We start from the raw sequence: 121,896 nt of genomic DNA on the forward strand, positions 1-121,896 counted from the left end.
TAGCTCAGAAGGATATATGCTGCATCCATCAGTGCTTCTGCCCTTAACCACCCTTTCTTTCTTTCCCTTTGCCCAGCATACCCCACACTCAGTTTAAAGGGAAGGTTATCACAACCCTTATTTAGCAATTCAGGTGTGAAAAAAATGCTTGCCTTTAGCCCTTCTCAGACTGCTTCACTTGGTGAAGTGGAGAACAGGCTCATTTGTCACTCCTGTCTGTTAGGAAGCAGACAAAAAGAAAGCAGAAAGGAGAAATGAGCAGGAGTTGTCCTGCCCTTATCTTCACACTGGGCAGGCTGAGGATAGAGAAGTGGGTGTCCAAGCTATTCCATAAGGAGATGAAACATTTAGAGCAAAAGAGGAGTGAAAGAATAATCCCAAACATGAGTCACAATTCATTTTCCTGAATCCGTGTAGCTGTGCTTCCCCGCTAATGCAGGGCAACCTGCAAAACTGCACCATGGTTCTGAATAGATGAGACAGATAATGAGTGCAATATTAACTGCTGAGTGGTCTTTACTGTAATAAAGAAATTGTTTTTCCTCAGTAGGTAAAGCCAAGTGATATAATTCACTGAGTAAAAGGAGGAGACACTTGGCAGCTTGGCACCAGTACTAATGAAGCCAATAGCCTTCTCTGCTTTCTCCTTTTGGCTGGCTCTCCTTTTGGCTGGCTTCCTTGGCATACACATCGCTGGCAGTTTTGTGAGAAGTCAGAAGAACCATACGCTAATTTTCACCAAGGAAAACACAATTCGCAACTGCAGCTGCTCAGCGGATATACATGATTGTGATTACTGCCTGGCAAACTTGATATGCAATTGCAAAACGGTGCTGCCTTCTACCCTAGAAAAAACTACCTACAACAGCCACCTGACCATTTGGTTCACAGACACCTCTGTGCTGGAGACGCTCCTCAACTTCACAAGGGTGTGGGATTTGAAGCTGTCCTTCTGTGGCACCACTCCTCTCCCAACAGAATATTTGGCCATTTGGGGACTTCGAAAGCTCCAGGTAAACAAGGTCAAGGGACAATTTCCAGAGCAGAGTGTAACCATCTACAGCAGCAGCAACAACGAAAAAGAAGACTCACTTGTGGTGCACAACAAAGACAGGCAAATGCTTGTATATATTTCCTTTCTGGATACCTCGCTTTTCAATGGATATTCTTTGCTGAAGTCCTACAGTATTGAAAACATCTCTAGTATCACAGAGCACTTTCCCAGCCTGCTGTACTCTGATGTTTTCTCAACCTCAGATAACAAGAGCTATGTTGTAACATTCATTTACTGAGTTATTTAACACATTCACTAGTCAGAGGCATGGCAAACTGCTATGAGAGAGATAAGACTTCTTTAAGTCTGTTTGGTTTGGCCAGGAGGAGCTGTTATGGGATAGACAGTTCTGACTGTGATAGCACTCTGCAAGGAGGTGCTTAAAGTAAGACAGACACATCAGACTAATTCAGTAAATGCTTTCTTAAAGAACAAAGAAAATGTGAAACAAATGGTTTAGAAAGCATCAGTACAAATTCTTTTTATATATTGTAAGCTAAGAACTGAAATCTGCAGAAAATTTTGTTTTAAGTTTGTGCCTCAGACAGAAGAAGACATAACCATGTGCCTCTGGTTGTAGAAGAACCTGAGCCTCCCAGAGAATCACTCAGGTTAGATGGGAGCTCAGGAGGTCTCCAGTCCAACCCCCTGCCCCAGGCAGGGTCACCTCTGGGATCAGACCAGGCAGCTCAGGGTTTTCTGCAGTCAAGTCTGAAAACCCCCAAGGACAGAGCCTGCAGAACCTCATTGGGCAACCTGCTCCACTGCCCACCTGTCCTCATGGCGAAACTTTTTTCTGCGTATCAACCCCAGCATTCCCTTCTCCAGGCTGAGCAAGCCCAGCTCCCTCACGTTTTTCTCACAGTCACATGCACCAGCCCCTGACCATCTTGGTGGCATTCCACTGGACCACTTCAGTTGATCCACATCCTTCTCGCACTGTGGGGGCCAAAACTACGTGCAGTACTCCATATGCAGTCTAGTAAGTGCCAGGACAAGGGGAACAATCCCTTCCCTCCATCTACTGGCTGTGCTGCTGTCAATACAGCCCACTGCTGTCAGGTTCAAGGGGTGCGAGGTGGTTACGGGTTACTCAAACTGGGAGTGCTGAGTTGTCCTTGCCCTCTGGTACTTGGTCAGAGCTGGGAACCCTCTGCTTGGGCTGAGTGACACAGCCTTTTACAAAAGCAGGGGTGGGCTACGCAGGCAGCCTCCAACCTCAACGCAAAACTGAAGGTGTGTTTGGGGGATGACCAGGAAGCCGTGTTCTCTGCCAAGCCACAGCACACATCATGAGAAAGCGCTGGGCAAGAGGCCACCTGACAGGTGAGACACCACGCTCACAAAGGTTCGTTTCCCAGGGCAAGGCCTCTCTCTTGCACGTTGGCTGTGCCAACGCCTGCGATTTCCCCAAATGCAGGGAACTTGACTTCGTTTTTTGTGAAAATGACAAGCTCTGCTCATGTTCTCCTCTATGAGAAATGAGAAAGATCCCATCCAACAACTCTCATCTGATAAGGGAGGCAAGACTTCTGGCAGACACGTAGCAAACAATTTTCAGACGTGCTGTGGGAGAAAGATTGCCATCTCCTGAAAAACATACGTTGGGACTATTTATATAGCCCAAAGTCTGCTCCTTGCTCATATCTGCAGGATTTGCTTTCTATGAGAAATGACTAAGGCCGAGATCCATCCATATAGTACAATAAAGGCTTTGGAACAGCAAGTCCTAACAGTCTTGAATTGCCAGCAAAGGCTTTCATGAAATTGGGGAAAATTATGTGTACTAAGGGGAATGGCTATCAAGACTCTGAGGAACCAATGAATTTGTTTCAACAACTTTAAAGAAAGACTTTTGCTATAACTGTAATCGATGATGGAGCAGTTTTGCAAGGAAGCAAAACTTAATTTTTCAGAATACTTAAGTCATGCACACCTTCCATTACTGTGAGCTTTCCTGCTGAAATCAACAATGCGGTAACTATTGAATTAATGGGGTCTGTCTGCAATTGCAAATTAACAGATTTAAGCACATGGGTGTTTGAAAGCTGGAGATTGAACTCAATTTAACTCAACCACAGAACTATTAAATCAGCTGTTGTAAAGATGTTGTTTCCTTTGTCAGCACCTTGGCAGCAAACCATAAGCCTTCTCCCCATATCACAAATATTTCTAGTGATACCTCTCACGATTGTGTCCCAGGTTACAAAACAATTAGGAGCTGGAGCTGGGCTGACAGAGATTGGCAGTGGGTGGGTGGGGGTTGCTGTTCTGAGCACATTACATGCCTGGAATGTATTACAGACACAGACAAATAATTCATATTGTCTGCCCAGGAACCCCATGTTTCAACTGTGCAGGGGGGCTAACCTTGCCTTCACAAACTGGCTAGTCACTGGTACTGCACAGGGTAGTGTTGTAAAAGAAAAAAAAAAAAACCAAACAAAACAGCTGACACACACAAATATACTGAGTTCTAAATGTTAACCAACCCACTCTTTAAAATCCGGGAAAATTAAACCTAAACGATCTTCAGCGAATTCACCGAGGCTCTGCTGCCCTCTAGTAAAGAGTGTGCTGAATAACACTGTACTTCACACACTGACACATTGCCGTGACAGCAGTGGTTGGTTGGCTGCTGTCACTGTTCACAATTCACACGTGCAACAGTAACTGAGAATGTATGTATTCTGGCCTTGTTGGGAAGAAACCATGAGATTCATAAACCCATGGACTTTCTAACACTGCAAATTACAGTTTCAGTTACTTTTGCCACTGTAGTGCTCTGAATAAGGCTGACATAAAAGACTTTTTACTCCTGTGTCCAAGCACTAAAGAGATTTTCCTGGAATCAGGAAAAAATCCTCCTCTTAATTACATTCGCAGCAGAAATCCACAGCACCGATATTGCAGAGATCTTTTCAACTCCCCTGTTCTTCTCCAGCAGATACCAAGAACCTGATTGTCCCAACTGCAGCTTTATATGGCTTTGCCATGTGAAAGTCCTGCATTAGCAGCTTGCAGAATTTCTTCAGAACAATGTGTACAAAACATACTACATACGATGTTTTATCAGTTCTGTTGGTGGTTTCATCTCCGTGTAAAATACACACAGCGTATATTAAGCATCACTCTTCACAAAAAATCACGTGATTTTGTGAATGTGTTTTAAATCCCAGTGTAAGATACTTACCCACACTCAACACACTATGGCATTTGATCATATGTATTTATAGTAATTAATATTTGTATAGACAATGTTTAATTCTCCATGTATCAGGTTCAACCTGTATTTGCCAGTCTTTAACCTTGATGCATCACTATTGGGTAGGCCATCAATGGAAACTGAGGTGATTTTTTTGTATCAGAAAAAAATGGAGACACTAGCTGTTGATTTAGTTTTCCTTCCTACTCCTAACTCTGGTGCGGCTTTGGGTCAGTACAGATTGAGAACAGCGCAAAAGTACTGCAATGCTTTCTACGGGAGCTGTTGCTGCACAGCTGCAGTGGGAGGCTGCAGGAGGCCAGCCAGGCCCCCCCCCCCCATCTCCTCTGGGGCTGCTCCCCAAGGTGGCAGGCAAAGACGCGCGGCAGGGGAGTCCGGCCTTCCCGATGTGGCTGAAAAGAGGTCCCTCCAGTTCCCAACACTTGCACGTGGAGACACCAGCTTTAAAAAGGCCAGCGATCTTTTGGCATCTGCCACCAAACTCGCAGTTTTAGTCAACACAGCAGCCACTGAGGCCGGCTCACCTGACAGACCACTGAGGGTGCCCCCAGCCTAGATGAAACAGAACCCCAAAAGGCCCGGCACATGAAAGGCGCTACCACCCTACCATCTGGCACTAGCAAAGAGGAACACCACTTTATTCCCGCCCCCACCACCCACCCCCCCTCAAGCCAGAAGCCAGGATTTCCTCAGACAGGGCAGGGCCGTGCAGCAACACCGGGCTGAGGTGAGCAGCAGACGGCTGGGATTGGGGGACCGCGAGGGTATCTGCACCCTCTCCGGACACCCGCCGCCGCCCCCAAGCTGCCTGTGGAAGGCAAGCCCACAGGGACGGGGATAGGGCGGCCGAGGCTCGGTGCACCCCCCCTTGCCCCGGGGGCACAGCAGCCGCGACAGCCCCCCCCCAAAATGGCGCACTTCCACAGGGGCCGTGCGCCGCGCCCCCCCCCAGGCTCGCGCGCTGCGCAGCCACGTGACGCGCAGGACTGGCTCTCGCCGCTTTCTCGACACAAGATGGCGGCAGCGGCGGCCGCTGGGAAAAGAAGGGGGGGGGGCGGCGAGGCGGGCCGTTCTAGCCCTGGCTCTCTACGTTCCCCGCCGTGTACGCTCTATCCTCCATCCTCACCGCCTCTCTATGGTCTGGCGGCCGTTCGCCGTTGGCGGGCGGGCGGCAGCGGGCGGCGGGCGGTAGGGGGCGCTGTGGCCGCCGGCGCGGCGGCTATCATGCTGGGGGAGCCCGGCCTGGGCCGCGGCGCGGCGCGGTGTGGCGGGAGCGGGCGGTGTCGGAGCGGCGCGGCGGGTCGGTGCCCGGCGGGATGTTCCGCAAGGCGCGGAGGGTGAACGTGCGGAAACGGAACGACTCGGAGGAGGAGGACGAGGAGCGCGACGAGGAGCCGCCTCAGGAGCCGGCGCCGGCGGCCGGAGCCGGGGGGGAAGGGCCCGGCGAGGCCTCCATGGCGCTGGCGGCGGGCCCCGGGCTCCTGCCGCTGCCCGCCGGCTGCGTGCCCCTCGCCTTGCCCGGTAGCCCCGCGGCCTTCGCCTGCGCCGCGAGCTACGGCGCGGCTCTCGGCTTGGGTCTGGGCTTGGTGGGAGGCGACAGGGCAGGCCTGGGGGCTCTGCCGGCGTCCGCCCTCCTGCCGCCCCCCCCGCCGCCGCCGCAGCAGCAACAGGGCAACGGGCTGCCGGGGGCCGGGCGCCCCAAGGAGAAGAAGCGGCCGCGGGAGAACAAAGAGGTGCCGCGGGCCAGCCTGCTCAGCTTCCAGGACGAGGAGGAGGGTGAGGCGGGGGGCTGACCGCCGGCGGGCACCGGGGTCGCATGGCCTTTGGCTCGCTGCCTGCCGGGGTGGAAGGGACCCGGAGCTGCTCAGCCTCCACCGGGCCTCTGCCAGCCGTCTGCGCACCCCCCGTTCCCTAAGAGGGCCGGAACCTTTGTTCTATTTATTTTTTAAGGCAGTCGCGTTGCCCCGTGTGATATGGGGGTGACGAGGGGTCGCGTAAGAGGGGGAGAGCCCTGGGGGCGCGATGCGGGGGGCGGGGGTGAGGGATGCACGGGCAGGGAGCGCCCCATCGGCAGCCGCCTTCGGCCCCGGGCCCGACCCGGTTCTTGGGGGCCAGCGTGTTCCCCACAGCGGGGTGATGTCCCGCGGGTTTAATTCCGGTTTAGTGGGGTAAATTGCCTCTGCTTCTGTATTGCCTGACTGTTGCACCCGTGTTGCGCTCGCTGCAGCTGGGTAGCTTGCTGGTCAGGGCGCAGGCTTTAGCCTGGCCCGGTTTTGTGCGGTGGCAAGTACTAGGCCCAGTGCCTGTGTAGCCCGCCCCCCCCCGCCCCGAACCAGCAGTGCTGGTTGAGGGGCATCTTTCCGGCGGCTTTGTAGCGAGTTTGTTTTCATCTGATGTCGATGGTGTTCGGAGGTCACGTTGGACTGCCTGTTGTCCTAGCAAACTCCATGTGAAGCCACTGGTGTTTTGTTGCAGAGTTAGTTCATCTAGCCATCCGCAAGGTTTATTAGATTAACCTTCACAAATAGTGGAAAGTGTTTGAGCGGTTTGTGGACCTCAGCTTTTGGAAAAATAGCATAGTTGTGTTTGTACAGTGCTTTAGCTAATAATTTTACTGGATTACTTGGTCCATTCACACTCCAATAATCTGATTATGGATAATAGTTATTACATATTAAAAAATATTTTAAAAAATCAAAGAACAGTCCTCAAACTCCAGAGTTCGTTGCATCCCAGAAGTTCAGGAGCTTGTTTTTGTGATACCTTTTGTCAGCAGGAGAGTTAGTATACATTTTGACTTTTCTTAGAAGGAATTCTCTTGTAATCACTGTAACTTGGATTCTAAGACTAGTGATTTGAAATCTTGACAGAAATACTGGAAACATGGAATTATAGTATAGACTTAAAAAACTCCCACCCAAACACTTGTGGATTTTCTATATCAAACTTTGATTATTTTTTTTTTTCCTGCACTATTTAGTTCTTTAACTTACTGCATACCTTTTGTTGTAGCGCTGCAGGCATTTGAACTGGTAATACAACCAAAACCAGACATTCCCTTACTCATTAGTTGTGTGTATGTGCGGCTGTGAAAAGACTGTTGACCCAAAATGTTGGGGCTTCATGCTGTTTTCTTCCAAATTTGTGGTCACAGTGAAGGATCAGCTGTTTTTTGTTTTTTTCAAAAAAGATTACTACAGTCAGATAAAAGCGGGCCATATGTGTACACTTCTGTGTAACTTCTGCCTTGCTTTTCTATGACTGTGTTGTGAGCAGGATGAATACACTTGAAAATGACCACAAAAAGACAGGCTAGACGTAAGTCCACATGAAAGGACTGGTTTTGTTGCAACAGTGCAAATGTAAAGTCACATTAAATAATGTTGTTAGTGGCATTCATTAAGTTCTAAGTACAAAATTAAGAGATTTAATAGGTGAGTATACTTCTTGGCAGGTCTAATGTAATGTTTTTCAACTTCTCTTTTAAAGAAACTGAAGAAGTTTTTAAAGTGAAGAAATCAAGTTACAGCAAAAAGATTGTAAAACAATTGAAGAAAGAATACAAAGAAGATCTTGAAAAATCAAAAGTTAGAACAGAGGTCAATTCTCCAACAGATGGTAACTGCAAAACTTAACAGTAGCTTTTGTAATGGAAAAGATTGAGTGTTGTAAATACAAATTACTTGTTTTCAAGGTGAATTGTTAGTCTGCTTAGAGGATTTAGCATGTAGAACTGAAGTAAAGCATGCATTAAATGTGTTCATGTGAACCTTACAAATGCTGTTCTGAAGCTGGTAGAGAGTTCTTTGATTCTCATGTGGAAATGAATGTAGAAGGCTGAGACTTCTCAGCTATGTATACAGTTGTCAGTAGACCTCAGTAGTTTTTGTAGCTCTGTTTGTCAAATGAGTTTCTTCCTACTGAATTAGGAAGGAACTGAGTTAGTTTAGAACTGTGCCTGGTGCTTATCTGACAGGATTGTGTCCTTGTAACTCCTCTTCTTGAAAAGGAAGATTTTTGGGGTGAGCAAAGTGGTGTTTTTTGTTATTAAGTAAATTATTCAACAGCTGCCTGTTTCAGGATTTGGACCTTAGAGTAGACTTGGTGATGAAGATGACAGAATGAAAGTGTTGAAGCAGAAGGATCTTTTAACAGTGTACAGTCCTCCATAGCTTGGAATAGAACCTGGGATTTCAGTTTCATTGTACTACTTCTCTTGGGTTTTGGGAACCTTGTTGGTAAAGCATAATGATTCTTTTTCCACTTAGTTTTTGTGTAGATGAGTAACTCATAACGCTATGAGCACAAGCTGAGAGGCTTATGATCTAAAGGTTGCAATAGTATAGCTGAAGCATATGAGAGTTGAACATACTCCTGTGCAGAATATTATCCCTTTTTAAATTAATTAAATTAGGTTTTTTTAAATCTTAAAAATTTTTAAAAGGTTTTGTCTGCATTTTAAAAACTTACAAATTCTTTCCTACTAGAATCTTTTAAGTTGCCTATGCAGTGGTATGGGGCAAGAGCAAAACCAGAAATGATCGTTTCTGTGACTAAAGTTCAGTTGATCTGTGGAAATGTGGATCTTAATCTTCTGTCACAAACGTCCTTAAAAAATTGCATTTTGCATGTGGCTAGTGCGTGCCGATTTTCTGTTTGTCTGATTTGCAGTCTCTGTAGTTGGTCTGGTTATAGTGCAAAGACCTTGTGGCTGCTGCGGAGTCAGTAGTCTGGATTCTCTAAACAAATGCGAAAGTCTAAAAACTCAGATATGTGTGGCTTGGATTGGATAGCTGGATTTAACGTGCATTTTTTAACATAATGTTTACTTCTGCCTGTATCTAGATATTACCCACCTAACATAAGGTAGAGGTCAGCCCAAGAGGAAAAAGAAAGGGTTCTTTTGAAATGAGTCTGATTTTGTTGAAAGATTTGATGTAACACAGGCAGTGTTTTCTAATTACATACATAAGAGGCTGTGTGAAGGTTGCACATATGATCTTAATTATTGAGTTCCCTCAATTTTTTAATACTTGGCAATATGCAAACTGCTTAGTGGTTGTTAGGGTGTCTGCTTTGTCAAATTTTATTTTGAGAGGTTGTCAGTGACTTAATCACAATTAAGACATGTTTTACTAGATCTCGAACACTAAGATTATCATTTGACATTTTAATTTGATTTTTACTTTCAGTTGTTAGACCTTAAAAAAGTATTTCCGAGTCATCTTTATAAAAGAGTAAAACATGGACTTTGTTGTCTTACCAGTCGAACCACCACTAGAAAAGTCAGGACAGATTAAGGATATAGGTCAAGAAGATGGGACTGCAAATAGTGAACATGGTGAAGAAGAAATGGAAGTTGAAAGTGAGAAGGAAGAAGAAAAACCAAAAGCTGGTGGGGCTTTTTCAAGTGCTCTGTCATCACTGAATGTTCTCCGCCCAGGTTGGTTATTGTAATACATCTGACATGTTAAAAAATGTTTTAGCCAGCGTTTACAGCAGACTAATGTATTTGAGAGGTTAGGATATATTTTCCAGCAACAGATCCAGCATCTGAGAATTCAGGAAACTGCTATTTTCCGAAGCTGTTCAATTTTACAAACCTTGTGAGAGAAAAAGTTTTACTACAGAGTGCTTCATCTTGATGTTAAAAGCAGGAATTTGTCTCTCAAAGTGATGACAAACTGTTAGAAAATGTAGATTTGGAATAGGTGACAACATGAATTTTAACTGCTTTCAATTAAAATTCTGTCTTTAGTTCAAATGTCTCAGTTACAGGTCTGCAAGCTATCTCAAATTTCTCCTATCTCGTTTTGTCTACTGAGGTTCTAGTCAGGCCCTGAGGCCGAACAAATCAGTCTGAGAAAGCATTTTTGAAACTAGTTTACTAATTGCTAGGGAACTTATGGTAGCCTGCTCCCCAAATAGAAGATGGATGTCCTGGCTCTGCAGACTTAGACATATTTCAAGGGAAAAAGAATTTCTTTGTTGACCCCCAAATAATTTTTCTTTTTAGCGGTAATTGCAGAGTGGTGCGAGATGTACGTTACTGCAGCTCTAAAGATATTGCTGGCTTGAATAGCGCATCTCATGTCAAGTATAAAGAGATTCTGAAATTTAACCTTTTGTGCGTGTTTAATCAAAGTAGTGGTAAAAATTACTCATGTTTCAAAAATTTTATTTTGGGGGACCACTGTTTACATGATGTATGTAAGTTGAATTAATTTTGTGCTAGGGATTTTAGATTTTTTAATTAGTCTGCTTTTCTTGTTTCCCCTCGACTGTAGAGTCTCTCATACTAGCTTTGTCTGGTTTGGTGTCCTCTTAATCTCTGAGCTGACATCATCTGTTGAAATGGCCGATGTTTTTTGTTCCCCCAAAAAAAGAGGAGTTGGGAGCAATATCAGGATGGGAAATGACACAGTCGAGAACCTGTGTTTTCTTCCTCCCTTTGTAATAGTCAGCTCCTGTAAAGGGCTTCCTCTTCTTTAGGAATATTTCCCATAGGAACATCAGGCTCCTGCTTTTGTAGCACGTGAGCTGCTGGAAGCAGAGCCAGACTTTTGGGGACTATCCCAGCTTTAAGGGTTTCTGGTCAGAAAGTTTGCATGTGCAGCTTGTAAGTTGCTTGCAGATGTTTCTGTGAGTATGGATTTTTTTTTTTTCCTCTCACGTTTTTTTCTGGTTGCAAAGATGATTTGGTAGGTGGCAGAGATGAATAATAAGAAGTCATAATACCTGTTTTGTTGCAGTGGTTGTTTAACAGTGCAAACATCTGTCTCTAGGAGAAATTCCAGATGCTGCTTTTATTCATGCCGCTAGGAAAAAGCGTCAAATGGCTCGTGAACTTGGAGACTTTACCCCCGTTGACAGTGAACCAGGTAAAGGCCGCCTTGTTCGAGAAGATGAAAACGATGCCAGTGATGATGAAGATGATGACGAGAAGAGGAGGATAGTTTTTACAGTGAAAGAAAAATCCCAAAGGCAAAAGATTGCTGAGGAAATAGGTAAAATCTTTTTAGAAGGACAGCTGATAAACATTCACACTGTTTTCAATGCAACTGCTCCCATTCAACATCTTCCAACAACGCATTTTTCAAATAGGCATGAATCTGGAGTTGTTTTCCATTTCTAGGGAAAAGTACTGCATAATAGAATCTGCATATAAAATTTTGAGCACAAACTACGTTCCTCTGCTTAGAACACCACAACTCTGCTGAATCTGGTAGAAACTTATGCAAAGGATCAATTACTGTTGTTCCTGTACTTTGTTTTAGGAAGTATATAGTTGTAAAAAGAAAAACGTTAGTTCTTTGGTATAGCATTCTTGCTGACAAGCAGGTAAAATAATGTTTTGGAAAAGGAGAATTAATAAGATATATAGGATTTTAACATTAGAGTATTTTACCAGCAGTTATTTGCAAATTTACCCATTGGATTTTTTAAATGGAACCTCTGTGATAATAATTCACAGGCTAATGTCCTTAATTGCTCTTGAGGAGGAAAGGAGGATGTGCTGAGATGTTCCCACCAAAGCATTGTCTCTCAGGTATTTGAACTCATGGCCCTTACTGTGAATACATTATCTTCTCTTTTTTGCTCGTATTAAGGTATTGAGGGAAGCGATGATGAAGCGCTGGTGGCAGGAGAGCAGGATGAAGAACTCAGTAGATGGGAGCAAGAACAGATACGGAAAGGAATCAACATACCTCAGGCACGTATTTAGTTGTGAACTTTTTGGTTTGTTTCTGCCTATATTGGCTATATCCATTACAAACTTGAGTAGTTTACAGAAGGCTGTTTCCTCTGAGAAGTTCAGTGTGTAACTTCTGATATTATTTGAAGAGAATGAGAGGTCGGATTTTAAGTATCCAGTGGTATCCATTTCATGAGTCTTTCTGTTCTGAGTAGATAATGATTGTTTGTGGTGCAGTTAACAAGCATTTATTTGCAGCTTAAAACAGAGCTAGAGTAATGCCACTTTGCAGAGACCTCTGTTCTTGTTTATCATTGAGTTTGCAGAGTGTATGTTTCTTCGGTATTTCTGTATCTTGTGTTACAGCATAAAGTTGGAATTTGTAGCCAGTTGTACCATGTATTGTTTGTGTACTCGTAGTGAAGTTGCCACTCGGTCGGAGAGGATAGGTGGTTTTTTTAAAAAAAAAAAAAAAAAAATTGCAGCAAAATCACAACCAAACATGCTGACTCTAGGAACCTATGTCATTCTGTTAGTCTTAGCAAAATTTAGTATAGTCCCAAACACTTGGTTACTGTAGGAGTTACAGGCTGGTTAAAATTGTCATTTAATAACTTGTTATAAGTGTAAATATTTAGAATGATAACAATACTAGGAGTTTGTCCATTTAAAGTGCTTCTGAGGGAATTTGTTTCTTCCACCTTAGGTGTCGGACGTTCTACACTTAAATCCACTCGATAATTATATCTTGTAAATGTACCTGCCTACATTTTTCACTTTATAACATTTGAGATGTGAAAGAAAATAAGTTTCTCATTTCTTTAAGTTCTAATATAGTACAATTTCCTCTTCCATTAGGTTCAGCCAAGTCAGCCTGCTGAAGTGAATAATCTGTACTACCAGAACACGTACCAGACACTGTCTTATGGTTCATCATATGGCATTCCATACACTTACGCTGCGTATGGATCATCGGAAACCAAGTCTCAAAAAACAGATAATACAGTTCCTTTCAAAACTCCCAGTAATGAGATGACTCCTGTTACTATTGATTTGGTAAAGAAACAGCTTAAAGACAGGTAGGACAGACCATCTTTTTAGACTTAAAGACCTGTCCCCTAGCTTTCTGTTCCTCAGGCATCTTTTAGTCTCGGTGAGCAAACACAGAGTTTCATCGCTGGAAAAGTACTGACTGGCACATCCACTGAAAAAAAAAAAGGGGGGCAAACAAAAAAAGCTCAGAGTGAAGATGACATTGACACTTTGTTCGAAAATCTCCTTGGATTGCTTCTATGGAAGTGAAGCTTTAAATATGAGGCCATTGATCTTGTTGAAGACAGGTCTGAGTTGCATCTTCTGGACACTGCACAGTCTTATAGTCAAGAATTGAAAGGCCAGTGAGGTGTTTAGCTTGTCAAGGTGCATTCTTTTGAACTGTGAATCAGATTTTTCCCCTTCAGTAGATAAAGAATTTAAATTTTAGTGTATGCAGGGTTTTTTTTAGTTTAAACACTGTAATCTGCTTGTCAGGTTCGCAAAAGGTCATACTGAATGAACAACCCAATGGCAGTGAGAAATCATTTGTAACGAACAACTTGCACTTTACATGTCTTCAAAATTGGTCTGTATTCCCCTTGTAGTGTTACAGCCTTTGACAGTAAATCAGGTTAGAGGAATAAGACTGATTTGTTATAAGCTATAGTTCTTCCCTGCTCCTCCCGCCCTCGTAAAACCTTTCCTCCCAGTTTTACTTTAGAGCCAGCCTTGCACTATTCTAAGTGCTATCAACTCCTGCAAAAATTTGTGTGAGTATGCACAGCATAGTCTAGCAAATGAATTTAAACCGTTAGCCTTGCTGTTCGTGTAGAGAGGGGAGAAAGGGAGAAATGAAAGTTAGAGAATATGTCTTTGCAGTATTTCCCATATATAGACTTGTACTTGCACTGTCTGTTTAATATCTCAACGGTCTGAAATATACAGACTTTTGGATGTAAATTTGCTATTTATCCGTTGCCCTTCAGGTTGGACTCTATGAAAGAATTGCACAAAGCTAATCGGCAGCAATATGAGAAACATCAGCAAAGCCGAGAGGACTCTACCAAGGCAATTGAAAGATTAGAAGGGTCTTCTGGGGGTATTGGTGAACAGTATAAGTTTTTGCAAGAAATGCGAGGGTATGTCCAAGACTTGCTTGAGTGTTTCAGTGAAAAGGTAAGGACGCAAAAACATTCATCTTTCTTTAAAAAAAAAAAAAAAAAAAGGGGGACTTAGTACATGCCAAACACCACACCTCCCTCTGTTTTTGAAAAAAGTCCCCAGAGAACATACTCTTCTAAAGGTTTGGTTATTTGAGGGTTGAAAAGATAATTTTTCATCATGATAAGTTGGTTATCAGAAACCTCTCTTTCACTGTGTAAGAGATCACTGACCTTACGTTGCCTAAAAACACGTCTAGGTTATGTGTCTTTAGAGTTTTGGTAGCTATTCTGGCATTTCAACTTTACTGAGATGCTGCTTTTTACTTGTGCTGGATATCAGGTTTACAGAAATAAGGGCTGAATTACAACATGGCTAGTTTCTGGAATGCTTTATGAACACAGTAACAAAGACTTGTATTTTGTGTGTTTTGTAAAGTTCCTCCTGCCAGGCAGTTTCACATACTTGGTATTGCTCTAGTGTCTGAAGGAGAGAAGTTTTAAAACTAGTGTAGCTGTCTGAAGACACCCAGACTTAAAAATACACTTCTTTCATGTAGTGTGATACTTTTGTATATGTCTAACTTGAACACAGTCTTTCTTTCTTATGTTATTCATTATGCTTCGATTACTTTATTGTAAATATAACAGGAGCTCCTGAATATATATATATATATATGTATATGTATGTATGTATATCACACAGGAGCTGTAAAATTCAGTTATCAGTACACAGGCTATCTCTTCATTGTCTTCTGACTTGAACACCATAGTATAGTATCCTCTTAATACATTAGCTGTCAGAAATGCTTGAGTGATTGAAGCTACTGCTTACCTAGCGTGTTACGTGTGGGAGAGGCATGTAAAAGCATTCTGGTTGCGAATCGGTTAGACGTTATTTGTCCGCCGTTAGTGGTATCGGGAGAGTCCCATCGTCAATCCTGTAAGCTGAAGAACGGTACGTTGTGAACAAACCCAGGAAGTGTGGAGCAGTTCGTTCACCCAGCTGACTGATTAGTTACAATAGATACTGTTCACTGAAGAAGCGGTATTCCTGGGGGTGTTATTGGCATTAGCTGTTGAGGGGTAGTGAAGGTGCTTTCCTTTGCAGCTCTGTCAGTGCTGGTTGCCCAGATGCCTAAATTCCTACTAAGGATAACTTCTTATATTCTTTCTCTGAGATAAATTTGTGTTTCAGAAGAAAAGTTAAGTACTTGCATCTGTATTCAGCATTTACTTTCAAAAGACCTCTTGTTAAATTTCTTTTGTTGATAGCTATAAGCCATGTCCAGACGTTCTGTTTGATAGCCCATGCTGTCTTGTTCAAATACTTTCTTTAAACAGATTTTTGTTCAGTGCACCATTCTGAGTATAAACCAAGCCTTTTAGTCTCCCAGATTTTGTATAAACCAGGAAAACTTACTGTTAAACAATAGTATAAGTAATTCCGTTCAATTCGTAGGAAGGTTATTGACTTATCTAGCTGTACTAGTAAATAAATCAATTTCAGCCATTATGCAGCAAATTAGTTGCTGATAATTTAACAGACAGACTTGTTAAAGTTGCATTCTTACAGTACACCTTTGCTTTCCTGGTAGTTGGCCTTTTAAGCATTCTATACCTGGACACCTTCTTCCCCCTTCCCACCCTCCCCATACCCCACCCACCATGCCAGTCCATTGAACTTTTCAGATGTGATTTTTATCATCCCGTGCTTCTTAGGAGCATTCACAGAGTTCTGCAATTTTCAGTTGGATGCTGCTGCGGTATCTGTATGTATAGTGAGTTGCAAGATGAGGAGTTGACGCAGTCAGTTTAACAGGAGGATTTAATTTATTGTGATGTCCTATATATTCCTTAGTTCTTTGGTCAGATAATCTGTTTTGGAATTCAGTGCTTTTAGCATGACAAAAGTACTATCAAATTCAAATACGGTAGCCTACAGGACACTGCAAAGTTTTCTAAAAAGGAGGTGGGGGACGGGACAAAATAAAGTAATAGAATCAGTATCAGTTTTTATTTAAATGAAATAATGAAATGCAGCAGGGCAGTAAACTCTTCTCTTTAGAGATAAATTACCTTCAGCTTTTCTGTAGAACCTGTGGCCCTGGCTACTTCATATTTAAAGTGTGCGTGTTTATAGTATATAATGTATGTAGTTGTTAAGATTATAACATACATAAGCGTATAAACTGTGTATCCGTATGTGTAAGAACAATATTGTGTGTGTTTATGTATACACATACATATATGAACACATATCCTAAGTATGTATAAAGCTAGGTCCCTCCCTGTCTTTTCGAATATGCTGCTTTGATGCTTTCTCTTCATTTTATTAGGACTAGTCATGGTTATTAGTCGAACTGACATTGGTACTGATCTGAGTGAGAAAGTGGTTTGCTGAAGAAGCACTAATGGGTTCACAGTATACTTGTCCCCTCCAAAAGAGTCCGTTTCCCTAGAGTTTGCTTGTATGTCTGTTGACTTAGTTCTGGAGAACAAAAAACATCATCATAAATTAGATTTTCTTTCCCCTACCATCTTATTTCTGCACCTGTTTGTCACGCTCAATCCTTCCAAGCAAAACCATTTTGTTTGTATGCTGTTTTGAAGAGATTCTGAATGTTAGAACACTTTGCTCACTGGTAAGGTGCAGTGAAGGGTGTAATGAAGCAGCTATTATGCAAATTTTAGAAACAAGCAATAGAAATGTCAAATCCTCTGTGATGATTTTTTTTTTTTCCCCCGTAAATGATAAAACCAATGGAGCATAAGATGCTTGCTTGACTTCCTTCACAAGTAATTACTGTCAAAATTGTGCTTTCTGAGAAGGCTAGAAAGTGGTAACGGTGTCTTTACGTTTTCAGTATAGGAATATGCAAGGGATACAGGAAGATTAAATTGTTCTGAGCTTATCTTTGGCATCACACTTAGATGAACTGCTATTTTACCTGCAAACGCAAATTATCAAAACGCATTGTGTGTGTCAGAGAGGGGGACCGTAGGTTAAAATTATCGTTGTCATCTAAATGTTCAGAGATCTTTCCACTTTTCCTCTTACACTGTTTACAGTGTAAGTGAAAGCGAAGGGGAAAAACCCTCAAAACGCTGAATTTAAGGTATTGACTAGACAAAAGACAATGTAGGAGGGCTGTAACTTTATAGTAGTCAGTGGAATTGTCAGTCATTCATCCACCACAGTATTGATTACAGAAGAATAACAGCTCCTCTTGTGTTTTAAATGGGAATTATTTTTAGTGGATTCTGAATATATAGCTGTTTGGGTGGTTGGTTTTTTTAATCCTGAGGCAATTATAGAAAAAACTTTTAGGGATGCTTTGAAAAATTTTCCTTTAACGTTTCGATTTTAGAATTCCATTTCTCAAGAGAAGAAGCTGTATTTTCTATGGTAAACTGCAGTAAAACTAGTGGTTTGGGGGTTTTTAATTAATATTCCTGGTTTCAAAATTGTCTTAAATTTTGAATATACACTTTGAGCACTGGGATATTTCCTCCTTCTATTTCTTTCTAATCTGTTTTCTCCAGAAGAAAGTTGTGCGTATTTTGAGTTGGTGCAGAATTGCTTTCATTTTAATCCCTGTAGCCCAGTTTATACCACAAAGAGCTAATATTTTTTTTCCTGTTAATATCTCCTCTGATACGTGTGTCATTCTCAGATAGCTGAAATGGCCCTGTAGCTATAGTCTCATAATCTTCTATTTTACTGGAGGAGGTTCTTGAATAGCTGCTGAGTCACATTCTAAATCAGGAAACAATTTCTGTTTTTATCTTTTGTTTTGAAAAAAACTTAATCATGGATGGTAGGCAACAATGAAATATTTGAGCTAAAAGGCTGGAAGACTCTGGACTAAGCATGTATCTTGGAGGTAAGGAGGATATGGCTTAAGTGTTCGTACCAAAAGGACTTGCCTTTCCAAATTAAGAGATTGTGAAAATTCTGGTTTGCATTAGAATGTCTATAATAATCTAACTTTAACTTGTCCCGGAAAATGAATTTTTGCGAAAGTGAGCAGTGAATCTGCTATTTAATATCAGAAAATTCCTGGTTTTGTAACATCGTCTATTTTTGTTATAGTTGCTACTGAAATTTAGTCCACTTAAAAAAAAAAAAAAAAGAAAAAAAAAAAGGGGGGTGGCAGGTCTGATCCAACTTAAATCTGTATCGTTCAAAGGTTATGCTTAATGCATAACTCACACAAACTGTATAATTTTAATGATAGGCTAGAGTATTTTACTGGTTTGAATTACCTGTTGGCCTAACATGCTTAAGCAGTGGTTTATTGCATTTCAGTAATAATATTTCAGCATATGCTAGTCAGAGTTAGAGCAAAACTTAAGTTTAGCGAAATCTAACCTCCTGTTGGCTGCAGGAGGTTAGATTTATGCTTTGTTTGTTCACTGTATACAGTCAGGTTATTTTCTCATTAACGTGTAGAATACTACTGCATTCTTGTTTGAAGATAGAGAGGAAACGATGAGGTCTGAGAATTGTAAGCACTGTAACACAGTATGTAATGCACTTGGAAGAGACCACAAGAGTGCCTGAAATAACATTTCACTCTCCAAAATGGTTGTCTTACTGTGTAGGTGCATTCCATCCACAGAAGTTACTTTCAGAATGCTATTGCTACGGTTGAAAGCTGTCAGCGTGGTTAAATGCATGCGTTTTCTTCACGTTGAAATATTTACTGGTCCGAATGATACGAACGGGTGAAAGGAGACAGTTTGTCCTGCTAGAAGTACAGTGACAGCATTATGCTTCGGAATAGTATGGTACCCCAGGAACTAAACACCTGAAGAACTTGGTATTACGTAGTGTGTTGTATTTTTACAGGTGCCTCAGATTAACGAGCTTGAGTCCGCAATGCACCAGCTGTACAAACAGCGAGCTTCCCGCCTTGTCCAAAGACGACAAGATGATATTAAAGATGAATCTTCGGAGTTTTCAAGCCATTCAAGTCAGTCCATCTTGAAGGTTTTTATTATTCATTAAACAACCTTGTTTACTTAGTATGGCTTAATTTAAATGTAAAAGTTTGAAGTATGACTGTCTTAAAGTTTATGCTTATTCTTGAGATAGATAGAGCAAGTTTAGCTAAAAGTTCTCTAATCTGTTTTGTTTTAAGCTCAAAGCCACTCTAACTCTGACTTCATCTCTCCTTTCTGTTGCTCTTAACTATGTTTTCTCTTTCCTAGCACTGAAAATGTATGCGTGGTGGCAGTGGTAGTAGTGGTAGCATGTGACTCCCAGTTTTCCTGTCATGTCAGGACTTCTTTTTTTTTTTTTTTTTTTTTTAAGCTCCTTGAATCTATAAATTTCCTGTAACATCTGCAGTTAACTGTACAAAGCCATGAAGCACCGGGCTAGAGCTGACTTCAGTCTGATGCTGTATTTTGTAGGCAGCATAAGTATTTCATTTCAGACACTTAACTGGTAAAGCTAAAGAGCTGGAAGAATCTGGTGCTATTGTTAAAAATCAGTGTGATACAGAATGACCCTATATGAAATACAGCTTAAAATTAGCCAGATAAAATACCTGATTACTGTGAGTGTGTGGATGGGGGATTCTCACTGAGGAGTTTTCTTGTGGTGATTACTCTTCAGTATGTAAAACTAGTAAAGTATAAATGTGAACTTGGATGGAAATATATGTTCCTTGGATGAGGTTTTATTCAGCATGTTAAATGACAGGTAAAATATCGTACTAATAGTAGTCGTCTTTCTGTTTTGGTAAGCTTCCCATTTTTAAAATTGACTTTCTCGTCTATCCTATTGCTGACCTAAAATCCTCTAATAAAAGCCTTTTCCTATTCTGTCACGCTGTGTCCGGAGATCAAATTTTGTTAATAACATTAGATAGAGCTTGATAAAGCATTAGGGCATCAGAGTTGGTCATCCCGTTATGGAGTGGTTAGCATACGTATTCCCTTTGGGACTTTATTTGGAGCCCCGGGCATCTCATGTCAGCCTTGTGGTTTTACCATGAAAACGCTGTTGTGAGAACTAGAAACCTAATGTACTAGAAACATATTTCCTAAAAGAAGCTTAGAATGGATTATTCTAGATGGGAACTTAATGGTGGGGTGGGAATATTTGTCATTGTCAAGGCTGGGTTTTAGAGAGAGGTCTTACTTAGTATCGGGGAGTCTTCAGAATGAATTTAGCTGTGTCTAGAAATAGTTCAGTTCTGCCCCTTGTATTATCACAAACTAGGAATTGATGCCAGCCTTCGGTTTGATATGTGTGTCAGACATAGATCATCTGCTTTTCTTCATACAGTGTCAGAACACTAAAGGGCTAGAAGTGAATTTAACTTTGTCTGGCAACTTTTGCTTTACTTCTGCGTGAAGATAAGTAGCTTAGCCTTGAATAATGTTTTAAAAATTGAACAAATGATGGCTTCATCTGTACGTTAAGGCTCTTGGTAGTTCTGCTATAGAATTGGAATACTGACATAGGTCATCGTTAATATTTTTAATGATGGATTTGTAAATAGATGTAGTTAGGACATGTAAATATACTCCTGAAATCTGGGTAGGCTTTTGTTTAAATTTTGATGTTGATATTTTAGGAGGTGCACTAGAGCACTGGCTAACAGTCAATCCACTTAAAAAAATTTACCTGAAAACATCTTCACTAGTTAGCTGTGTTGTTTTCTATATTCAGGAACATATATAATGAATCACAGCTTAAAAAGAGGAGGGAAGATAATTTATTTTCCTGTAGATTTTGATGTGTTTTAAACTTTAAGCAATCTAAAGCATATGAATGTAGAAAACACTATGTCTAGAACTCTGAAATAGCATATATCCCTGCTCCGGTCACTCTTCTCTGCCTTTCTTTTTGTTCATTTTCTTTTCAAAAGATACATGGTGAATGGGTTTATGCAAGGAGCACTTTTTGTCTTGGAACATTCAATTTAAGCATTTTCTGTTAAAATTTGACTTTTATATAGTTGGGTAGTGTTATGCGAGGGGTAAGAGTGAAGTATGGTGAAAACGATCTGACATTTAAGTGGAGATTTTTCCAAACTCCGCTATTGCCTCTTTTACACTTGCGAATTCAGGCTTCTGGGTGCATCTTTTTGCAAACTTTGACTTTCTACTTCAAATCACACTTGGTTTGAAGTAGATAAAAGGCTCTTATGAAACTGCCTGCAACACATTTGTATACTCATAGTTAAGCATTTTAATTTTCATCAATGTAATTTTACAGATAAAGCACTGATGGCACCAAATCTTGAATCTTTCGGACGAGACAGAGTGATCTATCAAGAACAAGTAAAGCGTCGGACTGCAGAAAGAGAGGCTAGAAGGTAAAGTACTGAGATTTCTTGGCCATTGGGAGTCCTTGCCTGCTTGCAGAATACAGTTGTCCTGCGTGACATACTCACACAAGTAGCATTTGCTTCATTCCTGCAAAGGGAAGAAAACAAGCTGGTATGCTGGGCAGGGCTATTCTTATATATCCTAACTCGTCATGCAATTGTACAAGACAAGGCACCGTTACATGATACTGATTTAAAATCACTAAAAGAAAGCATAGTAAACCCATTCCGTATCTATATGGTTTCTGCTGGTTTCTCTTTCTTTTATTGTTTGAGGCAGCAACATAGTGGAATGTTTGAGATGGTGACATAGTGAAAGTTTTTATCAACGTGGATTTCCTTGCATTAAAAGTTGACAAGTATAGGTCGGTCTGTTCATTGTATAGGGAGGGGAAAAAGAAAGTAATAGCTGGTTTGTAATCCTGATCCTTTTCAGAGCTCGTCGTAGACAAGCAAGAGAGCAAACTGGGAAGATGGCAGATCACCTTGAAGGCCTTTCCAGTGATGATGAGGAAACTTCGACAGATATTACAAACTTCAACATGGAGCGAGGTTAGAAAAGCTACTGAAGTTTAATTTAACTAAATACAGAAAATTTGGCAGAAGAAAAAAGAAATTGATCCAAATGCAGTATTTGGGTCAAAAATTGATCCTGTCTATATATTTCATCGAATTTTGGAGAAAGTTTAGTAACTGTTCCTTGCTGGATCATCAATGTGACCAAAACAGTCTTTTTTGCCAATCTGTTGTGCAGCTTACAGCTAACTAAATACCTGATCCTTAGTGAGATTCTTTTTAATTCAAACATTCTACTGCTGGCAAGCAGTAAGCTTTTGTACCTTCAATGGGTACTATGTCTTCCTTATAATTTGTAACATGGTTTATCATTCTTCAAATATCTGTTTGTTTTACGTGTGAAATTCTGAAAACCTCAGTGCTTTAGAAGCCTTTTTTTTGCTTGAAAGGAAGTATTTTCTGAAGTTTTGCATAACCATCTAGAAATGCAATGACAAAAGTTTTGTAGACTCTTGTTACAGCCTGGCAAACTTCGCAGATGGCAGAAAACAAAGTCGAATGCAGACATTGCAGAAAGACCCTGTGGTACTCACTTGATTTGAAATTCATCTCCAGTTTTATGATGATTTGCTCAAAGTAACCATTATTATGCAATTATGCATAACCTTGATTGTGCAATAAATGGGTTTGTAAGTTAAGCTGATGCCTCTAAGGCACTGGGAGAACTGCAAGAAACCTGAAATTTGGGGAAGTGTGGATAGTTTGATGGAGCAGTCGTCTTTTACAGCAGCAGTTAAAAGGCAAACAGTTCCAGTGGTTACTGTGTAACCGGTAGCAAAGAAAGTAGAACATCACTGTAGTGATCCTGGTACCTTCTCATTTTGAACCTCAATACGATTGTCGTTCTCTCTGATTAAAGAGAATTTAATCAGATTGGAAAAAATGTGGAGAAGGGGAGCAGCAAGGATGACATGTATAGAATTGCTGGTGTTGTAAGGAAGGATTAAACAGTTTTGGACTCTTCAGCCAGGAGAATGATGTTGACTTTTCACAGTATGAGAGCTAGGGGACATGAAATGAAGTGATAGGATAGATTTAAAGTAAACAAGTCACCTCCCACAGAGTATGTAATAAAAATGCCAGAATCATTGCTGTAGATGGTTGTGGAGACCTAAAGTATGAAGAGATGAAAAAAGCAGTTAGATGAACTGCCTAGCAGTTGGATCCTTCAGAATTGCAAACAGTTTCCACACCTTTAATTGCTGGCTGATTTACCAAAATTGTGAATGCAGGGAGAGCTCTTTGATAACAACCCTGAACAATTGCTTTGCTTAGGTGCTGTAATTAACTTTGCTAAGTTAAATGATCTGGATTAAAAATTCAGTGTGGCCGAATTGCTCTTTGTAATTTGGGCACTTTTACGCGTACAAGTCTTTTATAGCTGTTTCATCAGCTTCTGAGTAAGCATAGTATTTCTAAAACTCTTTTTCTATCATTCATAGCTCTCCTGTTAGTCCAGAACCGTTTGACAGTGAGCTATATGGAATAGAGGGATGCACTTTGGGCCTGCTGACTTTATTTGTAGCGTCTCTTTTTCATCCTAATGTGAAAAGCGTGCTTATATGAGATAATCTCATGTTCTCTGAGCCCTGTCTCTACCTGTGTACTAGTAATGTTAGTTGTGTACAGGTTCCTGATGTAACTGAACATTTCAAACTGTGGCTGCAGAAAAAATGACTGATTAATGTGAAACTAACCCTGGGAAGTAGAAAAGATGAAGGGAAAATAATATCTAGAGAAAAAATTTTGGACTGCATGGAATACTGGTACTGTAACAAATTAAAAAAAAAATGTAAGGCAGGCGCTAAGGGTTTGTAACATTGCCCAGTGCCAACAGCTATGTTGTGTTCAGCAGTTTAGCGTGGTCTTTGCCAGGACTAGCTCTGTCTGAAGTGCCAGTTCAGTTGGCTTGTCTGAGAAGCCCTCCTGTACTTGCACTTGGATGAGCAAAGTTGTAGAATAAGTTGGGTTAGAAAGAACCTGGGATCAACTGTTCCAAACTCCTGTGCAGAGCAAGGTCAGCTTTTAAGTTAGATCCGCACTGAATGCAGCCCAATATATCACCGGTCCAGTGTCCAGTAACTGAAAATCATGGGGTTTTGGGGTTTGTTTGTAGCTAGGAGTTAGCTTATCAAAGTCCATCTTCAAAGAGGTGTTACCGGGACTAAGTGATTAACTTATTACTCTTTTTCTCCCCCACCAGATCGTATATTGAAAGAATCCAGCAAGGTTTTTGAAGATGTTTTGGAAAGCTTTTATTCAATTGATTGTATTAAGTCACAGTTTGAAGCTTGGCGCTCGAAGTACTTTGCTTCTTATAAGGATGCTTATATTGGTCTCTGTTTGCCGAAGCTGTTTAACCCTTTAATCAGACTTCAGCTGCTTATCTGGACTCCTTTGGAGGTAAGGTCCTCTGCAAGCAACTTCTGTGTAAGCTTCTATATAGTGGTTCTTTCACACTTCTGCAGGGCAAAGTAAATTGCACCTTTGATGTGTACCTCTCATAAATGAATGTTCTAGACATGAAGTTTAAAATGGGCACCTCTCTTGAGGTGAAGCTTTTCTGGGGAGTTTCTGGACCGTTGTCCTCTGTGTTCCCAGCAGGCCAAGAATTCAGTTCAGCACATGCCAGTACCTTTTCAGTGAGTGGTGTAGACCAAAGAGCCAAACAGCTTCTTAAATAATACATGTAGGTTTTTAAAATACTTAAGAGAAAATTGTGATTCTAGAGATTTTGTTTCTTCAGAAGTGGAACTAAGAAGCCTCTTTTTATGTTGACTTACAATCTGTCTCTATATCATGCATCTTTCTCTCACCTACACCTTTATACCTGTAGAACTCTGGCTGGCAATTTCCAAGTCTTCCTTGTAGTACTCATTGCCCAGTTATTAGGTAGGGAACATGGGAAAAGCAGGACAGTATTGTTGCAGCCCAGTGTCCCTAGCACTTGTTAGTTGTCCAGCCTGCATATGTGTGCTGACAGGAGTAGCCATCGGGACAAACAGTTTGGGTAGCTTTTTGACTCCCTCTCTGTTCTTCCTACTAATGAAAGCTCTTGTAAGGTATTTCTGTTGCAGTCAGGTGCTTATTTTCACAGTACTGGTAGGAATTTATTTTTCTCTGCAATGTTGGCTTTTACTGGGGAATGGGAGTGGGTCAAGGCACAGAGTGAGTGCAATTGCATAAGCTTGTTTGGGTTTGGTTTGGGTTTTTTTTTGGAAACCAGGCTAATAAGGCATATTGTTATCTTGCAAATTTTAGCTCATCTACACCACTCTCTGCAGATGTGTCAGCCTATCTCAAATGACTGAATCTCTCCTTTTTCAGCAGTGTTTTTTACTGAACTACTAAAAGAATATTTGTAGAAGGGGATCTTCTGTTGCCTCTGCTCTTATTGCAGAGGAAGGGAAGCACATGTGTTCAGAGAGCATTCAGAGTATTTAATTTGAATAAACAAAGGAAAATCTGTGAAAGGTGTGCTCATTAAATTTAAGACTGATTTTGTACGTTTTTCCCTTCCCCCATACTATTTCTATGTGAGTTTCCAGGCTGGCAAAACAAAGCTCAAGTTAGATGGAGACATGGTGCAGAATTCTCAAATCTAATCATTTTCACTACTCCCATGTTACTGGTCCTGTTAGGCACTTTTTGTTAAGTTAGAAAAATTACAAGACATTCATAAAAAAAGTGCTTTAATCCAGAAGCACAATTTTATAATATAGCACAAATGAACTATACTTCTCACTTTTCTCCTAATCTGTGGGGTTTTATTTGACTCAGGTGTAATTAGAAGTTAAAATCTGTAGGGCAACAGCTGCCCAAAAAAAGGAGCCTTTCTTCCACCATTTTCCACTTTCATTAGATCTAGTGATTGAGTGGTTGTAGAGTGACTTGGTTCCTTTGGCTGATTATAGAAAATTGACCTTGCTCCCCATCCTCTCTTGGGTTTTGATTTGGATGGGTTGTCCACATATACTAATCTGACCTGTGATGGCATGATTAGTAGTGTCCACGCAAAGAGGCAGAACATTTTCTTCGCTTCTCAGGCATCAGGCTTGACTGTGTTTCTGGAGGAAGTAGTATCACTGTTTCAGAAGTAGGGGAGCCAAAGCAGGTAAAGTAATTTGCCCATCATTGTGCCAGATTAAGAGCCTATTTGACCTTGAAACACTGTATCTTTTTTATTATTATTATTCTTTCCAGTGCAGATGAGTACCTGACACAGACAAATTTCAAGTTGTTATTGTGCTCAGTTGCTGCTTACCCTGCCTGCTTAACACACTTGGTAGACTGTTTTAAGGTAGTTTTCTGTTTTGTGGGTGTATCATACTTGGATATGTAGTACTTCTTTTTTTTCTTTAATGTGTTGACTTCAAATCTCTTAGGAGTCTAACCTCAATTCTTTTTTTTTATTAGGGCAAGTGTCGAGATTTTGAGACTATGTTGTGGTTTGAATCATTGCTGTTTTATGGCTGTGAAGAACAGGAGCAAGTGAAAGATGATGCTGATATTTCACTATTGCCTACCATTGTAGAGAGGGTTGTTCTTCCTAAATTAACAGGTATAGTCTTAGAAATAAAATGGGGGGAAAGGGGTGTTTGCAGCAGCTGATGCTTGTTTGTGCTTTCAGATTTTACTGCTTTGTAAATTATTGTGTGACAGTCTTAGTGCCTCTATTTGAGTATTTGCAAAGTGGAGTAATTCTTTAATCTCTTACAGTGATTTCTGAAAATATATGGGATCCTTTTTCCACAACACAGACTTCTAGAATGGTAGCCATTGTACAGAAACTAGTAGATGGATATCCTACAGTGGTGAATGCAGAAAACAAAAATACACAAGTAAGTTGTTTTATCTTAAATATCTTGCATAAGTTCAGGAATTTGGTTATATTTTTAATACTCTGTGTTGGAGAACACAGCATGCTTAGTGAGGAGCGGGATAGAGAACTTTGCAGTTATTTCATGCTCTGCAGCCCAGTTACGGAGAGTCAAGTACAGTGATAAATTAGGAGGAGGAACTCAGTGAAATCTCCCCAAAATAGATGCTAGAGATAAAAAGAGAGATCAAATGTACTAAGACTTGTTGGTCTGCAGTTTTGCTTTAAGAGTTAGCTACAAATAGCCAGGCTTTTTTTTTGGTAGTTCTTTGTAACCTTCGTATTGCCTTGAAATTTGATTGCTTTACTTCTGTGAATACAAGAACCAGTGTTATAAGTTCCAGTGCCGTAGCTAAGGCAATGTATGCACTGCCTCTAGAATAATGGGAGATAGGCCAAAGTGCGTGTCTGTGGGGAAGTTAGCAGAAAATTAAAAATGACAAAAGCCCTGACTTCACAGAAGCTAATCGTGTGGCCAAGATTAACCATAAAGTAATTCCATTGCCTTCAGTTTTTATTGAAATCATCAAATGTCATCTCTGTTAAATGTTATAGGCTTCTCTAAGACTTTATTTATATGTGTGCTTAAGTGCATATGCCTTTTACTGTTAGGGTCACAAATGTTCTCTGTTGCTTTGAAAATCAATTTCTGAGTGGTTTAACTACGAAGCAGTGCTTTGGACACGTCAAAAAAAACCCAAACTACTTATCTTTTTCAGATGCTTTTAAAGGCATTGTTGCTAAGGATGAGGAGAACACTAGATGATGATGTATTCATGCCTTTATATCCAAAAAAGTAAGTTTGCTTTCAACTATCGTGTTAGACCTTTATTAGCCAGTCGCTGTCTTCTGTCTGTAGTTAACAGGGGTTTTTTTCCCAGTATGGTTAACTGGCAGGATACAGGAGATCTTTCATTATCATGCTGTGAGGATTTAGCAAAGACAAGCAGAGTGGAAGGGAGTATTTATAGAAATTAACTGTGTGTGGGAAGGAGAAAGCCAGCAAACTCCAGACAGAGGTGGTCTTCGTTGCTCATTAAAGAAATCTCTTACTTTCCAGCATCTTAGAAAACAAGAACTCTGGTCCATATTTGTTTTTCCAACGTCAGTTTTGGTCCTCTGTTAAGGTAAGTCAGTAAATACATCCAGTAAATCTTTGGTCTAGACAGTGTAGCAATAAAATCCTCTTCAAATTTGTGGAAAATGGTAGATGGAAATCGCTTTAACTTTGTTTGAAAGAACTCTAAATTAGGATTCTTAGTCTTATAATGCACTGGGCCCTCTTCAAAAGATTGCCAAGTGAAAGCACCATCATTTTAACTTGTACGTTGTAGGTTTACTTGGCGTACTCAGCCCAGGGTTTTTTAGTGTCATTGTGCTTGTCAGAATAAAATACACTGCATTTATTTCACTTATATGGGAATGAGAGAGCTTGGTTTGTACTTTTTTTTAACATACAGTGTGAGAATCTTCATGAAAATAACTTGTTCCCTTTTGGAAAGCTCGCTTCTATTTGTGAAGTGTAAGAGCATTTGTTGGTTTAATTGATTTAACCTTGGTTTAGTTAAAATGATAAAGACTGTGAAAGGAAAAGTCTCTGTGTGTGGAATGTGCAATATAGAGTTTGAAAAGATCTGTAAGAAGCTATGACTGTATCACCAGTAAAAGGCTGTGGGGAAAATTAACTCCCAACTAAACGGCAAAATAAAGTATGACACCCATCTTGATTGAACTGCTGATCTCCATGATCGTGCAAACAGAACTCTTATCTGGAATTTTCTATTTAAATTGCAGTAGTGAGGGAGACTATTCTCAATAGGTTTGCAATCAGTTCATTTACTTAAAATATTTGGCACTGAGTTCTTTCACTTTGAAATAAAAGTCAACTTCTTAAATGCTGTCTAAAGCAAAAAATGCACAAAGCTCATTTATTAAAATAACTGCTGCTGTTAAAAGTGAAACAGAGCACTTATTTAGGGCTTGTGTCTCTCTCAAGAGTGAAATTACCTGCCGCTGGCAATATCTATCGGAGCCCGGCCAGTTTAGAAGTATGTGTGCTGTTACCACTGTTTTATTTTAGGGAAGCATTAAAAATACAGCTGTCTTGCGCTCACAAGTCAGTTATAGCACCACAGACGAGCAGGAATAGAAGCTGGGAGGCAAGCACGCCTTTACTGTTTCCTGCTGATCGGCTGAGCAGTAAAGTGCCGGCTGTGTTCATTTGTACGGCGCTGGCAGCAATCTCCACAGGCCGTACACCAGCAGGGAGTAACAGCTGTACAGCTGGCTTAGCCAGCACTCCCCTGTGACACTTTCTGTGTCTCTTGTGTCACCGTGCCTTGGAAATAAGGGTATGCTGACAGCTGAGGATTTCATTGACTGGGGGGCTGTGGATTTGCCCCCATATGGCATATGCTAGGCCTCACTTGGCTTGATATTGACGTCAAATTTTGAGAACAAGATGGCATAAAACTTGAATTCTTTTCTGATTTGTTGTGCAAAACATGAACAACGCTGAGGTGGTGGTGGCAGTTATTGTGTAATAGCACTCTAGGCTGGTACTTTATGGATGCTGAATAGTTTTAAAGCTAACAGAAAGCATATTTCCACTGCTTACCTTGGCTGTGCTGTTGCGTTTGGAGAGGCTCTAAAGCATTTGATCAACTTCCCGGTTTCAGTACATTTTTTTAATGCTTATTTTTCCTGTGTTGTATTTTCAGTTATTAGGAAACTTTCTCCAGTGGTATGGAATCCTTTCAAACAAAACTCTCCAGGAACTGTCAATAGATGGTTTGCTAAATAGATACATTCTTATGGCTTTTCAAAACTCTGAGTATGGAGAGGACAGCATTAAGAAAGCTCAAAGTGTAAGTAAAATGAAAACATTTTTAAATCACAAATTTCACCTGAAGGAAAAATGTAGTTAAAACTTGAGGTTGCCTATGAAATCTTGGCTTTGGTATCTCAAAGTTGTAATGTAAGTGAAAAATAGAGTGGCTCATACCTTTAGATGGTTTAGGTATAGCGTACGTTTCAGTGTTTTACTGCTTGAATTTCAAATTATTTTTATTTTGGTAGGTTTTGGTTTCACTTGGTTGAGCCTTTCCTGCTGCAATCTTACCTGTCGATCTACCTAACAAATCATGTTAGATAGCTTTTAAAATTTTGTTACGTTGTGTTTAACTTCCTTTTTCCTGTTATGTCTAGGTAATTGCTTGCTTTCCTAAACAGTGGTTCGCTAATCTAAAAGGAGACAAGACTATTTCTCAGCTAGAAAACTTCTGTAGATACCTTGTTCATCTGGCTGATACAATTTATAGAAACAGCATTGGTTGCTCTGATGTAGAGAAAAGAAACGCAAGGTAACTTATCTTGAGTTCATGCAGTTGCAGGTTTTGTGCTTTGTGTTATTTTGCTGTTGCATGCAAGCATGGGTAAATACCTCCATGTTGCTGCGTGTCTTTTGAAACTCCTTTGAATTCATGCTTAAACATTACGGTCTGGTAGATGGGGAGATTTTTAAGGTGTCTGAAAACAGCAGCTGCTGGAAATCTTTAAACATTCATGATCCATTTTCCACTACTGCGTAGTGACACTAATTCTGGCAAATTTTGTAGCTACTGGTTTTGGACTGTTCCACCTTGTGAGCCTGCTGCCGATTCCTGCATAATGGCTTCTGAATTGCACACCGTGCTTTTATATGCAGTACAAAAGTTCTGACTTCATTTACATAACGAACTAGATGAACCTGTTTTCCCCTAGATCAAAGAGTCGTTTTACTTGTATCTGATAACCAGCATAATTAAAAGTTCGGATTAGATCTATAAATATTGCTGCTGGCCAGATAACTTGGTGTATTGTTTTAAGCAACGATAAACTTAAAAACCAAATTGTTGGGCTGATATGCAGGAACGTAACAAGGCTGGAAGATTGTTTATTCCTGTGCTGTTGCATGAGAAGGGGTGGTTTCAAGGTTAATAGTTCTGTTGTTCCAGCAAACCTGAAACTTGGAAAGACGAACCCCCTTGCTTACCTGCGTTAGCTGTTCTTGATAGTTGAACTTGCTTGAGCCATTGATGAGTTACTCTTCAATTATTGAGGCTCTCTGGGCAATTAGATCCTTCTCCCTTTTTGATCTTATGCACAGCACTGAACCATAGAGACAGAAACTCCCCTTGAACCATGGCAGAAAAATCTTAAGATTAAGAGTTTTGGGGTTTCTTTTCCGTTTGTTTTTTTTTTTTTTCCTGGTGCCATGTTGGTTAAGATGCTTTTCTGTCTTTAGAGTCACTTTTGGCTGTGGCATATGAATCATCTTGTTTTCAGAGAACACCAAGCTTTGTGCCACACTGGGTTTTGCTCAAACAACTTTTTATCCGCTCTCAGGTTGTGCCTCAGAACTTTATGTCCAAACTACACTAGTGGTGTCACATACCAATTTAAATTTCCCTGTGATTCAAACTCAAAATAGACGTATTACTCCTTCCTTTCTAAAACAAAAATGCCTAGCCTAGTGTGATACTGGAAATGAAATGAAGGAGTTGAGAGAGAATCCAATAGAGATTGAACTTTGTCTCTTTTTGTAGCCTGTTTCTAAATTTGAAAGAACTTTCTTTACCAGCTGAAATAACTTGGTAAAACTTTGTATTAGAAGAGAAACATCCAGTTAATCCTTTTTATCATAGTGAGTTCTAATTTAATTTCTATCTTGTGTCTTCCTGCTTTTTTCCCAGCTGCCATTGCCCCCATTAAGCAGATAAAAGAAGTCTGCAGCAAAATACTGCTTTTTATAACTGAAGAATGTCATGTCTTTTCGTGTAAAACCTAGTACAGTTGTTTGAAACAAAACGCATTCATTTCTGCTGAGAGGGAAGGGTGTCTCTACCAATGTCTGTTGGTGCTAGTTTTCCAAATGTTGGATGCGTTTTCACAGATCAGCTAGAGTAATTTTTAAGATTAATTTTGAACTTCTAGTATTTTCATGTCCATCTTCCTAGCAAGGTACCAAAATTGTCCTTGACAGCCAAAGTAGTACAGTCCCCCTAGCAGTTTGTTCACTCTTAAGTTTCCTAGATGGACCTGAATTGTAGCGCAGTTCCTCGGTGGCAAGCTTCGTACCTGTTTACGGCATGCATTGAAGCATACTTGCTGCCTGGATATTTTTTTTTTTGGCTTAAACGTTAGTTACCAAAAGAGCTGTGACTCATTGCACAGTACCAGAAGTAATCCAAGACTTTTTCTTGAGATTATATTGCATCTAATATTAAACCGTATTGTATGATTAATTCCTACTCCCAAAATAAATTTTTCCATTTCGCTACAAAGCTGATAACCAACTCATTTTATCAGACTAAGCAAGTGGATGAGATGATGATGTGAAGCTATCTGATTTGCTGTATGGATTGATAATGTAGTCTTCTGTTGAAATATTAATACCTGTACACGGTTGTTCCATTCCTGTATCGACTTCTCCTTACTCTTTTTTTAGGGAGCACATAAAGCAGATCATAAAGCTTCTAGCAAGTATCCGAGCACTGGATCATGCTGTGACAGTTGCAAACGATCACAATGTAAAAGAGTTAAAGATTTTAATAGAAGGAAAATAGACTTTTCTGACAACTCATTTTGAGCTTTAAAACCATTCCTGATGTGTAATTTATGTACATATGTAAAGTTTCTTAAACTGTAAAGTATTGATCTTTGTTTTAATACAAAGTGCATTCTTATATACAGCATCCTTAAAAAAAAAAAAAAAAAAATTTACTTCTTTGAAAACAAGAATGGAATCCCAAGATTGTCATCTTTCCAGAAATCAGATTTACCTTAAAGTTTCTCAAAATCTTGTTTACAAAAATACTTTGTACCCATGATTAGTAGTCATCTACTCCTGTTAATTGTTCCATGGTTAACTGGAATGTGTGTAATATATTATGTGTAAAACGATGTATGCATATATTTATACCACCATGTTGCTTTCACACTGGATATAGAGATCTTGTACTGTTGGAATAAGCTTTTCATTTGCTAAAAAATACTTATTTTGACAATAAAATGATCATATTATTGGTCAAAAGGGCTGGCAAAACCTTCAACTATGTGAAGATCATTTGAGCTAAAGAGTAGAGACACTTTCAGCTAGAACTTGACCTTTAAAAAGCAGCTGTGCTGCACTCGAATTGGAACAGCTAAAAAATCACTTGCCTTCAGAATATGGAACTCTTCAGACTGTTCTTAGAATCAAAACAGAAAGGAAAACGCAGATCAATGCTTAATTATTTTTTTAATACGGGCGTACAATGAGAACTTGTGATTATTGCACAAGTTTACATGGCAGCACTCCCTAAGCCCCAAACACCTTTCATTTTGTAGGAGTAATATTTTATCCTCATTCCTTTTATAACTTCATACATGGAAGCTGTTTCTTCTGATTGGTATGGCTCAAGTTGTCAAGCAAAATGAAGGTGAAGAAAATTTTATATCCTATAATTTGAAGTATTTATATTGTAGTAAATATTCAGATGTTACACTTCCCACTAAATACCGTCTAAGAATAGTCTTGCAAAAAAAAAAAAATCATTGAATTTAAATGAGAATTAAAAAGAAAACACTTGAAAAATCTGGTGATTTACATCGGAACACTGGTGGCTTGATCTTGGGGCCCAAGGCAGGGGAACAGCTCTAATAGCCTTGGATTAAGAGCTATGTCCAGGTTGCTTTTTTGGGGATCTGTAGCAATAAATTGGCATACGGAATAACATAAGAAATCACTGTATTTTATGCTCCTGTCATGTGGTATAAATGAGTATTAAAAATGTACAATTTGTGACATGCACACTTTATTTGGACACTGAACAGTTGTTTTTTTGAACTGTTGGGATTGATGAAGTACATTCAGAAATATCTGCTTTTAAAAATTGTTTCAATAAACTTGTCTATCAAGGAGCTGTTGCAGTGCAACTTGGTAAGCTTTATTCCTTCAGAAAGCTGCTAAAGAAAATGATACGCATGCTGGCTGACGCTACTTCAGTGTTTCAGAAAGAAAATATTGTCCTTAGAAGTGGGCTTTTGGCGTGAACAAAAGTGTCTTTACTTTGAAAAAGCAATAGGATAAACACTGGAATTCATGTACCTATGTAAGGAGTAGTTAAGATATTTCAAAAGTTTATCATGCTGATAGTTACATGATTTAATGGTAACAGATTTGGTCTTTTCTGTGCTTAAAATTTTACTGATTTCAGTATTTTGTTAGACGGAAAAGGACACAAATAACCCATGCTACCAACGTTTCTAAAAGTATTCATTTATACTCAAGTTACTTAATCATCAGAGAGATTCAGAGTTGTAGGATGTTTGGTTGAGGGAGGGAGAAGGGATTGGGTAATAAAAAATACGCAAAATGAGATTTTTTTTTTTTATATATATATATGAGGAGGACCAATACTGTATAGAGACTTTTCAGAATCTTAATGCATGCCTGCCTTCTACTCACAGGATCTCCAGGGCTGAGACACCTTTTAGACAGTCTAGTTGGGTTACTCTCTAGTCTAGCCACTGCAGTATAAAGCTCAGTGAAGGTTAACTTCCTGGCTTTAGGATAATTAACGTGGGCTTTTGTGGTACAAAACTACTGCCACTGTTCAGAATAGCTGCTACCCTTAATGCCTGCGATTACATATCGGGGCCGGTATCTTCTGTGGATAGAACCAAAAGATGCTCAAGCAGTTCCAAGACCCATGTTGCTAAGTCAGGTTGATTGTCCAACTGGATAGTCAGTGTTACTGTTTGCAAATGACTGTAAACAGCTAATACTACTGCAGGGCTGAAAATGCACTTCATTTTTATTTGGGTGGTTTAGGCAGTGGAGTTCCTTCAACTGAAATTACCGAAACAGTTGCAAAAATGTAGAAGCCTGTCCTCTCTGAATGTATTAACATAAGTGCACGTTGTGCACTGTCAGATTCTTTCAGAATCACTAACAGCCTCAAATGCCAAAGCTTCTCACTTTTTTCTACACCCAGAATTTTGACTGCGATCTAGGACTAAAGCCACAAGGTGGCAGATTCAGAGATTTCAACACTGGAAAATAAGGGAGGTACTTGACCAGGAAGTGTCAGAGTTTGGATTTTCAATTACAAAATTTTTCAAACGCAGGGGGTACTAAAGCTGCAGAGAATGCAGGAAAAGGGTCAAAGGCAGCCAGCTACTATCTTTTGGTGCCAGGTGCCTCTGTCAAAAAAGGTGGCCCGTTCGCAAAGGGTGGTTAACGGTAATCCATCTGCTCTGAAAGACTTCTGCAGTCATGCTCTGCTGTCCACCCATCTCCCTGTGGTGGTGGTGTGCTGGGCTGGGCTAATAAAACAACAGGAGTTGGATTTGTTTTGGACATCATGTTTGTTCACACCCTCTACTGCCTCTCTAGGAAGAGTACTTGTAGTGAGTCATTCCCTCATGCTCTCCCTGGCCGTAGTTCAGGGAGGAGAAAAGCTATAGGTTCAGGCCATCGGCTATCATCTCAAACTTTGCTTTTCTTCCAACAGTGTGTATATATATATACAACCACGAAATTTAAATGCAGTTTTGTAACTGCATTTCAGTAGGTGCGCACACTGATGAAGCTCCAGACCAGTGGAGCAGCAAAGCTCAAGACATTTATTATTAAAAATATGGACATTTTTCCCCGATCCAGATTGTGACTAGGGCTGTAAGGAAGTGAATGAGGAGAGTATCTTCCTTGTAACCTCATTATAAATGATAGCTACAGAGAATCTTTTTTCAAGGTAGCCTGTAGCCATTTTCCTAATTAACTGCTGTGGAAGACCAGCTATTCATATTACACTTAGTCCGTCCTCCCTCTACTGCAATGACACCATGTGGCTAAAGGTGTCCAAGCCCTTGCACACCTGAGGAGTTTCTCCTTCCTGTCCCCACGCAATGTCACATTTGGAGAACAATAACATAAAGAAACTTGAAGCAAAGTATGCTTATGGGTGGTAAGTAATCTAACTTCTCATTTTGGCCAATGCAGTACCATTCCCAAGTACAAAAGGTTAGAATTGTATAGGCATTTAAAGGCTTCATGTAAATAATGTTACCCGATTTTATTTATAAACAAAACAACCACTTTCACTTCTACCACTTCACCTATATCTCATTTATTGATGCAAATTAAATGCTAGTAGCAAGGTGGTCATAATTTATGTAATGATCTTTAAAGAATGTTACACAACTGCTGCTTGGTTGAGGTATAATCTGCGGACAACTGCTTTACCATTATTCTCCCACAGTTTACCGCGTGTATCTCACCGTTCACTATCAAAATGAACAAGTAATTGTAACACATTAAGAGATTGATTTCCTAGGTGATCATGAAATCCCATGTGAGAAGGTACTAACACATTAAGTGACATGGCAATCTTATTTCTGCTCAGAACTCTACAGGGACTCTTGAGAAAGTCTAATAACCTCTTTAGTAGTTAGCGTGGTTTAGGAAAAGGAAAGATGTAGAATATAGAAGAAAAAATTGCATGTAAAATTGTTAGTCATCGATATTTTTATGAGCTGGATAATATATTACAGATTTATTACAGTTATTTCATTATTATAATTATTTTATGATACAGTTATGTATGACTACAGTTATTACAGAATTACCTCTACCCTAAGGGTCACCAATAGCAATGAGAAAAACTTGTCCTTCACCGTAAAGGAAAACAAAATGAAATCTGAAATGTGAAATGGAGAAGTTTGAGAAAAAATTGTGCAGATACAGTGAGCCACAGGATTCCTCTTTCTTCTCCTTTCAGATGCATCTCATTTTCTGCAGAAGTTTGCTAATCAGTGGTTCTGCTTTCAGTTCTAAGTTACTCTACGAAAGAGGCATTTTTTTAGAAAGAATTCTCTCTCTCTCTATATATATATATATACACATGGAGAGGGGATATGCACCTGAAGTTTTGATGTAGTGTACAGCTTTTGTAGAATGACTTGGTGAGGTTTGTTTTAACAGGCTGAACTGTACTCTTATGCATGATGGTGCTTAAAAGCAGTATCCTTGTCATCTTAGGCTTATTAGTTGCCCAGTGAAAATTGTATGTACTGTGATCAGCGCTCTAAAAAGAAGTAACAATACCTGTGATCTGACCATTAGGCTTTAGCTCTGAAGTCACAAGCAAACCATTCCTGCAAGAGTTAGTAGTGACGTCTGCAGAAAAGAGAACTCTGAGGAGCTTCAAAAATTGTTGCTGCAAGGAGGGAGGATGGTTGTGGTTTTTTGAGAAACTCGCACACGACCAACAGGATGGATCAGAGTTGAGCGGTTTTGCCCTGCATGTGGTACTCCAAACATAAAACTTTGGTAGCCTTACGATCGTTAGTTGGACTAGTCTGTCTGCACTATGAAACAATGTGGGATTTTTTGTCCAAGAGAACTTAATTTCTGTATATAACTAAAACTCTTGCCCTAAATACGCAGAAATAAATGAATGAGGATAAAATAATTGCATGGAGACAAACTTAATAATACAAAGGCCTGCAAACACCATCACTCCAAACATCCCCTACTTCCTTCTTCTTCCCCCAGCTTTATATGCTGAGCATGATGTCATATGGTATGGAATATCCCTTTGGTCAGTTGGGATCAGCTGTCCCAGCTGTGTCCCCTCTCAGCTTCTTGTGCCCCCCAGCCCACTCGCTGGTGGGGTGGTGCGAGAAGCAGAAAAGGCCTTGGCACTGTGTAAGCACTGCTCAGCAATGACAAAAACATCCCTGAATTATCAACACTGTTTCCAGCACAAATCCAAAACAGAGCCCCGTACTAGCTACGGTGAAGAAAATTAACTCCATCCCAGCCAAAACCAGCATTTACTGTCTTAAGACTTTTGTGATACCTAGCTAACAGAAAACATTAAGTGGGATGTAGGTTGCGTGACTGTGGGCCTCCCACACCCAGGGGACCTGTGGCTTAAAATCACTGTATTGCACTTAACCTACATATTGCCATTTGACCCAAAAGCTCGAATCAGTGTAAGACATTCATTGAACTGTGAACTAAAGATACTAAAATTACAATGTACAGACATGGTAACTACCACAAGGCACTAACAGTTCAAAGAACCTGCATCTGCAGACAAGTGGTGGGATAGAGCAAACTGAGCTTTAAAGATTTAATGAGCAGCAGGAGTTTGCAGGAGTAAGGCCTACGATAAGTGCTAGGAAGGATATACAAACTAAATGTAATTTCAAAACTTTAATTTCTTTGCTGTTGATGTGCCAATTTAGTGATGTACAGCACCCCAGATGTCCCTGAGAAAACGATGGTTTGAGCACTCAGCGGGTGAAATAGTTGGTGGCCTCGCTGCCAGTGGTGCATGCGCCGGAGCCTGGCAGCCCTGGGCTGCTGCTGCCGCCAAGGGGAGAGGTGGCATGTGTGAAGCTGCTGATACTGCTGAGGCTGAGGCTCATGCTCTCCCCCGTTTTTTGCCATTGCTGTTTTTTGCAGTCCTTCTCCAAGCTTTCCAGCAGGATCTACAGGCCCTGAGGCCTTCCTCTTCCCCTTTCAGGCATCCTAATTCTGCCTTTACATCCATCTTCCCTGTCACAGACACAGCATGGCCTTGGGGTTCCTCCCCTTTTTGATACCAAAGTAAAATGTTGCCTAGATTGTTGAGAAGCCTTGAGACAACTCTGCTTTCAGACAGCAAAGGAGTTTTAAATAGGCTCTGCTCTTAAGTCCAGTGAAGTCATGGTGGGTTGACCTCAGACTGCAGCCAGACGCCCACCCAGATGCTCTCTCACTCCCTCCTCAACAGGGCATGGTGAGAAAACAGGAGGAAAAAGCTCATGGGTCAAAATAAAGACGGGGAGATCACTTAACAATTATCATTATGGGAAACAGACTTGACTTGGGGAATTAATTTAATTTATTGCAAAGTAAAATAATTTGGATACCGAGAAACGAAGACGATTAACACTTTTGCCCCCACCCCTTTATCCCAGGCTCAACTTCACTTTTTCATTCCTGACTTCTCTACCTCCTCCCTGCTCCCTGAGCTCCAGTTCCAGAGGTATGTCTCAACATTTCTATGTATTTAAGATTGGTGAGATTTGGAAATTCAGCTGGCACAGGGGGAAAAATTACCAAAACCTTTTTGTTGTGGTTTAACCCCAACCAGCAACTAAGCACCATGCAGCTGTTCACTCACTCTGCTCTGCCCTGCAGTGGGATGGGGAGGAAAATCAGGGGAAAAAAAGTAAAACTAGTGGGCTGAGATATGAGTTTAGTAACTGAAATAAAATATAATAATTATAATGATAATAATAATGATGATGAAGTAATAATTGTACTGAAAAGGAAGATAACAAAAAGAGAGAAATAAAACCCAAAGAAGAGAAGTGATGCACAATGCAATTGCTCACCACCCTCTGACCAATGCCTGAGCAGCGATATGCCCCCCCCCCGGCCAACTCCCCCAGTTTATGTACTGAGCATGACGTCCTATGGTACAGAACATCCCTTTGGCCAGTTCAGGTCAGCTGTCCTGGCCGTGCTTCCTCCCAGCTTTGTGTACACCTGCTCGCTGGCAGAGCACGGGAAACCGAAACACCCTTGACTTAGGGTAAGTGCTACTTAGCAACAACTAGAACATCAGTGTGTTATTAGCATCATTCTCACACTAAATCCAAAATACAGCACTGTACCAGCTATTATGAAGAAAATTAACTCTGCTGAAACCAGCACAATAACCACCCTTTATTCTGTACCATTCATGCCACACCCAAGTCCCACACCTCTGAGACATCTCAAATAATCACCACTGCCTTTTCCTGTCTCTTGATATACACACACAAATACCATTCCCTTAGTCTATGGGCCATCCCTATAAAATGTCTGTTGAGTTCATTTAGTCCATGACTTTGGACTCCATCTGTCATAACAGTCTTTCAGGGCAGGAGAGATGGTGTGTAGTGTTGGATTGCTGCATGCTGAAGCCAGTTCTGGCTCTGTCACCACTGAGCTTGTCCAGTTCTATCATCGCTATGCTCTGCTTGGTCGCATCAGAGTTCATTCCTCATTAATCTGGGTGATTTCATTGTAATTCCCTTGATATGGCATACAACCACCATAGAAGTGGTGCTATACGGTGTTATAGAGCAACTAACATCGTACAACATAATTCATTGGCTATTCTCACCCAAAATCAAATTCCCTTGGGCACACAATAGACTTCCCCATCGTCCTGCACTACCCACCACGTGCACCCAGGTCCTTGAGCAAAAGCAATCCTACCAATGGTTTCGCCTTTGCCTGAGGCAGGAATAACCCAGACAGTTTTCCCTAGTGTAGTCTTGATGAGCACTACAGGCACTTTACCCCCTTCTATAGTACATAAAAGTTTTGATGGGGCAGGGCCAGCTTGATTGGCAGATCCCCTAGTCTGACTAACCAGGTGGCCTTTGGTAAGTGTGTGTGTTCACCCCATGATTGAAGGTCCCAGCACCCGTTGCTCTCAGTGCAGCTTTTAACAGTCCAGTGTATTGTTTGATTTTCCCAGAGGCTGGTGCATGATGGGGGATGTGACACGCCCGCTCAATGCCGTGCTCTTTGGTCCAGGCGTCCGTGAGGTTGTTTCGGAAATCAGTCCCCTTGTCTGACTCAGTCCTTTCTGGGGTGCCACGTCGCCATGAGCCTTGCTTTTCAAGGCCCAGGATAGCGTTCCGGGCAGTGGCATGGGGCACGGGATATGTTTCCAGTCACCTGGTGGTTGCTTCCACCACCGTAAGCACACGGTGCTTGCCTTGGAGGGTTTGTGGAAGTGTGGTATAATCAACCTGCCAAGCTGTTAGCAACTATGCGTTCTAGTAATTTCAAACCCTGTTAAACTTATCTTTAAATAGTCTTTTAAAATATTGTACTTTTATTTATCACCAGGGTCATCATAATGCACGTAGGAAGTTGGCCAGCTAAAAATACATGAAGATTACTTACATCATATTTTACATCACAAATATCTGCTCTGTGTTCTCTCCTACCAGTGTACTCCACCCAACTGGTATTTAGCCTATGGTAGGTATGTGCGATAAGACCATATTTAAATATCAAAAGATTATGCATACAATCTACTAATTCCTCAGAACAGACCAGAGCTATTCAGGGAATATATATCAAACACAGCTTTTTATGTTTCAATATAAAGTTTATAAGCAACAAGAAAGGTCTGGTTTTAATTTTTACCCTTTGCAATGGGAATTGATCTTGGATAAGAATGTAGCAGGAAAAACTGCTACAATCTAAAATCAAAGATGGCCCAGCTCTCGCCTCAGGAGGTAGCTATACTTCTCACACTTGCCCCTACGCATATTCTTTCGTTCAAATCATAGTCTCAGTGAAGAGTTTCTCCACAGTTTTTCAGATTTTGTTTTTACCACTTAAGCTCTCCACTCAAACTGCTGTCCTGGCCCCAGCATTATCTGAAGCACTGCAAAGCCCACTTCTCTCTTGATTTTGGCATGTAGCTCTCAAACCTGCCTTCTGTAGTCTCCTCAGCAGCTTGCAATGTCTCGCCAACACAACACAGGAAAGCTCCTGCGAAGCGGTACTCCTCCTCCACTTACAGCCTGCACGGGCTGAATGGAAATTTCCAAAGAGATGCTTACGGTCTGTGCCTAGAACTTTTGAAGCCCGTCAGGAAGAGGCAGGCTTCAGCCGTGACTCAGGGCTCCCGCCCGACCCGAGGCGCTCGGTGAGCATCTGCGCCGGCAGCTCCTACGCCCACCGCGCGTCTTGGCGCAGCGGTTTTTCCAGCTCGCACCGCTACTCGTGAGCCTGTCCCTAAGGTTTTTCTCCTTGCTGCACCTGTAATAAGTACACAACCGGGACTGGGGCTGGCTGTGCTTTACCATAGCCTCACCGAGCATCCACAGCACGTTTTGCGACTTTGAAGCCTGTGACCCGGCATTGTCACACGACACCGCGAAAGGACAACTCCTCCTGAGGGCTCTCTCCCTCCTTGCTTTCCCCAAAGGGCCAGCTCGCCTCAGGCTGAGCCCCACCCTGACACCAGGGCCTGCCCAACGCCCAGTGTCCTGGTTCAACGAGCCCCTGGCAGGCCCTACCCGAGGGATGCCGCCCGCCCCAACCCGGCTCTGGCAAACCCCGCCACCCAGCCCGCTGTCGCTGCTCCCGCCGGCCTCCATCCCCCTGCCCGCATACCCGCCCCTCCCGCCCATCCAACCTCCGCCCTCCCTCTCTCTCCCCCGCTTAACGGCCGCGAACAGCTTAACGGCGGCGCCCGACCCCAGCTCTCCCCCCTCCTATACATTTCCCCCCCCCTCCCGCTTCGCCGCCGCTCCCCTCCCCCGCCCTCTGCCGACTTCCGGTGGCGGGAGGCGCAATGCGGAAGGGACGGCGGGGCCGGAGCGGAAGTGAGGTCCCGCCGGCTCCCGCGGCACGGAGCGGAGCGGGCGGCTGTCGGTGGCAGGTGGCGCGGCCGGTGAGGGAGGCGCCGGTACCGCTGCGGCTGGGGGCGGGGGGGGGGAGGCGGCGGCAGGACCGAAGGGCGGCAGCAGGACCGGGGGGCGCTCGGCGCCTGTCAGTGCTCGGCGGAGCCGGCCCGGCTGTCGCCGTTGCGGAGCGCGGGGGCGCCGGTGGCGCCAGACAAGATGGAGGCTCTGTCAGCGTCGTGGGGACCGGCGGCACCGGGCTGTGGCGGGCGGCGGTGCGCGCCTGCCCAGGGTGGCAGGTGGTAGCGGGGCGGGGATCTGCCGGCCCGGTGCTGGCTCCGGGGCTGCCCCTCGGCCGGGCGGTGGGAAACTCGTGGCTGTTCGGTGGTCCCGTTGCCTCTCCTCGGTGAAGGAGAGGGGCTCCGGGTGAAGGGCCGGGCCGGCGCCGCTGCTCCCCGGGCGGGGCTGCACCCGCAGGGGCTGCACTGGAGGGTGGGGGACGGCGTGTTCCGTACCGGCGGCATCGTGCCTGTGACCGCCCTGGAGGTTACGGGCACCGAGCTGAAGGGACGGGAGAGGGCAGAAACCCTGCCCTGGGCTTCCAAGAAGAATCTTCCCTCGCTGTATGTTTCCTGAGCTTAAGCCCTTACAATTTGGCTACTCTCGCGTTTGTTTATAGTTTCTTATTGTTCGGGGTTGTTTATTGTTTCAGAGGAAGGTCTTACCTCTGTGGCTGACGGGCAGTTTCACTAGTACAATTCTGCAACGGTTCGGGCGTCAGGGGAGGGCTTAAATCCAAACAAAAACCTGCTTTCATTTCAAAAAGAAAAACAAAATAGGTTAACGTTTTTGTATTATTTTTTAAAACGTCTTAACAGCTTTAGTGTTTAGAATACACTGTCCTTTTGTACAAGGTCAGAATCTGTAAAATAGATCTAAAAATTGAAGCCTGCCCAGGCTTTTGGTCCTCTGCATTTGGCATTAGTTTATGATTAAGATAGTTGTCACTCTTACATATTTGTGGTGGCTAGAGAACCTTATTTTCATTCTTTTAAATTTTTTTTCCTGAGGAGAAAACCTATTTATTAAGTATTGTGAAAGAAATTCTCGTTGACTCGAAGCTTTTGAATAAATCCTTTCTTTTGAAAGATGTTTGGGTAATTGTGTTTTTTAAACATTATTATGTTGTTTTTAGATAGTCCCTATATTTGTTTTGGAACATAAGATAAAAGAAGTCTCATGAGGTAGAAAGAGCAAGCAGGGTTTTGTTTGGTTGGTCTTTTGTTAAACATGTAAAATACCTATGCAGGTCAGACCTGCTTTGCAGAAGGTATCTGGAAGCACAAGGTTTCACTAACATCATCTTGTGTTGGACAGGACTGCCTCTGATAAAGGCAAAATGGCTTTCAGTAAAGGATACCGTGTCTATCACAAGCTGGATCCACTTCCATTCAGTGTGATAGTGGAAACCAGAAACAGAGAAGAATGTCTCATGTTTGAATCCGGAGCCGTGGCTGTCCTCTGTAAGTCAATATGTTTTGATAACTACAATGTAAAAAGTTAGCAGACTTGACATTGTGTGAGATGTTTATTTATGGAATACGAAGACGCAACTGTTCTGTTTTCTTATTTGCTATTGGAGAGGCTTCTGATTTAAATGAGGAAAAAAAAAAGACATTTTCATATCTTCATCTGTTGAGAGAATTTTACACATTTAATTATGTTTTATGATGCATGCATGTATATTTTCATGTATACTAAATTTTCTTCTAATAGCTTCCAACATAATCTGCTTATTTCTTTGGTTCTGAACAACCTTCTCCTTTTGAATACATGGTAACTCATTGAAAAGCTAATTCTATGTGTTGTATTTTGTAATAAAATTCTACGTTCTTAAATGGTATATCATCTTAATTCTTTTTTTTACCTCATTTTGTATCATAATTTTTGATGGCTTTTTGATTTTTAGTTTTATTTTGTTCCTGTATTTTTAACCTAACTTGATACTCTGTATTGATTTGTCTTGTAATAAAATGACTAATATTTCGAGCAAGGTGTCTTGCATTGCAAAGTTATTTTTACATGTTTTCAGTGATAAATGCATTAAATGTTTCCCATAAACTCTTTTGTCCCCCCCCCCCTTTTTTTTAAAGTCATAGTTGGAGGAAGACACTGAAATAAGTACATAAGAGATCTGTGAAGCCCGTAGATAGGGTTCTAAAAGGTCGTTTGGGTTGTATTCTTTAAAAAGTCTGAGCACCTGGTTGCACAGCGTTTCTAAGCTTGTTTTTGACTCTTACCGATCAGAAAATGGGAGATTTGATTCACTGCCTGAAGTCTGAGTAGACTCAAAACCCTGCCTTTCAGGAGGATGCTCTGGCTTTGAGACGAGTAGGCTGAATGGGGAGTGTGTTTTCTAACAAGACTCAAGAGTTAGAAATGCGGCTTCCAAAGAAGAGAGGGACTTTAGATCAAGTTTTCTTTCTTCGGCATTTGCAACTGGCTGTCCTGTACGTGAGTGTGGTCCTTGGCAGTGGCATCGTCTCTTTCTGAGGCATGTGGCTGTCCTTGTGTCAGGTACTTAGAAGTCAGGTCATAGTCATCTGTACTGGACAGGCTGTATGAACAAGTGCTCTCCAGCATAGAGGTTAATCTGCATCTTTAATGTGCAAATAGAACAAGCTGCTGTTAACCGTTAGAGGCCTAGCAATGGGCCGTGCCAGCAGGATTGACTGCAGTTGTGTGATGGTCCAGGTGAAAAACAATGAGTGCTTTTCTCCTATGTTGATAATTATTTCTTTTCTGATACTGTTTCTTCTTACTATGTATTTAAGTAATCTCATTGACTTTGCCAGCAGTATTTGAAAGGCGTTGTGTAGTGTGGATTGGGTTGGGAAGAAGTATCCGGTCATAAAGCTAGTGAACAGGTTTAGTGAAATCCATAAAACACGGAAGAATGCTTTGAAGATTTGTGGAAAGCATTATTTTAGCGTGTGTTTAGTAATTACTGAACGTGCTTAAGCTCTTTAGGGAGCAATGTATTAAAAATTATTTATTCCTGAAAGTTACGCTCAAAAAAGACAGTAAGTTAGTTGTTTCTTGTGCTGCGATATACTTCAGGCACGTGGATAAACTTTCTCTAAAAATTAAAAACCGTATCAAAGATTCTGCCCTCTTCTGTGCCTCATTTTGTTACCAAACAGAGGAAATAGAACCCAAAGGAAGTTTGCAAGTCTCTCTCTTCTTGGGTTCTGTACTTAGTGATGGCACGTTATTAATCTGTGAAGGTTTGTCCTTGGTATTCTATCTGGTAGGTTAAACATAGTAAATGTTCATATTTAGCTGAAAGTAGTTACCCTGAATATTGTTTACTTAACCAGTAAACTCCTTACTCTTTTTCTGTCTGGTGAATGGACATGCTTTCCTGATGCATATTTAGCTGTGGCATTTTGCTTTGATTCCCTATTTGCACCTAAACTTTTTAGGTACTAAAACATGATTCTTTTGTAAATGGCTGAAAGATCACAGTCTTACCCTTGAACAGACAGTAGAAAAAGCGGTAGAGTTCCCTGGCTCAGGATTGAATATTTTTTTTCTTTTTTTTTTCTTTTTCTGCTTGCTCTTTGCTTCTGGTATCTATTCTTTTAAATACGTATTTATTTAAAGGAGTACAATTATTGGCACGTGGGGAAGATTTGTGAAGTACTATGTCTCCATCTCTCTAGTCATGGCACAGAAACCAGTCAGAAGATTCCAGTCCGTAGCCTTACAAACTTCTGGTTATTGACATAAATCTAAAAGCCAAAGTTAATGAAAGACTGGCCTTTTGGGGAAGATTCCCCAGTTGTTTGTAAAATATGTGTGAATAGATAGAAAAATGGTCAGATCAAGTATATATCAATTTAAATCCAGAACAGCATCACTTTAAACTGTTAAAAGTTCGTCTTTTTTGCTGACTTTTTAGACTCTACAAAAATTGACAATGCTGATCTCGAACTGTTAGATGTTTTTCAAAAGATTTTAGTAAATATTGAAGATAAAATAAGATGTTCAGCCTTATACCAAATCACAGTTCCTACTGTATGTAGAATGTGCACATAATATAGGCACAACCTAGTGAAATATGCTTTACCATTAAAAGCGATGTGTGGTTCAGTTCTGAGAGCCTTAGTGAACTGCATCTTATGGGCTAAGAGAAAGGAATGAAAACTACTGATCCTTTAAATGTCATCTTAAAGGAAGTACATCTGCCATTTTGCTGAGGGAAGGATAACAGTATTAATCCTCATCTGCTTTACATTCAGTGAAGCATTGAATGATGATTCCAAGGGTTTAGTTTGGCCTCTGTATGAAATGCTCTACAACTCGTACGTTGTGTGATTTTTCAGCAGGTGTTGTGCGTGTACTGGATCTGTTGCTTAAGTCAACAAAATAAGATGGGAGAAAGGAAGAGGGTCAAAGGGATGGTGCACAGAGGTGGTTGTTGCATAATCATTCACTCTCAATGTGGAAGTGGCTGGAACACTGCTGAAACTTTTCTGTGTACTGCTTGTAACATGGGTTAGCTAACGTTACTGTGACCAAAACATCTGAGAAATCCTTCACTTGCCTTTGTATATTTTTAATACCTCTTTTATCATCTCACTCCTAGTGTTGGGTTAGCTCAAGATACTAAAGTCTGAGGGGATCCTACCAGCTTGTTTCTCAAGGCGTTGTAAGAGCACTTAGTTTTAAATGTCAGCAGCTTCACTGCTGATTTGTTTAGAAGTTAGTGGGAGGATGTCATAGATCTATTTTTTCTTATTTGACATATAAAATAGACAGAATAGTTATTCTTGAAATAGGACTCTTTAATGAGATATCTTACCTGTAAAGATTTCATTGACTAAGCAGGAGGGTGTTCTCTCTCCCTATTCCTCTCTGGTGAGTCATAACGAAGCGAGTGGGAAGCTGTCTTTACTCCTGTTGCCTGCAATGAGTAAAGGAGAATGTTCTGTCGTCTGGGAAAACAGTGAGCCCTGAGTGGAGAGAGCAGGAGCTTCATGTGCATCCTTTGACTTCAGTCTTATGGTAAAGCTGAGAAGAGAACAGATGTGAACAGGAAGAGGTGCTATGCCCACCCTGAGCTTTCTGTAGAGCTAGATAAAGTAAGACCTGTAATAACCCATGTGCAGCAGGCATCCTGGTATTCACAGACATGTTTAGCAATGCTACTCTATCACCCATTCACATTCCGCTTCCTTTTAAAAAGAAGATTATTCCACGCTGCGTTCTTGGGGAGTGGTGGTGAAAAAAAGCTGATATGTTATTATCTATCCACAGTAGCAGATGGGGTATAATAATTTTGCAAGAGATTTTTAAGTTGATATGGTACTTGAGGAAGCTTAGACACCCAGAAAGGAAATATACTGGCACATATGATGAGCAGCTGCTATATGTACATAGTTGTTAAGGAGGGTAACATTCTGTATGCTCACAACCAGAGTTGGTTTTTTTCGGTATTTGCTGCCATCAGTAATAAACTGCCACTGTGTGATTCTCCCCACCCCCTCGATAATGTTTATACAGAGTTTTGTGTGGAACCACATCCCCTTTACTAGGGAAGGAGAATATTTCAAAATAAAGTACCACATTCTGTTTTTCATAATGAGATCCTATAAAATAAGCTTAATATAAATATTTTCCTGGTTTATGTACATATATAAAGGTACACTAATAGGCATTAAAATTCTCCAAGCAGTAATTTATCCTCTGGCAAGAATGTCTTTATGTTAGAGAGGAAAGGTCAAATACAGGCTGTGGTAGAAACAATTTTTGAATGTATTTTGATGTGATATTTTATTCATCTGAAGCCAATTTGAAGGGACCAGGGTGAAGGGAGGAGGATGCAAAGGCAAACAGCAATTTTGTCTTCCTGTCTTTATTACTGTTTTGACTAAGTGTCATCTTCCGGACTACACCTTCCCATTAAAAAGTACTTTAAAACATTTGAGAAGCTGCAGGGAAGCCACAGCTACAGTGGATGCCAAGGGCAGTCATACTGGTGGAGGAGGCTGTAACCTGTTCTCCTGTCATCAGGTGCCTTTCCTAGGATTCTGCCAGAATTCACTGTCCTTTCAAGTCTTCTGGGATGATGTACCACTCGTTGCTTTCCAGGCATTTCCAATAAAATCACATGGTTTAACAAAGACCGTGTATGCTAGCCTAGCACACTTTGAAAAGTACTAAGTGCAGTAAGAATCTTCCTAGGAGGTCAGTGGAGGCAGCAACTCCTGCCTGAGTGGACTATGACCTCTTTAGCATAATGGATCTGCAAGAATTTGGTCCACAGTTCTGGAAATATTAAAAAGAAGTTATTTACAACAGAATCAGAAGCTTTTTGCTTCTTAAGGTAGACTAGCTTTACAGCAATAGTAAAGACTATTCTGTGTGTGTACCACAGCCCTTTGCATGATTTTAACAAGGGATTTCGCTGGCAACAAATAACTCTCTTTAAGAATGTTCCCTTCTTAATTCAGTAAATTTTCATTTCTATGGTAGCGCACATGACAGTAGAAGTCTTGGGTTTGTCGTACTGGACATCCAGTGAATGATTTATCTTCCTAATTAAATGTCTGTTAAGAAGCCTAGTTTGCATACTTCTGGAGTTACTCAGACATATTTTAGAAAAACTAATTAGCATTTCTGCATTTCAGATAATTTGGTAGGTGGTTTTGTGTGATAATGCATATTTAAACTGAAAATTTTGTAATTTTGTGAATTGACTGGTACAGGCCAAAATTGTAACAGTTGGTTTTAATGTAAAATAACAATATTTTAATCAAAGCACTCAGTATTAGAAGAAAATCTTTGTAGATTATTGGTGCTATAAAGTTTTGTTTTCAATAGAGAGCATGTAACTGGGTCAGAAAGCCCAAATCTGATGGAAAGGAAGTGTTTGTAGGCTGTTAGATAGGTCAGCTTTGTTTTCACACCTTTATTTCTCAGTTTGGTTTTTTTCCCCCCTCATTAGTGGTGTTAATTGAAATGATACATTTTTGTGAAGTGAATTTGCATAGTATTGGAAAATAGTGCTAAAGCAACCAAGCCTTTTATTTGCTCATCTGTTACAAATTATTTTTTGTTGTTGTTACAAATCGTGTATTTTTTTTTTCTGGTGTGTAGTGTTTAAATATAATTGCTAACATCTAGAGGTATCTGGGTTTTTTTCATTGCTGGGTAGAGGTGATATGTTATTTGAGGGTTCCTCCCCGTAGTCTTAAGATACGTGTGTATTATGGTAACATATAAACATTTTTGTTAAGTGAATAATGGTACTCCATAATTTGAACTAGCAAATAGAGTGGGGGGGAAAAAAAAAAATCCTATTAATTCAAAGCAAATATCATATGAATTACAGCAGATTTAAATATCAGGTGTTACCCAATTTTCTGTGCATCTATTCATGTCATCAAAGTATCAAAAGTAATAAAATGATTCTTTGGTTTGTTGATTTATACAGGAAAGTGGTGACTCCATTCTGCTTTTAGTGTGACCTACATGGTAATGTTAAATTGTTAGCGTTAATTTAAATGCTGAAAGTTTAACTGTCCTAATTTGACAAAAAGCTTGAAAACCTCTATCTTAAAAGCTCAAAACCAAACTGTGTAAGAATAGTTCATAATTTTTTCAGATTTTAAACTTTTTGAAGTGACAGTAGCATGAGCTTTTTCTCATCTGACTTAAATGAGAAGTCTTGTTTCTGAAGGAACTGCACATAATTTCAGGAGTATGTCTGTGTTCCCAGTTCAGCATCCCATGTTCTAGCTGGGAACTGTAGCCACTAATTTATAATCTGTCCTCATGGTACCTTGTGAACCCACCAAGAAGAGAATGTAACTGTAGAAAGCCTAAATAATGACTTTTAACGTGATCTTAGCTTTATGATTGTTAAAATTGTGAAACTAATTTCTAATCTAGAATTAAGCAGAATACATGTTGAACCCAGTTGTTCTGAAGATGAGATTTTTAATGGGGTTCCATTTGCTTGACAGTAAGAGGGCTGACAAGCCCTTTAAGATAATTTAATCAGTCACCTTTCTTAAATGAGTCAGTGATTGATAAAGTGTGGTTATTACAGAAGCACACTTGTGATTTAACTTGGAACAAATGAATGTTAACATTTAAAAATACTATGACCTATTCATTTTTAATAAGGATTGACTTTAAATTATTTTATTAATTTTCTCTTGACACAACAAATGAGGCTTGCTGGCTTTCCACAAGAATGCATTACAACTCGACCTGAAAACCACATTAAAAGTGTTGCGGTTTGGGTTTTTTTACTGCTAAATAACAACTCATTATTTCTGTTTTAGAAATTAATTGACTTGAATCTAATTAATGCAGTGGGTTAAGCAGAACCTGCTTTTAATTTCCCTTCTGCTTAACATCTGAACTGACACAAAGTAACAGAAGAAATACTGCCCTGTAATGTTTTGTGTCCATCTTTATACACAGACATATGTATGCTTGCATTGTCTACTGCTTAGTGCTCCTCTACAGTGTAATTTAAAATCTGTTAAGTCCACTGTTATGGATGAGAGTTGTCATTCTAGCTGATAATTTCTGTCTTTAGAAGTTGCATGTCTTAATTCATTCTTAGCAAGTGACAGCATTTTATATTTTTTTTCAGACAGCCTTAATTGTGTTTGCTTACTTCCAGCTGTTTAAAAAGTCAAAAATAGGAAAGTCAATTTCTCAAGGAGAAGCAGGTTCATTAATTTGTACGACTTCATGTTTTTCTGAGTGCATATTTATATTAGCTGCATTTTTTTCGAGATGTGGAGCTCATAAATCAAAGTCAAAAGGGTTCTTATGGCTGCAGGCCAACCTACCGTTCTGGAAAGAGATGTTCTCATTCATTAAGAATGTTACAGAGGAAATGAGGAAATGCTCTTGGAAATGCTCTCTCCTTCTGTCAGGATTACCTTAGCCTTCTTGTGGTTGAACTTCTAAGCTGCATTTCACCCAGTTGGTAAATTCAGCTATTCGTAGAGGAAACTGAAAGTTGGCTTTGCAAGCACCAAGTAATAGAGATGGGGTCTTAGCCATGTATTTTTATAAATTTGGTGGCTCTTGCATATCCAGCTGTATCCCATGACTTTGCATGCTGAATGAAGTGAGAGAGCATAGATCTCCATGAAGCTTACTGCTTTGGTGAAGAAGGAAGAGTTAAATATGGTATTTATGGGGAGAATCTGGGTGATTCCAGAGTACTTATGTTGTTTTTCGTGCTGTTTGGTATAGAGTAATATGAAAACCTGCAAATTTAATTTTGATATCTTCAGAAGTGGGAAATGCCATGTGCAGGTTACACTCTAGCCTAGGTATTTGGGATTTTTTCTTTTAGCATCCATAAATGAAAGGCACCCTTGTGGCTGGCACTGGTGGAGGTGCTGGTTTGGGAAATTCTTGTAAATGTTTGGAGGCTAAATGGACTTTTGGTCTAAACCAGCTGTACCACCAGCCCTGACTGTCCCTGCCCAGCCCCCCTTGAGCCTCCCCCACCCTGCCCACAGCCCAGGACTCCATTTCAGTCCCCTCGGGGCAGTCAGTCCCTGCCTCAGCGATGCTGCAGCGAAGTCCTGGTCTCCAGCTCTCCACAGCTCTGCCCAGCCTGGACACAGCCTCTGCTGAGCCGGGCTGATGTCCCAGCCCAGCCTTGGCCTGTGTCTGTCCCCATGGCCTGCCTGGCCATCCTGGGACTACGTCTGGCCCCAGTTACCCTCACCAGGGTCAGGTCCCTTGCCCACAGACTGACATCCTGGTCTGGCCTCAGCCCATTCCCATGGAGGTGCCTGATGTCCTGGGCTGGGGCTGCCCGCAGCCTGCCCTACCTCCCTGGGGGATCTGCTATGGCTACCAGTGCCCTGGTCCCCATGGTGTCCCAACAGTTCAAATGGAAGAAAACGGAAAGGAGTGTGATGTAGCTATGTCTTATTCCTGATTTCATCTTGGGTTTTCAGAAAACTCAAGTGCCTTTCCTTAATATTGTGGCACTCCTGATTGCGGGAAGTCCCTTATTGTGCATTACCCAGAAAGCAGCCTGAGCGCTGCTGCAGTCAACCATCCAAAACATCCCTGCGTGGTGTGGGTTGGTGCTGCTGTGGTAGGGAAGAGGCAGCAATGCGGTGCCGTGGAGTTGCTCCCTTTTCTGCTATCAGTGCTACTTTTGTGACTACTTTCTTTTTAGCATAGTTTCTTAAGGAGAAGAAGGTTTATAAAAGTAACAATTGTTTTATCCCTCTGTATTGGCTACTATCAGTCATCACCAAATCCCATAATTCTTTCAGGTTTTGTGAACGCTGATGGCTAGAGGTTCAAATGGGTTCCCTCAATGAAGGGGAATCTGCCTTACAAATTTATCTTGGAAAGCTGTAACTCGTAGTAGGCACGATGTGCCTTATGGGAGGGTGGTAGGAGCGCGTTGCAGGAAAGCTCTTCTGCATCCCAGCTGCCTGCTGCGGGGCCTGTTAGATGTGCCTTGTGCCTAGACTCGGGTTCTGCAGAGGCAGTGGCTGAAACCAGGGAGTAGGTGAGAATGGGCCAGAGCAGGATGGATGAAGTGAACCTTCTGAGGTGTGTGATGTTTGCTGTTTTCCCATGTGAATGTTGGCATTGAAACAGAAAAAAAAAAAAAAAAAAAACGGGAAAAGTGCAGGCAGTGTGAGATAGAAATACTTACATACTCACTGTGGAAAAGCTTTGCTCAGAGTTCACACTGTATTAGATCTCATGTAAATGAAAAACATGGCATAAAATGCTTTTGGTTGGTGCTTGGGTGCTCTGTTAGGAAAATAGTAGTTGACTGCCTGCAGTAAGTTTTTCTACTTACTTTTTTTTTTTTTTTTTTGCAACTGTTTGCTGCTTTATTAGCAGTGGCCTTTTTTTTTTTTGTTGATCTGAATTTGCAAAGCCTGTGTTACTTAATTTACTTTGGGCATTTACTTATGAGGGCTTAGCAAGGATAACAGGCGTTCTATGCAATGGAAAAAGATAATAAATCCATAGAAGACAGAAAAGCCATTGTTCTGAAATGTCATTAAGTGCTGGCAGGCACCTTTAAGAAAAATCCTGCAGAAAGTTTGAAACTAAACCTCATCGTTCATTAATAATTTGAAATGTGAAAGAAGAACGTGGCAGTTCTCTGATTACTGAAAGCTGAGTTATAGAAGGGTATGTTGACATCATTAAATGCTTGCTGGAAAAGTGGATTGAAAGAACCAGGTTTTGAAGTTTAGAAGTTATTGTTTCCAGCCTGCTGGTGATCTGGTTAAGAAAAACATGGTTTGGTGATGCTGACAAAATCACTGCCTGCAAGTGATGTGTTTAGGTTGGCTGTGAGTCTTAACACTTACTGTGGGTGAGGACTTCGGGAATAATCATGCTGCTGTAACTCTGTAGCACCTGGATTGCAGGAATACAGTGTATCAGTGCCAATAGTTGAAGCTTTTTTTGAAATGCAGTGAATAAAACATCGAATGAGCTTAGATTTCAGGCTGAGGTTAAATAATTGTTTTATCTCTATTGGAGTTTCTGATCCACTTTAATAATAGAGCTGGCAGACATTTGAACAGAAGGGATAGGCTTGTGCACAAGCAGGGCTATGCTAAGCTTAGGGAACACTCATTAGAACGGTTCACAGCAGCAATTCTGAAGAAAATAGAGCTAATGCGAGAGAGCGCACAGCAGAATGCCAGGGCAATAGGCATTTCAATTTACACTTTTCTTTATGTCAAATTCTGCTTTTTTTAGTGTCAAAGTGAAAATTAATTAGCAGATCATTTCTGAGGAGGGAGAAGGTGCTAATCCTTGTTGACCCAGAAGTCTTAATCCCTGTGGTTCCAGTGGCACAGCTGGAATTTGCACTTCAGGTGCAGTCTCAGTCATGAGCAGAAGCTCAGGACAGGTGGGATCTGGTTTCTGCTCTGCATCGTCTCTGTCACCTGGATCTGCAGTCAAGCTTGTGGGCCTGGTTTTTTGAGTGCTGATTGAAGTTCTCAAGTGTACACTAGCATAAACTCCCAGGTGAATAATGGTAGATACACTTTAATTTCTTCTAAAATATTACGAATTTTATCTTTTTTAATAAAAATGCCTCTGAAGATTGTGTTTTCCTAATCTAACACATGGCTTTTAAATACCATTATCTTGTAGACCTGCAAGAGTTTTGTTTGGAATATATCTAAAACTAGTTAAAATGCACTTGTGATAATCTTGTTTGCTTACCTCGAAATAATACTGCCACATCACGGTTTTATTCTTGGAGAAAAAGGATAATTTTTTTCATGAAAAAAAGCAGCATTTAGCGCTATGCTAATTTTAACTAATTACAGGAGAGCATTGTCATGGAATTTATTTGCTTGTGTTTCAGATGCTTTTTATATTGGGAGATGATGATGTTAAAAATGCCAACGTTCTCCTTTAATAGCATGTGGAATTTTTGCAAGTCCTTTTTTTGTTGCATAAAAACATAGCGTGATCATACTTTGTCATAAAATCAAATACTTATTTTCCATTATAAAATGCCATATGCTCATACATTTTGATTTCTTTCCAGGAGTTTCACGTAAGTGCTACTTTTGTAATCTCTTGGATTTTCAGTTTAGAGTGGACTCATTCTCCTTGCCATAGTGCATGATCTTTTACATCTTAAAATGTTATGTTTTCTCTCCATAGCTTCTGCAGAAAAAGACACAATCAAGAATACCTACTCCAAAGTAATGGATGCATATGGGCTCTTGGGTGTATTAAGATTAAACCTTGGTGAGTAAAATATGTAAAACCTTAGTTTTTCATTTGGGAAGGCAAATTGCAAAGATCCTGTGCTGTGCAGTTTTACAATAGGAACTGTGTGCTTTTTTTCTTTTCGTTTTTTGACTTTGTAGTGTAACTTGCAAGTTTGGAGCACTCCCAGAAATGAGGGAGTGGACAAAAATAACTTCCGTTTTCACAACCTCTGTTATTTGCAGCATAGTTTCTCCTGTTTGTTTCCTTTTCTGCTGTTGAACTTTAGAATGAGTTCTTGATGTTTGTTCTTTTTGAACTTTTTTTCAGGCAAACTGGTGTCAGATTGTGTGCATTTAAGCATATAAATACATCAACTTCACACTCCACTGAGATTCGTTCTCTTAAATGTCTTTTCTTGTTTTACAGGAGACACGTTGTTACATTATCTGGTTCTAGTAACAGGATGCATGTCTGTGGGAAAGATTCAAGACTCTGAAGTTTTTCGAGTTACTTCCACTGAATTCGTGTCGCTACGAATTGATTCAACAGATGAGGATCGTATTTCAGAAGTGCGCAAAGTTTTGAACTCGGGAAACTTTTATTTCGCGTGGTCTGCAACTGGTGTCAGTTTAGATCTCAGTCTCAATGCTCACCGCAGCATGCAGGAGCACACCACTGACAACAGGTTTTTCTGGTGAGTTCGTGATGTGTTTTATCAGACATTATATAGAATAGCGCATGCCTGTACAAACTAATCTGTGGCAAGTTTTTATCCTTGTCCTTATCAGCTCTTAAGTGTACACCATTGTCCCACAAACGTTGAGAGAGGATAGCATTATTTTAACTCTTAAGGACTTAAGTGTGTTATTAATGATACAACGTTTCCATGGCCACCTGGAGTTTCTTAATTGGAAAACAAATTTTCACTGTCTAAGATATTGTACTTTGATCTGAACAGTTGTTGTGATGTTGTGTTTCAGCTTTGGTGTCTCTTGATTCTTCATCAAGTGTGTCAGTTTTTACAATGAGTATAACGGGAGCTGTAAAGAAAATTTTCATCTTTGGACATTCTGGATTCTAAAATATTGTGGTGGTTATATGTAGTTTCCAAGTAGGAACATATGAAAGTGCTTTAAAAGTTTTATTAGACAGATAATTGTCATGTTGCTGATTTTGTTGAAACAGGGCAGGTAGGCCATGCTACAGTGCACGTTGCTTGGCTGCTGAACTCACTGTCTTTTCACAGAATATTTTTGAATAAAGTATAGATTTTCACACAGCGAATTCTTGGTAAAAGGAATACTGCTGTTTCTGCCAATAAGCAGCTTAAGTAATACCAGTGATACTTACTGTCGTGTAAGAAGTTCTGCTCCCACATTTTCAGCCTTTGTTAAAAATGGCGTATGTGTCCATGAACCTTGGAAGGGTCATGAAGACTTGGCGGTATGCTGTTACAACAGGTGAAAAGCTACATCTTCCCCACTCTTCCTTCCAATACAAAAGACACAAAACCAGCTCTGGCATATGGGCCAGTGCTGCTCTACTCTTTGCCACTATTTTGATTAGATAGGGGAATATGCACAGATGGCTGTATAAGACCAAATGTGTGTATTAAGGCAGAAAATAAGCTCTGGTCTTCAGAAACTTGTCTACCTTGATGTAGGTTTACAGGACTTACTGGAATCTAGCTGTTTGTGTGTCTCTGCATATGGAAAAAGACTGGGCTCTCTGTTGATAAGTCAGTATTTCAAGGCTTGAGAAGCTATGATGTCTGTTGACCCTGTCCAAATAAGCTTGGCTGATTTTGACCCCTGTGGTAAAACTTCTGGAGTTACCTGTTGTTTGTTTTTTTTTTTTCAGTAAGAATCAGTCCTCACAGGAGGTAGATGGAAAGTTCCAGATTCCAAGATCTAGAAGTGTAAACACTAAAAGTCAATAACAGAAAGTATTCTGTTTATGCACTTCAGTAAGCTTTCTTGGGCTTTTTCTGTTCAAAAGTTCCAGTCTCAGGTTGCCCAGGAAAAGAATATTGTTTGCTTTCTCAGTCTCCTATTGAAATGCATCTGTATTCTGTGTATCACTTCACAGAAAAGTATACTTGACTCATGGAATTTGAATCTTTATTAATGATGGAACTGAGGTATTTGATAAGTTGCAAATTTTTTTTTTTTAAATTGGAAGTTTAGGGTGGAAGGACTAAAATTAAAGTGAATACCTTCAACCTTTGTACCAAATATATTATTTGCAAGTATGGTAGAATTTTCTGGGCAATGACAAAACCAGCCATCTTACTAGAGTTTACTTTTCTTTGCTATGCAGAAAACTTTACTTTCTTTTTATGCAAGTGAATTTTTCCAAAGAAGATCAAAAGCCAAGTCCCACTAGAGTGAGGTAAAACAAAAAAACTCAGAAATCCCAAACTTTAGTCTTATTTACTTACTACAGTGTTGATTGGTGCTACTTAATGCACAGGTATGTCCAAACTGTGGATCTTTCTTTCATTTGAGCAGTGATTGATTTTAGAGAACAGTATATGCAGTATATAATGTACCAACACTTAACCCTGAAACTGATATTTACATAAATTTGAAAATCAGTTGGCTATGAGTGTATTCCTGGAAGCTTGTCTGGGAAAGTGATGTGTTATGGTGATGTATAATAGAGATAATCAATGTATGCTGACAGGGATTTTTTTCTAGCTTTGTTTTGTGGCGGTGTGAAGTTGAATGGTGCTTTACCCATCGCAAAAAGTAACCCCGTAATTGGAATTCTGGTTGCTTTTTCCGGAGTCTGTAATCTTTGGATTCTCAAAGCAAGTCGGAGTGGAGAAATATAAACAAGCTTGGAGTGTGGTGTGGGTTTTTTTTTTTTTTCCTGGGTGAAGAGCAGAGGCTATAAGGGTTATTTTTTTAAAAGTCATTAAAATTCATGGCTTCACCTCTTGTTCTTATTGTGGAAACACTTAAGCTGTTCTCTTGTAAACTTTGCTATTTCAAGTATGTTTAAATAAGAGTTCTATCATAAAATTATAACATGCGTATTTTCCTTATTTGTAGTAGTGGGTGTAAAATATAGGAAGTCAGTAGCTGGCTTAACAATTCAAGCTGTGTTTCATTTCCTTCCAGTTATTTTTTTTTGTTTTTTTTTTTTCCCTCTGATAGGAACCAGTCACTGCATTTACATCTGAAGCACTATGGTGTGAACTGTGATGACTGGTTGTTACGTCTCATGTGTGGAGGAGTGGAGATAAGGACAATTTATGCAGCTCACAAGCAAGCAAAGGCTTGTCTCATTTCACGACTAAGCTGTGAACGGGCTGGCACCAGATTTAATGTCCGGGGAACAAATGATGATGGTCATGTTGCTAATTTTGTTGAAACAGAGCAGGTATATTATGCTACAGTGCACACTGTTTGGCTGATGAACTCATAAGTGTGTGTGTGGATAGTTTTTTTTTCCCTAAATCAAGAGATCACAAGTCAAGTCTGTAACCAACAGATATTGGAATAGTTCCTTTGCTGCTAAATAAGGAATCTAAGTAGGTTACATAATTTGATGATCTGGGTTTTTAGTGTAGCTTAGGGTAAGGGCATACATGGGTCTGAGTTTCAATAGCTTAAGAAGCTGTTATCCATCAGCTGAACTGATGTAGGTGGCTGTACTTCCTTTTAGCCTTTGAGCTGTACATGAGCGTGTACTACTTTTGGCCTGAGCTAATAGTAAAGTAAAAGACCTTAGAAACCAGCGAAAGAGATTTTTGGCAAATACATGGTACCTTGTGTTCAGGAAAGATAAAAGCATTCCTATGGTTGCTTAACACAGCTCCTCTGAAATGTACTTTTATAAAGCCACTGTAATTCTGCTGCATTTGATTGCCTATCTTTGCCCTTATTATACAGATATGCAAGACGCTGTAAAGTCATTCTTTGCTGGCCTTTCTTTGCTCACTTCCTAGAATAACCTAGTTACCAAGATGTTGTTCCTGAAACTGTATTTGTGTGAGTAGGTATCTCTGGTTGACTCACTGGCTTTTTGCAAAGCCTGCATGACTTCAGTAGGATTTTATCTAGGAAGGGCTCTGCTTGTACATATCCAATTTCAGGAGTTTGATCAGAACATTGTTGTTACAGTTTTTCTGTTCTAGCTTCATGGCAGGCTAACGTCACTAGATGACTGTGACATATCGTTCCACTTAGTTTCCTTTGCTGTATGCTTAATAGACCTTTGCATTTTGGATTCTGATGCACGATATCTGTGTATGTGTTCTGAGTAGGTTGTGTTGTTATTTTCTGTGCATTGATGTACGTTTTAACTGTTCCTACAGGAAGGTCTTATCAAGTTTTTAAAAACAAGTTACTCTTAGCACGGAAGTCATTCAGACCTAAAAAAATAAAAGCTTGCTGTATTTTCTTAGACATTGGGAATCATGATTCTGCAAGTAAGCGTGAGAGTGCCAGAACTTCTTTTATGAATTGTTCATCGGGATAGAGAGGAAAGTCTAAGGAACACAATTAATATTTTAGCTTGTAGTGTGGAATATGTAATATGTAAATTTATTTTTTTCTCTTTATTTACTAATTATTTAGTCTATGTTTAGCTAAGGCTAAGAAACCTAAGACCTTGTGCTCTGTAATACCTATTAATAATATGCTTATTGTTTTTCTTAACAGGTGATATTTTTAGATGACTCTGTGTCATCTTTCATACAGATTCGAGGATCTGTTCCATTATTTTGGGAACAGCCAGGCCTGCAGGTAAGCAGGAGATAGAGTTATACAGATAATTCTTATTCATGCCTTTTTAAACGTCTTACAGTAGCATTTAGGCTCTTCTGCACAGTTACCTGTCAGGATGAGGTTTTCCTTTGGGAGCAAGTTGGTGCTGTTGTTTAATTCACCAAGCCTTCAACTCTTGAGTCTCTGAATGCTGTTTTGCACAAAATTTGAATGTGCGTTGGTTTTTAGATGTTTTCTCTTTGAAGTTTTGAGTTTTTCTGTTTTAATTTAAATTGTTATTTTAAAATAGGTTATCTAAGGGCACCCAAAGAGACTGTTTTCTTCTGAAATGTTTTTGAGGAGAAGTCTTTTCAAGAAGTGAATGTGGATCAAGAGTTACTGTAACATAATCTCATCCCAGTTTTCTTGAAAGAGGGGTTGTATTGGCAACGACTACCATGATACAATTTTTACAGGGAAGACTAAAAAAAGTTCATGCCTCACAGTGACTCTAGGTTCTTTAAACTAGACATACAAGCATTTTGCAATAGAACTGCTGAAACATTTACATGCCTTTTACTCAAAACAAGAAATAATTAGATGATATGACTAAGTATATGAGTAAAAAAGTGGTTTTTAGAAAAAAGAGGAGGAATTTTAAGAAAAGCCTATAAAAAGAATGCACACCATAGCAAGCAGAATAGATGTCAGAGATTTCATTTAGAAGGTGAAATGAATTTTTAGGCTGTATTTGGGATCAAAAGAGGTTCTTTTCTTTGAAGAATGATGAATCAAATGTGTAAAGCCAGACAATTTAATGTAATCTTCATGTCATAGGTGGGATCCCATCGTGTCAGAATGTCAAGGGGTTTTGAGGCGAATGCACCGGCGTTTGACAGGTGAAAGAATGTCTTATATTTTTATTGATGCACTGCAAACCTCTGATAAATGATGCATCAGAGGGATGGGATGTGTTATTCCAAATGGGAGGTTTTGTCTATACAAATGTGTGATTCAGCAAAGCAGCGAACTGACTGGGCAGTTTCTTTAAACTTCTGAAGGATTGCTGGTGCCTTTGAGTACTTTGTTGAAAAGTTTGAAGAAAATTTAAAATAGCGAAATGCTTTGTTAAATTGAAAACAAAAATTATACTGTGTTTACATTGAATAACCTATATTTGTCGACTACTGTGTAAAGGTAAAATTTATATTTCGATTTTATTCCTGCCATGACACTTCAGCTTCACAGCCTTATAGTTTTAACTAAATGTGTGTTGTTAAGTTAGTGCTGTTATCCTAATTAAATAGCAGTCAATGGTTGTATGGTATTCTTGAGTTATATTGATTTGTTTGGACATGACATAATAAAAGGCTTGTGGCAGTTACTGAAGTACCCAGTACATTTCTGCAGCATCTCAGTCAGTGTTGTAGGTGTTCGTGTTAATTTCCTGCATGCCAGAAGGTGAGTGTGGAATTTTTCTTCTGTTAACAGGCATTTCCAAACTCTTAAAAATTTATATGGCAAGCAAATTATTGTAAATCTACTTGGGGCAAAAGAAGGGGAGCACATGCTCAGCAAAGCTTTTCAGGTGAGTATGACAGTTCTCTCACTGTGCATATCCTTGGAGTTTGCCTGTTTGCAATGAGACTTTTACATGGCCTTTGAAAAGTGAAACGGGCGTGCTGTGCTCTGGAGCGGCTACCACTTGTGGTTAAAATTCTATTTATCTGCTTAAGGTACCTAATGTGAAATGAATTTTTAAAAGCTCTGTGTATGATTAGTGTTTGATTATGTTCAGATTGGTTACTTTACTGAAAAATTATAACAGCAACATAGACAACGTTGAGCAATTTTCAGTTATTTTCATATTTCACACTTATTAGTGGCTTATTTAAAAAATAAATCTTTTGCTCTTAGAATTGGTGGATAAATAAATGATACTTCATGGTATTTAATACTGTGATGTTTCTTTTAAAAATCTTTCCCTTGCAATTCCTAGATATATTCCTTAGTATTTTAAAAAACTCACAAATTAGTTGATTAATTTAAACATAAAAGCTGCTTCATGATTAGATAGAAATGTTTGTTCAGAAGGTATTAACTACAAGTGGCCATTTTCATGAATTCCCACTAGTTAGGTTAAAAATAACTGTCATATTGTAGTCTATAAATACTGACAAATTGAGAAGTTCTGTCTGAAGCCAGAGAACATGTCAATAGCCATCTGTTATTTCCCTTTTTCTTTTTCTCTTTGTATTATGATTGTTGAATATCTTAGGCCATTCACTAGTATCTTTTCTGTATCCAGCTACCCTGGTAGGAGACATTAGTGATCCCAGATGCGTATCAATGCCCAGTGCAGATCATAGCTTTGCCAGCAAAGATTGTGTGAGGACTTCAAGGTTTTTCAGGGGTATTAGGGAAAGTTTTTCTCAAGCCACCCTCCACAGCCACCTAAATAATTTGTCTGTGTTTTTCAGTAATAGTTTATGGAGTGTTTACTCAGTCCCTGTTGCTGGCAGGTATGTCTTAACCAGTGACTATTAGTGAAAGGGGTTTCAACTGAAACAGCTCTTTGCAAATTGAAGCATTTTAGCAGTAGAAGAGGCTGTAGACTATGTTGGTGACCCCTAGTATAGTAAGGAAAAAACTTTGTGACAAGAGAAATAAAACCGCAGGTGAAATATTAATCAGTTCTGAGTGACTTGTAGTGATTAAAATGGTTTCGTTTTACCTAAGAGAAAGCATGTAATAAACATGATAGCTAATAAAACAGCTTTAAAAATATCTGTAGCCTCTTATTTAGTTCATACTACGGTATGTTCAGATATTGGTATATTTATACTTTTTTCTTCTCTTTTTACAATGTCAGAGCCATTTGAAAGCATCTGAACATTCAGCTGATATCAAAATGGTGAACTTTGACTATCATCAAATGGTTAAAGGTGGAAAGGCAGAAAAACTACACAGTGTGCTTAAACCTCAAGTCCAGAAATTCTTAGAGTGTGGATTTTTTTATTTTGATGGAAAGGAAGTTAAAAGGTTTGTGTGTAAGACTTACGTAAATTTCTTCAACTTAAATTATGGTTCCAGGATGTTTTTGACCGCTTAACAAGAAGATAAAAGAAAAAGATGTTACTTCTGCTATTGTGGTTTTTATTGTATTCAAGATGATGCTCAACAACTGGAGTCACTTAGTTTACTCTATTAAAATTTTGCCTCGTTCTGAATGTGCTCTAAAAATCTTAATGGAAAATATCTCTGAGATACTGGTGGGGCATGACTTAATTTTAGGCCTTTGACCTCATGATTTTGCTGAAAATGGGAAGTTGTCTGTCTTTCTTGGATGCACCCACGTGGGATTAAAGAATGAATATTATTCTGTCTTCCTATATAATGTTATTGCTATTTTCCTCAGTGATGGAACATACCATTTTCTGTTTGTTGTAAATGCTGATATTCAGTGTAAACTTTTTCTAAATCTGTTTGCACCTGGATCCCCCATTTGAGAGGTTCAGTTCTCCACATAGTATGAATGGGATGCCTGTTTTCTGCCCTGCTCTGTACTTCCCAGTCCTGCTGTACTTGTACTTCTGTCTCTATTTCCCCACCTCTCTTTCTAGAGTGAAGGCAGTGCTTATCTCAGCAGGAAGAGGGAAGCAGGGCTAGAAATAGGCAACATTCCTGCTCTTCTCCCTTCCACACCCATCTACCTTTTAATTAGTACCAAAGCAAACTGCTGAGTGAGGTTCTCCCTGAGAAAGAGAATTGTTGAGTGAAGGGATTGTGCCACGTGCAGTGGGGTTTCATCTTCCAGCGCAGTGGGAGAGGAGAAGAGGGTTCCAGTGCCACTCCGTGCTGTAACCTGGCTGTGGGATTAAATCCCCGAGGGGCAGGTTTAGTAGGCCTGACTGAGATTAGATTTAGTGGGAGGGTGTTTAGGTCCCATCTCCACCTCAAAATGTCACTGACCATTCTCCAAAAAGCTTTAAAAGTGGTGTGACACTTTGTGTTGGGAGAACACCGTTTGGTCTTGGTAGAGATTCAAATGATATTATCACCCATCAAAAAGACTGACAAGAGAATGAAAGCAAAATAGGCTGTGACTTGTGATGTCTTGAAGAATTATGTTGTTAAAAGATACAGTGACAGTTTTTATAAGTGCATGGACCTTCTCCTTTGGAGAATGTCAGGTTTTTTTCTAACAGAGATAGCAAATTGCTTTGTGTTTCAAATCAAGTACAGATTGTCATGAAAAAAATAATCTTGGAGAAAATTCTTCCAAACTTTCTACAGTTTATGGTTAGATCTCCAAGTAAATGGGATGAAGCCTTACTTAGTTGGACAAAGTGTGTAGCGGGAATGACAAAAGTAAGGAGTAAGTGTGTACCACTGGGAGAGCCATCAGAATTTTGTACTCATAGCCAGGCAAGAAGAGCATGGATGTTGCCTAATAGGATCCTTCTGAGAGCTTTATATCATGAATTCACTGGCTTCTTTCAAAGAAAGGGGAGCAGTTCATGTGCCCGAGAGCCCCAAGCATCTGTTGAGCTAAGGGGGAGAGGCTTATTTTTCATTTTTATTTGGAGAGGTAAGAGAAAGTCATGAGGGGTTGAAATTTGCTTTAGTTTTATCACAAATTCTTGTTACTTTTAGTTTACTTAAACATATCCAAAAGCTGTCCTAATTTTTTTATTGTTGTTTTTCCTTTAACTTAAGAGTTATTTCTCTCTGAGATTCTTGGGAAGTGTGTTAGTTGGATTGTTTGAAAAGAAAACTTAATCCTGCCTAACACTTTAACCAAGCAAGCAAGGAGAATTGAGAAAAGCTGAAGAAAGACTCATGTTATTTGAAGTAAATAAATTAGTTTTGTATAGTGAACGCTGCTGCAAAATTCACTGCTGTTACTGGAGCTAACCCTCTATTACTAATGCATTTATAAACATACTTGAGATGACAGTAGCATTGCACTGACAATACCCTGATTTACTATTCTGGTTCAGATCTTGATGTCCCTGTCTTGTTGATGATATGTGTGTTAAATGAGTTATTTCAGTTGTTTTCTCTCTCTGTGTCTCGTTGTCCTTGGCACAGATCTCAAAGCGGCACTGTCAGAACAAACTGCTTGGACTGTCTGGATAGAACAAACAGCGTGCAGGCTTTCTTTGGCTTAGAGGTAGGAAAAACAGTGTCCGGATACACAACAGCTCCTGATGCTTCTGTAGCAATTAGGCTGTAAAAGTAGCATTACATTCCCTATGAAAGATGAATTAATGTGTTTCATACATGGCAGTTTGATTAATAGCGTGATACTTTTCTTGTTCTGGGGCAACCAGATATTAGAGAAGCAGTAGTTGTGTAGTAGTTGTAATTAACCCATAGTCATGCAGCAGAAGAATGTTCATTCTTTTTTATGTGTCAGTTCATATCTGTTAAGGTTCAGGCTTGCAATTCTAGAAGAGGTAGCGGTGTCATAGTGCTTCACAAAACCACTTGCATTCATAGTTACTCTATTAGATGAAGTTCTTCATCATACAGGATTCCTGTTCTTAGCATCTGACAGTGCTGTGTGTTCATATTTTCACAGCACTGTGCTGTGAATTCTTCTTGGGACAATATCATCATGGTTGAGGCTTTGGCTATGCTCAAACTGAGTAGTTGGAAATTAAACATGGGTTTCAGTCCTCCTGCAGAGTTGCGCTTCAGCATATTGGCTTGCTATTGAAACAAAGATTCTGGCCTGCAGGCTTGTACAGCAGAGTTTGAACACGTGAACCTGATAGGAATTGATGGAGTAACTTAGCACTGATTGGGCTAAAAGAGTTGCTCTGAAAAACTTTTGACAGCTCCACTTATCTTAATAAACTAAATTTGACTGCTAAAGATAAAATCCTTATCATGTTTAAAAATGGAAAATTATGGGTGCTGTAAGATCAAACTTAAGTAAAAGGATTATTCTTTTGTTTTCTGAATTTTATTTGATTAAAATGCTCTTGGTTTAGCATCTGTAGGAGGAATTTCTGTGAGAACTTCAAAATTCATTGGCTGTAGAACAAACATTTCTCATTCTGGACTATGTAGTGCTTTGCTGCTGCATGTACCAAGTGAACACGGTTGCAAATTCATTGGTGTTTTAGTCAAACAGAATACTGAACTGTTTATCCTCATGCAAATACTCTGAAAATTTTTATCTTAACTTTCCACATGAGTACATACTGTAGCAGATAGAACACAGTTTGGGAGATCTAATGCCTTTTTTGTTCTATTGTTTCAGCTCTGCCTGTACCATAGGGGGTCACACCTTTTAGTTACTAAAATTAGGAAAAATAATTCTTTTCTTTAGTTTACTGTGTGTTGAAAAGAGTAGAAGCATGCTTGTAAAATCTCACAGTATTGTATTGCATCATGTAGTTTGTATATCTGTCCATCTTGTATTGACTTCACCATGGGAGAGACAAATTCTGACCTTAAAGTCTTTCCTGGTCCTAGATCTGTTTGCTGGAGTTTAACAGTTCACTGTAGATAGAAATGCAAGCTTGAAGTGAGCTGTTAGGTTATCTCAAATGAGCTGTGAGAAACATTGCCTTGTGTATTTTACTGATAATACAGTAGTTTTCTATGGCATTAGAATAAATCTTTATACACTCTCGATGCGTGTAGTACTTATATTGCAAACTTAGCTTTGCACCTCTATTTTTTCCTTTCTTATCCTTTTAAGAACTGGATTAAATATGGTATTTTTCTTTAGACCAGGTGTGCCAAATGAATGAGAGCTAAAACCATAAAACTTATTAATAGGAGGAAAATGGTAAATCTTCGTGAGCTGCTTACTTAATTTTAAAATTCTATTTAAATGAGCGCTTTAAATTCTCACTTTTTTTTAACATGATAGATACTTCATATAATAAATACTGAGCTCTGGATAACCACCTAAAATTGCAAGAGGAAGCACCCGATTTCTGAAATGTCTTTTCTTGTTTATTTCTGCTTAATTTTGTCCGCGAGTTTCCTTTTGTAACTTTCGTTAATTCCTGCCCAATCTTCAGAATTTTGCCTTTATGTCCCTTTATGTTCATCATTTTAGACTCCTCCTCCTTGCCGTTAGACATATCAAAGTTTTAAAATTTTTTAAAAGCTCTTGAAAATAGCTTTTTTTGTTGTTTTGATTTTTAGTATTTATTTTCAGTATTATGTTAGTAGCCACAAACACTAGAAACCTACTTGACTTTTTTTAATTAATCATGATCCCATAAAGCAGGATTCCAGACAACATAAAGTGCCCCCTTCTACCTCCATGACCATAATGCTACATTTAAGTAATGTGTTTAAATATAAAATAATACATTTATATGTATTTTATGTATTCAATTCAAATGCATTTGATGTAGACTCTGCATTGTGGAAGATTAATTCAGGTATATCGATTGTAAGGGTAAAAATTGCAGTGTGTTATGCATGAAACCAGAGTGAATGACGGAAGCCATCGCAGAGCTCTGTTGCTGCTGCATTTGATAAGAGGTCAGGTATTACACTTTTTTGGGAAGAACATGAGTTGCTCTAATTCTGAATTATGCAGGGTAAAAAGACTTGAGAATCAAAAATAGCGTACCTTGTAACTAGTGAATTTTTAGATGAAAGTATTCACAAATCAACTACATAATTCTTTTCCTATATTACTACCTATCTTTAAAAGAAAATGAAATGCTGGTTCTGAAGTTACATGTATGTTGCAGCCTTTCAAACATTACAAGGTGTCAGTTTGTTCAGAATGATCCATATAAACTAAAGATTGGGTTTTTTTTGCGTATATGCTGAAAAAATATTATATACCTTTTAATAAATACATGTAAAGATTTTTCTTTTGCAAATGTTGTCTTCAACTGTTGCAGATGCTAACAAAACAACTGGAGGTATTAGGATTAGCTGAGAAGCCTCAGTTGGTTACTCGCTTTCAGGAAGTTTTCCGATCCATGTGGTCTGTGAATGGTGATTCTGTCAGTAAAATTTATGCTGGAACTGGAGCCCTTGAAGGAAAAGCTAAGGTAAAGTACATTTTATTAAAAACTTTAGCAGTATTCGGTATGTGTTTTAAAAAATTCTGTCATTATTATAACAACTATGAAATTTTCTTTTTTAAAATGTGCTTATGTTGTAATTCTGAAAAAAACAACCAACCAAAAAAATAAAAGTAGAAAGGTTGGTTATGTTGATAACCAAAACTTGTTTCAGTACATCCTTTCTCAGCCATGCCCATGCCTCCCAGATAACAACTCTGGATGAGGAAAGGATGAGGCTCAAATCTTTTGTTTCTTCAGATCATGGTTCAGAAAAATGTATATTCAAGTCAGCTTTAGTTTCTTTGAATATTTTCATTTTTCTCTCTGTACCTCTGCCTCCTGTTGTTTCGGTTTCATTCACTAAATCTCATTTCTTTTAAAATGTGTTTCCCTGGACGTTGTAGTTCATGCTTTTAGTGTTTATTAACAGTGTTAAAATTAAACAGGTTGCAGCTGGATTTTTTTGTTTGCATGATCCTCCAGCTATTTCTTTTTAGTTCTGCAATTACTGAAAAAAAAACCCAAATTCTATTTCTACCTTGCTTTCTAATGTTGTGTTAACAATTCCATACTACATGACAGCATAATGCTCTGTTTCTCTTCAGCTTGTTTTTGTCTTTGTTGATGCCTGAGTTGTTCGTATTTTCTAATGCTGTCTTTTATTTTTCTTCTAACAGTGTTGCTTTTTTTGTTTCTGTAATTCTCTCTCTTACCAGGTCATACCTGTCAAGACAAACAAATGTTGAACTATAGCAATTTTTGCCCTTAGTTCCTTCAAGAATTTCTTTTCATACCGTTCTTTTTATTCAAGAATGTGCTGCTGCTCATTCCATATTATATACCACATATTCATAGTCGACTGTTTTGTCTTTTCCATCACTTGTTCATTCAAACCATATCAGGGTCCTTCTCTGCACATGTACAAGGCATTGCAGTAAGCTACATAAAAAGAAAATAAGTAAAGTAGACTTGTTGCTTGTTCTACCCTGAATTGGTGCACACAAGAATTTTTCATTTGGCAATTGCTTGTATTTTAGTGTAGAGTTGAATTTGATTGAAGATGTTTAGTTTTATTTTCTTACAAAAATGTCACCCAGACCGTCAGGAAAAATACAGTAAGTATTTTATGGGGTGTCTTCCCTTCCGATTTTCTCATTCAACCTTATTTGTTTCTTTTCGTAAATGGGTAGTTTTCTACCATTCATTTGCCTACTTCAATTTTTTACTTTGTAAAATGTGTTTATTGTATTTACACTTCTATTTTTAATGTTTAAAACACAGAGTACACTTACTCTGCTGTCTTTGTAATAACACAGGATCCCTGCCCTGGTACAACTGTTAACGAGTACCACATCCCCCAAATCAAACACAGCATCCCTGACAGAAATCCATCTATTCAAAAAGGATCTTTAATACTTGCAAAACCATACAGTACTTGCCATTGTTTCAGTGAAACCTGACCAGGTCACTACTCTGATCTTCTTGAGTACTCTGATAATATATTTTAAAATGTATTTTTTAAGTTGTTAATTGTGTTCTCATTTCTCAAATGAAATGTTTGATGTTTAAAATTCTTCCATTTCTTGCTTGTCAGTTTGATTCTTCGAAGTCCAAGAGTACTTACAAGTAAAATATGGAAATCTAGGATAGGAGAATAATTATTTTAAGCTTAAATGTGATACATTTCTATACTGAAAACCAGTCCTTTTTAAAGTATTACAATACTCGTTACATCTAACTCCTTACCTACTCTTTCTTTTGCTTTCTCTGGGTTCCTTTCAATTACTTTCCTGATATGTGAATGGTGAGTGTGTTTTTTGGATCATGTCCTAAGTTATACATTGACAGAAAGGGAGCAGCATCCTATTAAAATTCTGTTGCAATAGTATGCTCCCCAACACCTCATCTGCATTGTCTTCCAAAAGTCATGGTGCCAATTTACTAGTACTTACCCTTGACAATACAGTAGTTTCTTTCTTGTTGTCTAGTACAATTCATAGGACTGAAGGATGAGTTGGTTTTGAGTTTTCTTAAGCTTTAGTCTTTTTTTCTTATGCATTTAAGAGACCTTCATGAACAATGAAAGCTATAATCTTGGGGTATTTTTTACAATAGTATAATACTATGTGGCATCCCTGATGGATTGGGGTCTATGTTTCATATACATGCAATAGCATGTGTTTACATACACCTTGGGGGCAAAATACACTTAGTTGCATAAGACACGATAAAGTGTGTATCAAGAAAATGTCTTTGTGCCTGTCATTGTCAGTGCTGTGTACACAGACTAACACTGCTGGGTTTTGAATCAAGTATGAGACTGCATGACATGTTGATTATATTATCCTCAAGGTGTCTGACCCACAGGGAATATCTGCTGTAGCAGTACATCCCTTGGAGATTCTTTAGTTCAGGTGGTTAGACCCTGTTCTTTTGGAGCACTGTTCAGTCATGCCGCTTGTGTGCAGTGTATGCAACAACAGTGTCTTCGTATGCACATAGCAATAGACTAGTGTATATGTTCCTTCTGGAATACTGCATGAGACTTGCATGTTGTTTTAAAAAGTTAAGGGGTCTTAGCAAGTTGACGCTATCTCTTTATTTTAACATGGATATTTGAGAATGTGAATTCTGAACTAATATGCTCATATGTGCATATACATACATATTCATGTATCATGACATTTGGACTCAAGTGCTTGCTCATCTCTCACTATTTGGGGAAAAGCCCAAAATCCCGTATCATGATCTAAACATGGCACTATATCGGTCTAAGTTTTGAAGACCACGGATTTAGGGAAAAAAAAATGTTCCCTTCCCTGCAGTATTTTGTTTAATTTAAATAATTTAAACTGGAATAATCTGGTTGTTAGTTATGCCTTGAAGGTATTACTGTGTTGTTTAGCATTTGGGGTGGGGAAAAAAAAAAAACAGGCATAGTACAGTACGCTTAGAAGACTTTATTTAACACTTATGGAAGAAAATTGCCTTAGACTTTAAAATCATTAATGCAGTTTACAAATATGTTACTGAATATTGCCAATGTTATTGTGAGCAGTGTCCAACATAAAATATTTTATACGTGTTCCTCCCTAACAGGCTGGAAAGCTGAAGGATGGTGCTCGTTCTGTGACCAGAACGATTCAAAATAACTTTTTTGATAGCTCCAAGCAGGAGGCCATTGATGTTTTATTATTGGGAAATACCCTAAATAGTGATTTAGCAGATAAAGCACGGGCTCTCTTAACCACCAGCAGTTTACGCGGTATGTGTCTTTCAGGATTTTAATCTGTCTGATAACTATTTGGTGTAAGAAAGCTGTTTGGAGTTTGTTTTCAAAGCAATATTGGAAAGTATAAATGCTATTTTATGTTCTGTTGGCTTATAAAAAGGTGAAAGTTACTTCTGCTTTACTAATATTACCAAACTAACATGCTGCAGTAATTTCTTTACTGTTTATATTTTGCTGATGTCTGGTGGTGTAATAGGTGGAGGATATTTGTCAGAACTTTACTGTAGATGCATGTTAGATATGTTCTGTTCAGTTCTTCAGATTCATTTATAGCAAGTGTTAATCATGAGAATTACGTATTGAATTTGAGGAAAAAAAGCCTGATTTATTAAAATATTAGAGTTTTTTATTGTTTGCTAAATGTCTTCCTCAATTTGATCTGTCATGTCAGTGAAGAAATTCTCACCATGGTGTTAAATTAGATAGACAGTATTTATTCTTTTCTCAAGCTTAGGAACGCTGGTATTTGTGTTCATTTTGGTTTCTAAGGTACTGAGGAACACAATCGGTTTGGTAATGGAAGAAATTTTAAGATAACAGGGGTTATCAGAAAATTCCTGGTGAATGATTTTTCCATCACAAAACTTTTTATGTGAGAAGTAGTCTTTCTCAGGAATGTGTGCACTACAAAAGCTTGTCAGGCTGTGGGTGAAATTCTACATCAAAATTGGAGAGATTTCATTAAGAAACGCTGCTTAGGCTGAGCAGCCATGTGGGACTTGGGTGATCTGGTTACAGGAAGGTGGTTCACCTAATCAGAGCAAAGAGCTGAGCCACAGCATCCTGCATCCCCTAACAGAGCTGTAGCCTACATGGTCCCGAGGACTACAGTCGTGTCCCACCCTTCTGCAGGTCTGATGGGCAGGGGAATAGTAAGTGGGCCAGGTGTAGGGCTGTGTGTAGAGCAGTCTCCTGGGATCTAAAAAATAGAGGGGCTAATTCTTGGGCAAAGGAGGAGCTTGAATTTGAGTCTTCTTGCCAAGATCCCAGGTAAGAGTGTCGTAATTGGTGGATTATTGCCGGTTTTAGGGATTAATAACATTCTTAATTTTTCCTTTTCGTTTTCTTTTTCCCCTTTCTCCTGGACACTTCTCAACCTAGAATGAGAAAAATGTATCAAAGCTTCAGTGCAAATCTGTGGCACAAGAAAAAAAGTTCTTGCCCAATTGTAGTCTTCGTCTTGTGGGTATTTATATGTTTCCTATGTGGAACCTGAAAGACTGTTTTCCTGTCATTTCTTTACCACAAGTTTTCATGTTATTGAAACTTTTCCTGTGTCTGAAGCCTGCTAAATCAGCCTTACCTCAAAATTAGTTGAAAGTCGGTTTTGTTTCTTCTCACTTTCTCTGTCAGGGCAAGCTATCCTGTCAATATTTGCAGCTTCTGTCAGCTGAGGAACATTAATCCCTTTTCACTGAGCATGTCTTTGCATTGTCTGCTAGGTGGTGAATTAACTAGAGAGATACTTCATTATATGTAAATCCATTATTAATAAAGCTAGAAAAGAGAATTTGTTAATACTGTTGTGGAACTTTTTAAATTTTACAGCATAAAAGATGTGCTTTAACTGATGCAAATGGTTATGTGTAATAAATTGTATATTACAGCATGTTCTCTCACATATTGCTGGAAAGTGTTAAAAACCAATTACTTATTTGACTAATTTTTTTCTTGTTTCCTTCTTACTGCATCCGTAGTTTCAGAGCAATCATTACAATCAGGTATAGTATAGAAAATTAAGCTGTAAATATCTGAGTAGCTATTGTTCTTCTCTGGCTTTTTTCTTGTGCCTATTTGCATAATATTTGGTTGTGGGCTTACATTTTCCTAGTAGTGTTTGGATCTGGCATTCCTGTGCCCCTGAATCCCTTAATCCAAGAAAAGCTCTTTAATACAAGACAAGTGAAAATATAAGGGGTGAAATATGTTGCGGTTGTGCTTGGGTGTGAATTATAATAAGAGGCAACCAGTTCTTTGGGGGTTATTTTTGCAAATGCTTTATTCTACCTGTGGAGGAATTTGCCTTTTTATCTGGTTTGGGAGCTTCTCTATTTTTGTCTAAATGTTTTGTTTAGGATAAGAGGTAAAATTCTTCAGTACAATTTGTAACTTCATCTTATTTGCCATTAGAAGCAAATGCTACCTGCTTGTGGTCTTGCCTAAGACTGACTGATTTTGTAATACCTCCCAGCAAAGGATAACATTGTACTGAAATGATCTCAAATAACATGTTGACATTTGTGTTTTGTGGAGCAAAAGTACAGTCAAAACCACTGAGATACGGTTGCCTCTGCAAGTAACACAAAAAGAAGGTGTTACAACGTTGTTTAGGTAAAATTTTCGGTGAAGAGCGAGCCTGAAGAGGGAACTTTATAGTTAACTCCTAGTCTTCTGCTTTGAGACATTGCAGTAATATCTGGACCAATGTCTGTGATGTTTGGCTTAAAATATGAGAGATTGGCTTTGGAGGATTCAGTAATACTGTGAACATGAAGAAGTGACATGTAATAATAAGAATGTGTAGGGTTGAGCCAGGTAGAGGAAAATGACATGAAAGATCTCTTCAACTAAAGAACCTTCTGAAAACTCTTAGTTATTGTAAGTTAGTAACATAAGCAACATAATTCCTTTAAACTTTGTTTCCAGAATTTTCTGATTCTTAGTGGAAATTATCCTTTTTTGTTGCAATTTAAGCTGTTTACAAGAAGCTGTTCCATTGAGGAGATGTGATATATACATACCCTGTATTTTTAAGGGAGAGCTGCAAGTACTTGTCAGCTGTGCAACACTTCATCATCTCCTTGTTCCCAGAAACTATTATTCAAAATAAAATATTCCTAATGCAGTATGTTCAGATTTTGCTATGTTCTGAGAAAATTTAAATGGCCTTTTCTGAACTATTGCCTTAATAGGGTTCATTGTGCTACCTCTTGGAAGTAGGTTCAGTGAAACCAGATCAGATGCTTAGTTTCTGGGTGAGAGGAAAAAAATTACATTCTTAATCCCAGGAAGATGAAGGGAGAGGAGGAGAGAAAGAAACAAGGAAACTTAATAATGGTTCAGACAAGTCTCCCATTTTAAGAGAACAGCAAAATTGTGCACAGTGTCCCCTGAACCTGTGTGCTCGGGTAGTAGCCACTAGCCCCAGGTACTGAAGACTGACGGAGAGGGGAGGATCCTTGGAAAAAGGCATGAGGATTTGTTGTTGTCTAGGCTGTTATTCAAATACAACTGAAGTATGTAAAGCTGCCCTCCACCCCTCCTCCTTGGAAAACCAATTTGACCGTAATCTGTATTTTTGAGCTTTAAATGTTTTTTTCACTTTACATTCGTCTCAGTTTTGCTTTTTCTGTTAGTGTTTTAATATATCTACTTAATTCTTAATGAGTGCTTAAATAATGAAATCTGAGTCACAGGTAATATACGCCTGAAATTAACTGATTCACTGGCATTCTGTCAATGTTAAAAACTGTTTATTGGAATAAACAGTCACACTGTCATTTATGGCGTTACCATCTAGACTGTATCAGCCTAGCTTGTAACTCATGAAGAGTCATACATGTCAACTGTTTTTTAACTTCCTGATGTAACTTTTCACTGTGGGTTTCGTCTGGGTACAAAGTGCGTATATTGAAACACATCTATAGTAATTTGGATGTTGTAGTAAAATAGTTCAATCGAGTTCAGTTGCACAGAATATCCCACCAAGAATTTTAAGTTAATATTGCCATTGTAGAACTGATTTCCAAATGTCTGCCTGCCTAGTATGAACAGCAGTTAAAGTATTTTTGCTGCAAAATAGCATAAAATGCAGTTGATTGCATTTTTAATGTTGTAGAGTGAGACACAATCTTGTTGAAAAGACAAATAGCTAAAAATGTGTAGGAAAATAATGTATGCGGGAGGCTCAGGAGCTCTGAAAAACGATTGGCTCACTCAGTATTTTGGAAAACAATGAAAATTAATTTTTTTTTCTTTTTTATTTATTTTAATTTAGAAAAAGAGTCATTCCACAATTTAGAAAGCTTGCTGGTTTAAAGTTACTGAATTTCATGTTTGTAATAAACATGTTGACAGTTCACTTCTGAAGTTAGATTCCATCCTGGTAAGATTTTTCACATTAGGGGTTCACAATGTCAGAAGTTAAACAGGCAGTAATTCAGTTTTGCAGCTTTTCTTAAAAGCTGCTTGGTAGCAGATATGAATTATTTGGACTAACTATTTAAAATTAAGCTGAAAGTGGCTAAATTAGCAAAAGAAAAAAGAAGGAACTGAAGTGGAGAGAATAAAAGTCCAAACTCTGCTTTTAAACTTGCTCAGAGTACTACAAAGGCTAATTTGTGCAGATCTTCAATGCTGTCTGTGACGCTGTTTTGGGTTCCTCGGGTTCAGCTAATCCTTCGGATGATTTGGGTACTTGTATGCATTGTGGCTACAACATGGCTTGGGTTGGTTTCTCTTCAGTGGTCAGGTGCTTGGGTAGCTTCTGTCCTTGACCCTCAGAGGCTTTTCTGGCGTTTGGTGGACTTCTTGACTTGACTGTTACCTAGTGTGTAGTAGATACATTTGGAAGTAGATTCAATGTTTGGCCCTCACCTGAAGATGTAAAGCAATCTGTTTGCTCCTTGCTGTTTTCTTGACTTCGTTTACCTAGATTATGATAAGGAAAGCATGATCCCAAGCATGATCTGCTTGTAATACCCCACGGAGACTCTGGTCAGTTCATTGTCTTTTCGATGTGGTTAGCCCATATATGGATATATGATTTGTTCAGCAGTGAAAGAGTCCACAAACAACAATGTATTGCTTTCTTCTATTGTTTCCAGTTTGTTTCAAAGCCATGAGGGCTAGAAGATCACCGATTTGTGTTTTAATTGGGTAGCCAAGATTCTATAGCAAATTTAAAGGGTGCTAAACTTAAAAAGAATAACTAAAAAGACAACAACAACTCACTAATCATCCTGTTTTGGGGATCTGAATGAAAATATTGTACCAGCAGCTGACCATTTTGCAAGGCAGCACACAGTGAAGGGAAGAATTCCATCTAATATTGTTTATACGATTCTCACAGAGTCTTACAACCATGATGGTATTCAAAATAGGTAAATTAATATCGCTTAGGTAAAGTACAATGCAAACAATACTGTTTACACCTGATGCAATTTTTATTCCACTGAGATTAAAAAAAAGGAGCATAATTTTAAAAAATATTCAGATCTGTTCGTTTGCATTAGGACAGATATCTGCATGAGTATATTATGCAGCTGATTTGTGAAGGGACTTTTAAAATCTCTGTAACTCTAGTGTCTGACCATTGAATAATCTTTTTTATTTGTTTCTCACAATGCCCTTTACAGATGGGTCATTACTCTGTCTCCCATTTGGCAGATACAAACAAGGCACAGAGAAAGGCTGGTGTGACGGAGAAATGAGTTTACTTGTTTTGAATCCTAGCCTATTTTCCTTACTAAAGCAGAATTTTAGGCATTCAGTTGACCTAAAAATTAATTCAGATTTGTGGCTTAAATAGACATATTCTAATATGATGAAATAATGTACCTTATCTGTTTTAGTAAATTTAGTCTTTCAGTCATTTTTATGCTTCTAGAAATTAACATATCTGTAAGTTGTTTTTATAATGGAGATTGAATTTCACAAATCATGAAAATGAGGTGCATATCTGTGTTGGCATGTATGAAAAATAGTGGTTTCCATAGAGAATCACAGATAGGGTGAAAGAATGACAGATATTTATAAAACACAGTAATAATGCTTCTTTTGTATATTATTTTTCTATGTATATATATTACTTTGAACAAATTACTACTTTCATTCAGTCAGTATCCTACCACAAGTAATATGTCTGCAGATGTACTTTCCCTTTCACAGTTTAACTTTCTGTATGTCTGTGCATGGATTTGTTGCCATTTTTTAAAGGGAAAGAGCTCATTGCCAGGTTTTCTGAAGAAACATTCGATATAAAAACAATGTCTTTTCAAATGTTTTTGCAGCATCAGTAAAAGTGCTAAAGAGTATGTGTGAAAACTTTTATAAGTATGCAAAACCGAAAAAAATTAGAGTTTGCGTCGGGACGTGGAATGTCAACGGGGGGAAGCAGTTTCGAAGTATTGCCTTCAGAAATCAGACCCTCACTGACTGGCTTCTAGATGCACCAAAGTTAGCTGGTATTCATGAATTCCAAGGTAGGATTTGTATACTGTCAATTTTTTCTTGAAAGCTCTGATTTTTGTAATTAGATCATAAACGTTAAAATAGATATATAAGATCTTGGTTCTTAAGTTAATTGTAAATGACAAATAGCTTTTTTAATATTTAAATGCAGATCGCAAAAGCAAGCCTGTAGACATATTTGCCATTGGATTTGAAGAAATGGTGGAGTTAAATGCAGGAAACATTGTGAATGCCAGGTAGGTGATACAATCTCTACAGTACTAGTTTAGTAGGTAACCAAATTTTTTGAGTAAAATGTTATTTAAATGTTTTTTTCTCCTGTTTTGTAATGGTTGGGATTAGTCTGGATTAATTTTTGACTGTGTGCCAGTTCTCTCTTGCCAGTTTCCGTGCCAGGATTGCAGACTTCATCTCAGCTTTCCCTAGCAAAGCTGTGATCACTTAGATCACATGTAATGTGGTCTCAAGGATCCAAACAGTCAGTATTTGACCATATTTTGGATTGCACCTTCAGGAGCCTCTCAATTTTTTCCTTCATTTAACACTTTGAAGGAATTTACCACCACTGCTTGTAATGTTCTGCAGGCTCTGTGCCTTCTTACTGCTGGGAACAGCGAGTCCTGTGAAATTCCTTGCTAAAGCATGTATTGTTGGTATGCCTTCATATAGTGTCTTGCATCAGATTTTGATCTGGATAAAGCAAGGCTTCCTTCCATACTGTCAGGTTTTGCTGTCGTTCCATATGTTACATGTATATTTTATCGTGGAGTTTGGAATTTTCACCACTAGGGGAGTGGGTTATGAAAATATATTTTTACCAGTCGTGGGTGATCACAGAATGGTGGGGGTTGGGAGGGACCTCTGGAGATATAGTCCAGCCCCCCTGATAAAGCAGGTTCACCCAGAGCAGGTCACACAGGACTGGATCAAGGCGGGTTTTGAATCTCTCCAGAGCAGGAAACTCCACAGGCTCAGTGAGCAGCCTGTTCCAGTGCTCTGTCACTCTCAGAGTAAAGAAGTCTTTCTCACGTTAAGGCGGAACTTCCTGTGCTCCAGTTTGTGCCCGTTGCCCCTTGTCCTGTCGCTGGGCACCACTGAGAAGAGCCCGGCCCCATCCTCCTGACACCTGCCCTTTAGATATTTATAAGCGTTGATAAGGTCCCCTCTCAGCCTTCCCTTCTCCAGGCTAAAGAGCCCCAGGTCTCTCAGCCTTTCCTCACAAGAGAGATGCTCCTGTCCCTTAATCTCCTTTGCAGCCCTCCACAGGACTCTCTCCAGTAGTTCCCTGTCCCTCTTGAACTGGGAGGCCCAGAACTGGACACAGAACTCCAGATGTGGGCTCATCAGGGCAGAGTAGAGGGGGAGAGTAACTTCCCTTGACCTGCTGGCCACACTCTTCTTAATGCACCCCAACTATCAGCGATATCAGTGGTGAAGTCTTTGAGTAGTCCTAGGATTGTATTCACTTTGTCCATTGTTTTGTCTGCAGGCTTTGCGTGTTTTCTGGTGTTTAGTGAGCTTTAACTCACTAGAAAAGGCATCTAAAGCCTATAACACTGTCAAGCTTTGCACAGGCTTTTGTCGTGAGGACAAAGTGGCAGTTTGTCGTCTCCTGATTTCACACTATGTCTAGTTAATGCTGTTTCAGGGTCTGATATTTTTCATTTATATCCAACGCTAGCTCTGAAAAACATAGTGTATAAGGTCTCTAAGGAAGTTTCTTCTTGATCTGAGGTGATGGATGTCTCTGTTTTCCAGTATTGACTGAGCTCCAGGATAGGAAGTAACTCCCTAGAAAAATTCTTAGGTTTTGCTCCTCTGGTCTAGCCTCGGAAGTACAGGAAAGATATCCCTGGCTCCTAACATTGTCTATGGTGTTGAGAAAAGTGAGGCAGCATTTGATGAGGCTGAATTTGAAATGATAATGTCATGACAGTCTATAGCTGGTGTCTTTGCTAGGAGGCATTTGAGCACCTCTCACAACTTGGCTTTGGCTTACTGGCCCAAGGTTCAGTTAAGGTTATTGTATGAAGTTTGTTCAACTAGATCAACAGTTTAGGTGCCTGCTTAATTTGATTTATTTTAAAACTGGCATTTTTAATCTCACTGCTAGCACAACCAATCAGAAGCTCTGGGCTGCTGAGCTGCAGAAGACTATATCGAGAGATTACAAGTATGTGCTGCTGGCTTCTGAGCAGTTGGTGGGCGTCTGCCTTTTTGTGTTCATCAGGCCCCAGCATGCTCCTTTTATCAGGTCAGTGAACACATGGCTGTGACCAAGTTGGGTCACCCTCGGTCTGCTTTGTATTGCAAGCTAACATACAAGTGTACTAAGAAGCGTATGGGGCTCTAAAAGAGGTATTTGATCTTCTGGGGAACTAGTTGCTTAAATTCTTTTATCCTAGTTTTTAAATGCCTCATCAGTTGCCAGGAAAGCTTGAAAAGCTGAAGTGTTATGTTGTTACCTGCTCACTAGCTGTTGGCATTTTTTAAAAATAGCCCAGTGGCCTTATGATGAAAGAACAATGTGAAAATGTTCTCTTACCAACATAATGTCACACTCAGACATATTTAAAGCTGTTAACTTTTGTACCATTGTATTTGAAGGTTTAATAGTTGTTTAACTCTTTTAGGGATGTTGCTGTTGATACTGTAAAGACTGGCATGGGAGGAGCCACTGGTAATAAAGGTGCAGTAGCAATTCGGATGTTGTTTCATACATCCAGTCTTTGCTTTGTCTGCAGTCATTTTGCTGCAGGGCAATCACAAGTTAAAGAGAGAAACGAAGACTTCATAGAAATAGCTCGCAAGCTCGGTTTTCCAATGGTAAGCAACAGTGTTCAAATTCCATAACAAACGAGAAGTTAAACCCTTTGAGCTCCAGCACTGTCATCCAAAAGCTCTATTTATTTATTTTTTTTCCCCTCCCCAGCTTCCCATGGGAATCAAATTTCCTTGGGTTAGAGGTCTCAGAGATAATGAAGTTCCCACAATTTTTATTAAAATAGATGACTGCAAAAAGAATAGACCTTTCCAGCACAATGACTGACAGAGATGATGAAGCATGAATTCACTTGCATTAGGCATCAAGGATTTAGCATAGGAAAGAGACCTTATAGATTCTTGACATGCAGTAGAACTTTTGTAGGCACTGGAGTTAATCAACTATGAGAAAAAAGCCATGGGAAACAGTGCTATTTTTGATACATAAGAATGATTTTTGCTAACTCATTCTTGTTTGTTCATTGTAAACAATGAGTTTGACTGTACAGTACTGTGCCATATTCTCATAAAGGATTATGGTACAGACATACAAACAGCAAGTAAATACTTAATATTTTTATCAGTGCCACAAAATGCTTCCTTGAGACTTAAAGCTGTCTTAAATTTTGTAGTCGAACTGTCCTTTGTTAATTTCTATGGCGCTGTGCAGGAGTCTGACATCTTGTTTTACAGGGTTTTTGAATTTCTAAATTGGTCCCCATAGTCATGTTTCTTGAAAGTACTGTATTCTGTACAGCTTTTCTTGAAAGTACTATATTGTTATGGTCCCCAGGAAGAATTTCCTAAATGCTGCTATTTTAATCTGCCAGCGTATCTGCTTTGATTTACTTAAGGACAATGGAAAAATCAAAACAAAGAGGGAAGCAGAAGTTCTCACTTTAAACCCTAGGCTTTGTTTAAACTAACAGAGCCCTTCTGTCTCTCCCTAGCCATGAAAATTGTATGTGACTGAAGTCTTCAATTAAATTTGAATAATAAAACCCTAGATTTGCAGTTTGTCAGGATATTGTACCACAAGATCCCAAGGTGGTGTTTTGTTCTCCTTTGTAACCTCTTTGTGACACAGGTAATAGTCGTCATCTTAGAGCAGGCTTCTAAAACAAGAGCAGAAAGATGAAGAATTTTAGAATCCAGTTCAGATGATTCATGTTTCTTTAGAAATGCAAACTACATAGGAAATGTTCCTCCTTCTTTCATATTCTGTATGTGTGAATGCCATACAGTTGGCTATGTTTTTCTAACCATATGAACACTAAATGCTGAGTATTTTCGGTTGTCCTCATCAGCTAGAAATTATGCATATTTTACAGTAAAAAACTGAACTTCGGCACCTGGAAGTAGTAAATTTGTCGCTTGGTTGTTTTTAACTTCATTGTGTGCTTCTGTTTTACAGGGAAGGATGCTCTTTTCCCATGACTATATCTTTTGGTGTGGTGACTTTAATTATCGAATAGATATTCCAAATGAGGAGGTTAAGGACCTAATACGACAACAGAACTGGGATGCTCTTATAGCGGGAGACCAACTTATGAATCAGAAAAATTCTGGACAGGTATCTTAAAAATGTTACCACACTTAAGAATACTTTCTTTTTCTTTTTGGCTATAGCAATTTTCTGTGGTGCTTCTGTAAATCTATATCCTCAGCATGTTTTACTTATCATTTTTGTCCAGGTAGTGTATGGAAGGGTGGGACATAGCAACATTTACTGACTGACTTGTAGTAACTGACCTGAAGAGGCAGGGAGTGAGTTTTTTCTTACTCTCCCCCGCCCCAAAAAAAGGAAATTCTATCATCTTTTTAGAAATTTGTGTTGGAGTTTACTAATTATAATTTTTCTTTTTATCATGTGCAACTATTTTAAAAAATACTTCTAGAAGTTCTTTTGGTAATGTTACTGTTTACTTTAAATTGCTATAGTCATAGGCCTAATGTTGTTACTGTCATTCTGTTGGAAAAAGAAATAGTCCAAACGGTAGCCTTTTTACTTACAAAGAAAAAGATCGTGGAATAACAGTCTGAAGAAAACTTCAGATTTTAGATTTTTAAGGTTTCTTGGGAGGCAGCATGAAGCAATTAAAGGAATATTTGTAATGAATCAAATTTTATGTGAAATTGGGTATTCTTTCTTTCCAGCTTTACATGGGAATGTTGTAGACGGTAAAATTGGAGACAATCCTCAGTTGTTAGTTTTGTCTGCTTGCCAGAACTTTGATCATAAGCAGGGTTTTTTCTGAATTAGAGTTCTTTTCCGTTTGTGCTGGCGTCTTGTGCATCAGAACAGGAGGAAAACCACTTTTTTTTAAAGCCAGTTCCTAGCGAAAGAGAGACATACGTTCCAATGGGCAGACAGCATGATTGTTAACTTGACCAAAACAAGGGAGGTGTAGAGGTCTTGGGGACACTTACAGCAGTTATAAACCTGGAAAGATCTATGGAAACTACCAGAACTTGAAAAAGACTCAAAATAGTCTCCTGGCTGGGGAGAAGAAGAGGTAGTATTGGACTGTTGGGGTAATATTCCATTATTTGGAAGTGGCTGGCTGGGCAGCAGGGTATACCAGCTGGCCCCCGAGGGTAGCTCCACAGTTGTTGCATGTGGCTGTTAACTAGTATATTTGCTGTTCAGAAGAGGTGTTTACATAGCAACTTTCTTTGTAAAAGTAGGTTAAGAAATAATTACGGAAGGCAAATAAATTAATAAATTGTCTCAGAAGTTGTGGATCTTCTGATGGTGGTTTTTAAATTGACAATTTGTTTCCAACAAGAAATGCAGGCTAACCTGTCGATGCAGACGACTATAAGATTTAAATTAGATTTATATTCTACAGATCTCTGATGTGGAGTAGAAGTGCCCATACAAGATTAAACTCAAGGCTGCAGCTGGTTAAGTTAACTAAACGGTTTTAGCTTATGTCTAGTTTAAACACTTGAGGGAGCAAATCTCCAGGCCTTCTAGGGTCTTGTGTCAGCTGGCTGTATCTGTTTGTGTTGCAGAGTACCTGATGGATTTTTTGATTCCTTTCAATTGACTCTGTGTCTCTAAATACCATACATACACTTGGCGGCTAATTTCACAAAATACCTCTTTTTATTTTGTTCTCCTATTCAATTGAGAAGAAATAGTGATATTATCTCTCTAATCTTTATATTGAATGTATTAAAGGACTCTTTATTTTTCTTCCCCCCACCCATAACTCCTATTTATTGTTGGGCGTCTTGCATCAGTTTGGGGGAATGCTTCGCATGTTCAGATTGGTACATAAAACATAAACCAACTTTTGCTGATGCATGAGCAGCTAATCTACTAATTAAAGTGCTGTGGACAGCATCTTGTTCTGGATGACCTCGAGTTCTGAATGACATTGGAGGAACAGTAGGTTGCTCGTGAGCCTGGGTTTGAAGATACAAGTGTTGACATGCTTCTGTTTAAAGATGATCTGTCTGGGTCACTGTTTAGTCTTGGTGGTAAATGTAGCATGTTTTCAGCAGATAAAATTTGGAGAAGGTTTCATATTATCAAATGACCCCTTTTTTTTTTTCCTCTGAAATGCGTGTACAGGTTTTCACTGTTAGAAAAGAGAATTCTGATTAGTTTCAAGCTGTTTCCCATCTGTTTCTGTCTTCTGGCATGGCACATAACTGCTTTGTTTCTTACAGATTTTTAGGGGATTTTTGGAAGGGAAAATAAATTTTGCTCCTACATACAAATATGATCTGTTTTCTGATGACTATGACACCAGTGAGAAATGTCGCACACCGGCATGGACAGATCGTATTCTTTGGAGAAGAAGAAAATGGCCTTTTGACCGATCAGGTTTGAGTGCTTCCTTAAATTGTTTACAATATTCTTTTAACTGGCTTGTAGAATCCATTTAGTGATGTTCACAGTGGTTCTGAGCTTCTATCCCTAAACCTGTATGAGACAGAAAGCTTTTAATAGCATCTGCAATAAATACACTGACCAGGAGGATCAGGAATCAGATACCAGTTACTGGTATTTCAGTAGTTCCAAAGGAACTTCTGTTTTTTTCTGTAAAACACTTGGTTCTGGTTTACTTTCTTTTCTTTTTTTACAAATAGCTCATTTTTTAAAGCCTATGCTTGCAATCATTGTGTTTTCCCCCTTTTTTTTTTTTCATTAATGCTGAGTGTAGCTGATGACCTGGATCTTCTGAATGCAAGTTTTCACGATGACAGTAATGTCCCTTATACATGGAATCCTGGTACTCTGTTGCACTATGGAAGAGCAGAGCTGAAAACGTCTGATCATAGGTTTCAGTTTTATTTTATACATGACTTCCTAATCATTGATTATTTAATATTCGTGTTATATATTTTATTGCTCAGATACTCTACTTACAGGTTTTTCTCGTGTATTTTTTTCCAAGACCTGTGGTTGCATTGGTTGACATTGACATATTTGAAATTGAAGCGGAAGAGAGACAAAAAGTTTATAAGGAGGTGATCGCAATGCAAGGACCACCTGATGGTACTGTAATGGTCTCCATCAGAAGTTCTTCAGCAGAAGAAAACTATTTTGATGATAACTTGATTGATGATCTTCTTCAAAAATTTGCAAGCTATGGTGAAGTTATACTTATAAGGTTAAAAAGAGTTTTTACTTTTAATCTCTATTCTTCTTCATTGTTCCCACTTATTTCCTGAATAAAGTTACTTTCTTAACGGGCATTTCAGTTATGATCTGCTTCATTGTTAACATTTAGATTTCAACTTCAATGTCTTTACAGTTGAAAATTAATTTTACGCACCTGTATGTGTCTCAGTTTTCAGACTTAATGTTTCCAGATACTCTTTATTTTTGAGATAGAGTATCGTACTGAGTTTGTCAGAAATTAGAGTTAAAATTTGTTATTTATATAATTTTATACAAATTTTGTATTTACAATTAGGTTAGTAGCTTTAAATGAACTGAAGATGAGATGATCCATGTGAATGTTGAGGCTTCACTAAGCTGTTAATTGAACTGTATGTGTTGTGGTATTTCGTTTGGGTTTTTTGGGGTGTTGTTTTGTTTTGTTTTTCAGAAGACTAGGAGCAAAGTTCCATGTCCGTAGTGTTATGTAATGTGGAACACCTAATACAAATACCTAACCTGTAGCCACACAATTACTATTAAACGTGTAACTGTAGTCACATAATTTTTAAGAGGATACTGCTTTTGCTGTGTGATATTTACCTGGTTCTCTTTTGCCTTTTTTTTTTGTTGCAAGGATACATTCAGTTAAAGGTTATTAGCCAATTATATTTTTTAATGAGCTTAAATAATTCTTCTCCATCAAGTGAAACATTGAAAAACCCTTCAAGATAAGAGGCTTCAAAAGTTAGTAAGTAGGATAAAGTATTTTAATTACTGTTTCCAATGGACTTTGCAGGTTTGTGGAAGACAAGATGTGGGTAACATTTTTGGAAGGAAGCTCTGCTTTGAATGTTATGAATTTGAATGGTACTGAGGTAATGTAAAACTTACTGAACTTTTGTATAGCAAAAAGAAAATCCAACTTTTTAAAGAATACTGGGGTGGGTTGGGTTTTTTGTTTGTTTGTTTTTAATTCTTAAAAGTTTTTCATGTTCCATACTAGACTGTTGCATCTAATATTTTTGGGTTTGATAGCCAAATAGCATTATGTTGAGTTTCAAAAGCCAGCTGAGAGAAGTACCAAACTTAATTTATTTTTAGGAGGAGGACTGTTAGAGAGATGAAGACCCAATATTGAAGGGCATCTTCATCAAATGAGGGATTTTTAATTGTTTGGGTTTTTTAATGATTTAAAAAGAAGAGTTTTTACCTTGACTTTGTAGTATGAACTGGTTTATCACATTTATAGCCTGCAATTGTTTAAAACTCCTGTACTGCAGTCACTTAATATCAAAACTTCAACTGTCATTGACTTCTGTAGGGCCAATATTTAATCTTTGTAAAAATTTTAATTTTCGTGTTCAAATTTTTACTGATCTACATTCCTGTTAAGACTTAGATTCTGTAACATGATGTTTGCAGATGGATCCTTTCGTCTGCCAAGAGTTTCACTGACGATCAGTCCATGTAGGATAGGGGCTCAGTGTCATGTGTCAGTTTGCAGAATGAAGGCCTGATGTTTTATCAGTCTCTAAAAATTACCTCATTAATGTAGTTTATGAGCAGGTTTGTTTTTCTTTACACAGACTGGTGTTTCTGTCAGAATAAAGAAACCAGAAGCTTTCCTATTAACTGAAAAGGAAAATCTTATGAGACAAGTTATTAGTTTTTCTTTAGAAAAACAGTTGTAATTAACAGTTTAAACTACATAAAAGTACTTAATTACCAAACTGAAGTGAAAAGCATAATTATTTTCATGTCATGTCACTGTTATTTTTTAGTCCCAGAAATTCTGATGATCTTATTTGTGATATTTTAAGTAGTTGGGGTTTTTTTTTCTTTTTAAATCTGGAATGCTGAATTTCAGTGTTCCTGCTCTTAACAATTTCTGTTTTGTGCATACTTTTTTGGCAATTCAGCTACTAGGAAGGATTATAAACATAAGCTTGAAAAATCCAGATTGGATCAGAACTTTGGAAGATGAAATGAACCTAGAGAAGATTAATATTGGGCTGCCTTCATCGACAAGTTCCACTTTGCTTTGTGAAGATGCTGAGGTTACTGCAGACTATGATATGGAAGGTTTGTGAAATAAAGTACTCCTCGTTTTGAAATGCTTACAGTTCTAAATAATGTGGTTGATTTAATGCATGTATCAGTACTTTAATTTAGCAAGTTTATGCCCATCTAAAACAGGTAAATTAGAAATCCCATTATTTTCAAGTGTCACGACAACTTGTCGAGCAGTGTCAGTTTGCACTGTATCTCTAGGTTTTACTGATTTGCTGACATTCTCTTTATTCATTCAGGCAACTTTACTGTTACCTGTATATAAGCAGGATATACACAATTTCAGAGTGCAAACCAATTATTATTTTGCCAATGCCCATAATAGATTAATAGGACTAATGAGCACCCATGCTAAGCATTGATGTGCTTACCAGCCCCATAAAGACACCTGGTGAGCTGTTGACAGGCAGGCAAATATGAGTTGGGCAAGGAGACCTTCAGCCTCTGCTGCTTTTTGGAACAGGCTGATGTTCAGCATTGATGAGTTGCTGTTTTCCGGTTCACTGTTTCTTATCGGTTTTGTTTTTTCCCTGAAGGTTGTTTTATCTTTTCATGTCATACTTTTCTAGTGGAATCCTCAAGTTGCTGGGTATCACTGTTGGAGTGATTGTGCTTCTACATTTTCTTTACTTGCATGTTACTAATCTATGTACTTTATCACAGCTTATTAATTTTTATGAAAGGTCTGCTTCACTCATTTCTCTACATAAAAATGTATTCTTCTTATATCCTTAGCAAGTAAAAGAGCTGGTTTTTTGAACAGCACCAAAAAACCCCAAACCCACACCTTACCTGCTGACACTTCTTGTATATATTGCATTTCCATATGTATTTTACAGAGTCATTTCTTTGTCATTTCTTGAACAGATGTACTTTCTAGATGTAGTCACTGTGTCTATATTGATCTGTTTGAGTAGCTCATTTGCTTTGAATTTTTATCAAGGCTCCTTAGTAGCAAATATTATGTTGCAAAGGTTTCAAGAAAAGAGATGACATCTATATATACTGGAAAGAGTGGACTGAGGCTTTTTGTATAGGTATTTCATAAAGGAAGATATGTTTTGGTAAGGGTACAGATATGAGAAACCTGTATGAAAACTTGGAATTTGCATTAGTCTCGGTGTCATAAGATGCTGTTTTCCAATGCAGGTAGGAAACAGGACTTTAAATGTCTTTAAAATGTGACATCTCGAAGCCCACAAGACTCTTAAGTCAAGAGCTAGTATCTGATTAGCAGCCTGGTTACTCTGTTAGTGCTGAACAGTGCAGAGTTGAAGCTGGAACTTCTGTAGAACACTGTGTGTCCTTGGTGTATCTGAAGAGAGGGAAGCCTAGAAGTTACAGAAGAAAGGATTACTATGGTCTTTTATTGGAGTGTGATGGGATAATTGTCTATGTTAGGCATTTTGAATACCAACACAAAAATATTCTAAATTGTCAGTTTACTTTTCAAAGGCATGTCCATGTTGAACCTTTTTTTGAAATATCATTACACCTTTTCAAACAAGGTATTACAAATAGCAGGTATCTTGAAATCCCCTGCCCAGCCTTCTGAAGAATAAATTAATCTTGCCATCTATTGCAAACCAGGGAAATAATTTTTGCAAAGGTCTTCCTTGTACAGCTAATTGTTTCTTTGATTAAGCAACGTTACAGTTGCCATGATATTTTAATTGCCTATAATATATATCTATAATATATATGGTGCATTTGGAGCATTTTCAACTTGAAATACATACGCATGCTTCATATGTAATTTTGCAAGAATCATATGTTGGTTGTTGAGCAAATTCCTTGGAACTTGAGGGCTTTTTGCAGAAAATCCTATACCTGGAATCAGTTTATAATTTCCCCACTCTTTAAAATAAATAACTATTGTTCCTTTTATTTTACATACTTTTTCTTTTTTTGGGGTGGGGTTTGTTATTTAGGAGACATAGATGACTATAGTGCTGAAGTAGAAGAAATCCTTCCTCAGCACCTACAGCCAACTTCAAGCTCTGGTCTTGGAACCTCCCCCAGCTCTTCACCGCGTTCCAGTCCCTGTCAATCCCCTACGCTGTCAGATGGACCTACGCTCCCGGTGAGACCGAGCCGAGCACCAACAAAAACTCCTGGACCACCTGTTTCCACACACAGTGTGTATTACATCGCTTGACTGCCTCTATTGCTGTTATACAATCTGGAAGCTGTATGGCCCTGTGGTAGAATACTAGCTTATAGTTTATCTTAATAGAGCTTTCAGATTAATATAAAAGGCTATTCTTGTCATTATTTAGCATTTTATGCGTAAAATGCCTTGGGCAAATCACCTCGTTCTTTGTGCCTCAATTTTCCTAATGGGCAATGGAAGAGCTTTGTTTCCAAAGTCTGTCTTAGTACACTGTCCACTGATCTACCCTACTGCAAACTAACTTGCTTTAGTTCTTCAGCATTTCATCTTGAAAGAGACATCTCAAAAAGTTATGTGATTAACAAGCTTTCTAAGTTCATTAGCTTGAAACCTCTGTTCAAAAATTCTGTTGAATGTGTCAGTATAATCCTAGTTCACTTTACTCATGCTCTTCAAATACAGCCCATTTCAATTTATGCTCCTGTCAGCTGTAATATGTACATTGTAATCAGCTGATTTGTAAATTGGGCGTATAATATAAAGCTTATGTTTAAACACAACTTTATTTTGGTGACAAAGTGGACATACAGAATTAGTGTTTGGAATGGCTTCTAGAACAGTTTATTTCAATGTAATTTGGAGTAACTTTGCAAAGATTGCTGAAATGCCTTCAGAATTCCTCTTGTAACATTTTTTTCCAGCCTTAGTTCACAAATAAGGGTGAAAATAAAAATCTGGAACTCTGCAATTTGTAAGAATGTTCAAGATTCCATGAAAAGCATATACTAATTAAAGCATATGAGACAAAAATCTTGGTTTAGGAAATCTGCTTCTTTTCACTATTGGTTTATTCCTCTTGTTTTCCCTCTCTCAAAAACTTCTCTGTCATTGTTTTCAGGGCTGGGAATTGGCTGTCTTCTTCGTGACAATAACTTGCTATTAGAAAAGCTTTACTGTGATTAGAATGTATACAAGTGATGAATTTTTGTGTTGTTTTCTGTCATGTTCTTCAGCTGAATTTCAGCTTGGTACTCAGCAGAAAGAGTCTCCTCAGAGCTTGGAGCCTAAGCGTCCTCCACCACCTCGCCCTGTTGCTCCTCCTGCACGCCCCGCTCCGCCACAGAGGCCGCCTCCGCCATCAGGTAATGCGGTGACGTATATCAGGTGGTCAGGAGTATTTTGTTTCAAGTCTGTGAGATGTAACTTTGAAGTCTACACCCAAACTATGTATTGTATTGTATTGTTGGTTTGAGGCTCAATGGGACATATAATTTTTTCACTAAAGTGTTTAGTTCAGTACCGTTTGAATATTATTGTCTCTGCTTAGTGAATAAGTTTTAAAAATTTTATAAGCTTATTTTCACAGTTTAAAAATGTAGGCTTCCTACAGCAGTGTTTACTCAACATTTTCATTTTTATAGCATCTTCATTTTTAAAAGAAAAGATAAATAATCTTGTGCATTCATTGTTTTATGTTCCTTTCATTTTGCCATCAGTATGTATGCATTTTGTCCTGTCCAAGTTTTTAATGTAGAGTTCATCTGGACCATCTGAAAGTGTAAACAATTGAGCACTAAGAGAAACTGGATGTTCAGAAGCATATGGGCAATATAGTTAATAACAAACTGACCCTTGTCATTTTTAACTTTCTCATTCTTTTTCTTCCCTCTTACTGTACTGATACTTTTCATTATTGCTGCATTCATTTCTTAAATACTGTAAGGCGGTAGGAGTCCTGCACCTGCTAGAAAAGAATTTGGAGGTAATGATTTTAATTGTTTTCAAATATGACTACGTAGCAAAACTACTGTGGTGGTCTGTTGTGACAATACTTAATACGATGATGTCCAAAGGTAGTTCTTAAATGTCAGCGTAATTTCTTTCTCAGGGTTTGTATCCCCCTCTGAATTACATTTGACTTTTTAGTGAAAAAATACTTCTCCAGAAGTTGGTAAATTATAGTCAAAGGGATTAAAGTCGTTCCAGGTTTTTATTACTTTGTCCTGGTCAAAATATACCCAGCTAGCGTTTCTGTGAAAGCAGAAACCTGTCTTCAGTTGTGAAAAGGCTAGCTTTTTTCCTCACAGTCCATGAGAAGGAGCATTGTAAAATGGACTGTGCTTGTAGCTACTTGCAGTGATTATCCAATAATTAATTGTTCAAGTTGAAACTACTGCTGGTCTGGCCCAGTTTCCCCTGGATGATCACCAGTTAACACAGAGCTCCAAGTCACTGAGCTATATTTGTCTCTAAGCTGAACGCGGACATACAGGTAGTTTATTTTCTGTTTCCAAGTCTGAAATGTGCTCCTAAGCCCCTCCTAGAGACGTGAAACATCCTCAATGGTTCTTGGAACTAGTGTGCACTTCAGAAACACCAACTTAGCAAAGGAATTTATGCAGTTACTTTGAAGGCACCGGAGAGCTACAGGTCTTTACAAACTAACAAAATCCTGAAATAATTCCTCTCCTAATTCCTTCCCTTTTGATAAAGCTGAGGGCCTTGTCAACCCTTCAGGCTAGTTTTGTTTTCTTCCAGCTTGATCTGGTTTTGCATGTAGTAACAACTCGTGTTCTCAGAAGTGCTGCTTCTTGAAACTAATCTTTGTCGTCCTTTGTCACGAGCTTCATAGTTGAGCTGTCCTGCTTGGACTTAAATCAGCTCATTAATACATGGGATAGAGTGAGAATAGTTAGTGGCTCTGAAGTGCTTTCTTAATGGCTTTTCAGAGACAGCCACTCAGTTGGTAGGAAAGAGGTTTTTTTGAGAGAATAATTCAAAAGTTCTGAGCAATCTCAGAAAGTGAACTATTTTATATCGTACATAAATATCAGCTAAACTTATTCTGATGTCAGGTGGACATGTGCATGGCTCTTAGATACAGTTGAGGGAAGGAGATTATTATGCCAAAGGCATAATATTTCAAATTAGTTAAAATTCTTCAGTTTTAGAGAACAGCCAGTTCATACATAACACGCAACATATGTGAGATTTAATTCATTGTACTACTTCAGTCCTATACAGTTTTATACACACTGACACAATCCTATTTGCCTAGTTTTTCTCAGTTGTGCAAAGACTAGCCGCCTTTTTTTACCCTCTTTCCCAACATGGTTTTCCATAAAGAATTGTAACTTGCATAAAACTTACTTTTTATGCAATCTTTTAAAAGAGACTTTAGTATATTTTTTTTCATATCTTATTCTGACCTAAAGCTCATCCCAGTTTTTCTGTCCTCTTCATTTTCCACTCATGGCACACATTTATAAGGCATAAGGCTTTGCTTTTTGGTGGTACCTGAGCTCAGCTCTGAGCAAGCTAGCACAGGACTGGAAGCAATATAAATGACATAGTGTGTTACTATGCTTGGGGAAATGGCATCCGTTTCTCTTACCTAGAATGAAGGCTTCTAAAGCACTGTGAAACTATCCCTGTGTACTATATAAGTGTATCGAACTTTGTTTTTAGACTTCTGTAGCACATGCAAAGTGACATTGTTCATGTCTTTAAAATGTTGTTAATTTTAAATGTTACTTTTTTTTTTTTGCTTATGTGTTTTAACCTTTTTTTCTGAGTGCTTCACTCCCTTCAATGCCCATAACGTTTTTCTAGTGGTTCAGTATGCTTTTAAGATGGGAGCAGGATTTGGGCATCTAAGTTGGGGTTGTGGGGTTTTTTTTTTTTTAAGAGTTTGGTCATATTTTACATCAGAAGTAACTCAGAATTCAAGGAAACAAGGTTATGTACTCATTGCAGGGGTTTGCAAAGGGTAGGCTTTTTGCCTGCTAATACAAAAGATTTCCACTAAGGATTTTATAAGCTCTCAGTTGTTTGTAGTTAAAAATTAAAATGTTGCACTCTGTTTACCCAAGATTTTTTTAAGACATTACAGATTAAATTCTTACAGAACATTAAAAAAGATAAAGGCTGCTAATTTTAAATTACTTGAAGTTAAAAAATAACATTTGGTTTGTTTTTTTTTCTTTTAATAATATTGGTCAGACTTTTCCTGATTAATGCAGGAAAGGCTTATAATTGTCTTTCATCATTGGTTTAAACTGTTAAAATGGGGTTAAGATTGAGAGAATGCACAGTATTTTCAGTATATGAAATAATTCAGGCAAAATGCATTACATTTTCACTGTGATTATCCTCCAAAGACATAAAATAAACCCAGAAAATACAGTAATAAAGTTGACATTAAAAGAAACACAAGTATGTTAAACTATGAAAATACATGCACCCAAGCAGCAAGTACGTATAAGTGTGCACTGATATTTATAGTCACACATTAAACTTAGCCTTGCAAGAACCTTTCAAGGTCTTTATTTTTCCTCTGTAGTTCTTGGGGTGGTTTTTTTTTTTGGCAGAGCAAAGTTCAGGTTGTTTGGGTGGATTAGGATATGACAGTAATTTTGAAAAAGCTTTTTTTGTTGGTTGGTTTGGTTTTTTAATATGAGGAAGAGCACCTTCTTTTCTTGCTGAAGAAGGAATGTTCAGTAATGGAGGAAACAAGAAGCTTTAATGCTGAAACAGTAAATCCATTGTTCAAATGTAGGCAAATGGCCTAGATTTCATGCATGTATGTGTGTATATATATATACACACACATGTGCACATGTGTACATATATGCACATTTTGCTTTATGAGAAGTTGGAGTTGCTTTTATTTTCCATTAAGCTATTGTGTAAATGTAATCTTTGCAAAACCTGCAGTTCTGTCTAAAAGCTGTCAGGGCATAAGTTACTGGTTGTTTCTCTATAAATCCAACCCCTTTCCTTAAAATACTATTTAAAACAGGTATGTGATACCTTTACTTGCGAAATACTGTTTCAAACTGCAATAGGGATTTCAAGCTATATACAGTAACAATTTAAAATTATACCCAAAAATGTGTTTCAGGTTCAGGTGTACATTTTTCATTGTCCTTAAGATTAAAATCTTCCTATAGCGCCACTTCATGTAGCATTATCACAGCACCATAATTTGGCTTTATTGCTGTTGAAGAGTATTATTAGTAAGTGAAATTTGGGATATTTGACCTTTATGCTCTTTCTCTACCTTATAATGAATATTTTTAAATTTGCAAAACTTTTTGAAATCCTCATGCACAGAAGTCTTCCTCTATATGGTGCCCCAACATAGGAACATGTCTGTATGTGCTATGGTCAAAGAGGTTCTCTGCCTGCCTTCTCCTGAAAGGAGTTGACTTGATTGATCATCTTGCACACAACAAGATTTGCTTGACAAGAGCATCCTGAAAATACCTATTCAAAGTATGGGCCAAGTTGAGCTTTGGGAGGGGAAAGTGCATAAGATCTGTGAAATGAACAGGCTAGTTCCCTGCTCTTGGAGAGGTTTTATTGTGTCTATTTGCATTAATTCTCCAGTTAGCTTTAGGTCTCTGTAAGCACAGAGGGTTCAGAGGAGTGTCCTATACTCTACTGGGCTGCTCTCCACCTCCCTTTATTTTGCTGCAGTTAGCAGGTAGGCTTCTCGTAGCCTATGGGTTACTGCTTTCTCTTCTCCCCCAGGGTTGCTCTGGGTTGCATGGGAGCAGGGCAGAGTGTAGTACCTGAAAGCAATGAAATGTTCTCAGGCAGTGCTCTCCTCCTGTGCCCCCTCCTTTCAAACGCTCTCTGTTCATCCCTCCTCAGCGCTGCTTCCCTCGCAGAGAGGTTCACTGTCAGAAACTTTTGCGATGGAAATCTAATGTTAATTGGCAGAGCCTGGAACTCACCCAGAATATATAACATATGCTAGTATTTAACATCTTTGAACCAGATGTTCAGCAAAACCAGAGACATCTCTGGAGATAATCACATACCAGCCTCATCTGCAACCTTCACTCTTCCTACTCTGAGTGACACCTCCACCCATATCTGACAAAATTCACAGCACTCTTTACAGATCATAGAGAGCTCCTGAGCAGATACCACACATTGGCACATGATGAGAAAGCATGAGGCTGTGTCATCGCTAAGGCAAAAGTTGCTTTTAAGGTAGGCTTCTTGAACACTGGCTCCCTTTCCTTCCTCTAAACTTGAGCCACTCCAGAGTTGCCAGATACTACTTTCCTATGCGCATGCCTTAAGGATTTCTCCTTGCATACTGTCTAGTGTAATCTATGTCCTACCATGTTTTTACCATACAATTTTATGGACCCAGTATATGTTTGATCATATTGCAGAAATAAGACAATTCAGCATGGTTGTGCATGATTGAAAATCTTTCTCTCAATCTGAACTGTAACATCTACTGCTCACCAGTTGATACGGCTTTCCCAAGTACAGAGTGCTGCTTGAAGATAATTTAATGATACGATTCTGTAGGATACAATACATAAGTGGGAAGCTTATTTCTTCCAGAAAATTGCTTATTCAAATGTAGTCTTGGCAGAAACTTAGTACATTGTATTCTAAATTACAGGAAGCAGACTTAAATGTTGCAGGGTATAACTGATGTACCTGTTTACCTTCAAGTGTTTGAGTATAGATGTGTGCTCTGCTTTAGGAGAGTTTCAAGACTGACATTTAATATCATTCTGAATTTACAAAAGTTTGTGGAGAGTGAATACTGAAGAAATTAAATTCTTTCAACTATGATGTAAAATTGAAATAATAGCATGTTTCTAAACATGATCGTATTTGCTGATCTCTTAATTCGTATCAGTCTGGTTTCCCCATGCTGCTACAAACAGCTGTCTCCTACAAGTGACTACAATCTAGTTAGGTCATTTTTAAATTATGTAAAGCTGTCTTGTGGCAGTGTTCTTTCTGGTTTTACTTTCTCAATCTACTGCTTTTCTTATGCAATGTACAGCTTCTCTTCTTTCTCTGAAAAGGTCTTGGAGCTCCTCCCAGTCCTGGGGTAGCTAGGAGAGAAGTAGAAGGTAACATAACAATTTTTGTATTCTAGAAATGGATTTCTAATTTAATACCTGAGTAATATTATTGTTCTTGTGATACTAAAGGTGATTTCATGAAGGTATTTATTGTGTAGGATCTGTCTTCTTTTTTTAACATAGTTTTCAGACACCCAAGTTGCTTCCCATTTTTCAGCGATGGTGTGAATTGTTATAGAAGGCAGTCTCAATTTTGAAAAATGAAGTGAAAACTTAGACTGCACTAATCAAGAAGAACACTTTCAAGGCTGACTCTGAGGAAGCTGTAGCTGACTGGTTGCTAGAGTAAATACTATACCTATAACTAGATCAGGAATCTAGGAAGCCTAATGTTTCATAAAGGACTACATATGTTCATATATTTTGGGGAGAGGAACTTCCATTTAAATTATTTAACGTCTAACTTAATATTCTGTCTCTTTCTAAAGAGCACAGTGTAGCTGTTTTGATTCTGATACCTAAATGTATGACATACATTTATGAGAAACTTTTCGCTTGCATTATTCTAGTCGGACTATGTGCGTATAGTGCTGATTGGGTCCTGTTTTAGCCATGTCAGCAGAATCACGGTTTTGGGTTTCTTCCTATCCACTCAGGAATGTGTTGCTTTGTAGCAAATATAGGTATGGCAATAAAAGTCCTATTATAGTCACAGTCAAGATCTCCTCCTGTATACTAGAATTAATTTTGGCTAGATTGCTGTTTCATTTTTTTAAATGGGCAAAATCACGATATGCATAGAACAGTTCAGGTCGGAAGGGACCTCTGGTGGTTATTTAGTCCAACCTCCTGCTCAAAGTAGGGTAAACTGGCACCAGGTTGCACAGGGTACAAGTCGCATTACTGAGAACTGTACCCAGAAACCCATTCTAACTGGTTCTAAGAAAGCAGGATTGTCTGACAACTGGAAGCCGATTTGATAAACAAAGTGTCTTATGTACCACAGAGTATTCCTTCCAGTTACAGTAACTGACATGGTGATTTTACCTTCCTGGGAAATAGGCAAGCCAGAAACACAAGCCAGAATCCTAAACTTCTTTGCCTGTTAGAAATTGTGCACTTGTCTGAGGTAAAGGTAATTTTTTCCTATCTTGCGCTTCACAACTTGAATGTTGCATACAAGGTTGTCATTAGCATCAGCATGTAAATGTTGAGGTTGGTGCTGTAATATATTTATCCCATAAACAGAGAGAGTAGGTTCAGGAACTTTGATATAGACCCTGTAGATTGCTGAGCCATGTATAATTACAGATGTACTCTTCTGATCACATGATTTTTTTGAATCAGCATGTTACATCAGTTCTTTTTGTTTTAAGACTGCTGTTAGAATATTTGCAGAGTATACTACAAAAGAAAAGAAATTTTAGCACGATTGAGAACGCAGGGTACCTGTACAAGTGGGTGCGTCTAGCTTGCAACAAATAGGAGGTGATTTGACTTAATTTGTAATTAGAAGGGTCAAATTACTTCGTGTGCCATGGGATAAGGGTGTGCTAGGGTAACAGCTTAGCTGATGGCTAGACTTTAATATGTAACAACTTTTAAAAAAATCACTAATGTCTTTTTGCTCCCATTTCCATTAGTGATAATGTACCATTGCCATATAATACCCTCTTGTAGCTTAACTAACAAAGGTGATCTAATTTTTCTTCCCATGCTTCAAAGCCCAAAAAAGTCCTGGGACACAAAGGAAAGATAACTTAGGTAATACAGATACATGCTTTGTACTAATTATAATACAGAAAGAAGTTGATTTTGAAATATGTTCTTAGTCAGCAATCTCTAATATCTGTTCCAGTTCGTAATCAGCCTCCACCTTCAACTGGAATTTCAAGCGCAGGAACTGCTGGATATGGTACAACCAGACCGGTAGGTATTCTGTCTTAAAATAATTTTCCTCCTAAGTTTCTACAGCTGGTGGTGGGTTTTTGTAAGTCGTAACAGATGTAAGAAAACGTCAAAATTGACTGGTCATTTTGCAGCTTATATGAGTTAATTCCCTCAGCAATTCTTGCCTGTTGACTAAAAATACTCCAGAATACATATACTGGACATGACTTTATTGTTTTTCACTGTGTGCAGTCACTTCATAGGCTCCCAAATACTACCACATTTTATGTCTGCTTCCAAATAACTGCAAAGTGCAAAGTTACTCTTTGTATTACATGTTCCTGTTGACTACGTTGCTGATTTGGTATGATAAAATGTATTATCTTCTGTGCTGAAATGTATATCCTGATGGCAGTTAATTGCTTGCAGGCAGTTAATGTATTATATAGGCAGTTGATGTATTATATTGCTGATTACTCAATGGAATTTTATACCTTGTTTTAAAAATTAATTTTGATAAAGGTCTTCGTGTAAAAATGAAATATTCAACTATTTCAGCAAAAAAAATCAACAAACATTAGTTTTGCATTTCATTCTTTTATTTGTGGAACTGAACTGCAGGAAGTGAATGAAGGATTTATGGATGCTTGAATGCTTCACTACCAGCAAGAAATCAATAGATGGAAGACATCTGCCTTATTTCTTTGAGCAGCAGCAAGTTAGGAGCCTTGTGTTAGGAAGGAGAAAGTGTTTTAATAGCTATAGGTCTTCTTAAAGAATTGCTAAGAAATAGTAATGTTTGTTGATAATTCTTTAGACTCTGCAGCGTGTTTCAAGGAGAAATTTTGCAGCAGCATCAAGGACTTTTCTTTTTTTATCTACATCAACCACAGTACTTGTGCTTACTTTGTTCCCTCTGTTGTGGCAGTTCCAGGCTCTTTGACTTGGATCGTACCTCTTTATACCTGGACATTTTATAGACTAAAAAGCAGGAAAAGTTGGCTCTTTCTTATCAGTTTCTTGGTCATTATGAACTTTGTTTTTCTTCCTTAAGGCATTTTGCTCTTCTCATTGGGATAATGTTCACAATGACACTGACAAGATGGAGAGCACACATACGACTCTTTAGTAAGGCTAAAAAGCATTCTGCTTGCATAAATGTCAGCAGGATAGATACTGATGAGGTTTTTGACTTATCTACAAATATGACACCTCTTCTTTAATTCCATGTCTTTCTTTCAAGTGATAGACCAGTTGAGAATGAGAAAAAGAGTAACTGTGAAGAAGCCATTTAAGATGCAGCTAACCACAAGAGTTTAAGTTAAATCCATATAAATTTGTTTTATAAAAGGTCGTAGAGTCCTTTTCCACCTTTTAAATGAGCAAGAAGCAAAAGAACTCTGCCAGCTGTGCAGACATATCAGAGTTCTTGTAGAGTTTAAAGCAGTTGTATCTGACTATTGCCATTTCTGTTGTACTGTTGTACCGTATTGAAACCACTGAAAACTACTGTTGAAAGCTACCATTGAAATCACTTTTTGCTAATTCATGTTTGTCAAAGAGATTGATTCTCACAGTGAACAGTTCTTGATCTTCGCACTTTTTTGTTATTGTCCCAGAAATGTAAAACAGTGTCTTCTAAAATTTGGATAAAGAAAACCTGGTATGCATAGGAAAGAATGTATTCATTTATCACCATGTGCCTCACTTTTTTTTTTTTTTTTTTTTTGAATCTGGAGCCAGCACAGGATTTGCCATTTCTAAATCAAAATAATTCAATTTAAAAAATCTGATGTACAGAAGAGACTCCACCAGTATCTTGGAACTGACATAAGTGCAAGGATTTTTGTTCCTGTTATCAAGACAGAAAAAAAAAAGTAGTACTGTTCTCTTGTGCTGTGCTTCTCGACACCCAGGCTGGCGTACGGTTAGAGCTGCTTGCCAGTTTCTAGAAAGAGCCACGGTGCTGCAATTGCCAGCATAATTTGATAAGACAAAGCTGACTGCATCTCTTCCTTTGCAGACTTTGAGATTTTCTTTAAAAAAACCCAAAACAACCGAACAACAAAACAAAACCCAAGCAAACCAAACCAACCAACCAAAAAAAAAAACCCCAACAAACCAACGAAACCAATGCAATAGAAGGTCTGCAAAACCATCTCCGAAGATCTGCTTGGCTTTTCAAGCCTTAGCCCAGCCCTTTTTTAGGATCTCCTGACTGACGTTGCTGCTTTCCTTGTCTCAGGTTGGGCTTTGGGCAGGAGTTCAGGTCGAGGATTTCAGGACCAGGGACAGTCGCCACGGCGGGTGCTGCTTCCCACTGCGTGGTCCTGAGGATTAGTGTAGCCTTCCTTTCTGTTTCTGCTCTGCTCCTTTCTGACGTGTCTTTTTTTTGGGGGGGGGGGGGGGGATGGGATGGGATGTTAATGTATTTTGGCATTTAATCCGATCATCCTTCTGCCCACTTTCAGAATATTGAAAGGAGTAACTGAATGCGTCTTCGCAATTAAAGGGATGGCAGGTATTTCAGAGGTTAGGTGCTTTAAAGCGTTTAGAAAGGTGTTAAATGGACTCAACCAAGCATAAGGTTGCGCAGTCAGATGTTATACAAAGTCTTCAAAGTACAGCACATATATCTAGTAAAAGTAAGATCAAGGATGATTCTTGTTTTGTAGTGAAGTTTCTTTGCTTGTTTTTAAATCATGTTTGTGTAGAGAGTTGTGTAATAGAGTTTGCTCTGAAAACCATTTCTAGAACATACACTGTTACTAAGATTTTGACAGGATATACTGAGTACACAAAATTTTAGAGGAAACAAATCTTACAAACTATCTTGCCTTATGATTCTTTTATTTTCCCTGAAATGTTGCAATTTTATTCTAGTGCTTTACTTTCAGCTTTCAGGTGTGTAATTCACTCAGCTTCAGTTGTAATCTGGAATAGTTTCCTGTTTCTCTTTAAATACTGATGTAGACTTTGACATTTTGTTTTGTGAGAGAAATTTTGTTCCCAGCATATTAACTTCTATTCCAACAAGTCTGGGAAGACTCCAGCCTTCAGATAAGGCAGAACGTGTGTTTCATTAATACCGTTTGCTGAGGAACAGCAATAACTGCCTTACAGTTAGCAAACATAAGTTTCAGAGAAAAGAACTAACCATGGTCTTGTACGCATATCTTGGACTTTCACTATATAAAATTGAGTGTAGCTGCTGTTTGCAAATGGCAGGCTATAATTATAGCCAGAAAGGTAGATGGTGTCTACAGTCTGCGTTGATGCTGGGTTATCAATGTGTCCTTACGAGATTTCCAAATTAAGTAGTTGCTGTTGTTGGTTTTGTTGCTTACAACAATTCACAGACTTAGGTAAAATTAACTTATTAATACTAACAAAATAAAAGGCGTCTCTAACATTGTTGCACAGGTAAATATTTATATCAAGTTGAAGACTGATGTAAAAATCCTTTGCTTTGAATGGAATCCTCATGATGTTTTGGGAATATATTCTTTGCTTTTATACGTGCATAAAAATTAGTCAGCAACTGTTATCAAGTAATTTGTTTTTCACAGAGTCCTAATCATCCTGAATCATTTAGCAGTAGATGACTACAGATCCAAAGTAGAACTAAAATACTGTCTTTTTACCAATTATTATGTCAGACTGTTCCACCTCGAGCTGGAGTTATTAGTGCACCACAAAGCCATGTCCGTCCCTCTGGGGGAAGACCAGCACCTGAAACTCAGACCAAACCAGCTGAACCACCGAGGGGTAAGTTTACTTTAGAAGTTGAATACAAATGTCACTATTCAGTCAAGTCTCTAGTTTGAATGCTTTGTTTTCAACAGATGTCTTTGGTTTTCACTAGAAATGGATATTCTCAAATGTAGTAACATTTGGCAGTTTCTGTTAATCATCCACAAGTATTGTAAGATATTACACAGCAGTCAGATGAGATCTAGACCCATAGATTTCAGGCTATCAAGAGAAACTTTGATCATAGAATCACAGAATGTATTGGGTTGGAAGAGACCTCTAAAGGCCATCTAGTCCGACCCCTCTACAGTAAGCAGGGACATCTCTAACTAGGTCAGGTTGCTCAGAGCCCTGTCAAGCCTGACCTTGAATGTCTCCAGGGGTGGGGCTTCCACCTGTGTTTTGGTCTGAGCACATTGGTGTGTCCTACCGTGTGTATTGATCACTGGACCATTCTCTGCACCGGTTGCTCTGTAATCATAATGTTTGGAATAGTATTTATGTTTGACTCTCAAAGCCCCTTCCTAAACTGCAAGATAAAGGGGTGTTTTAATTGTATTAACAGAAAAATATGCATTTTATAATAGTGACTTCCAAAATACTTTTAAACGCAACAGAAGTACATTTAAGCATTACACGGTTTCTGGTCTCTATTTTGTATTTATAGTAATAATTTTTAATGGAGATATGCTGAACTTTTGATGACTTCTAGCCTAGTTTTCACAAACACCTGCTGTTCTTACAGTCCCTTCTTCTGCAGTTCTGCCTGGTGCTTCCACAGCCATGTGTTGTTATTCATGCCATTCCTAAGATTTCTATTACAATTCTCTACAATGAAAACCACTGCAAATATACTTGCAGGCTCACCGTTGCTTCCTGAACCGTTAAAGCCTCAGGCTGCTGGACCTGCTCAGCCCACCACTCAGCAACCGCCTGTGCTAAGGATGCAGGAGCCTCTGATACCTGTGGCATCACATCCATCTCAGACAAGTGCCCCACAAAGTCTGGAACCCCCACAACCACCTCCTCGTAGCCGATCATCTCACAGTTTGCCTTCTGAATCTGCTCCTTCGCAGCAGCAAGTAAGTAAAAAAACCCCTTGTATATATGTTTTTTCATTATCTAAATTAACACAGCTTGTACTGAATGCTGCAGATTTGTACGAAACTCCTAAGGCAGGAAAAAAACAAATATAAAGTTCAAAAGATTGGATTCAAAGATCAACAGGCTTTAGCAGGATAATACTTGCTTATGTATTGTCCATGAATAACTAACATCTTAAATACTAAACATTTAACTTAAGGTTTCTTATGACAGGCTTACAACTTATGGACAGCTTTATGTTGCCATTTGATGACTTTGTATGGAAAAATACTCCATCTAAGAAATTTAATTTTATAATGACACATGCATGACAAGCTGTATAATAACTAGCTAACATAGGTTTTGATTATACAGTAAGCTTTGTAGATTGCATGATGTGGTGCTATATGTTGATAAATCATTACAGGAAAACGATATGGATAGATATTTAATAGAAATATATTTCTCCCCGTTCCCCGGTGACAAATAAAATACAGAAACATATAAAAATAATCTGAAAATGTAATACAGTAACATTAATATTCTGTTCTGTCAGACCATTTAGAGTGTTATTAAAAAAAAACCCCAACCCTCTTTCTAGGAAAAGACATAGTTTCTTGTGGCTGTTTAAAAAATGCAGAAGTAGGTTTTCAGTGCTTTTTGCATACACATAAAGCTAAACTTCTTCACTAAAGGCTAGTGCTGTTATTTTTTAGAGTATCAGGTGCTAGGCCAGATAATATACTGCATGAATAAAAGCACAGATTTATTGAAGCTGGTGGATTTGTGCCCACTTCTTACCAAGAGTAAATCTGTAGTTTTGTTTTCTGGTGTTCGGGTTTCTTTAAACATAAACTCAGCTGTGGATATTTATGACTATGTAAGTTTTCATCAGTATTTTGGATTTTACCTTCTCTCTACATCTGAAGCCCACTTTCACTACAGCAGTTAGTTAATACTATTTTGTACCACAAAGCAGCAGCCAAATTCAGTCCTCAGCCAGTTGATTCTGAATTCTAATTGAAAAAATCTTTAAATGCTCTTCCTTTCTTTCTGCTGAACTTCTCTCTCTGCCTGTTAACTTTTTTCCGGTTTGGAAACTTAGGCCAAAAAATGGGAGGATATTTTTGAATATACAGGTAGAATATCAGGACTTTTTGTAGTTTGTTAGAAAGTATAAAGTGTTGCCAGAATATACATGGAGGCATTACGGTACTTGAGAACATACCAATTTTGTGAATAGAAACAGGTCGTGTTGTGTCACTTCTGAAAGCCTCGCACCTTCTAAATGTAGTTTAACCCCTGATCATTTTGTAAAAGAGGGGCAAGCAGTTCTTTCAAAATGATTATGAAAATGACATTTGTCTGTGTGTATACACAGCAATCAAAAATATACCAAAGAACCCCCTGTAAACAGGTTTGTCAGCTGTGTAGTGCTGTGGCTCTATTGTTAACAATATCCAAACCAGGTAGTTTAAGACTAGTTCAGGGAGCTATAATTTTCCCTGCAATCGGATTTCCGTGATTAACACGGGCTGTGCAATCACAAGGAAGGCCCGATTTGAGCTTCACTTATTGTCGCCAGCTTAGGTTTTTTATTTCCATTTTCTTTTTTTTTTTCTTTGAGCTTAGTTAAATTATGTTTATTTCATGTCTTGATTATCATTTGTAAATACAAAGTTTTTTGAGAAAAGGTCTTTGAATAAATATGAAGTCTTTTGAGAGGTAGTGGATTCCAAGCCCATTGTTTGATTCAAAGCTTGACTGTGATATTTAAGAACCTAAATCTCTCCTTATAAAATTAATTTCTTGTATACAGTGTCAATATTCAGGACTCTCTAGATTACCAAGCAATACATTAAAAAAGAAAGTTGGTTAATGTAAATTAAGGAGATTTTGGGTTTTGACTGAATGACAAGCCTTATGGGTTTTTTCAGCTTGAAAAACTGCTACTATAGATGAGTCGTCATACCAACACAGTTCCCAGAATGAGATTGTGTTAATGGATGGTTAGAATTAGACCATCAATAGTCACATTATTATAATCAGTCTTCAAAAAACAGTGCAATCAGCTGCACAGTGAATGTCTGTATGGAAAAAAACATTAGAATTGGCTTGAGCTGGTTTTTTGATTCTTAATGGTAGAGCTTATAAGTCTCACAATGGAATATAACAAAAATTTTAAATTTGGTATAGCTTGTAATAACTAGTTTTGGTTTGTATTTATATCTGAAAAAATGGCTTTGTGAAAACTTGAAGTATTTTTAACATGAGATTGCTTTTGTTACTTGGATTTTCTTCCTAATTTTCTTTCCTTTGATGTCTGTTTCTCTTTCACAAGCAGGAGCAACCATCAGGGTAACAGGTATCTGACTATTTACCAATCTTTTATGTGGTCTCCATCTATTCAAGCAGAAAAGATGTATGAATCTTGTTTTCATACATCTGCAGTCTCATCCATGTTAAAAATCACCTGTCCGCATTAATGAATTTACTGTCATACCATAGTTTGCTTTTTCCTTTCATAATGCAATTAAAATGGATACTGTTAACTGTATTTATTAGCTCCATAGGAAATATTTTGCTTCATCTTCTTTTTGTGAAACAATTGGAACCTCAAGTATGTTGCTTAGTCACTGCTGAATCTCCTGGTCTCAGTCTATTTGGAAAAAAATGAGCAGGTGTTGGAGTTAATATTTCTCTTGAAAACAAATAAATCCTGATGCAATTGCACTGCCAAAGCTGATTTTTCAAAATAAACCCCATGTTTCACATTTCTCAAAGAACAGAGAACTTACTATTGCCCAAAGTAAAATATACTGTTTGTCATAATTTTAAAAGCATTTGGTTCCAGAATTATTTAGAGCAAATTTTTACTCGCAATAAAGAGCAATTGGGATTGATAGTTTCTTTGGGATCATGTACTTTTGATTGCTTGGGTAATGAACATGGGACTTAACCAGCTGGTGCCAAGCTGCATGTGATTTATATTCTTTCTACAGTTGAATTTTTTACATTTCCCCCCTCAGTTACTCAATGCCTTTGTTTAATATTATTTTCCAAAACACTTACTATATACATATAAAAATATGAATATTGAACTACTCTATGGTTTGGTAACATGGGGCCTCATCTATTTTAGAAACTCTCTTGATGTAGTAGTTCCAGGGATGCACGTAACCAACATTGTTGTTTCAAAAAAAACCACCAGAGCAAATGCATTGTTGCCAGCATACTTCGTTTCTCCTGCCAACCAATTCAAGCTACAACTGCAATTTTTTAGAAGAAATTGCTATGCTGGATACATGGGGGAAAACTTAAAATATTCTTACTATTCCTAAGAGTCTCTAAAGCCTGTAGACTACTTTTGCATAGCTGCTTAGGCAGTGGATATGTGGAGACATGCTTCAAAGTATCCACAATAAATGCAGTAAAAACAGGATGTTTAAAGATTGAGGTTAGGCTATAATAATATTGTCTTTTAGTTGATGGTTTTAGCTAGCTTCCTAGTTCAATAAAGCATTAGTTAATGGAATTTTCATGCTAAATATCCAAATTATTTGGGTGTATTAGGGTGATGTGTCAAAATGACAAATTTGTGAAATTTGAATTCTCAGAAGCTGTTTTAACTTAAGCTTAATTCCTGGCATTCGTTTAGCAAGACGAAGCTCCACGCTCTGTTCTGCCAGTGTGATGACTTGAACAAAGGTAGATATTCTACCTTTTTGGGCAGTTGTTACGAGGTATAAAAGTTGCATTGTTATTTGAAGACATTTATAAAAACAGGAAGACTTTGTTTTTAAAAGATGAGAAGTTCTATGGAGAAAACTCTGTCTTCTCCATTTGGTATTATTCTAAACAATGATAACTTGCCATTTTAAAATATTATAAACTGATGATCGTACCTTCACATGTCAAGAAGCACTGGAGATGCCTACAGATGCATATGTCTACCTAGAAATGTCTGAAGTGCATATACTAATAACACTAATTTTTCCTTTCATTGTGGTGCTTAAATATTGCTTGTAACATCACTGTTATAAACTCTCAAAGAATGAAACCTAGAGCTTTTTATTTCATATTTGTGCTGGGTTATCACTTGTTTAGAATATAGCATCATTTCCCAAGTTTCTCAAAGATTTTCTTATCCAATGTCCCCTAGCGCTTTTGGCTAGCATTCTGACCTGCATGAAGTAGATTCAAGCTGCATCAACCAACAAGGGGGAAAATTGTGTTCGACAACAACAGTAGGCGTTTCTTCAGAGAGGGGTTAAGGGTTATTGTTTTCCAGAAAAAGAGGCAATCATTCTGCTATAAGTGCATTGTGCAAGTTACGACCAAAGCATATGGAAGTTTCAGTTTGAGCCCAGGAGCTTCTTTTCCTCTCATAGAAGAGTGAGAAATGGGGAGTTAGCAGTAATCTTAAAACGGCCAGCCACGTGATGACTAAGCACCTTGTTTTCTTTCCAGATTAAAACAAATGGGACGCACGGCACTAAACTTGAAACACAGTTAAACAGTGATCCTTTTGAAGATTTGTCATTTAAGCTGCTTGCGTCAAAGATGCAGACATCTGCTCGAACATCACCCGTTCCGACGTTAAACCAAAAGGAGATGATACAGTTGCCTTCAGCAACACAAAGAAATGCTGATATTTTGAATACTGTAAATTGCATGCCAGCAATGCCTCCTATTCCAACCTTTAACACATCCCAGGAACATAAGCGCAGCTCTCCAAATCCATTTGTTACTGGACTGAACTGCACAAATCCATTCACTGAAAGAACTCCTAATGCTGGAAACCCGTTTAGAAAGGAAACGCAAGAGTCTGAAGTAACACCACGTTTACTAGAAGGACGTGCCGCTTGCAATCCTTTCCCTTCTCCAGATCCCCCCAGCTGTTACACAAGCAAGCCTGTATTTTCTGTTGATGCGTCTGAAAACACTTGTTGCTTGCGAAGTAAATCTCTCATGGTAAAAAATGTACAGCCAAAAGGATGGGTAACGTTTGATGATGAGGAGGAGGAGTATTTCAACATAAAGCTAAAGCCATCTAAAAGTGTTCCAGATTTTAAGCAAATCAATTCCAGGGAGTCAGCTGGATCTCTAGATTTGCTGGGCACTGAGCAAAATACTTTTCTTGGTTCAGACTTGAACTTTGATAATGACTGGAATAAAAGTTCTACTGATTGCTTCTATACAATGCCAGCGAGAAGACCACCTGCACCTCCTGTACCGTCGAGAATAACCAGCAACAGATCCCCCGCAGATCCTTTCACTTCTTTGGCACCTAAGGTGTCACCAACACAAGATTTTACAGAAAGATAGATGTTCAAAAATAGGAGAGGTTGTATTTGTTGCTAAGTTTATCCAGTAGAATAATTGGGCATTTGAGATTATTCTGTGTGCAATAATGAATTAAGTGCACTGAAACTTAACACTACTCATAAACAGCCACTATTGTTTGTGTATACATTTCGAATATGTATATATGGTAGAGCACAAAAAATTGTCTGAAATATATGAAAATCCCGATGTAATAGTATTTGAATAGACAGAGAAAAGAAGGATGAGCTACTAATCTCAGTAAAATATACCAGTCTTGGAAATAGTTTTTGCTTAGGGAGCTCTCATTTCTGTTCCCTTCTGTGGAATTTCAAACAAAAAAAAAAAAGGCTCCCTGCTGGTAGCCTCCCCACTCCCTTTTTACTGTTTTGTTAATTGATATTTATAAGTATTTACCAAAGAGCTGCCAAAGTTTATTGAGATTTGAATGTTGACAAGTATTGTTTAGAAGTTGTTTAATTTATAACAGAGGCTATGGGTATTTGTAAGGCTTATATTTGAATTTGAGGCACAACAAAAATAGTATAATTTCAAAATACAAACAAAACTTTGTGTATTAATATATTCAGTATTTGACTCTAATTTTCTGTGTCAGTACATTTCAGCTATTAAATCCTATTGTGACATATACTCACTAGCATTACTTCAGAGTAATTGTTCCGTATCATCCATTATATTCGTTACTAATTTAAGGATATATTTTTCCACAAATTGGAAACAACTGATAGAATGAGTTTTCCCTCAACCTCTGGAAAAAGAAAATTCCCCTTGTGTTTCAAGATACAAAGCAGTCTTTACCAGTTGCAGCTGATGTATTGGAGTTGGCTTGTCCCACTGTCCTCTTTCACACAGTGGGAGGGCTTTCTTGTCCCATAGAAAGACCTGAGTGAGGGAATCGGCAGCCATGTTACGGCGCCAGAAGAGGAGAAAGTCACCTTGCCTGACTGGGCTGTCTGCTCAGCATTGTCCCCACCTACTAGACTTACTGCTGTATTTTTAAAATCTTACTTTCAAAGAAAACAGGAGAACAGTAATCGTCTGAGCTGAACCGTGTCATTCTGTCGCGTTTGCAGTTAAAACTAGACGGGTGACTCCTCCTCGCCCAGAGACAGGGACCGTCGTCTGTGCGGTGCTGCTTTGAGGCTAGTGAAGGCTAAGTCACAGTTCTACATACTGTGCTATAAACCCCCAACTCTTTGTGCTTTTCTGATTTTCTAAAGCTTACATGAGATCACATAAAATATGGTATGTTGTTATCTTGAGGCAGTGTAAAATACGTGGTTTCCTTAGCTCAATTCATGTGTGCTATAAAACCCTGCAGTGCTCCTTATAATTGACAGTGTCTTGGGACACAACTCCTATATGCAGCTGCGTACTTTCACCCAAAGCTGAATGTGTCATGGTGATGTCATCTCTTGGGGGACTGCAAATACACGCCTACATGCATTGGCTTACTTGCGAACAAACTGTACTGGTTCTGCAAAAACCAGCGACTGATACACACTATACTAGCGTTACATTTATAGTAGCAAAATACACAATGACAGGATTGGGTTGTTTTTCTTTTTATTCTTAAATGGTATCAAAACATTATTTATGAAATAATCTACTCTTCCTTTAAACTTTATATGGTTAGCCATAAGCTGCAGTTGGATAGAGAAGTGACAATAGTGAGTTTTATATTGTGCTTTTTTCCATTCAGGTCATTACACAGTACTTGTACATTTTAAACAGCAGTGGTACTATAGTCTTTGTGCTTCAGTATGTGAATTACCTTGTTTTAAACTGTTGCTCTAAACATCTGTGTGATTGGTGTTTTGGTATATTCTTACATTAGCAGAACAATTTTTTTGGAGAAACCTTTTCCTAGTGGGAGTTACGTGATGATAAGTATGTTCTTTGTAGAATATTTAATTACAGTGATTAAAAACTACTGTATAAACTGTACCTGGTATACAGCACCTCTACACTTTACAGGACTGCGGAGATTTAACAGCCAAGTACTGCAAAGATCACAAGAAATGCTCCAAAAATATAGTGTGTGTGTGTGTGTGTGTGTGCGTATCGCTAACCGCTGTAACGTGTATTAACGAAAATAACTACTAGCAGAAGTTCTGAAAACGCTAAGAATTAAAGTTAGCAGCGCTCAGCACCTTCCCGTGAGTTCTGTGCTCCCTGTGGTGAACGGCTCCGTCGGTGCGACGCCATCCGTTGGTGGCTGCGGCCTTCCCCCGGCGGTGGCGCGCCACGCTCCGGGTCTGCCCTGCGGAAGGCGGTGGTGCGTTCACGAAATAAACAGACGTGCCCTTGACCGATTCGCGTGTTCTCTCTCTTTGTGCCGTACGTACCTCCCGGGGCCCCTCGGCGGTGCTCGCTAGCAGCCGTGGCGCCGGCCCTTTAAGCGTCTCTGATGACGACAGCGGGAGGGGCGGAAGCGGAAGCGCCCGCGGGCCGGAGGGCAGGGCCGGCGCCGGGGGAGAGGAGCGGTCGCAGGCGGCTCCGGTGGGCGCTCGGGCGGGGCGGGGGGGGGGGGGGGGGTGGCGGCAGCAGCGGTGCGGGCGGCGCCGCGCCCTCAGGGTGGTCTGGAAGCGCCGGGCGCGGCCTTCCCGCCGCCATCCCTTCCCGACGCCGGTATCCAGGGACGCGGATCGGTTGCTGGGGGGAGGCGGGCAGCGGCTGCAACGGCCCTAACGGCCGCCTCCTCCTCCTCCTCCTCCTCCTTCTCTCCCCGTGCAGGCGCAGAGCGGCGCCGCCGCCGGCCCCGGCCCCGCCATGGTGCGGCTGCACGTGAAGCGCGGCGACGAGAGCCAGTTCCTGCTGGAGGCGGCGGGCAGCGCCCGCCTCGCCGATCTGGCGCCCCTCGTCGCCCGCATCTACAACGGGAGGCTGAAGGTGCAGCGCCTCTGCTCAGGTACCGGCCCGCCCGCCAACGCCTCCTCCTCGCTCCCCGCGGCGAACGGCGGGCGCTGGCTTCTCCCCGTGCGCCGGAGCGGGCCCGGCGGGTGCGGAGCTCCGGGTCGGGGGGAACTCCCGCTTTCCGAGCGGCGGGAGCCCGGCTGGCCGGGGCCGGAGAGCTGCGCGGCCCCCTGGGTGGTTGTGCCCCGCTGGCTCACAGGCCGGGAGCTGCGGGGCGGCACTGAGGGGCGACTTGGCTGCGGCCTCGCAGGAGTTCTGTGCTGGCAGAAGTTAAGAAATAGCTCTCAAATCCCAGTTTAGCAGCAGATTAGTCATCCTGTCCGAAATCTAAGAGAACAGTGAATACCCACCAAAAACGCCAAACCACGTGTAAATTCCCACCTTCTGGTAGTAGTCCTTATTTTGGGGGGGCCATACAGCTCTGAGTTTCCCGCTGGACATGACTGAAAAGTCATCCGTTGCATGACTGAACTGCAGCACATTTTGTCCTGTAGTGGCTGCGTAAATCCTTTGTGGGCAGCCTACATGTACCCTGCATGTGGAACAAAATCCTCATTTTGCGTAGTGCGTGCTTGGTGCAAGGCATCCACCTGCCGTGGGATGGAGAGTCACTGGGTGTGTCTAATTTAGTGCTTTAGTTCAATGCGGGAGGTGCTTTTGGAAAACTTCTACTCTTTGTCCCTGTGGCCTCACTTTGATTTGCATTGCTCATCAGACTGGGAGCACCTGAGCTGAGATTCCCTTCAGCACTTTGGGGAGGAATAACCCCCTGCACCAGTACAGGCTGGTGTTGACCTGCTGGAGAGCAGCTCTGTGGAGAAGGACCTGGGAGTCCTGGTGGACACCAGGTTGGCCATGAGCCAGCAATGTGCCCTAGTGGCCAAGAAGGCCACTGGTAGCCTGGGGTGCATTAGGAGGAGTGTGGCCAGCAGGTTGAGGGAGGTTCTCCTCCCCCTCTACTCTGCCCTGGTGAGGCCACATCTGGAGTACTGTGTCCAGTTCTCCAGCAGAGGGCTATGAAGATGATGAGGGGACTGGAACATCTCTCTTGTGAGGAAAGGCTGAGAGACCTGGGGCTCTTTAGCCTGGAGAAGAGAAGGCTGAGAGGGGACCTTATTAACGCTGATAAATATCTAAAGGGTGGGTGTCAGGAGGATGGGGCCAGGCTCTTCTCAGTGGTGCCCAGTGAGAGGACAAGGGGCAACAGGTACAAACTTGAACATGGAAGTTCCACCTCAACATGAGGAAAAACTTCTTTGCTCTGAGGGTGACAGAGCACTGGAACAGGCTGCCCAGGGAGGCTGTGGAGTCTCCTTCCCTGGAGATATTCAAAACCCACCTGGATGCAGTCCTGTGTGGCCTGCTCTGGGTGAACCTGCTTTAGCAGAGGGGTTGGACTAGGTGATCTCCAGAGGTCTCTTCCAACCCCCACAGTTCTGTGACCTGAAGGGTGCAGCCCCTCTACATGTGATGTGCTCCAGCCACAAATACGTAGTGTATGAGACCACACTGAGGCTGATCTGAAATAAACAAAAATCCTCAACGCAAACACCGTGGTTACTGTATTTTCAGCACTGACTCTTTCTATGGATCCGTTGCTGTTGCCCACAGGACAAGTAGTAATTTAGTCTTGACCTTTTTGGTTTCACGTGGGTGCCTATATTCCCAGCCACGGAAATAGGATTGACGTTTCTTGGGACTTGGGGTACTTCTGGTGTGCCTGTTGTGAGGTGGATATGGTTTAACTAACATGGTGATGGTGAAGAGGCTGGAGGGCCTTCAGGGAAAGGATGCTGTAAAGTAGGCTGACAGCTGGATAAGTGGTGGGGGAAGTTGTGAGTATAGCCTGCAGGCTGTGGATCAGGTGCTGCAGGCTAGGTAGCAGGGTTAGGAAACCGCATCCACACGCTGTCTGTTCTCACTGTGTGAGACTGTGCATTGGTAACCAGCATTTACACCTCAATGTTGTCTCAGCTAGAATTATCCTGGACCATTGTTTCTTAATGAGACAAACTACTGTTGAGAGTTTTGTTTATTTTTTATTTCATACTGGGTGTGAATGACTCTCTGGCTCAGATGTAGTATGGACAAATCTGTAGGTAGTACAGTTACGTGTTTTCTCAACTGCAAAGAAATTAGTTACTGTATAACAACAAAATTGTTTTCCATTTTGAAAAAAGTTGCTTTCCCAAAAGTACTTAGAAATATGCAGTCAGCTAAAGCTGACTAAGGAAATAGCAAAAAGTAAAAGTTTATGGCCAGCAAGTATCATCCAGGTTTGCATACCTGCACTGTGTTGTCTGTTACATTGTTAATATATGCGTGAAATGTATGAATTGTAATGTAATTACAGCATATGTATCTATATATTTGTATTTATGTACTTTATTGTTTATTACATGTGCTTAGCTCTTTGAAAACTGGAGGCTAGGAGTAAGGTTTGCCTGCATGTACATAATATGAGAGGCTTTTGTAAATTGTATGTTCTCAATAACACCAATTTTTAATCTTCTTTAAACACTTTAAAGAGATGGAGGAGCTGGCAGAGCATGGTATTTTCTTGCCGTATAATATGCAAGGACTGACAGATGAGCAAATCGAAGAACTGAAGTTGAAGGATGAGTGGGCAGAAAAGTGTGTGCCGAGTGGTGGGAGTGTCTTCAAGAAGGATGAAATTGGGCGAAGAAATGGACACGGTAAATCAAATGTAAATGTTTGTTGCTTTCCCTGCAGGCACAGGTAATCTATAATATAATGAGGAATGTAAAAACCATAATTCTGAACCTTTCACTTTTACCTCACTGTCCTGGACGAAGAAAAAAACTGGTAGATGCTAAGTATACATTTGATTTCAGGCCAGCATGTTAGCTGGCTCATGTTTATTTGCTAATTATAAAAATCATCCTATAAATAAACTATATGAAAAGCAGTTGTAGATTTGTTAAGTAGTAGCTGTTTCAGGAGCGTGTTTTCACAAAAGATTGGCTAAACTATTAGTTACATACATAAATCTTCTGTCTTGGATTAGGACCTGGTGTGATGTTGATTTAAAAGCCTAAATTGTAGTATATCTCATCATATAAGCACATATGCTGTTTAACTTTGCAACTCTAGTACTTGGAAGTAAACTTCAAAGATAAGTAAATGATTATCAGAAGCAAGATTGGCTGTTGCACTTCAATTTATTCTCCCCATTTGTAAATGTATACTTGAGGACTGTTTTTCTCCAGAGGCTCAGAGACATTATTAACAGGTTGTTTGTCTAATATTTCTTCTTTTTTCTCATTCAACTTGACTGAGACTTACTGAACTCACTCCCGTCGCTTTGTCTTTCTGCAACTCCAGCCAAGAGGTTTTGCCTTGGCACTTGGCATGTGTATTGAGCACCACTTAACAGTCGAGAGCATGAGGACTGTGAACAGAAGAGATGGCGATTGTCGCCCTGCTGCCTGTTCCTGTGCTCCTGACAGCCCCTGCCGGGTCAGCAGCCCTTTAGACGTCAGTTGCAGGGCAGCTCAGTTAATCTTTGAATAACTTAGTCTTGTCATATGCAGACAGCTTACTCCAAGTGTCTTATTTTGGGGAAAATAATTCTTCTAACGCAACACATTGCCCAATCAAATTTAAGCCTTTGCTGAATTTGATTAAGAGCTTATATTCTAGCTAAATGTTTTCCCTCCCAACTGTGTTCTGAGAAAAAGCCGAGTGTCTTGTACGTAGGCCTGTGGGCAAAGCCTGTCTTGTTTGGCATGGTTGTTAGCAGTGTTGGGCCTTGCAGTACAAGTTTGCAAGCGACTTTAACATGAGGACAGCACCACTTTTACTTGTATTTGTACTCTGGCATTTACTTGCTAGTAGGAGGATGGCTTTGTAATATTATCAAAGTTATATTATGGAACAGTGTGTAAATGTGGGCCAAACCGAACACCATCAAATGATGCATTTAAGTGTTCAGCTGTGAATGAGTATGATTTAATTGGATTTTTGTATTTCAGGAGAGGCTTTTTATAACAATTAAAATAGATAACTATGATATGAAATGCACATTGTATTTGCAAAACTGCATTTGATGTTAGATTGAGATTTTAATTAGAAAAAAGAAAATCCCAAGCCATTGTCCCCAGTTAAAGCACATCTGCCAATACAGTCCACAACAGTCGCTAAGCATGGCATGGGAAAGACAGCCTTGGTTTTTGGTTGGGGAGTATGAGATTATGGCTGTTGCTTTCTACTCAGTACTTTTGTCCCAAATGAAGTTCCAGATACCAGTCAAGTGTCTTTGTGGAAAAGTAAGTTTGGCTCTCCCATGAGAAATACTGTTTTGTTTCTTAAGTGAGTCAGAAATACAGCAATGAACTGTAAAACTGGTAAATATATGGCAACTTAGTAGCGTCACTCTTGCTTTGTGATTTAACAATGTTTCATTTGCTTACAGTAGAGAATAACCTGAATAGGTCATTTGCTTGGTTTCTTTATAGTAAGTGTAGGCTAAATATGTGTCTCTTATTTTTAGCTCCAAATGAAAAAATGCAGCAAGTTATAAAGAAGACAATAGAGGAAGCCAAGGCATTAATCTCTAAGGTAAGTTTTCTGAAGGAGCATGTGGTATGTGGGACTTTCTTAATACCTGCTATGTAGTTGGGCAGCTTAAATAAAAATAGACTTTTTTCAGTGCAAGGGTGTCCTGGCTTGTCTGGGATAGAATCTTAGGCCAGCCATGCTGGGCAGGCCGCTGGCAGTTTCAGGTCATCCGGGGCAGCTGCCCTGAGTTAGCTACAGGTGTAGCCCACACCATAACGTCTGGTCATTATAAAGGGGGAAGGCTGGCTGAGGGAGGGGAGCTCCTGTGGGGTTCCTGGCTCACGAGGGTGGCTCTCCTGTTGGTTCTGATGGCTGTGTGTTTAGTTGGCTGAGTATAACATGGTATATACCCTTGTTGGTATTGGTGGTGTTTCATTAAATCTGTTTTCACTTCAGCCTACAGGTCTGCTCTCCTTTTCCTGATTCCTCTCCCTGGCTGGTGAGGGGCTGTTGGGTGATAGAGCAGCTGCTATAGTTTAGCCCTGGGTACAGGCTAAATGTGGACAAAGGGCTGACAATTTTTGAGTAATATCATGAAGTGATGTGAATAGTCTAATAAAAGCTGACATTTCTGTTAATGATTTTCTTAATGGCTTTTGGCAAGCTAGTTCAACAAGTTAAGGAATCAGATATTAAACTCCAAGTGAATGCTGGCAGCGGAGACCACATTGAATGATTAAATCGCATTTAATTTTATCCACATGCTCTTAATTTGCTATTGATGCATTCTTAAGGTGAATGCTTGTCGTGTTTTCTGGTGAAAAATTAACTGCATTCTGTGATGTTCCTGGACTAAAATACCTTCTGCCCGTTAACATAGTCTTTTGAGGTTTATGTAGATTTAATTGGAAAATGTGTTCTAATCTCGTAGAATAGGCCTTGGTTTTACAAGTACTTGAACTCATGTTCAGTCCCAGTGAGTTTGTGTGTTTAAAGATAAGCATGAGGGTATGCCCTGGTGGGACTATGGTCTCAGTTATTCATCTTTACCAAATCTGTAGATGCTCTGTGTTGTGTCTCAGCTTTCGTATTACTTTGAAACATAAATTAAGTCATATTTATTATCAGATTTCTTTTTTTTGTAAACATCTGCAAGTAATTTTCTTCTCCCCACCCTTACAGTTCTGGGAATTGGTATGCGTGGAACTTTAAAACAGCTTTAAACCAGTTATGCAAATAGATAATGTTACTGTTGGGGTTTTTTTTTAGTGTTGTCTGTGCACTTAAATTGGCCTTCTTGGCTGTTTTTTTGCTGATAACCGTGTCCTATCAGTCATTTAGAGTGAGCAGCTCAATATTTCCAAAGGCCTTGTGAAGGTAAGCAGAGGAGCTGCCCTGTTGCCTGGTAGCACTTCCAGTGTGCTGAGTTGCAGCAAACCTTTCCTGAATTGAAGCAGGATTTCGGCCAAATTGTTCTGAGTCACAGCAAAATCTACACAAAATGAGAGACGTTTCAGATTAAACCTTCTGGACTGTAAAAATTTTTCTCCAGATGGACTTTTTTTTTCCTAATGGATTGCATCTCATCAGTTGTATTTCTAAATAGGGAGGAAATTAATAACGTGTAGTTTTTCTTCTTGAGCCAAATATACCTGCAGATCTGGTCTCCACTTTGCAGGTCTTCCTGGGTAAAACTTGTAACTATGTACTATGTTGTCAATAAAAAGTTGCAAAATTGCCGCACTGTGTGCTGACTTGCTCCCCAAATTATTGCCATTCATTGGTGAATGAATTTAAGGATAGTTTGGGAAGTGGTTTGTTAGGTTCATCGCTTTATATTGATGAAAATGAAGGAATATGCCTGTGTATTTAAAAAAAAAAAAAAAGTTGATCATCTGAAATTGGCAAGTGCAATTGATTTCTTAGTTAACTCGTTTAAGAATGTCCACAAGGAGGCAACATTCTCTTACTCTGTTTTTTATAAACCTTGTTACTTAAATTATTAAACTGTTAAATCCATAAGCAAGAACTTTATTTCTTCTCTTCCAGATGCGTCTTGTTTTTCCCTTATCCATTGCAGTAGGTTTTGGAATGATCTCAAGTATTTGATCTTGCAGATCTCTGGATAAGTCATGCGATATGCCAAGCTTTACTCTTCTGCTCACGTGTGCTCTATCTTTTTCCTCACGTTTTAGGCCCCTTCTCTAGCCCTCGCTTGAATTCTACTGTTTTGAATCTTGTTCGTTTATCACAAGTGCTTGGAACAAAACACTCCCCATCCAGTTTCTGTGGTTGTATGTGTACTTGTTTGAATGCCTGTATCCCACAGGCATTTGTTACTAAATGCCTCCTGCGCAATTTAGTGAAGATCTCTCTTTTCTCTCTCTCTCTTTTTTTTTTTTTTTTTTTTTCCTCTCCCACCCCTGCAGTGTAAGTAAGCTAAATGGAAGGGCTAAAGTGTGGAGTTGTATTCAGAAGTCAATATTCAAATGAGAGAATTTGTGCTCCTAATATCTTTGTGCAGCCAGTTAGCTTTGCTCAGATGTCCTGCTGTTGAACCTCTGAACTGACTACAAAGCGAGGTCTTTCTGCATATTTTTTTTAATTGCCAATGATCCCTGCCTGTATTTCAGAAACAAGTTCAGGCCAATGTGTGTGTTAATATGGAGATGGTGAAAGATGCATTGGACCAGCTCCGAGGGGCTGTGATGATTGTGTATCCGATGGGATTGCCTCCGCATGATCCCGTTAGGATGGAGTTTGAAGATAAAGAAGACTTGGCGGGAACTCACGTATGCAGTAATGTATTTGGATTATATGTAGTCCCTGGGTTAAATATGTGCTATGCTCCATTTTAGCAATGAAGGCTGTTTTAATTTGCATGACAAATTTTGTTTAATATTTTTGTCTGATGTTTATGTAAAAGCTTAACTAGAAATAAGATTAATGAAGCTTATTTCAAATGTTACGTACAAAGTTCAGGTAAGTTTGGGGTTCATTTTAAATAGCTTGTCATTTCTTTCTGATGCCAGTATTGGGAATTTATTGCCTGAAGTGTTTAGGTTAGATTAAGATTGAATGGAATGTGAACGAAAATGCTGCAGATTAGTACGAGGAGAAAGATGTAGCAGGTGTAGAGTGTAAAATTACACTGGCCTTTCTGTTAGGAATACCAGAAAGATTTTCCCAGAAAATTTTTCTGGTTTTGAAAAAAGGCAGAAAACAACACCTCCCCCAACACTTCACCTTGTTTGTTCATTTGTCACAGGCTGGACTTGAAGTTATAGAAGAATCAGAAGCACAGTTATGGTGGGCAGGAAAGGAGTTGAAAGGAACAAAGTTGCTCTCTGATTATGTAGGCAAAAATGAGAAAACAACCATCATTGTCAAGATACAGAAAGTAAGTGTTGCTGGGAGATTTCTTTACAGGTTATGCACCTTTCGCTGTCTAATTCTCTGTGGAAGGGAAGTTTCCGTAGGTGTATAAAATGGATTAGATTAGTTTTAGCTTGAGTGTCTTAAAACTGTCAATCTATTTTTAGGTTTTAGTTTATTGTATTCTAAGTTTTTCTTTAGTAGTTCCTTTCCCTGTCAGTAGTTGCTCTTACTTGCTCCATTTCTTAAGTACAGCAAAGAGGTATTTAAAAGTAGATGAAATAGAAACTGAGAAGTTTAAAAACCCTCATCTGGCTCTCAGTTCATCACAGTGCTGAGCACTGAACAGACCCAGTCATTTGGCCTGCTCAGTTTTTCTAATTGTGCTTGTGGATGTTCTACTGTCCATATTCTGGCCTTTAAGAAACAGTTTTAATGTTTTGTGCATATGTGGTGTGGACGCCTCTCATCCCCGTTTCAGTCTGCTCTGTGTCTGAAAGACAGTGTCTGTAACTCAGGCATTTCCTGCCTGTGATGTCCTGAGTTTCTTGATGGCAGGTCCTCAAACTGTCTCAGTTGCCTAGGAAATGTGGATGTGCATCTCCTTTGAGAGGACACGGGTTGTGGAAGAGCCTGAACTTAGGCTCTTGCGAAGTGTTCGGTGAGAACTCGCTGAGTGCGAGGAGGCAGAACGAGCTGCTGGGCCTGTACCGCCCAGTCGCGCTGTTGGCAACACCTCACCTAAAGCTTCCAGCTCAACTTTTTTTAAAGAAAATAGACTTCCCAGTTGTCAGATACGGTGAAGCCTCCTGTGTTAATTGTGAACACAGGTCCGAGTCATCCTCTGGAGTAATGAGCTAAAATGAGGTGAAAATCTGCTGCTGTTCCTCAGTTTATAGACCTGATGCTTCAGTATAAGCCAGTCATTAAGTGTATACTGCTGTCTCATGCAGTGGTCGTGGTCTTGCAATATCAGAATTAGCACCAAGCTACTGGGACTGTTCAGTGTTTTATGGACAGAATGATTTTGTACCAACTGTGCAGTTGTACTCCTCTCTGGTGAGAATGCCATACTTGAGGGAGGAATGGTGTTTCAGTTCATTTTCAGGCCTTTGTCAGAAGCTGCTCACCCAGTTCGTGTGTGTATGTATCTCTCTGTATATATATATATCAAATCACACTCAAAGTGTGCTTTTTTTTTTTTTTTTTTTGTATGCCAAATGTCTCTGAGTTCTTACCCATGGCTCAGAATTATTCTGGAGCTGCATTTCACTCCCATGTCAGTGAGACCACCTCTGCCACAGAAAGCATTAATGTTTATGGCAGATCTTATTACCTGCAGGTGTCTGTAATGGAATTCCTCAAAGATAAGTCAAGTGATTTATGTGTTTGTCATTTAGAAGACCAGAATTGCTTTCTTTTTCCTATCAGGGTGATTGAAAAATACTGTGACAACTCAACAGCCATTGAAGTGTAGGCTCCCAGGAAAGTTGTCTTATGGCTTAATTAGTTGATGGACCTCTTCAGAGCGTGCATAGTAGTACAGTGATTTTTCTATCTGACAAGAGATGCCTGCATTCTTGGGTTGGAGAGCTAAATTAAACTACCTCAGACCCTTTTTGTTCCAGGGAGGATTCACCATCTCTGTTCAAACCGTTCTGTTTGCTGTTGTTGACAATAGCTGTCATCGGCTGTTTTCTGCTCTGCACATCATTTCTTCCATGAGGACAGTTGCCTGGAAAAAGAATTTTTTTATTTGTAGTAACAAATAAAACTTCTTTTCTTTGTAGTGTTTTGTAACTGCCTTTCTTCCCTGCTTTACTAATTCATGTGCCATCTTGAGTCTGTATTAGCAGGGGAGCTAAAGATGGATGGGAGCCCATCATGAGACATCTAGAACGACCTTAAAACAGAGAGAGATTTATTATGTCTTTTAGAGCAGAAGGTTAGGTAAAATAGACTCAATCCTGTTTGCACCTTCCATCGATGGCCACAAAAATGACAGCATGATTCAGATGCTGAGATGAAAAAATAATTCTCACTTGAATGCAGCAGAAGTTTCTCAACATTTATTTTCCTGTCCTGAGGGACCTTATTAAATTTGAGAAATCCTATCGTCTGAAGAAAGAGTTCGCTATCTTTGCATAGCAGCTTCTCTTTTGTATTGCAAATGCCATCATAAATAAAACTTATCATTTCCCTTTCAGAAAGGACAAGGAGCTCCAGGGCGTGAACCTCTGATTAGTCATGAAGAGCAAAAACAGATGATGCTGTACTACTACAGAAAGCAGGAGGAACTTAAGGTAACAGTGTCTTTTTACTGTGTGAGAGCTGTGCTGTGGTAGGCACTAACCGCAGGTGACATCCGCTGCTGCCTCCTTAACCCGTCGGTTCTGTTTACAGAAGCTAGAAGAGGATGACGACGACTCCTTTCTAAATGCTGAGTGGGCAGACAGCCATGCTTTGAAGAGGCAGTTTCATGGTGTAAAAGACATCAAATGGGGGCCAAGATGAAGCTCTTTAAGCTCTCAGGTTGTTACTCTTGTTTGCAATGAGGAGTTGTGTTGTGTGCGGTGGATTCTTCTGACAAAAGCTGAAGTTGTCACTTCCGTAGCAGATGCCTGTTTCGGCCTTCGGTTTTCAATGCTCTGGATAACTATAGCAGCACTTGTCTCTGCAAAGAATGGAGTAAATCCTGTTGAAGTTTGTCATTTTATTAGAAGCTTGTAATTTGAATGTTGAAATATTAAGCTATTTCTTAGATAATACATCTAGTAAATACGCACTAGAATGTTTGTTATTGTTTTGAGTGGTCTTTATGCTTTCGTCCTGATTCTTGCATTTCTTTCAGATGGTGTGATCTGTAGAAGGTAATTTATTTTATAAGAAATCCGTTTTTCCAGGCTAATCCAGTGAAAGTTAGTGATTTTTATGTGCTTGTTTTTGTTTCAACATAGCTAATTCCACACTATCATTTTTTAAATGAGTTGAGCTCTTAACAATTGCTTAAAGGAAATATTTTTATATAAACACAAATAACATGAAAATCCTTGTGGAATGCTTCATTTTCATTCTTTTGGTTTAGTCTGTATTGACATTGGAAGCCAACCTATTGATCTCTTTCAGTTTAACAAGCTGTTAGCCATGATGCTTTATATAA

General features: G+C 39.3%; 4 protein-coding genes across 10 annotated transcripts; all 4 read left to right on the plus strand.

The window, feature by feature from the left end:
• The first annotated feature begins 617 nt into the window (after window positions 1–617).
• Window positions 618–1,292, plus strand: EPCIP (exosomal polycystin 1 interacting protein). Its single transcript, XM_009958560.2, has one exon. It carries the CDS (start codon window positions 618–620, stop codon window positions 1,290–1,292), a length of 675 nt encoding a protein of 224 aa, XP_009956862.1.
• Window positions 1,293–5,596: 4,304 nt separating this feature from the next.
• On the plus strand, window positions 5,597–33,917 carry PAXBP1 (PAX3 and PAX7 binding protein 1). 3 transcript variants are annotated; one of them, XM_086477794.1, is made up of 19 exons: window positions 5,597–5,724; window positions 5,869–6,056; window positions 7,770–7,898; window positions 9,547–9,723; window positions 11,066–11,287; window positions 11,891–11,994; window positions 12,835–13,055; window positions 13,998–14,187; window positions 19,027–19,150; window positions 21,409–21,508; window positions 21,957–22,072; window positions 24,300–24,499; window positions 26,513–26,657; window positions 26,816–26,937; window positions 27,695–27,771; window positions 28,036–28,102; window positions 29,696–29,842; window positions 30,183–30,337; window positions 32,464–33,917. In XM_086477794.1, exons 1-19 carry the CDS (start codon window positions 5,597–5,599, stop codon window positions 32,579–32,581), a joined length of 2,730 nt encoding a protein of 909 aa, XP_086333920.1. In that variant the 3' UTR covers window positions 32,582–33,917. The 3 variants fall into 3 exon arrangements, with proteins under 3 accessions (XP_086333920.1, XP_086333911.1, XP_086333899.1); XM_086477785.1 differs by having other exon boundaries at window positions 5,597–6,056; window positions 7,770–7,913; window positions 9,544–9,723; XM_086477773.1 differs by having other exon boundaries at window positions 5,597–6,056.
• A 9,870-nt stretch (window positions 33,918–43,787) lies between these two features.
• SYNJ1 (synaptojanin 1) lies at window positions 43,788–110,076 on the plus strand. Of its 4 annotated transcripts, none has more exons than XM_086477804.1 (31): window positions 43,788–43,936; window positions 55,134–55,220; window positions 55,611–55,878; window positions 58,346–58,571; window positions 59,855–59,938; window positions 60,737–60,798; window positions 61,391–61,487; window positions 62,772–62,941; window positions 64,994–65,075; window positions 67,789–67,941; window positions 71,056–71,221; window positions 72,946–72,969; window positions 77,260–77,451; window positions 77,592–77,676; window positions 79,554–79,694; window positions 80,074–80,266; window positions 81,618–81,776; window positions 83,885–84,041; window positions 84,382–84,499; window positions 84,616–84,831; window positions 85,621–85,699; window positions 86,744–86,906; window positions 88,826–89,032; window positions 90,021–90,149; window positions 90,731–90,769; window positions 95,853–95,900; window positions 97,578–97,616; window positions 97,711–97,781; window positions 101,402–101,510; window positions 102,357–102,577; window positions 107,049–110,076. In XM_086477804.1, the coding sequence occupies exons 1-31, from the start codon at window positions 43,813–43,815 to the stop codon at window positions 107,904–107,906; spliced, it is 4,767 nt and encodes a 1,588-aa protein (XP_086333930.1). In that variant the 5' UTR covers window positions 43,788–43,812; the 3' UTR covers window positions 107,907–110,076. The 4 variants fall into 4 exon arrangements, with proteins under 4 accessions (XP_086333930.1, XP_009959173.2, XP_086333941.1 ...); XM_009960871.2 differs by having other exon boundaries at window positions 71,065–71,221; window positions 88,826–89,034; window positions 90,032–90,149; XM_086477815.1 differs by lacking the exon at window positions 72,946–72,969.
• A 620-nt stretch (window positions 110,077–110,696) lies between these two features.
• CFAP298 (cilia and flagella associated protein 298) lies at window positions 110,697–121,531 on the plus strand. Of its 2 annotated transcripts, XM_086477843.1 has the most exons (7): window positions 110,697–110,835; window positions 113,369–113,536; window positions 115,354–115,421; window positions 117,995–118,153; window positions 118,630–118,761; window positions 120,944–121,039; window positions 121,140–121,531. In XM_086477843.1, exons 1-7 carry the CDS (start codon window positions 110,697–110,699, stop codon window positions 121,248–121,250), a joined length of 873 nt encoding a protein of 290 aa, XP_086333969.1. In that variant the 3' UTR covers window positions 121,251–121,531. The 2 variants fall into 2 exon arrangements, with proteins under 2 accessions (XP_086333969.1, XP_086333978.1); XM_086477852.1 differs by lacking the exon at window positions 120,944–121,039.
• Window positions 121,532–121,896: the final 365 nt, after the last annotated feature.

Source organism: Leptosomus discolor, chromosome 1, assembly GCF_034619465.1.
Source record: "Leptosomus discolor isolate bLepDis1 chromosome 1, bLepDis1.hap2, whole genome shotgun sequence".
Classification (NCBI taxonomy): domain Eukaryota; kingdom Metazoa; phylum Chordata; class Aves; order Leptosomiformes; family Leptosomidae; genus Leptosomus; species Leptosomus discolor.

Excerpts from the sequence above, each read along its gene's own strand:
- CFAP298 (XM_086477843.1), top strand. The coding sequence starts at position 110,697 with ATGGTGCGGCTGCACGTGAAGCGCGGCGACGAGAGCCAGTTCCTGCTG. Across the intron at positions 113,537-115,353 it reads TGGGCGAAGAAATGGACACG|CTCCAAATGAAAAAATGCAG; the intron begins GTAAATCAAATG and ends TCTTATTTTTAG. Across the intron at positions 118,154-118,629 it reads AAGACTTGGCGGGAACTCAC|GCTGGACTTGAAGTTATAGA; the intron begins GTATGCAGTAAT and ends CATTTGTCACAG.
- SYNJ1 (XM_086477804.1), top strand. The coding sequence starts at position 43,813 with ATGGCTTTCAGTAAAGGATACCGTGTCTATCACAAGCTGGATCCACTT. Across the intron at positions 59,939-60,736 it reads GGGAACAGCCAGGCCTGCAG|GTGGGATCCCATCGTGTCAG; the intron begins GTAAGCAGGAGA and ends TTCATGTCATAG. Across the intron at positions 95,901-97,577 it reads AGCTAGGAGAGAAGTAGAAG|CCCAAAAAAGTCCTGGGACA; the intron begins GTAACATAACAA and ends CATGCTTCAAAG.
- EPCIP (XM_009958560.2), top strand. The coding sequence starts at position 618 with ATGAAGCCAATAGCCTTCTCTGCTTTCTCCTTTTGGCTGGCTCTCCTT.
- PAXBP1 (XM_086477785.1), top strand. The coding sequence starts at position 5,597 with ATGTTCCGCAAGGCGCGGAGGGTGAACGTGCGGAAACGGAACGACTCG. Across the intron at positions 6,057-7,769 it reads CTTCCAGGACGAGGAGGAGG|AAACTGAAGAAGTTTTTAAA; the intron begins GTGAGGCGGGGG and ends TCTCTTTTAAAG. Across the intron at positions 13,056-13,997 it reads AAGAAACAGCTTAAAGACAG|GTTGGACTCTATGAAAGAAT; the intron begins GTAGGACAGACC and ends GTTGCCCTTCAG.